The 139531-nt window shown below is 52.1% G+C and overlaps 4 protein-coding genes and 2 pseudogenes across 7 annotated transcripts in view; all 6 read right to left on the minus strand.

The window, feature by feature from the left end:
* Positions 1 to 17611: 17611 nt before the first annotated feature.
* LOC133627612 (olfactory receptor 14C36-like) lies at positions 17612 to 19940 on the minus strand (annotated as a pseudogene).
* Positions 19941 to 28749: 8809 nt separating this feature from the next.
* On the minus strand, positions 28750 to 29697 carry LOC104554133 (olfactory receptor 14J1). The gene has a single exon (XM_010197032.2). It carries the CDS (start codon positions 29683 to 29685, stop codon positions 28750 to 28752), a length of 936 nt encoding a protein of 311 aa, XP_010195334.2. The 5' UTR covers positions 29686 to 29697.
* Positions 29698 to 37231: 7534 nt separating this feature from the next.
* LOC133627602 (olfactory receptor 14J1-like) lies at positions 37232 to 38012 on the minus strand (annotated as a pseudogene).
* A 6450-nt stretch (positions 38013 to 44462) lies between these two features.
* On the minus strand, positions 44463 to 109053 carry CDON (cell adhesion associated, oncogene regulated). 3 transcript variants are annotated; one of them, XM_062013952.1, is made up of 19 exons: positions 108914 to 109053; positions 89117 to 89256; positions 85436 to 85708; positions 83754 to 83900; positions 83324 to 83467; positions 81720 to 82007; positions 78726 to 78995; positions 72236 to 72516; positions 69364 to 69538; positions 68365 to 68493; positions 66790 to 66996; positions 65180 to 65361; positions 63472 to 63577; positions 59438 to 59560; positions 57266 to 57493; positions 55772 to 56046; positions 53381 to 53460; positions 45866 to 46125; positions 44463 to 44947 (listed from the first exon to the last, which is right to left on the minus strand). In XM_062013952.1, the coding sequence occupies exons 2-19, from the start codon at positions 89193 to 89195 to the stop codon at positions 44781 to 44783; spliced, it is 3414 nt and encodes a 1137-aa protein (XP_061869936.1). In that variant the 5' UTR covers positions 89196 to 89256; positions 108914 to 109053; the 3' UTR covers positions 44463 to 44780. The 3 variants fall into 3 exon arrangements, with proteins under 3 accessions (XP_061869936.1, XP_061869937.1, XP_061869938.1); XM_062013953.1 differs by lacking the exons at positions 63472 to 63577; positions 65180 to 65361; XM_062013954.1 differs by lacking the exons at positions 85436 to 85708; positions 89117 to 89256; positions 108914 to 109053 and adding an exon at positions 84524 to 84592.
* Positions 109054 to 128461: 19408 nt separating this feature from the next.
* On the minus strand, positions 128462 to 136615 carry CHEK1 (checkpoint kinase 1). Its single transcript, XM_062014154.1, has 12 exons — positions 136551 to 136615; positions 135464 to 135687; positions 134574 to 134638; positions 134406 to 134475; positions 133481 to 133669; positions 131976 to 132080; positions 131809 to 131904; positions 131610 to 131718; positions 130488 to 130665; positions 129864 to 129995; positions 129670 to 129771; positions 128462 to 128643 (listed from the first exon to the last, which is right to left on the minus strand). The coding sequence occupies exons 2-12, from the start codon at positions 135627 to 135629 to the stop codon at positions 128548 to 128550; spliced, it is 1308 nt and encodes a 435-aa protein (XP_061870138.1). The 5' UTR covers positions 135630 to 135687; positions 136551 to 136615; the 3' UTR covers positions 128462 to 128547.
* A 796-nt stretch (positions 136616 to 137411) lies between these two features.
* The window catches only part of STT3A (STT3 oligosaccharyltransferase complex catalytic subunit A), a 12447-nt gene continuing 10327 nt past the window's right edge, over positions 137412 to 139531 (minus strand). For both annotated transcript variants that reach the window (XM_062013974.1, XM_062013973.1), the window contains exons 13-19: positions 139252 to 139407; positions 138954 to 139142; positions 138742 to 138858; positions 138566 to 138668; positions 137856 to 138044; positions 137633 to 137748; positions 137412 to 137538 (exon numbers count right to left, since the gene is read on the minus strand). In XM_062013974.1, coding sequence (XP_061869958.1) covers positions 137500 to 137538; positions 137633 to 137748; positions 137856 to 138044; positions 138566 to 138668; positions 138742 to 138858; positions 138954 to 139142; positions 139252 to 139407 — 909 coding nt within the window. In that variant the 3' untranslated portion in view covers positions 137412 to 137499. The remainder of the gene's footprint in view (positions 137539 to 137632; positions 137749 to 137855; positions 138045 to 138565; positions 138669 to 138741; positions 138859 to 138953; positions 139143 to 139251; positions 139408 to 139531) is intronic.

Below are 139531 nucleotides of genomic sequence, written 5' to 3' on the forward strand. Positions count from 1 at the left end.
CAGCACTTCCCTGTCCCTCTGCAGCTGGGGAGCCCACAACTGGACACAGGACTCCAGCTGAGGCCTCAGCAGCTGTGGCAGAGCAGAGCAAAGGGGAGCAGAAGCTCCCTGGCCCTGCTGCCCACACTCTGCTGGATGCCCCCAGGCTGCCGTTGGCTTCTTGCCCACGAGCCCACGTTGCTGCTCAGGGGCAGTTTCTTCTCAGCCAGCACTGCCAGGTCACCCTCTCCTGGAGCTGCTCTCCAGCAGGTCACCCCCAGCCTGTGCTGGCCCAGGGGGTTGTTCCTCCCCAGCTGCAGGACTCTGCCCTTGCCCTGGTTGAACCTCAGCAGCTCCCTCTGTGCCCAGCTCTCAGCCTGCCCAGCTCTCACTGCCTGGCAGCTCAGCCTCTGGGCAATCAGCCAGTGCTCCCAGTTTGGTGCCAGCAGGGAACTTGCTGAGGGTCCTTCTGTCCCCTCTTCCACATCACTGATTAATTGATTCAGACTGGCCCCAGAACCCACCCATGTGGAACCCCACTGGCCGCAGGTCTCCAACTTGAATCGGCTTTGCTGATCACCACTCTCTGGGCTCTGTCATTGAGAAGCAAGCCCCCAGCCTCAGGTATCCTCCTCCTATAGAGAGGTCCCAGGGTAGCCTGTCAGCCAGCAAAGTTCTCCCTTCCTAGCTCTTGTGATGTGGGAGCTATTACAGAAACACAGAATGGTAGGGGTTAAAAGGGACCTGTGGCATCATCACTTAAGTGGCCTAGAAATGAAAACTTATATTAAAACTCATATTAAAAACCAGCATTGTTCACCAAGTAAGGAAAGGTATAAAATGAAGAAGGCTCACAGGGTGGATACAGCTTCTGCTGCTACGTGAGGAATCCACAACACAGCAATTCCCTGGCAATACCACGGAGTGTGGAGCAGAGGGGAGGCTCTGTGGTCAGGCTCTGTGATGATACCTGGGAACCAGATGGTCCTCTAGAACTAATCAGCAGCACTTTTGGTCCCCTGAGCCAATGGTCTGTCAAATCTTGACAACATGTTGTCCTTAGTGTGAACTTTGCTCATTTTAATGTCATTTTAATACCAAAACACACCTCCATCCCAAAGGCCACCCGCCTCCAAGGTGCCACCACTCCTTGAGTCTGTGCCCTGAATTGTTTGTGAACTGTACAAAGGTGAGGCAAGAGAATTTTACACCAATCTAATAGAGGTATTTATGACTAAAGCTGCTCAAACTCCATCTTGAAGGTGAAAAAAGGAATAGAATGGTTAAAGAAAAGCGGGGTATTTGGGGGAAGACACCATCACGAACAAGTCAGGGAAGCTCCCTCCCAACCTGCCTCTGACCAGAGGATCAGCTGACGGACTGGGTCTCTCTTCCTCCCCTACTTGGGACGCCTTGGCTGAGACTTTAACTGAGTAATTACTCCCTAGCTTTCTATAGCCAGGCTTGTAACTTCTCACTCTGTATTATTTATAGATCTGTTTTTTGCAGGTGCTTTCTTTTGCAGACAGTCCCTGTCCCCGGCAATCCGTAAGACCCCGTGTATCTGCTGCATGAATCAAACTGCACTGGTTCAGTAGCCAGTCGTCACAGTTTCCCACTGAACGCAACCAGAGCCTGGAGTGTGGCTGTGCTGGTCCATGGGCACGACTGGACTGAAGCTGCAGACACCGCCAGTGAATCCAGAGCTGGGAGAGTTCACAGGAGGTGAATGCGCCTGGACTGGCCATGGCAAATTGGGCACCACTCAGAATTAAACCCAGCTGCACAGAACCTTCCAGCTGGGTGAGGAGAATTAGAACACAAGGGGGGTTATTTTCTGCCTAACCACTCTGTCCCCTTTTCATGTGACAGGGACCTCTCTAGATCATAAAGGCAACCCCCTGCTAAAGCACCCAACTAGATCACGTCACACAGGAACGTGTCCAGGAGACTCCTGAAAATCTCCAGAGCAGGAGCCTCCACACCCTCCCGGGGCAGCCTGTGCCAGGGCTCCCTCACCCTTCCTGCAAAGAAGCTTTTCCTCCACTGAAACTTCTTCTGTTCCAGCTTTTGTCCATGACCCCTGGTGCTATCACTGGGCACTACCGAAATACGTGCTGCCTCATCCCTGTGACATGCAACCGTCAAAGCCTTCAGCCAAAGCGCCAAGCTGCCGGGGTTAATCTTCTTCCCTACGGTGTGTCCCTCCCTCACGCAGCCCCAGCGGCAGGGACAGGGACCCCCAGCCCAGGGCTGCGTCACGGGCTCGTCTTTCTTGCAGGAGCCGCGGCGGCACAGCAGCGGTGCTGACGGCGGCCGGGAGGCTCAGGCCCGGCGGCAGCGGCGGATCAGAGCCGGGCGGGCTCGGCCACGGCGGCGGCCGCGCGTCCCGCGGCGGCGGCGGCTCCTCACGGGCCGCGAGCGCCTGGGCTGCCCGGCCCTGCGGGCTCTCTCGGCCCGGCCCTGCGGGCTCTCTCGGCTCGGCGTGGGCCCCGGGAGCGGCGGCTCCTGCTGCGGCTCCTGCTGCGGCTCCTGCTGCGCGCTCTGCGGCGCCGGGCCCGGGCCATGCTGCCGCTGCCCGAGCGTGCTGCTCAGCCGCTGCCCGCGCTGCCGGCTCCCTGCCCCCGCCCGCTTTTACAGGGCTGCTGCGGCCGGGCCCTTGGTGACGGCGGCACCTTCTCTGGCCCATCCACGCTCTCGGGCACCTTCTCTCAGCACTCACATCACCGGGGCTGAGAAGAAGAAGAAAAGACAGAAGAAGGAAGGAACAGGAAGAAGCCTCCTCTTCTGGCTTCTTGTTAAAAAGTGATGGTGGAGGTGTCTCATTGGCTGAGCCTCAGCAGTGGGTCTGGCTCAGAGTTGGGGAGAGTTGTGAGCAACTTGTTACAGGAGCCACCTTTACAGCCCCTTCCCCCTTACCAGAAAAGGCTGTCGTGGCAAACCATGACAAATGAGGACAGAGACTGGAGCGTGTGAATTTTAGAAGAGGGATCTGGAAGACATCTGTAACAGAAGAAAGAAGAAACAAAGATAAAATAAATGCAAAGACACATGAGGAAAGATGAAAAGAGAAGGAAAGAAGAAAAAAATAATTAAGGCAGAGAAGTTGTGAGAAGCGAAGTGAGAAAAAGGACAAAAGATGTGAGAAGTGATGAATGAAGAAAAATGTAAAGCAAAGAATGGGGTAGAAAAGAACATTAAGAGGGAAGAATAGGGAAGCAAAGAAAAAAAAGGAAAAGCATGGGGAAGCAAAGAGAAGCATGGGGAAGCAAATGGAAGCAAAGCAAAGCATGGGGAAGAACAGGGAAACAAAGAGAAGCAAAGGGAAGCAAAGGGAAGCATGGGGAAACAAAGGTAAGCAAAGTATGGGGAAATGAAGGTAAGCAAAATTTGGGGAAGCAAAGCAGGTGGATGAAAGAAAAAAAGTGGAAGGACAAAAAGAGAATTTGGAAGAGAAGCAAAGCAAAGCGAAGCAAAGCAAGGAAGAGCAAAGCAAAGAAGGAAAAGAAAAGGAAAGCAAAAGGAAAGGAAAGGAAAGGAAAGGAAAGGAAAGGAAAGGAAAGGAAAGGAAAGGAAAGGAAAGGAAAGGAAAGGAAAGGAAAGGAAAGGAAAGGAAAGGAAAGGAAAGGAAAGGAAAGGAAAGGAAAGGAAGGAAAGGAGAAAGGAGAAAGGAGAGAAAGGAGAAAAGAAATGGGAAGAAAACAATCCCCAGTGATGAAGGAAGTAAGGAAAACACCAAGTAGTAGTAAAGGGAATAAAACAGGCACAGAGAGAGCAATGAAAAATCAATGGGTGTTTGGGAACTGAGGAAAAAACGTGATGAAATGAGGACAGAGACTAAAATGGATGTGGAAAGAAAATAAGAGAAAGAACCAAGGAAAGGCAAGGGAAAAGGGAGACAAATACAGCACCACAAAGGCAGTGAGTGGATAAAAAGCAACAGGCAAAATTAAAAGCACTCAGGGCAATAAGGAAAAAGCTAAAATTGAGCATCAGGGAACTACAATGGACGTGCAGAATGAACATCTAAAATGCTTTTGCAGAGAGAGACGCGTCTGTAGATCCTGAGCCGACAGGGAAGAACCAGCTCCGTCTGCAGCACCAAATCCCGTGGAACCATTGGAATACAGACCCGAGGGAACGGCGCCGAGGGGCAGATTTGGGATCCCAAAGCTGAGGTGCCGGGGGCCACGGTCAGCGGCGGCCGTCGCACGGTGAGGGCAGGGCTCGCACTCCAGCAGCTCCAGGGGCTTTTCCAGCCGCGGCGACTCCGTGAAAGGGGCGCGATGAGAGCGCGGGGCGGGCGCCGGTCCCTGCTGCGCCGCGGCTGAGCTCGGGGGCCGCCCGCCCCTCGCAGCCGGCGCCAAGGGCTCCCGGAGAGAAGCGCCGAGGCTCAGGCAGCCGCCGCAGCTCCCCGGCGCTGCCTCTCCCTCCCGTGCGCTCCGTGCCGCAGCTTTGCCAACGGCGCCCGGCCCGAGCCCGGGGCACGGCCCGGCTCTGCCGCCGCTCCCCGCAGAGCCCCGCCGGCAAACGCCCGGGCGAGGAGCAGCCCCGGGCGGCCGCGGGGCCGGGGCTCGGGGGACGCTTTGTCACTCGGGGCTGCGGCCGCACACTCACCCAGCCCCCGCCTCTGCCGCCCGGCCCCGCTCCCCGCCTGCCCCGGGAAAGGGACACGAGCGGGGCAGAGACTGGCACCATCACACACGGACACCGACGAGCGGGTTACACGGAAACGCGAGGTTCGGGAAGCCCCCGTGATGACGGAAGGAAGGAAAACACTGGGAAGCAGGAAACGGAACCAAATGGGCTCAGAAGGCACAATGAAAAATCAAAGGGTGTCAGGGAGCTAGAGAGAAAAAGGGATGAAATGAGGACAGGAACCATGGGCACCGCAAGAATCGTTGTACTGGGAGCGGGGCCAGCACAAAGGACACAGGCACCGAGGGAAAATGAAACAGGATGAGTTTTATTGACATCTAAAGCACGAAGAGAACAAGCGAAATAACATCAGAAATTGAGCCAAGCAGCAGCATGAGGAAGGCAGAGCCCCTCACTTGAACTACACAGAGTTACCCATAGAAAATATATAGAAAATACATGAAGGAAAGTACATGAGCAATCGCCAGCCATCATTATTCACACCTGCTGTCCCTGCTGCCATCTGAGCGGCTCCTGATTCGCCATCCTCCCATGCACCCACACTCTGGAAATGCAGCTGTACTTTGGGTTTTCCCAGTTGCTCGTTACAAGAACTTTGATGTAAGGAAAAGCTCTGGGGAGCGGTGTGTTCTGTGAAGAGAGACAAGGAAATGCAGGTGTTCAGAGCAACAGTGCAACCCTGCCAACCCTGCTCCTGCTCAGGGACAGGCTCCGCAAAGCAGCTGGGCATGCTGTGCACGCTGGCCCTGCTGAGGCTGTGCCTCCTTGCCTTGACCATTTGCCTCTGCTGCTTGTTCTGTGCTGACAGAGAGGCCCAGGTGGGGCTGCAACACGTAGGGCGGCTGCTGGGCAGCCCCACCAACCTCCCGCTGTCCCCTGGGCTCGCCTTCCCCTGCAGCCTGAGGGCAGGGGAGAGAAGGGGCTGTGCTGGGAGGAGAGGACACTGTCCCACCTGCCACAGGCCACAGGCCAGAGCGCTGGTGCTGCCCGAGGGCTTTTGGCACCGGGCACCCCTCTTTCTGCAGGGCACAGAGGCCTTGCTCTGGTGCAGTGTCTGCGTGTGCAGCTGGCTCTGCTGAAGGCAGTGGCTGCAGCCAGAGATCTCTCAGAGCTTGTGCTCCTACCTGCCTGATCCTGCCCGTGTTCTCCTTTTGCTGCCACCACATGCTGCTCAGCTCTCACAACCCCACCAGGTCTCTCTCAAAGCAACCCAATGCCCAGGGAGACAGCATTCACACGCTTCCTGCTGTGGACTTGCAGGCAATCCCTTTTTGCTCCATGGCGTCTCTCCCACATGCACAGGCCATACCTTCAGAGGGAAGAGCTGAATGGACTCTTTTGCCACATCGTATGTGAGAGTCTCAAGCTGAGTTTCCTCTTTTCCATACACCTCCAGTCCCTCAGGGGCAAAGCACAAGGAGACCAGCTCAGATTCATGTCAACAAAGAGGGAACATACAGAATCACAGAATATTAAGGGTTGGAAGGGACCTGGAAAGCTCACCAAGTGCAACCCCCCTGCCAGAGCAGCAGCACCTAGAGCAGGGCACATAGGAACTTGTCCAGCTAGGTTGGAATGTCTCCAGAGAAGGAGCCTCCACAGCCCATCTGGGCAGCCCCTGCCAGTGCTCCCTCACCTCAACAGGGAACAAGTTTGTCCTTGTGTTTCTTTGGAATCTCTTCTTTTCCTGACAGACTTGTTGCTGCTGACATCAGCCACAGAGGCTGAGAAACACTGTCTGAGGCTGAGGCCGTGAGGTAGGTTGGCAAGGTCCCCACACTCTCATGGCCACCCTCCACACTGTTATAAATATAGTCGTGTTTTTGATTCAATCAAAAAATTTTATTAAAGTTAACAAATTAAAGCAAGCTGTAATTAGGCAAAACAGCGCTGGGTGACCAGGGGAAGCTCAGTTCCGCCAGCGGCACACACCCTCAACTTTTCGTATGTGCTTATATATGTTATCCACTCGTTCACGTGCTGGGACACTCTGACGAGTTGGCCCCTGGTTGGCTAGTCAACAGTGTCCTCGCACTGTCCACACGCATCTGCCAGCTCCAGGTTGGTGGAAGATGTTGCTGTGTGTCACTGGGCGTTCCTGTCTCTGAAGTTCTGTTATCTTGTTGCACCATCCGAGGGCTGGCTTGGTTGAGGCCCTGTTGCTTCATCCAGGCATTAGTTTAATTATTATTACAAGATTTTACAAAACATAGTCAAACTTGCACAAACACAGTTACTGCTTACAACAATATGCATAATATAATTAAATCCCACTCGATTTGTTCAACAATAACAATTTTGACCATTACTTATTACAATTCCCCGCTTTCCTTTTCACTCATTTATTTGTTGATCAAGTCGAGTTACTGCGTCTCGGACTAATAAAGTCCTTTCGGCTTCCTCATTAGTACCATGTTTCTGTAGCAGCATAAGGTGTACCTGCTCTACACGGCTTTTAACTAGTCCAATAAGTCGATTTAGGATACAGGGTCCAAAGGTTAGGGTAAGTAATAATATTATCAAAGGTCCAGCTATTGTGGATAGCAATGTAGTTAGCCACGGGGACTGAGTAAACCAAGACTCGTACCACCCTTTTGCAGCTTCTCTTTCCCTTTTTCTCTGTTCCAGCCTCTCCCTTAATTTTGCCATTGAGTCTCGGACTACCCCTGTGTGGTCTGCATAAAAACAACACTCTTCTTTCAAGGCTGCGCATAGTCCCCCTTGCTGTAAGAAAAGGAGATCCACCCCTCTCCTGTTTTGTAACACCACTTCAGATAATGAGGTTAGAGATCTCTCTAAGGCAGTTATGGAGTTTTCAATTCTCTCTAGGTCCTCATCTATCGCAGTCCTCAAGGAATTGAATCCTTGATTTTGTTGAACAAGTGAAGCTATCCCTGTTCCTGCTCCAACTGCCCCTAACCCTAACAACGTGGCTATGGTAATAGCCGTAATGGGTTCTCGCTTGGTACGATGGATCCCTGTATCCCAAATATCATACACCACATCTTCCGGATGATACAATATCTTTAGAATAACGGTAACTGACATGCAATACTCTTGGGAACTGTTAAACACCTTTAAAGACACACATGGAGTAAGTCCCGTCCTGGAACAAATCCATTTTGTTCCATTCGGGCGAATAATATATCCTGTGGTTTCATTAAGGCTCGGTATGATATTCCCACAAAGTGACCTCTTGGAATTTGGTACTTTACCTATACAAGTCCCTATCCCAGCTACATGTTGCATAGTTATCCCTCTCTTTTGCTTTTCCCAAGGACACTGAATAGGCGCAGACTCTTTGCTTACGGTATACAGACGATTATCCCCTATAGCTTCATAAAAGGGTGGATTAACGTTCTAACACAACCAACAACCAGTGGTTAGGTTGGGTTGAGTATAGTTTAGGGTTTGATAAGTAGCCTGTATAATTTCCCATAGAGGATTCAAAGATTTTGAGGCTTCAGTATTCAGAGATTGCAAGGCTTCAGTGACAGTTTCCTCTCTTACTATTATATTCTCCTTTTCTACTGTCTTTGTATCCTTACTCAGAGGGGGAGGGGATTTTACCACTGGATTGGGACCTATCGCTCGAGGGGTCAGTTTAATTTCTTCCTTCTTTATGATGAACATGCCTCCCCTATCATCACCCGGTTCATAATACCGCATTCCCCAGGTTTTTCCAACAAGCCACCCACTATGCTCAGGGTCTGTTACGTTAAGGAATATATATTCACAGTTGCTGTCCTTTTCTTGCTCGTTTTGCTTGCAAGCATGACGGTGGCACCGGCTCCTGATTCCCGTAGGGGGAGTACATCCTGCAGGTCCCCATCCAACCCTTAAAAACTTATCAGTATTTGCTGGAGGAATTGGCCAGTTTGAGGCAATTGTTTCACACCCCCAGTAAGCGCAATAATAGTGTCCTGGGGTATTACAGTACGAGGGCCCTGTGCTGGGGCACATATAAAACCCTATTTTGTTAAGACATGGCTTAATCTGAACTAATTGGCATAAGGCTGGAGTAAAAGAGGGTGACCCTGATGTGGTCTGTTGTTGTATTATCGTTTGGTCCTCCCATCGATAGAGAGTCCATTTAAAAGGTTGGTGGGAACTCCCCTGATTTATTGCTATTATTACCGGTAAGGTAAGGAGGATTAGGGAGAGCGACCCAGCCCTTGGTTGGCTGAAAATCAGCCAGTGGAGTTTCATTTTGTTGAGGGTTGTTCTGCTTAACGGAGCTGCTTTATTTTAGAAGTTTTCGGAGGCACTTGCCAATCCCCACAAGGATACCCCTCTGCCTTACCCTGGGCCTATTCTGTTGCTTCAGAATAGCCAGGTGAGTTATTTTCTTCGGCAGCAGTTGTAGTCTTCAGGGGACTGCCTCCTGAATTCTCTCCTTGTTCTGCCACAACCCACTTTCCAATACTCAGTTCAATAGGGCTATTTTCGAATACAAGGGTTTGGTCACTGTCCCAAATCCTCACAGGGTTTGGAACATTTCCTGTATCTTTTCTTACCAAAACACTTCTTACACTTCCTCTTGGTTACTTCCCAAATGTCTGGACTTACAGTCCAGACAGAGGGTACCTAAATAGTTTTACTACACTCCATATCCCTAAGTACAAGTTCTTCCTCTAATTGTGGAACCGTTTTGTACCGATCTCTTCTACAGTATTCGTACCTGGGATCCGTGCTACGTTCTCGTCCAGTGATTATTGATGGTATCTAAGGTTTCTTCCCAACACTCATTACACCATCATTCAACATAAGGAAACTTTTCCCACTGCTGTATCCCGCACCCGTTACACACGCAACATACCCACGGATTAGCCTAGTGTCCAGGGCTATGCGTCACGTGTCTGTTTCCTCTTGAAGGTCAGCTTCAACTCATCCCCAGTGACTTCCCAGTCTGTGTGCAGGACAGGACCCTTTACTCGACTAGCGCGTGTCCAACCTCTTTCTGCGGTGCGGACTGCGGTGTCTGTGGTGAGTAAAACAAGGAAAGGTCCCTCCCAGTGAGGGGTTAACGATGATTCCTTCCATGTCTTTATGAGTACTTGATCTCCTGGTTTAATACTATGTATTGCTATATCTAAAGGTGGTCTCTGAACCACCAGGCCTCGCTTTAACGGTTTTTGCCTCCTTTTCATGAGCTATATAAGGTGTTCTTGTAACATCTTTTCTTCCACTTTAGGATGTACTATTGGTTTCTCCAAATCATAGGGCACTCCGTATAACATTTCAAAGGAGGAAAGTCCTGTATCAGCCCTCGGTTGTGTCCTTACGTTCAAGAGTGCTAAGGGGAGACACTTCACCCAGCTCATTTTGGTCTCTATCATTAATTTGGCTAGGTGCTGTTTAATTTCCCCGTTCATCCTTTCAACTTTCCCTGAACTCTGGGGGTGCCAAGGAGTGTGATACTCCCATTTGGTTCCCAGAGCTTCTAACGTTTCTCTAATTATTTTGGAAGTAAAATGGGGCCCTCTGTCCGAATCGATAGCTGACATGACTCCATATCTAGGTATGATATGCTCTAATAATATTTTTACTACCGTCCTTGCAGTGGCCCGAGCTACTGGAAAGGCTTCAACAAAGTGAGTTAGGTGATCTACAAAAACTAGGAGATACTTATATCTGCCTACCTTCGGTAACTCCGTAAAGTCTACCTGAATCCTTTCGAATGGCTTCTTGGCTAGTTGCCTCCCCCCAGGGACTCTTTCCCTAAGGTGCTGTTTATTTCTCTTTTGACATGTTAAACATTCTCCAACAATTCTTTTCGCTAGATCATACACCCCCAGGGTCATATATTTATTAGCAAATTGGTCTACCAGAGCCTGCACCCCCCAGTGGGTTTGCCTATGAAATTCTCTCAAAACTCGCCAAGCTACTCCTTTTGGGAGCATTTCTCTCTCATCAGGTAACCACCACTTTCCTTCTCGTTCAACTACTCCCATTTGCTCCAATTTCCCTTTTTCCTGATTTGTGAATTTCATAGCATACTTAGTTTGTACAGGATCTTGTTCAATTGCTTTTATCACCAGTAACGCAGCTTTCTTAGCTTCCTTGTCTGCTAAATTGTTCCCTCTTATTCGTGTGGAGGTTCCCTTTCGATGGCCCTTTACATAAACTACCGCAATTTGTTTGGGCCCTCTTAATGCCTCAAAGTTTGCTTTATTAAGGTCTCATGTATTAGTCCTTTACCTTGAGAATTCATTAGGCCCCTCTCTTCCCAAATTTTTCCGAACGTGTGAACTACCCCAAATGCATATTTAGAATCCGTAAATATTGTTCCTCTCTTATCTTTTAACAACTGTAATGCCCTCAATACTGCGAACAGTTCGCAGGCTTGTGCCGACCAGCTTATGTTAAGGGGGCCCGATTCCTTAATTGTCCAACTGCTCCCGTCTATTATAGCGTATCCTGACTTCCTTTTCCCGTTCACCATCCGAGATGATCCATCCACGAACAATTTTTCTCCGCATAACAACTCCTCTTCCTCTAAATCCTCCCTTATCTTGGTTTGATATTCTATTACCCTGATACAATCATGGGAAGGAGATTCGCCCCGTTCCCCATACAAAAATTGGGCTGGATTTTGCAAATTAGTGGTTTCAAGCTCTAACTTGGGAGAGTGCAATAGGATCCCTTCATATTTCAGTAACCTGGCATCCGTAATCCATTTATCAGCTTTCTGCTGTAATACCCCTCGTATATTATGAGGGGTGTATACCTTTAATTCTCCTCCCATAGTTATTTTCACAGCTTCCTCGACTAAGAGGGCAGTAGCGACTATGGCCTGTAAACAAGTAGGTCAACCATGACTGACTGGATCTAATAACTTGGAATAATACCCCACGGGTTTCTTGTTACCTGCCCATTCCTGCGTTAGGACCCCGAAGGCCGTTCCACCCTCCGTGTTAACAAATAGATAGAAAGGCCTCCGGGTATCCACCAGACTCAATACTGGGGCATTTACTAAATCAGTTTTTAAATCCTCTAATTACTCGTCATCCTCTGTATTCGATTTAATCAGACCCTCCCCCACTAGCTTCTGATATAAGAACTTAACCTTGCTGCTGTAATTTTCAATCCACTGTCTACAGTAGCCAAAAAGACCTAAAAGTTGTCGCACTTGCCTTTTATTCTTGGGAGGCTGGAGGGACAAAATAGCGTTCACTCGCTCTGGATCTAGTCTCTTAGTCCCTTTACTCGGCCAGTGCCCCAGATATTTTACTTCTTCCTCGGTAAATTGCAGTTTAGATTTTGATACCTTTAAACCTTTTAGGCTCAAAAAATTTAATAACTTAATGCTGGTGCCTCGCACATTACCTTGTTTTTTTCCAGCTATTAATAGGTCATCTACATATTGTACCGAAACTACTCCAGGTTCCGGTTCAAAATCCTCCAGGACTTGTTCCAGAGCCTGTCCAAAGAGGGTTGGTGACTCGGTAAATCCCTGTGGAAGAACCGTCCATCTAAGTTGTTGTTTCCGATGGGTATCAGGGTTCTCCCACTCAAAAGCAAAACAGTCACGGCATCCTTCCCTCAAAGGACAGGCCCAGAAGGCATCCTTTAGGTCAATTACACGATACCAGGACAATTCTGGGGACAACTAGCTCATCAGATTGTAAGGGTTGGCCACTACTGGGAACCTAGTTACCCTTCTTTATTTACTTCACAGAGGTCTTGCACCGAACCATAGGACCCATCTGATTTCTTTACGGGCAATATGGGGGTATTATGGGGCGACATGCATGGTTCCAGCAGCCCCTGTTGTAATAAACGATCAATTACAGGTTGCAGCCCGTGTCTCCCATCCTGTGATATAGGGTATTGTTTAACACGTATCGGTACCTCCGGATTCGTTATTGTCACTGTAATCTGTGGGATATATAATTTTCCCCCTGACTCGGGAGTGTACCATACTTCAGGATTGATCTTAGCTTCATCTTCGGTTGTTAAAGCGTACAGTTTCACTTTCAATTCTTGATCTTTTACCTCCAAACTAATTCCTAATTCGACGATTAAATCCCTTCCTAATAAGTTATATTCGGCTTCAGGTACTCGTAAAAAGGACCCTACCCCTATCCTGGATGGGGATTCTATTTCTACTCCTTTAATTACGGGTACAAAAAAGGGTTCTCCTTTTGCTCCTATTACTTGTATTTTCTCCGAGGAGGGGGTGCATCCCCGGGGCACAGTTTGGACAGTAGATCTTTCTGCCCCCGAATCCACCAGGAATTCTATTTCCTGACACTGGGGACCTAACTTCAATTTTATCAAGGGCTCTGTTGTTTCAGAAGTCCCCAGCAGATAGAGCCCCTGACACCCCTACTCCGCGTGATACATCTTTTCATCCTGTATACGTTTCCTACAATTCCTACGCATATGTCCCTTCCTCTGGCAGTAAAAACGTTCTATTTCTCTCAAATCCTTCGGTCCGACTTGGCTTCCCTGAGATGGCCCGTTCCCACCCATGCGTGGTGGCCCTCCCTTCTGCCGAGCCGTCCTCTGTCCTTCTCGAACTGCCGCTACTAAAATTTTAGCTTGTCTCCTCTGGGTCTCTTCCTCTCTCCTCACATAAACCTTCTGCGTTTCCCTTAGCAACTCGTCCAACCCTTTCTCTTGCCAATCTTCCAACTTTTCTAACTTCTTTCTAATATCCGGCCATGACCTTGCCACAAATTGAGTTTTTAAAAGAGCTTGCCCGACCGGCGTCGTAGGGTCTATCCCAGAGTAAAGCTGCAAGCTCTTTCTTAATCTTTCTAACCATTCTGTGGGAGTCTCATCTTTCTTTTGTTGTTCATTAAAGGCTTTATTCATGTTCTGCCCTCGAGGAACCGATTCCTTAATCCCTTGTACGATTATAGTACGGAGATCTCCCATATGGCCCCTGTGTTCCGGGTTTTGATTATCCCAATTAGGGCACTGCTGGGGCCACTTAATGTCAGCACCCGGCCCCTGTTGGTGTTGTTGGTCCCAGACTCATCCCAGCCCTCCAAATCATCTCCCGCTCTTCTGTGGTAAATAGTATCCCTAAAATAGCTTGCAGTTTATCCCAGGTATATAGGTTAAGTCCTAGAAACTGGTCTGTCCTTTCCGAAACTCCTAAGGGATCCTCTAACAAACTCCCCATTTCCTTCTTAAACTCTCTTACATCCCCCGAGTTTAAAGGCACTGACACAAATCCCAACGCGGGTTGTGGGCCTCCCATCGCTATTTCTCTTAGTGGGTATAGCCCTGTTTTTGATGTCATTTGCTGTATAGCCCGACTCCTCGTGAGTCTTCGGGTCCCTCCAACTGTCCCCGAAGAATCGGGATCCTCCTCAGGGGCCGAAGGCACAGGGGGAGAGGGGGATCTTGGATTTTCTACCGGCAGGGATCATAGGGAGGGGGAGGGGGTGGAGGTTCCTCATGGACCCTCTTCTTACAGCCAGATTTATTTTCACCTAAGGCGAAAATCCCAGCACGAGTAGCAGAAGGTAGCCAACAACGCGCATACTCGCCCTCCTCAGGATTAGAGGGCTCCTTATCATTTACATAAAGGTTTAGAGCCTGACAAATCCAACTCTCATATGACCCAAAAATTGGCCAAAATAAATGATCTGATCTAATATGCTGGTTTCCCCAGACACATATGCAATAATAAACCATCTTCTCCCTACTTTTGTTTCTTGTGCAAGGCGCACCTTCCCAATTCTTGAGCATAAGGCCCAATGGGGAATCTCGGGGAATATCTGGTAACCTCTCCTTGGATCCCTTCCCCATGAGATCAGAAGGCTTGCTCTTCTTCTGTCCCATCTTCTGGAGTGCCTTCTTTCACACACACACGCACCCCTCGTTCGTGGCTCATGCCCTCGCGGGCAATGAGAACTGCACTACAAGGGAGTCCCGCCCTGCCTCACGGCAGGGTCCACGCTCGCTTCGCTTCCCCAAGGGGGGGCGTCTCGTTCAAGCACACTCCAGGAAACCCACCCCAACCGAACGGAATCGCTTTCTATACTTACCCTCCCTGGGATCTTCGTCTGGTTCTTCGTGCACAAAGTTTACGGGGTTCAATTCTTCGCCCAATTATCGAAATTTAGGGTTCGGAATTCAAGGGCCTCGAGGAGTCCCCAACTCACCCCGGGATCGTCAAAAAAAGACGAGGCGCGCCATCCCGATGTGCGAGGGTCCTCCGCCGAAGCTCGAGAATCCGAGTCACGGCACCAAATTGTTATCGAGGAATCAGCCTCTAAAGCTTTCTTAACCAAACAGAATTTTATTAAATCAATTGTAGCAAGCGATAAAAGGGCAAACAGCGCTGGGTGACCGGGGGAAGTCCAGCAGTTCCGCCAGGGCACCCCCGCGCAACTTTCCGTATGTCCTTATATATGTTATCCCCCCTTCATGGGCTGGGACACTTCGACGAATCGGCCCCTGGTTGGTCAGTCGACAGTGTCCACGCGTAGTCCTTGCTCATCTACCAGCTCCAGATTGGTGAAAAATGCTGCTGGGTGTTCCTGCCTTTGAAGTTTCACTATTTTGTTGCACCATCCCAGCGCTGACCAGGTGTTGGCTTAACCACTTAACTACTATTACAAGGTTCCACAGCACATAATAAAACTTACACAAACACAGTCATTGCTCACAACAATATGCATAATACAACTGAATCCCACTCGATTTGCTCAACAATAACAATTTTGACCATTACTTATTACACACCTGCTGTGCTAATTAATTAATGGGGTGTCATGGTTGTGCCCAGCCAGCAATGAAGCACCACGACAGTCTCTCGCTCCGTGCCCCCATTCACTCCCACCCTCGTTAGGATGGCAGAGGCCCCAGTGAAATGGGAGTAAAAAGATCACCAGGGTTGTTGTGGATGGAGACAAGAGCATCGAGAGCTCGCTGCCAGTGACGGTTCCAGGCAAAACAGACTCCAGTGCTCTGAGACAGGAAAGGAGGAAAGTTTATTCTACAAGAAACAGAACGGAACAAAAGCAAAAAGGGAGCAGGATGATGAGAAAATTACAAACAGCACTTTAAAATCTCCATCCTCCAGCCCTCCTTTCTTCCAGGCCCAGCTCGCTGCTCCCCAGATCTCTCCTTCCTCCCCCCTCAGCAGCTCAGGGGGACAGGGAATGGGGGATGTGCTCAGTCTCTCACAGATGGGCTCTGCCACTTCTCTCTGCTCAGATGAGGACGACTACTGGCATCCTTTCCCTGCTCCAACACGAGGTCCCTGCCCCAGGACACAGTCCTGAACCAACTTCTCTGGTGTGGGTTGTTCCCAGCAGCTGCAGCTTCTGCCCACACAAGGTCCCTCACACGGGACACAGTCCTTGGTGAATATCTCTGGCGTGGATTCTTCGCCATGGTTGCAGTTTCTGCAGATACAGGGTCCCTCTCTTGGGACACAGCCTGATCTGGCCATAGTTTGAAAGAAGAAAATCACTGCCCCTGGCTCGGGGTCTGCAGTGAAGTGGTTGGATCCCTCCCACGGGACAAGGCCTCCTCCGGCCATAGTCACTGTCCCTGGCTCAGGGCCTTTAATGAGGAGAATTGCTGCCCCTGGTCTGGGGTCAGCTGTAGCAACGTGAGTCTCTACCCCTGATACGGGCTCATTGTCAAAATGAGTCTCTGCCCCTGATAAGGGCTCATTGTCAAAATGAGTCTCTACCCCTGATACTGGCTCATTGTCAAAATGAGTCTCTACCACTGATGTGGGGTCTCTAAAGAAATGAAAACAAATCTCAGCTTCACCAGGTCTCTCCATAGAATGCAGGGGAGTCTCTGCTCCAGCACACCTCCTCCTCTCTTGCAACACTGACCTTGGAGTCTGCATGGCTGTTTCTCTCACTGTTCCTACTCCTTGCACCACCAGGAGCCAGAAGAAGATGGGACAGAAGAAGCAGGAAGAAGAAGGAGGAAGAAGATGGAGGAAGAAACTTCCTCTTCCAGTTTCTTGTTAAAAAGTGATGGTGGAGGCGTCTCATTGGCTCAGCCCCAGCAGTGGGTCTGGCTCAGAGCTGAGGAGAGTTGAGAGCAACTTCTTACAGGAGCCATCTTTACAGCCCCTTCCCCCTCACCAGAAAAAGCTGTCATGGCAAACCATGACATTGGGACAGACCTGCAAGTTCCCTCAGTGCAGCACCCACCCAGCTCTGAAACCCCTCCAGGGACGGTGACTCCAGCAGCTCCCTGGGCAGCCCCTTCCAAGGCCTGACAGCCCTGGCAGCACAGAAACTCCTCCTCACACACAGCCTGAGCCTCCCCTGGTGACACTTGAGGCTGTTTCCTCTTGTTCTGGAGAACAGACCAATCCTCCCCTCACTGCAGCTTCCCTTCAGGTAGTTGTAGAGAGTGAGAAGCTCTCCCCTGAGTCTTCTCTTCTCCAGGCTCAACAGCCCCAGATCCCTCAGCCCCTCCCTCACCTGAGACGTGCTCCAAATCCTTTCCTGGCTTGGTAGCTGCCGCTGGATCTTCTCCAGCACCTCCACGTCCTTCTTGTAGGGAGGGGCCCAACACTGGACACAGGATTCGAGGTGCAGCCTCACCAAAGCCGAGTCCAGGGGAACGATGACATGACCCTAAATGAAGTTTGTCACCTTGAGAACACGACATGAGTCCAGGCAAGCACTGGACTGGGGCTTCAGGGATGGTTCCTCACTCCTTCAGCAGCAGACTGACGTAGGCTTCTCCATGTCTTCTGCTCCCTTTGAGAGAATGGGGACTGAAAGGCACAGAGCTGCTTGTGGCCTCTGCATAGGCTGAGTAAGAGCCAGGCTGGCAGCAAAGCCTCTGCCTGCAGACCCTAAAGCTGTTCCCCACACACAGGGGATGAAGGTCCTTCCAGCTGCCACAATCCTTCACCATTTTCCCCCACTTTGCCCTCACCCCTTAGCTGACTTTTTCCCAAGGTCAGACCAAGCTGAACTGGCAGGAGGCACCTGCAGGGGTGTGTGCAATGCTGCTGGCCTGGATGTGGTCACAGGAAAGCCAAGGAGACAGAGTATTGCACTGAGATGCACAGATCTACCTCAGGAACGTGCACACCCGAAGGAGAGGAGCCGCACCCCAGCAGTTCCACAGAGGGAAGACACGGTGAGGAGGCTCCAGGAAAGAGCTCCCACTTCAGCTGGCAGTCTTGTATCCTGCTCACAACCAAAGATCAGCATTGTGACAGCTCCCAAAGACGGGACCACATGTCATTTCCTTAACAAAGGAAAAACACGCAAGGCAGCAATGTTTTCTCTGTTCTCTTCTGCACTAGGACCCAGTTTCTGCTCTGCCTTTTCCCAGGGAGCCAATTTAAAATCCTACATGCCTAAAGGGATGCTCAGTGCACAGCAGGTCTTTCCCAGGCCCTTCCCAGGCCCTTCATGCCTGTAGAAACAAGACCAAGAGGAATTTCCTTCTACCTCCAGGTCAGGAACTCCTGTGCCAGGATGCAGTGAGTGAGGGTGGCTGCTCCCTTGGGGATGGGGAGCAAGGAACCAAGGGGATGACACAGTGAGCAAGTGAGCAGAGCAGGGGCCTTGCCAGCCCAGGCCCCATCACCCAAAACTCGAGTGAGATGAGCAGAGCGGGCTGGGGAGAGCAGCACAGGTCAGGAAGGTTTCCAGATCACAGCCAGGTTTGTGAGGTTCTGGTAGGTCTAAGGGCTCACTGGGAAGCCAATATCCAAGTCAGAACCAGGCTGCTGAGCGTGAGCAGGGGCAGAGGCAGTCAGGTGACAGCCAGGCAGGTCTGGAGTGACAACACAGACCCAGGACAGAGCAAGGAAGTCAGTCTGTGGCTGAGTCCAGATGAACGGCTCTGGTTGGGTCAGTGCTACTGCACCATGTGTCAGGCAGAGACTGAAGGGCCAGGCTCATGCCCAAAGGAAGCCCCTGGGCCTGTGGGTAGAGGGAGTGGATGGAGGGGCCATATGAGGCTGGTCAGGGCTGTTAAAGCCTCTAAGCACTCACAAGCTCCTTGGAGCTATAGCGGGTCTTCAGGGAGGACAGACTGCCCAGGGAGAAGTCTGTGGGGTTGTGCAGATGTTATTCTGCCATCACCAGATTCCAGAAACTCCCAGTTCATGTCAAGAAAACTCTCATCTGCCATCAGCCCTCTCACATGCTCTAGAGCCCCACACAGGGTCATGGGAGACCATTCACCACCTGCACGGGTTCTGGTAGCCAACCAACACCACCTGAACTACCCTCAGTCCCTAACAGACCGCACAGGGACCTGATCCCCTAACACCAAGCCCATGGAGAAACAGGCAAAGCAATGAGCCTCTTCAGAGTCTGTTCCCTGCACGTGAGCTTGACAGCAACTTTGGAAGAAGCTCTAAGCCTCCAGCTGCTGTTAGGAGACTCCCTTTGATGACAGAAAAGCTCTTCTGAGCTCACTCCAGTAATAAAAATGCCCACTGCCTCTCCCCTGTGTGTGGTCACGGGTCTCAGAGCAGGACTGGGACCAAGCTGCAAGAGCAGCCAGGCCCTGAACAGAAGGGTTGAGAAGGTGGGTGTGGCGTCAGGAAGATGGAGGGGGGCTTCAGGTAGGCAAACATGGCAGTGACAATGAATATGGAGACCACAGCCAGGTGAAGGAGGCATGTGGAAAAGGCTTTGTGCCGTCCCTGCTCAGAGGGAATCCTCAGCACAGCCCTGAAGATCTGCACATAGGACACCACAGTGAACACAAAACAGCCTAAAATTGGTAAAGCACTAAAACCAATCAGCCTAACTTCCCTGGGTAGGTGTGTGAGCAGGACAGCTTGAGGATCTGGGGAACTTCACGGAAGAACTGTCCCACAGCATTGCCCTGGCACAGGGCAGGGAAAATGTATTGGCTGTGTGCAGGAGAGAACAGAGAAACCCAGAGCCCCAGGCAGCTGCTGCCATGTGCACACAGACTCTGCTGGCCAGGAGGGGCCCGTAGTGCAGGGGTTTGCAGATGGCAACGTAGCGGTCGTAGCACATGACTGTGAGGAGAAAATACCCTGCTGAGATCGAGAAGATGAAGAAAAAGAGCTGTACAGGACAACCCAAGTAGGAGATGACCCTGGTGTCCCAGAGGGAACTGGCCATGGCTTTGGGGACAATAGTGGAGATGGAGCCCAGGTCCATGAGGGAGAGGCTGAGGAGGAAGAAGTCCATGGGGGTGTGGAGGCGGTGGTCACAGGCTACAGCGTTGATGATGAGGCCGTTGGCCAGGACGGCAGCCAGGGAGATGCCCAGGAAGAGCCCAAAGTGCAGCAGCTGCAGCTCCCACCTGTCTGCGAAGGGCAGGAGCAGGAACTGGCTGATGGAGCTGCTGTTGGACATCTGCTGCCTCTGAGCACCAGACAGTGCTGATAAAGGAAAAGACAGTGATGTGTGGGATTAGTTCAGCAAAGCCCAAGCCCATTCTTGTATACTGTCCCACTGCAACAGGTGAATCATTTTTCCTTCTCATGCCTTCATTTAGGCCATTGACCTGAGCTTCATTCTGTACTGGCCAAGTGTTCCATGAGCAGCCAGGTCTGTGCCCATGGGATTTTGAGCAGCCATCCCTGCCCTGCTGCCAAGGGCATATGGGAAAGTGTCAGGGGGACGGGACTGATATTCACAACTTGTCACACTAAACCCCTCCCAACACAGAAGGGTTTGTCAGCATCTGCTCTCCCAGCTCAGAGGAAAGCTTGGACACTTCATTCCCATGGGCACAGCTGCATGGAGGAACCCCAGGACCAGTGTCTGACTCGGTGGCTGCAACTCCCATCCCCAGAGAGCCCCACAGCCAGAACAAGAGAATAATAACAGAATCAGAGTGGAGAATCAAGGCAAACCACAATGAGGATCTGGCTGAGAGAGGCAAGTAGAAGGAGTAATAGTGTGACCCTTACCCTGCTGTGCTAGCACCTCCCAGACACCAACATCTCAGGCAGCTGCTCTTAGTCCCTGTGCTCTGCAGAGGGAACAGAACCCGTGGCTGCAGAGCTGCAGCAGGGCTTTCCTGGAGCTCTGGCCAAAGAGGAGGTTGTTCATGCTTTGTCCCACACAGCCCTGAGAGCAGAGGCTTTGCTGGGTGGGAGAGGGGAATTTCTCAGAGGAAGGCTCTGCATTGAAGGGGGTGATACAGAGGTTTTTCTTTCTCCCTCCAACAACATACCTGGGATTAGTTTTTTCTCACGTCCCAGCTGCCTGGTGGGAGGTGTTTCCCTGCCCCTCAGAAGGGCGGCTCAGAAGAACCCGCATGGGTCCAGCACAGGTGATGCTGCTGCTGTCCATAGGCAGAGCAGAGGCTGAAGGCACTTTAGCAGGCTCTAAACAGACCTACTGGTCACTCCATGTTACAGATCAGGACTCTCAGTGACTTTTTCAAGCATGAGAGCTCCTTGTCCATTTCTGCCCCTAAATTTCCTATGCATAGGAAACTGAAAACACAGCCTCAGGATAGGTCATTCTCTTCACAGTAGTCCCTGCCTTCATGTTCCTCTGAAAAGTGCCCTCAGCAATGTCCCTGGGGGTGATCTGCAGCTGGGAGCAGCCCTGACCCACACAGCACCCTCTTAACAGCAAAAGGATCCTGCCCTGCCGGGAAATGCTTTTAACCCTTCTCCCACTACACTCCTCTCCTCTCTGTCCCTTTTGGGCTTTGTCCAGGAGTCCCTGGAGCTCCAACTTTACAACAGGATGAAGTCACCCCTGAGGTTCCCTCCCTCAGCTTCTTTCCAGCACCCACATTTCTCCCAAAGGAGACAGAGTTGGGTCCAAGACCAGGAGGGAAAAAAGGAGAAACTTTGTTTTGAGGTTCTCAGTTTATTCTTTTCCAGTTTCCTTCTCTCTCAGCATCAGAGCCACCTGCACAGGGCCTTGGCTCCCTGCAACCATGGCCTCCAGTTCCTTGCCCAAACGAGTCCCTGGAGAGGCTTTGTCAGTAACAGCCCTCAGTGGGACCCATTAATGCTTCATGGTACTTACGGTTTTGCTTCTGACATGGACTCCTTGAGCAATTTTTTCAAGACTCCTTCATCCTTGGAGGTTGGAGGACTCAGCCCCACGTACAACGTGGAGCTCGTTAGAGTAAGCCCTAATGAGCTCTTTTTCGTCCTTCAATTTTCTTCAAGTGTTCAAGGCTTGTGCAGGGAATTGGAGTCATTTCATTGTACAGTTAAGGAGGAAGATTTCCAAGTGAACTTCATAAAAACCATGAGATAATGCAAACATTTCACAATTGATATTGGTTCAGAGTGTCTCCTAAAAAGGCCTTGACAAGACTGAAAGTAGTCTCTTGAGGTGTGGCACTGTATGGACAGCCTTCCTCCTCACCTCCTTGCCCATTTCTGAGGCCACTGGGGATTTGCACCCTTTTCCCTCCACTGAAGACTGGAGGTGCAGGATACAGCTCCTGTGCACCAGCTCCCACCTCTCTGCCTTAGAGACCTATATATCAGAGATATAGATCATAAAAGTGTCTTCAGTGAAAGGGTTGCCAGGCACTGGCACAGGCTGCCCAGTGGTGGAGTCTCCCTCCCAGGAGATATTGCAATGATGTGTATATGTAGTTCTGAACAGTGCTGGATGTTGCAGTGCTGTAGGAAAGTTTGGACTCAACAGTCTTTTCTAGCCTAAACAATTCTGTGATGCTGTTAAATTGCCTCCTGATCATGACCTCCTTATGTCAGCTCCCTTGCTCATTGCTGGAGGTGGAGGGCAGCAGTCAGATGCTCAAACACAGATTCCTGGGGACATATCTGGTGTCAGAAGAGACCAAGATGCATGCTGGTAACTGCAGACTCTAATGCAGCCATTCCTAGTGACCAGTCAGGATTTTGGGCATGTTCTTCCAGGCTCATGGGACATTACTTTGGCCCACTGACATGCCAGAAGGTGCCCACGTGTAGCGCAGTTGAACCTGTGACTGTTCTCCATGGCCAGGGAAGCCTCTAGATGTGTTCAGCTGAGCAAATGGAGTCATGAGGCACAGGGAGAGTCACGTCTCTCAGTTCTCCATCAGTGTTCTCCTGCACCACTCAGGGTATGTCTACAAAGTCAGTGCCTTTGGGCCAGTGACAGAATCCCACCACCACTGTGAAACAAGGTCGGTTTCTTCTCTATCCAGTAGATACCTGGCAGGTCTTGAAGGCCAAGTACATCCCACTAGGGTCTCCACGTCTTCTTTCATGTACAGACTCTGCTGGTTCTTCACTGTTCAACCATCCCTTTGACGATACAGTCGTGGATCATGCCAGTGGTTTTCACAAGCCCCTGGCAGCCTCACGCAGAAGGAGCAGCAGAGGTGGGAGCTGGAAGCCCTGTGGGCTGAGCTGCAGCAAGAACTTCTCTGCAGCAAGAGCTGAGCTGTGACCTGGATGCTGAAACCCGGGAGCTGAAGGTGGCTTTGGTGAAGGAGCAGCAGCTCCTGTCCAAGTGGCTCCAACCTGAGTTGGAGCAGAGATGGATTCTGGAGCTGCAGCGGCTGCAGGAGCTGAACCATCAGCAGCAGGAGGCCGAGGCCCAGGGCTGCTGTGCTGGAAGGAGGCCGAGCTCCGAGAGACACAGGAGCTGCTGCGCCAGGAGCACACCAAGAACAGTCACCAGGCAAGGGACCTGCAGGGTCAACTGGCCAAGGAGAACATGAAGCCCAGCAGAGGCAGCAGGGAGGCCCAAAGCAAGCTCCAGGATCTCCTCAGCACGATGCCCTGGCAGAAGGAAGGTCACCAGTCCACCTGCATCCAACACCTCCAGAACCAGCTGCAGCTGGAGAGGAGACTCTTCCCCAAATACATCCTGCATGGCACCAAGGATGAGCTGCCTGTGTGCCCCAGCCTGGCCCAGCTCAAAGGCCTTCCCATGCACCAGGGCCATCAGGAGACACCCAGCTCCTGCTGTTCTGGCAGGAATGGGCCCCAGGGCCTGGCAGCACCACAGGAAAGGCCTCTGGAAAGCCACAGAACTAGATTATTTCTCTTGATGATTTTAGTGCAGTTTTCTCTCGATCATTTCAGAGAAAGCACTCAGGTTCCCCATGGCCACAGCAGGAAGCCAGATGTAAAGATGGTCAGGATAAGTTCAACTGCCTTGTCCCACCTCAATTAGTCTTTTGCAGGTGAAGAGCTGTTTCAGGTGCCCCTGAACAGCCAAGATCAGAACCTCAGCTTCACTGTGTGGACAGTGACCATAGCAGCTGAGGAGTGTCCTGGGAGTCATGATGGCTGCCCCATGAGCCAGTGGGCTTGTGTGTCAAAAGGACAATGGAGAGCAGGCAGATGAAATCTGCCAAGATGGAGTGAGGGGTGTAAAACACGAGCTGCAGGAGTCTTAAACACATCTGGTATGACTGAGAACACAACTTCAAACTGCCTCTTGAGATCTTCAGGCTGAACCTCAGGAAAAACAGAATGGACAAGGAGCATTGCTGTACTCACCACCTTTGGAGCCCTCCAGGTTTCAGGTTTTCCAAGTCAAAGCCAAGCTGGAATGTGGACTACAGTCACCAAGAGTCTCTTCCCAACCAGCCTTTCTAAGAGCCTGCTCCTTGCCACATGCTCTACAAGACAGGATGAAGCTGGAGGTAAGGGTCTCTACATCATAGGCTCATAGGACATTTCAGGGTAGAAGGGGGCTCAGGAGGTCTCAAGTCCAACACTCAGCTCCAAGCAGGCTCATCTCTGAGGTCAGACCACGTTGCTCAGTTACTGGTAGCAACTACAGAGAGAATTTATATCTGAGTTCACAAAAGGAAGAAGCAGTGGCAGAGACGTGCTGTACTGATTGTAACCACCGCAGTCGCCAGCCCCCTCTGCTTGTCTTGGGCTTGAGTGGGTGGAGAAGTTGAGAACAAAAGAGTAACCTGAGTCTGGAAAAAGTTGAAGGGAGGGAGAATGGTCACAAATCTTTTTGTCATCATTTCTCAAAATCCATTTTTGAAAACAAATTGGTAAAAAGTTCAGTTGGTCATCCTGATGTCAACAACTTTCTGCCCATGATTGACAAGTGATCTCCTTTTCTTTCTCTTCACCTGTGGTCCATGTAGAAATATGATTTAGCTAAGACTATAGAATATTGGTTAGCTTTGATCTTTAGGCCTTGTTGTGCTAGCATGGAAAAATGCTGAGGGCAGTGAAAAGCACAGTATGTAGAAGTACGTGCAAAAGAATAGGAACTTGGCGGAAAGACAGAAAACTTGTGGTTAGAGATAGGGACATGGTGCTTAGTAACAGACTGCTATGAGACTGCTAAGTAAACCTTGAAACTTATCTAATCTTGTGAAACAATAAGCCCTTTGGAAAAATCGTGTGCCTTTTTGTCAGCCTATTAGGAGCTTAGCTTTTGCAATATGTATGAGCTAATTAAGTGAATGGTTCAATCAGCATGTAACGCGTTGACTCCAAAAAGATATAAAAATGTTGCTTGTATTCAATAAAGCGGACACCTTGCTTGCATCAAGCTATGTCTCCGTCTCTTCTCACCCATGAGTATTTCTGGTTGTTTTTCTCCCTTGGACCCATTGATGATGAGCAGCTGGGTGTCTGGCTGGCTTTTGCTAACAGGTCACCCAGCACAGGAGCACATCAGGACCACTGTGTCCAGTCTGGGGCTTCCAGCACAAGAGAGAGCCTGAGAGATAGGAGCAAGTCCTGCAGAGGCCAGAAGGATGGTTGGGTCCTGGAGCACGTTATGGACAAGGAGAAGTGGAGAGAGATGGGTTTTAGAGACATGCCTCAGAATTCAAGACTGGAGCAAAGCCCCAGAGCAGCTGGTGGGATCCCAAGCAATGGGGATTTTCAGTATTGGTGGAGACAAGGCCACGAGCACCTGATGGAGCTGGAGGTGTCTGAGAAAGGGCTTGTTTGAGAGACCAGCTATGGCAAGAACTGTGGGACCTGGTGTATTAAAACAGTCAGCAGGAAACTACTTTCCTTTTTGTCATTAATGGCAGAGAAGTTGGCTTTCATTGAGCTCTCGAGAAGGATGGAGGAGACCATGCAGCAAAGGTCCCCCCTCAGGGCTGGGGTGTACAGCCAGAGATGGAAATGGCCGGTGTCTGGGGCTGGTCTGGGACAATTTTCCTGGGGCAGCTTCCCCAGGGTGTCCAGGGAATATGGCACAGACCAGGCCCTTCTCTCCTGCATCTTTGGGGCCAAGCTGTCTGCCCCTTGAGCCCTGGCTCTGAGCCATGAACATTCTGGCTGCTCTTCTTGGCGCTGTCCAGCTCAGGGTGCTGAGAGCTTTGGGCACTCGCCCCAAAGCGCCTCTGAAGGGCACAGCAGCTCCCAGAGGGCAGAGAAGGAGGTCAGCTTCCCCATCAACCCTAGGGCTGGTAATGGAGCATGAGGAAACAGAGACTAGTCCATCTCAGGTTCTCCTGTGTTCATATTGCAGATGATCCTCAATTCTGACAGTAATTCCTCCCTTTTCTGCTGCCACCAGTCACACTACCCAGGACAGATCGATAGTCCTGGGCCTCCTCAGGCAGCTCCCACATCTCTCCAGTCATCCTCCTCTCTACCTATTGCTCCCCACTTACTCTAGTAGCACTGCAGAGTTCTTGTTTGGAGATATCTCCATGTAGCACTTTCCTTCTGGGAGACATCACTTTTGAGAGCGTTTCACCTCTGAGTCTTCACTCCCAGCCCAGGGCACACAGTGAGTCTCCATCCTCTCCTGGCCCCTCCAAGTCCATTCACAGAGACATCTGTCTATGCCATCAGTCTGGGCATACGTGAAGCAGCCAGTCCCTGAGGAGCCAATGGGGAGCCCCTGCAACATCTCCATGGCCATTAGACACCAAGAAGAGAGTCTCTAAAACCAGAACATTTGGTGCAATTGAGCCCAAAGGTACCGTGAGCTTATCCCCAAACACAGGGAGAACACACAAGGAGAAAGGACCCTGTATAACAGCAATTCCATAGACATTTGTTGGAAGGAACTGTGAAGGAAGAGCCCAGTCTTGGGGCACGGCACCTGACACATCTGCTTTTATCGAGGAGTTGCTATTGGACAGGTCACATCTGACAAAGTGCTGTGGTGGGGTCAAACACAACCAGATAAAACTCAAGAGAAGCAGTATGAGCCCAGGGAAAATAGGTGAAAGTATGATTTTCAGAAGAGAATAAAACAGACTCGTGGCCTCAGATAAATGCTGAGAACAGGGTTCAGTGCTGAGGCCTGTTCTCTTTACTGTCTTTATCAATGGTGTAGATGCGGGGACCGAGAGCAACCCCAGTCAGTTTGCTGATGACACCAAGCTGTATAGCACCATACATCTGCTTGAGGACAGGAAAGCTGTCCAGAGGGCTCCAGCCAGGCTGGAGCCATGGGTCAAGGCCAGGTGAATGAGATTTAACAAGGCCAAGGGTCAGGTCTTGAACTTGGGTCACACCAGCCCCAGGCATCGCTCGAGGCTTCGGGATGTGTGTCTGGAAAGCTGACCAGCAGAAAAGGCCCTGAGGGTGTTAATTGACAGCATCTGAACATGAGCCAGCAGCAAGTCCGGGTGGCCAAGAAGGCCAGTGGCATCCTGGCTTGGATCAGCACTGGTATGTGTCGTGGTTGTGCCCAGCCAGCAATGAAGCACCACGACAGTCTCTCGCTCCCTGCCCCCATTCACTCCCACCCTCGTTAGGATGGCAGAGGCCCCAGTGAAATGGGAGTAAAAAGATCACCAGGATTGTTGTGGATGGAGACAAGGGCAGGGAGAGCTCGCTGCCAGTGACGGTTCCAGGCAAAACAGACTCCAGTGCTCTGAGACAGGAAAGGAGGAAAGTTTATTCTACAAGAAACAGAACGGAACAAAAGCAAAAAGGGAGCAGGATGATGAGAAAATGACAACCAGCAGTTTAAGATCTCCCTCCCCCAGCCCTCCTTCATTCCTGGGCCCAGCTCGCTGCTCCCCAGATCTCTCCCTCCTCCCCCCTCAGCAGCTCAGGGGGACAGGGAATGGGGGATGTGCTCAGTCTCTCACAGATGGGCTCTGCCGCTTCTGTCTGCTCAGAGGAGGATGACTCCTGGCATCCTTCCCCTGCTTCGATACAGGGTCTCTCCCCTGGGACACAGTCCTGAACGAACTGCTCTGCTGTGGGTTGTTCCCAGCAGCTGCGGCTTCTGCCCATACAGGGGCCCTCACACAGGACACGGCCTCATCTGGCCATAGTCACTGCCTCTGGTGCGGGGTCTTTAGTGAACTGAGCCACTGCCCCTGATGCAGGGTCTTTAGCAAATTGCAAACAGATCTCAGCTTCACCAGCCCTCTCTGCAGGATGCACGGGAGTCTCTGCTACAGCACATCTCTCTTCCCTCACTGGTCTTGGAGTCTGCATGCTTGTTTCTCTCACTGTTCCTACTCCTTCTCCTACAGCAGTTGGAGAAGAAGGGACAGAAGAAGGAAGAAACAAGTAGAAGGAAGAAGAAGCCTCCTCTTCTGGCTTCGTCTTAAAAAGTGATTCTGGAGGGATCTCATTGGCTCAGCCCCAGCAGTGGGTCTGGCTCAGAGCTGGGGACAGTTTCAAGCAACTTGTTACAGCCATCTTCACAGCCCCTTCCTCCTTACCAGAAAAGGCTGTCATGGCAAACCATGACAGTGTGTCAGCAGGCCCAGGGCAGGGATTGTCCCCTCTGCTGGGCCCTGGGGAGGCTGCAGCTCCAGGGCTGTGTTCAGTGTTGGACCTCTCACTCACTGCCACAGGGACACTGAGGGGCTGCAGTGTTTCCGTAGATGACCATGAGAGCTGGGGAAGGGATTGGAGCACAAGTCTGACGTGGAGTGGCTGAGGGAACAGAGGTTATTTGGCCTAAAGAAGAGGAGACTGACAGGAGGCAGGATTATTCTCTGCAAATACGTGAAAGGGTGCTGTAGTGAGGTGGGCATAGAGCTCTCCATTAATACATTATAGACAAGAGGAAATGGACTCAAGTTGCACCAGGAGAGGCTTAGGCTGAAGATGAGGAAGAACTTTTTACCTGAGAGGGTTGTCAGGCCCTGTCCCAGGCTGTCCAAGGAGCTGGGCGAGTGCCCATCTGCGGAGATATTGCAAAGCCATAGATCTGAGGTGCTGAGGGCCATGAGTTAGTGATGGGCTTGGAAGGATGAGGGGAGAGCTTGGACTTCATGATCTGATAGGTATTTTCCAACCATAATGATTCTATGGTTCTATTCATGGTGAAACAGGATCTTCTGCAGCACTTTCCCAAGGGCATCCTTGATCTCCTGGTTCCTCAGGCTGTAGATGAGGGGATTCACTGCTGGAGGCACCACTGAATACAGAACTGCAACCACCAGATCCAGGGATGGGGAGGAGATGGAGGGGGGCTTCAAATGGGAAAATATGTCAGTGCTGAGAAACAGGGAGACCACAGCCAAGTGAGGAAGGCACGTGGAAAAGGCTTTGTGCCGTCCCTGCTCAGAGGGAATCCTCAGCACAGCCCTGAAGATCTGCACGTAGGACACCACAATGAACACAAAACAGCCAAAAGCTAAAGAAGCACTAACTGCCAGAAGTCCAACTTCCCTGAGGTAGGTGTGTGAGCAGGACAGCTTGATGATCTGTGGGATTTCACAGAAGAACTGTCCCACAGCATTGCCCTTGCACAGGGGCAATGAAAATGTATTGGCTGTGTGCAGCAAAGCATTGAGAAACCCAGAGCCCCAGGCAGCTGCTGCCATGTGCACACAGACTCTGCTGGCCAGGAGGGGCCCGTAGTGCAGGGGTTTGCAGATGGCAACGTAGCGGTCGTAGCACATGACGGTGAGGAGAAAATACTCTGCTGAGATCAAGAAGATGAAGAAAAAGAGCTGTACAGCACAACCCAAGTAGGAGATGACCCTGGTGTCCCAGAGAGAATTGGCCATGGCTTTGGGGACAATAGTGGAGATGGAGCCCAGGTCCATGAGGGAGAGGTTAAGGAGGAAGAAGTACATGGGAGTGTGCAGGCGGTGGTCACAGGCTACAGCGCTGATGATGAGGCCGTTGGCCAGGAGGGCAGCCAGGGAGATGCCCAGGAAGAGCCCAAAGTGCAGCAGCTGCAGCTCCCGCCTGTCTGCGAAGGGCAGGAGCAGGAACTGGCTGATGGAGCTGCTGTTGGACATCTGCTGCCTCTGAGCACCAGACAGTGCTGATAAAGGAAAAGACAGTGACAAGTGTTGGAAGGATTTTTTCACCAAAACCTAAGCCCATTCTTGTATACTGTCCCACTGCAACAGGTGAATCATTTTTTCCTTTGGCAGAAACCTTCATTAGGTCACTGACCTGAGCTCCATTTTCTGTGCTGGCAGAATGTGCCATGAGCAGCCAGGTCTGTGCCCGTGGGCTTTTGAGCAGCCATCCCTGCCCTGCTGCCAAGGGCATATGGGAAAGTGTCAGGGGGACGGGGCTGATATTCACAACTTGTCACACTAAACCCCTCCCAACACAGAAGGGTTTGTCAGCATCTGCTCTCCCAGCTCAGAGGAAAGCTTGGACACTTCATTCCCATGGGCACAGCTGCATGGAGGAACCCCAGGACCAGTGTCTGACTCGGTGGCTGCAACTCCCATCCCCAGAGAGCCCCACAGCCAGAAGAGAAGAATTAACACCAGCGGAGCACAGACAACAGCAGATTGAACTTTCCAAATTTTCCATCTCACCACAGTTCTGGATTAGTTTCTTCTCACTCCCTGATCATCTCTCTGCTGCCTGGAGCTGTTCTTCTGGAGAGGTGTCTCCCTGCCCCTTGTTATTCCCTGCCAGCACTCCCAGAGCCCATCCCCAGCTCTGTGCACTCACCTGGGCCCTACAATAACCTGCTTGTTGTCAGGGCACTGCCTGGGCACACACTCCTGTGTGCAGTGCAAAGGGCAGCACAGGTTATGCTGCTGCTGTCCGTGGGCAGAGCAGAGGCTGAAGGCTCTTTAGAAGGTTTGTAGCAGACATAACAATCACTTCATGTAAAACCTCAAGAGTCTCAGTGACTTATTCAAGCAAGAGAGATACTTTTCCATTTGTTCCTTGAAAATTTTCAAGACTAAGAAAAGGAAAACACAGACTCAGGAAAGCTCCTTCTCTTTCCAGTCATCTTCACCTTCCCCTTGAAAAATGCTCTCAGAAATTTCCTGGGTTATCTGCAGCTGGGAGGAGCCTCGACCCACACATCTCCTTCTTGAGAGCAAAAGGGCTCACTCCTACTAGAAGATGCTTTAAATCTCTTTTTCTCTTCCCTCCCTTCCTCTTGGTCCCCTCTGGGCTCCCTCCACGTGTCCCTGGGGCTCCATGTTTGAAACAGGCTGAAGTCATCTCTGATGTTCCCTCCCTCTGAGACTTTGTCAGTAACAGCCCTCAGTGGGACCCATTAATGCTACTTGCAGTTTTGCTCCTGACTTGGACTTCTCGAACAATTTCCTTCAGACTTTGTCTTCATCTGATGTTCAAGGACTCATCCCAACATACACCATGGGGCTCATAAAGTACAGAAAGCACTATTAACATACTTCTCCTTTCATTTTCTTCCATTGTTCAAGACTTCTGCAGGTATTTGGAGTCACTTCATTGTGTAGTTAAGGTGGAACCTTTCCACCTACACTTAATAACAATGGGCATTTCTTTTTATGTTAAATCCATTTATGTTGATCCATTTCATTTCAGAGAAGAGCTGACAGGAGCGTTCTCCAATTGATATTGGTCAATTGGTCAAGGACGTCTGGGCTACTGCCACCCGATGTCTGTCATTGCATGGACAGTCATCCTCCTCACATCCTTCCTCAATTCTGAGGCAAGGCGTAGACAAGAAAATCAAATTCGATCCTGTGGGCATTGTCAGGCAGAAAAAGAATCCTTGCACATATTACTGGATGCTGTCCTGCAGTGAAGGAAGCCAGAATTAAGACACAACAACCTGTGTAAAATCTTGCCGGGGGAAGCCAAAAAGAACTGGTTGGTATTTAGAGAATAAAGGACAAACATAAGGAACTATTTAAACCTGACTTAATGTCCATAAAGGAACAATTGGCACTCGTGGTTGATCTGATACTACGCTACGAGAGTAGATCAACATCAGTTGCAGACACGGCGGGACAGCAAGTGAGAAAACACCAACCACTGAAATATCAAACCCCAGCGCTGACAAATGGCAGTGACATGGAATTTGTAGGCTTCCCTCTGGGTGCAAGAGACTGATGGCACAAAGGAAACTTGGAGCTGAGAGCTGAACTAGGACTCTTGGGTTCCTGATGCGAGAAAGTTGCTCATTGCCTGGACAACAGAGCACTGTTGAACTCGGACGTCGTACATCTGGTTTTAAGGCAAGGGTGGGCTATAGTGAGATCCTAATGGAACTGTTGTTTTCTGGTGATGGCTGAACTGTGACAGAATGTCAGACTGTGTTAAAGAGCATTCCTGGAGCACCACAGTGACATCAGGAATCGACAGACAATTGCCTTCAAATCAACTGCCCAAGGTTATTCTCGAGGAATTTCACAGCAATGCTGACTAAGGTCTGTGCCATTGGTCCACAACAAAGGCCATTCATAAGGTCAGAGAGCTGTGTGGAAAAGCTGTAACTTCTCTTAATTTGCTCCACCAAGTTCCTGCTCCAGCCCTGGCAAAGGTTCAGGAACTGTCACATCAACGTGAGCTCCACATCGAGTGTTCCTCCTCCAGCTCAAGCACCTACACTTGCACAGTGGACATCAGAACCCTTTCACTGGTGAGGCCTCCAGCCACTTCAGAGGCAGCTCTACAAGTCAGGTTCCTCCTCCTGGTCTGGCAATTGCTCAGGCCTCTGTGACACCCTAATGAGCTGTGAGGAACTCGTGGAGACAGTGGATGCCTCAATCATTGTGCTGACACACGGCTGCTGTGCTGTTGCTGTGAATAGGTACAAAGTTAAAGTGGGTAAAATAACACCAATGGGGAAAGGCTGCATTGTGCATGAACACCAGCGCTGCACTTCAGGTGTTTACTGTGTAGAGAGACCACCTGAGCCCCTCCCTGATCAAGTGCAGGGTTGCTGCTGAAAGACTCCCCCTGTCCCTGCCCCATATGTAAAACACACTCACCCACTCTCACCTGTTATAGAGGAATCAGCCTCTAAAGCTTTCTTAACCAAACAGAATTTTATTAAATCAATTGTAGCAAGCGATAAAAGGGCAAACAGCGCTGAGTGACCGGGGGAAGTCCAACAGTTCCGCCACGGCACCCCCGCGCAACTTTCCGTATGTCCTTATATATGTTATCCCCCCTTCATGGGCTGGGACACTTCGACGAATCGGCCCCTGGTTGGTCAGTCGACAGTGTCCACGCGTAGTCCTTGCTCATCTACCAGCTCCAGATTGGTGAAAAATGTTGCTGGGTGTTCCTGCCTTTGAAGTTTCGCTATTTTGTTGCACCTTCCGAGCGCTGACCAGGTGTTGGCTTAACCACTTAACTACTATTACAAGGTTCCACAACACATAATAAGACTTACACAAACACAGTCATTGCTCACAACAATATGCATAATACAACTGAATCCCACTCGATTTGTTCAACAATAACAATTTTGACCATTACCTATTACACACCTGTTGTGCTAATTAATTAATGGGGTGTCATGGTTGTGCCCAGCCAGCAATGAAGCACCACGACAGTCTCTCGCTCCGTGCCCCCATTCACTCCCACCCTCGTTAGGATGGCAGAGGCCCCAGTGAAATGGGAGTAAAAAGATCACCAGGGTTGTTGTGGATGGAGACAAGGGCAGGGAGAGCTCGCTGCCAGTGACGGTTCCAGGCAAAACAGACTCCAGTGCTCTGAGACAGGAAAGGAGGAAAGTTTATTCTACAAGAAACAGAATGGAATAAAAGCAAAAAGGGAGCAGGATGATGAGAAAATTACAAACAGCACTTTAAAATCTCCATCCTCCAGCCCTCCTTTCTTCCAGGCCCAGCTCGCTGCTCCCCATATCTCTACCTCCTCCCCCACCAACGGCTCAGGGGGACAGGGAATGGGGCATGTGCTCAGTCTCTCACAGATGGGCTCTGCCACTTCTGTCTGCTCAGAGGAGGACGACTCCTGGCATCCTTCCCCTGCTCCAACACGAGGTCCCTGCCCCAGGACACCGTCCTGAACCAACTTCTCTGGTGTGGGTTGTTCCCAGCAGCTGCAGCTTCTGCCCACACAGGGTCCCTCACACGGGACACAGTCCTTGGTGAATATCTCTGGCGTGGATTCTTCGCCATGGTTGCAGTTTCTGCAGATACAGGGTCCCTCTCTTGGGACACAGCCTGATCTGGCCATAGTTTGAAAGAAGAAAATCACTGCCCCTGGCTCGGGGTCTGCAGTGAAGTGGTTGGATCCCTCCCACGGGACACGGCCTCCTCCGGCCATAGTCACTGTCCCTGGCTCAGGGCCTTTAATGAGGAGAATCGCTGCCCCTGGTCCGGGGTCAGCTGTAGCAACGTGAGTCTCTACCCCTGATACGGGCTCATTGTCAAAATGAGTCTCTACCACTGATGTGGGGTCTCTAAAGAAATGAAAACAAATCTCAGCTTCACCAGGTCTCTCCATAGAATGCAGGGGAGTCTCTGCTCCAGCACACCTCCTCCTCTCTTGCAACACTGACCTTGGAGTCTGCATGGCTGTTTCTCTCACTGTTCCTACTCCTTGCACCACCAGCAGCCAGAAGAAGATGGGACAGAAGAAGCAGGAAGAAGAAGGAGGAAGAAGATGGAGGAAGAAACTTCCTCTTCCAGTTTCTTGTTAAAAAGTGATGGTGGAGGCGTCTCATTGGCTCAGCCCCAGCAGTGGGTCTGGCTCAGAGCTGGGGAGAGTTGAGAGCAACTTCTTACAGGAGCCATCTTTACAGCCCCTTCCCCCTCACCAGAAAAGGCTGTCATGGCAAACCATGACACTGGGACAGACCTGCAAGTTCCCTCAGTGCAGCACCCACCCGGCTCTGAAACCCCTCCAGGGACGGTGACTCCAGCAGCTCCCTGGGCAGCCCCTTCCAAGGCCTGACAGCCCTGGCAGCACAGAAACTCCTCCTCACATCCAGCCTGAGCCTCCCCTGGTGACACTTGAGGCTGTTTCCTCTTGTTCTGGAGAACAGACCAATCCTCCCCTCACTGCAGCTTCCCTTCAGGTAGTTGTAGAGAGTGAGAAGCTCTCCCCTGAGCCTTCTCTTCTCCAGGCTCAACAGCCCCAGATCCCTCAGCCCCTCCCTCACCTGAGACGTGCTCCAAATCCTTTCCTGCCTTGGTAGCTGCCGCTGGATCTTCTCCAGCACCTCCACGTCCTTCTTGTAGGGAGGGGCCCAACACTGGACACAGGATTCGAGGTGCAGCCTCACCAAAGCCGAGTCCAGGGGAACGATGACATGACCCTAAATGAAGTTTGTCACCTTGAGAACACGACATGAGTCCAGGCAAGCACTGGACTGGGGCTTCAGGGATGGTTCCTCACTCCTTCAGCAGCAGACTGACATAGGCTTCTCCATGTCTTCTGCTCCCTTTGAGAGCCTGGGGGCTGAAAGGCACAGAGCTGCTTGTGGCCTCTGCATAGGCTGAGTAAGAGCCAGGCTGGCATCAAAGCCTCTGCCTGCAGACCTTAAAGCTGTTCCCCACACACAGGGGATGAAGGTCCTTCCAGCTGCCACAATCCTTCACCATTTTCCCCCACTTTGCCCTCACCCCTTAGCTGACTTTTTCCCAAGGTCAGACCAAGCTGAACTGGCAGGAGGCACCTGCAGGGGTGTGTGCAATGCTGCTGGCCTGGATGTGGTCACAGGAAAGCCAAGGAGACAGAGTATTGCACTGAGATGCACAGATCTACCTCAGGAACGTGCACACCCGAAGGAGAGGAGCCGCACCCCAGCAGTTCCACAGAGGGAAGACACGGTGAGGAGGCTCCAGGAAAGAGCTCCCACTTCAGCTGGCAGTCTTGTATCCTGCTCACAACCAAAGATCAGCATTGTGACAGCTCCCAAAGACGGGACCACATGTCATTTCCTTAACAAAGGAAAAACACGCAAGGCAGCAATGTTTTCTCTGTTCTCTTCTGCACTAGGACCCAGTTTCTGCTCTGCCTTTTCCCAGGGAGCCAATTTAAAATCCTACATGCCTAAAGGGATGCTCAGTGCACAGCAGGTCTTTCCCAGGCCCTTCCCAGGCCCTTCATGCCTGTAGAAACAAGACCAAGAGGAATTTCCTTCTACCTCCAGGTCAGGAACTCCTGTGCCAGGATGCAGTGAGTGAGGGTGGCTGCTCCCTTGGGGATGGGGAGCAAGGAACCAAGGGGATGACACAGTGAGCAAGTGAGCAGAGCAGGGGCCTTGCCAGCCCAGGCCCCATCACCCAAAACTCGAGTGAGATGAGCAGAGCGGGCTGGGGAGAGCAGCACAGGTCAGGAAGGTTTCCAGATCACAGCCAGGTTTGTGAGGTTCTGGTAGGTCTAAGGGCTCACTGGGAAGCCAATATCCAAGTCAGAACCAGGCTGCTGAGCGTGAGCAGGGGCAGAGGCAGTCAGGTGACAGCCAGGCAGGTCTGGAGTGACAACACAGACCCAGGACAGAGCAAGGAAGTCAGTCTGTGGCTGAGTCCAGATGAACGGCTCTGGTTGGGTCAGTGCTACTGCACCATGTGTCAGGCAGAGACTGAAGGGCCAGGCTCATGCCCAAAGGAAGCCCCTGGGCCTGTGGGTAGAGGGAGTGGATGGAGGGGCCATATGAGGCTGGTCAGGGCTGTTAAAGCCTCTAAGCACTCACAAGCCCCTTGGAGCTATAGCGGGTCTTCAGGGAGGACAGACTGCCCAGGGAGAAGTCTGTGGGGTTGTGCAGATGTTATTCTGCCATCACCAGATTCCAGAAACTCCCAGTTCATGTCAAGAAAACTCTCATCTGCCATCAGCCCTCTCACATGCTCTAGAGCCCCACACAGGGTCATGGGAGACCATTCACCACCTGCATGGGTTCTGGTAGCCAACCAACACCACCTGAACTACCCTCAGTCCCTAACAGACCGCACAGGGACCTGATCCCCTAACACCAAGCCCATGGAGAAACAGGCAAAGCAATGAGCCTCTTCAGAGTCTGTTCCCTGCACGTGAGCTTGACAGCAACTTTGGAAGAAGCTCTAAGCCTCCAGCTGCTGTTAGGAGACTCCCTTTGATGACAGAAAAGCTCTTCTGAGCTCACTCCAGTAATAAAAATGCCCACTGCCTCTCCCCTGTGTGTGGTCACGGGTCTTAGAGCAGGGCTGGGACCAAGCTGCAAGAGCAGCCAGGCCCTGAACAGAAGGGTTGAGAAGGTGGGTGTGGCGTCAGGAACAAGAGATTTAGAGTAAGTGCCAGTGTTCCCTGTCTGTGCCTCCGTGCTGGGACTCTTTTCCCCTCCACCTCTGCACACAGGTGCTGTCCCTGCAGTTCCAGAGAAGGTCTGAGGAAGGATTTTGGACAAATAAGGCAAATGGAGGGTGATTTACTTGAATGCACAGAAGTGGCTGCTGGCTGTCTCTGGGTCACACAAGATCCTGACATAGAAATGACATTTATTTGTGGAAAACATTATTGCAAGTGATAAAAGTGAAAATATATCAAAGAAAAAAAAGGACAAATGGCAGGAAACAGCCTGAGTCTAAGAGCAGCTACATTAGCAAACCACAGCAGTGATTTGCAGAGGAGGTACACAGTTTATTTCCTCGAACGAAAAGTCGTTTTGTTCATCAGGGAATCCATAAGTTCCTGGTTCCTCAGGCTGTAGATGAGGGGGTTTGCTGTTGAAGGCACAACCCAGTACAGAACTGCCATCACCAGATCCATGGATGGGGAGGAGATGGAGGGGGGCTTCAGGTAGGCAAACATGGCAGTGACAATGAATATGGAGACCACAGCCAGGTGAAGGAGGCATGTGGAAAAGGCTTTGTGCCGTCCCTGCTCAGAGGGAATCCTCAGCACAGCCCTGAAGATCTGCACATAGGACACCACAATGAACACAAAACAGCCTAAAATTGGTAAAGCACTAAAACCAATCAGCCCAACTTCCCTGGGTAGGTGTGTGAGCAGGACAGCTTGAGGATCTGGGGAACTTCACGGAAGAACTGTCCCACAGCATTGCCCTGGCACAGGGCAGGGAAAATGTATTGGCTGTGTGCAGGAGAGAACAGAGAAACCCAGAGCCCCAGGCAGCTGCTGCCATGTGCACACAGACTCTGCTGGCCAGGAGGGGCCCGTAGTGCAGGGGTTTGCAGATGGCAACGTAGCGGTCGTAGCACATGACGGTGAGGAGAAAATACCCTGCTGAGATCAAGAAGATGAAGAAAAAGAGCTGTACAGCACAACCCAAGTAGGAGATGACCCTGGTGTCCCAGAGGGAATTGGCCATGGCTTTGGGGACAGTGGGGGAGATGGAGCCCAGGTCCATGAGGGAGAGGCTGAGGAGGAAGAAGTACATGGGGGTGTGGAGGGGGTGGTCACAGGCACTGGGCACCAGATGCTGGTCCTGCAGAGGGACCCCGGCTCTCTGCTTTTCTCCATCAGAACCAGCCCAGAGCTGCCCCTGCAAGTTCCTGAAGCGGGAGAGGTGGGGCAAGGGCTGCAGCATCCCTGGCCTCGGGTCCCCCAGCCCCTGTGCTCTCCCCGAGCAGCTTTTGGGCTCTCCCCGAGCAGCCTTTGGGCTCTCACTGAGCAGCCTTTGCTGTGCAGGGCCCCATGCTCTGCTGGCCCAGAGCTGGGCAGGGACAGAGCAAACAGCAGCTTTGGCTCTGAGAGACACCCATGGGTAATCCTGACACCCCAACCCTCCCCCCAGCACCCCAACCCTCACAGCAGCATCCCAATCCTCAAGACACTGCCAGGGGGAAGAGCTCTGGGGTTTATACGCTGGATGTGGACAATAAAGCCCCAGGTACTGCTGTGCATGCAGATAGGAGAGAGCACAGGAGGGACTTGGAGGAGGGTCTGGAGGCTCCTCAGGAGGTTTCCAAACCCACCTGGACACGTTGTTGTGTGACCTGATCTAGGTGGGAGCTGCTTCTGCAGGGGGTTGGGCTGGATGAGCTCTAAAGGTCCCTTCCACCCCCTCCCATTTCCTGATTCTCTGATTCTACTGTGCTGTGGGAGGCAAGTTTTCTCCCTCAAAAGTGGCTTCAGTGGCTTCTTCCTGCCTCCACCCCTTGCCCAGTCTCACACTTTTGGAGAGAGCTGAGCTCTTCTTTCCATCCTTTTGGAATAACCTCATTGTGTGCCTGGCCAGTCCCATCTCAGCAGGGCCCTGGGCTTCGAGTGGAGGCTGTGTGACAGCTCCCTTCTCCCCTCCCCAGCCCCACAGCCGCTGCTGGGCTCCCACCTGCGAGCTGGCCCTGCAGATGGGGCATGTCCTGGAGACCATCAGGGGCGGTCACGCAGCACGGAGGGGGGAGGGTCCTCTCAAACAGCCCCCACACAAGGTGCTGGAGCAGCAGAAACGCGTCAGGTGCCGTTTTCCTCTCTGGCAGCCGGGAGGGGCAGCGCTGGGGAGCGGATCCTCACCGGGACCCCGGGGCTGGCGCTGGGCTGGTGTTTCAGACAGACAGGGAGAGGTGGGAAGAAGATCAGCAGCTTCATGGATGAAGCCGTGACTGATACACGAGAGGAAGAGCTCACGCTGAGGAATGTCGGGCAGTACTTCACCTGCAGGAGCAGAGAGGAGAAGTACAGAGCCCTCTGCAACTTCTAGGGCAGCATCACCATCTTCTGCCAGGCAGAGGCTGGGTGAGAACAGGAACGCTTTGTTTTGTGGCCAGGACACAGTGGGGGGCTTCGCCCAAAGCCCTCAGAATGGAGCAGCAGCCTTTGAAAGCATCTCCCCATCCACCTCTGCCTGGCTGCTGTAGTCCCCAGGGCACAGCAAACACGCTGCAACTGTCCCAACAGAAGCAGAGGAACGAGCCGGGCTGGGAGAGCGACCCGCGCGGCACGGGGCGAGCGGCGCCCTTGGGAGGAAGGGGGTTGCCTTCAGCGTGATGCAAAGCCAGGACGTGGAGCTCGTGGGGGTGACCGAGGAGCATTTTCTGTATCTGAGAGGTGGGTTTTGGCCTCTCCTCTGGCTCATTTCCACCCCAAATGGACCTTTGTGTGCCGCTCGCCTCCCCGTGGCTCGTCCCACCCGGCTCAAGCGCAGCCCTCAGCCCCTTGTCCTCCCGGGGTGGGTTTTTTCCTCTCAGCAGCCATATTTTGAAAGAGAAATGGCCTCAAGATTTTCCTTCAGGCCCTTTATCTGCCTTTACCCTGTCCTGGCGCAGATGCTCTCCCCAGCCAACGCCAAAAGACAAAAGGATGGCGGCTCTTTCCCAACTACCAGCCTCTGGGGTGAGAGGATCACCACGGGACTCACACACCCCCTGCTGGCTCCTCAGAGCCCAGGGCCTCTTTCCCTGTGATTTTTAAGGAAAAGTTTATGGAAACCTTTTGTTTTCCCCTGGTCATGGGCTGAAAATGGCTTGGGCCACCTCTCGCTTTCCTTGGTGGCCTCACCTTGGCCATTGCATGTCCTCCAGGTGGAAGCCACGGACTGGAGATGTGATGGGGAGGAGGCTTCTGGAGGCTGGGTTGGGATTTCACTGTGGTTGTGCCAAATCCTGACAAATTGAGGTTTCTTGGGTTGGTTTTTCTTCCTTCCTCCAGAGACCAAGATCCAGCAGCTGGTACCCAGACAACACACAGGAGCTTGAGCAGCTCAGAAACTGAGTGAGGAGTTTCTGAGTTCCACCTTTGGGTTGGAAACAGAGGGAAAAGCTGCCGGGGTTGAGGGGGAGGAGGGGGAGGAAGAAAATCGCCCACTTTTCTTCTCATTCCCTAAAGCTGTTGGCTTTTGTTGTGACCTTTTAGAGCCTGAGGGTTGTATCTTCACAGCTGGGGTTTGAGGAACCCCCTCAAGGGGCTTCGCTGCGGGCTGACGTGCCTCCGAAATGGGTCTGGGGTGCTCAGAGCTGTCTCAGAATAGGTTGATGCTGGTAACTGCCCCTCTCCCCCCCAAAAACATCAGCAGCTCGTGTCCAGACAGCAAAGGCCTGGGAAAGTTTCATAAAATGTAAAGAGAGTTCTAAAAACCAAGCATCTGCGTGTCAGCAGGTGGCAGCAGCTGGCTGCCCTCCCCACTCCGTACTGAAGGGAACTGCTGGGAACTCGGGCTGGAAAAGCCTTTGGATTTCCATGAGTGGTGGCTCTGGTGGCCCATCTCCCTGTCACCCCTCCCTACTGCTTCTCCCATTGCTTTCCCAGCCCAGCAGAAATGGGGGGCTGCAGCCACCCCCTCCCCCATCCCATGGCCTGTTTTTAAGTGATTTGGGGTGTTTCAAACCCAAAACTCGCTTTGCCAGGCTCCTGCACTCTCCCCCACTTCAAATCTTTAATGGGAGATGAAACACCAACTCGCTGCACCTCGGCTGTTCCCCAGGCTGGGGGTGAAGCCTCCCCATGCCCACTGGCCACTGGTCAAGGTGGAAGGTCCCACCAGTCAACACAGAGGCCCACTGGCCAGTGTAGCAGCCTACCAGTCAGCAAAGCACCCTGCTGGCCAGTCGTGCCCCACGAGCCAACACAGCACCCCACTAGCCAAAACAGCACCTCACTAGCCAACACAGCACCTCACTAGCCAACACAGCACCCCACTAGCCAAAACAGCACCTCACTAGTCAACACAGCACCCTCCTACCCAAAACAGCACCTCACTAGCCAACACAGCACCTCACTAGTCAACACAGCACCCCACTAGCCAAAACAGCACCCCACTAGCCAAAACAGTACCTCACTAGCCAACACAGCACCTCACTAGTCAACACAGCACCCCACTAGCCAAAACAGCACCTCACTAGCCAACACAGCACCCCACTAGCCAAAACAGCATCCCTCTAGCCAAAACAGCACCTCACTAGCCAACACAGCACCCCACTAGCCAAAATAGCACCCCACTAGCCAACATAGCACCTCTCAGCCAAACAGCACCCCACTAGCCAACACAGTGCCCCTCTAGCCAAAACAGCACCTCACTAGTCAACACAGCACCCTCCTACCCAAAACAGCACCTCACTAGCCAACACAGCACCTCACTAGTCAACACAGCACCCCACTAGCCAAAACAGCACCCCACTAGCCAAAACAGTACCTCACTAGCCAACACAGCACCTCACTAGTCAACACAGCACCCCACTAGCCAAAACAGCACCTCACTAGCCAACACAGCACCCCACTAGCCAAAACAGCATCCCTCTAGCCAAAACAGCACCTCACTAGCCAACACAGCACCCCACTAGCCAAAATAGCACCCCACTAGCCAACATAGCACCTCTCAGCCAAACAGCACCCCACTAGCCAACACAGTGCCCCTCTAGCCAAAACAGCACCTCACTAGCCAAAACAGCACCCCACTAGCCAACACAGCACCCCACTAGCCAAAACAGCACCTCACTAGTCAACACAGCACCCCCCTAGCCAAAACAGCACCTCACTAGTCAACACAGCACCCCTCTAGCCAAAACAGCACCTCACTAGTCAACACAGCACCCCTCTAGCCAAAACAGCACCTCACTAGCCAACACAGCACCCCACTAGCCAACACAGCACCTCACTAGCCAAAACAGCACCCCTCTAGCCAAAAAAGCACCTCACTAGCCAACACAGCACCCCACTAGCCAACACAGCACCTCACTAGCCAAAACAGCACCCCTCTAGCCAAAAAAGCACCTCACTAGCCAACACAGCACCCCACTAGCCAACACAGCACCTCACTAGCCAAAACAGCACCCCTCTAGCCAAAAAAGCACCCCACTAGCCAAAACAGCACCCCACTAGCCAACACAGCACCCCTCTAGCCAAAACAGCACCTCAGTAGCCAAAAAAGCACCCCACTAACTCATAACTGGGCTCGTTAGCCTGTACATGGTGGCTCCAGCCAGCCCCTGTGCCAGAACACTTCCTCACTAGCCATCCTGCTAGCCACTACAGCACCTCAGTACCCAACTGGTCAGGGCTAGAAAGATGATCCCTGAGTGTGACAGGGGATCCTCATTTCCAGGCCAAGCTGCAGCCTGTTGTGAACAGCAACACGTGATGGTTTTCACTCAGGTGGGTACAAGGCCGGGGGGAGGCCAAGGGAAGGGGCAAGTGGCCCCTGGCTCTCCTTTGCCCTCATTGTGTGGTGAGTGCCCATTTTGCTCTTCTGTTTGGTGAGCAGCGTGTTGGGAAGCCATGAGCCATGAGAGTCCCTGCGGAACGCGGCAGCTCCGGCTTGGCACAACAAGCAACCCTAAAGGGAAAAGGCCAACAAGTGAAGATCTGTATTAATAACACAGCAAATGGGGTGGTTTGTGGTTTAGAGCCACGGCAACAGTCAGGCCAGCCCACAGGGAGCAGCTCTGCACAGACCCCGGCTGTGCCAGCGCCGGCAGCGCCGCTGCCCCCTGCACATGGACACAACACTCAAATGCTCAGTGCAGAGGTGGCTGGGAACTGGGATTAAACACCTCAGGTCTGGGCTTTAGCATAGAGCTGTAGAATCACAGAATGGTGGGAGTTGGAAGGGAGCTTTAGAGCTCATCCAGCCCAAGCCCCTGCTAAAGCAGATCCCACCTAGATCAGGTCACACAGGAACGTGTCCAGGTGGGTTTGGAAACCTCCTGAGAAGGAGCCTCCACACCCTCCCTGGGCAGCCTGGGCCAGGGCTCCCTCACCTCAGCACCAAAGGAGCTTCTCCTTGTGTTTAAATTGAATTCTTTCTGTTCCAGTTTCATCCCATCACCCCTTGTCCTATCACTAGATACCATAAAAGTGCTGCCTCAAGCTCCTGACACCCACCAGTGAGATATTTGTAGCTATTACTGAGCTCCCCCCTCAGTCTCCTCCAGACTGACCAGCCCCAGGTCCCACAGCCTTTCCTCACAAGGAAGATGCTCCAGTGCCCTGAGCATCTTGGCAGCCCTGCACTGGCCTCTCTGCAGCACTTCCCTGTCCCTCTGCAGCTGGGGAGCCCACAACTGGCCACAGGACTCCAGCTGAGGCCTCAGCAGCTGTGGCAGAGCAGAGCAAAGGGGAGCAGAAGCTCCCTGGCCCTGCTGCCCACACTCTGCTGGATGCCCCCAGGCTGCCGTTGGCTTCTTGCCCACGAGCCCACGTTGCTGCTCAGGGGCAGTTTCTTCTCAGCCAGCACTGCCAGGTCCCTCTCCTGGAGCTGCTCTCCAGCAGGTCACCCCCAGCCTGTGCTGGCCCAGGGGGTTGTTCCTCCCCAGCTGCAGGACTCTGCCCTTGCCCTGGTTGAACCTCAGCAGCTTCTTCTGTGCCCAACTCTCAGCCTGCCCAGCTCTCACTGCCTGGCAGCTCAGCCTCTGGGGAATCCTCCCTTTATATGCTCTTGCTTATTTGGGGGGGGGGTGGGGGGGATGTTGCTTTACAAGCACCAGTTTGCTTTATTTACTCTGATTAAATGTGGAAAGGCAAAAAAAAAAAAAAAACCCAAACCCCAAACAAAGAACAAACCCAAAGCCACCCAAGCCCTGCAGCCAAGGTTGCAACACCTCCATCAGCCCCTTTCCAGGGGTGCAGGGAGGCTGGGCTTGCTGGGAGGCGGGTTCACGCCACGCAGCTCCAGCCAGGAGTGTTCCCTGAAGCTGAGCTGGAGTTTTGTCCAGCTTCAAGCAGGGAGGTGACAGAGGATGGGAGCTTTTTATTCCCACGTGTGCAAACATCAAACACTCGAAGACACAAAGGGCAGCTCTGCTTCTGCAGACGTGCTGGGGTTCATTTTCCTCATCCATGTGTGTATTTACCCACGCCAGGGGAACGGCAGGACGGGGAGTGCTGTCGGATACGAGGGAGTCACACGCCACCAAACCCCAAACCCCTAAAACCCTTCTCATGCTGGTGCTGCCCCATGGAAAACCACACTCTGTGCTTCCCAGCGTTGTTCTTTATATTATTACAACTCTTCCTTTCTTTTATACACGTAACCAAGGCTGCTTTGGCGGTGCAGGGGAGGGGCGGGAGGGAGCGGGGAAGAAACAATGAAAAACCAACCAAAAAGAAGGGCATTTCAAGGCATAAATAATATAAAAAGGCAATCATTTTGAAAAACAAGATACATTCATATGACACTACTACAAAAAAATAAATAGTGACTCTCTCTGTTATAATTAACATCCCTCCATCACTCCCTGTCAGCGACTCCGCTGCGCAGTCCCTGGCGTCAAGTGGGGACACAACGGTCACTTCCTCAGGTTTCCTGCAGATGGAGCTGCCGAAGGTCCCCGGAACCGTTGAAGGTGACTGAGGGTGAGCTCCAGCTGGGTTTTTCCTTACAGTCCTTGGAAACAGGCTGCAGCAGGAGGGGGCTCCAGCTCAAAAGGCAGTTGGGTGTTTCGGAGTGCACGCAGTTGTCACCTGCAAAGCAACAGCAGAGGGGGGTTGGTTGGGTTGGGGAGTTCAGTTTTTATCTTCTCTGGAGAGAGGCCAGCACAGGGCTCCCAAAATGCTGAGGGGACTGGAGCATCTTTCTTATAAGGAAAGGCTGCAGGACCTGGGGCTGTTTAGTCTGCAGAAGGCTGAGGGGAGATCTCATCTACACTGACCAGTCCTTAAAGAGTGGATGTCAGTAGGATGGGGTGACATCTTTTTCTGTTGTCTCCTGTGCCAGGACAAGGGCTGATGGGCACAAGCTGGAACACAAAAGTTCCACATAAATATTAAGGAGAAGCTCCTTTGGTGCTGAGGTGAGGGAGCCCTGGCCCAGGCTGCCCAGGGAGGGTGTGGAGGCTCCTTCTCAGGAGGTTCCCAACCCTACCTGGACACGTTCCTGCTGTAGCAGAGGCTTGGGCTGGATGAGCTCTAAAGCTCCCTTCCAACGCCAACCACTCTGTGATGACTGTGGTAAAATGATGGGGGCTGGAAGGGCCCTGCAGAGCTACTCCAGCCCCAGCCCCTGCTACAGCAGGTTCCCCTGGCTCAGGTCACACAGGAACGTGTCCAGGTGGGGTTAGAAACCTCCTGAGAAGGAGCCTCCACACCCTCCCTGGGCAGCCTGGGCCAGGGCTCCCTCACCTCAGCACCAAAGGACTTGCTCCTTGGGTTTAAGTGGAACTTTTTGTGTTCCAGCTTCATCTCATCACCCCTTGTCCTGTCCCTGGAGACAACAGAAGAAAGCGTGGCCCCAAAATTCTACGGTTCGATGGCAGGCAGAACTCTTCATTGCTCTCCAAACAGCCAGATCTTTTTGTGGGCTTAATTACTCGCTTCTCCCCAACTAATCAAGCTCCCTACAGAATATTCCCAGCTTCACTCCCTCCCTCTCCAGTGCCTTACCATCCGTGCAGTCCCCAGAGAGCCGGTCCATGCTGTTCCCACAGCAGGGATGCTGGCTGGAGGGCTGCTCTGCTTTCTCCTTCCCATCCTCCTCCTCCAGCCTGGCGCTGCACTCCGGGACGGTGGAGGCCAAGCACATGGTCACCATCACGTGGTGATTCAAAGGTTTCATTTCCAAACCATCCTGCTGGTAAGGTGCTACGACGGGCACGACGGGGAGCGCGGCGCTGCCGAAAGTGCCGTTGGTTTTGGTGAAACACCTGCAGGCAGGACACAGACCCACGTGGGGTTACTCAGGGCTGCTCCTTCCCACCACTTACCTCCAGAAACTGGAATTTTTAGGTACTTTGCCACCTGTCATTCGCTGTAACAACCATCAGAGAGGTCAAGAAATTAGGTTTAAAAATCTTTGTGCATCAATCCTGACATGAAGGAAAGGACTGAGGGGTTTTTTTTTCCCCCAACAGGCAGAATCACAGAATCTCAAGGGTTGGGAGGGACCTGCAGAGCTGATCCAGTGCAGCCCCCTGCCAGAGCAGCACCACCTAGAGCAGGGCACACAGGGACTCATCCAGCTGGGTTGGAATGTCTCCAGAGAAGGAGCCTCCACAGCCCATCTGGGCAGCCCCTGCCAGGGCTCCCTCACCTCAACAGGGAACAAGTTTCCCCTTGTGTTGCTTTGGAACCTCTTCTGTTGCAGCTTGTTGCCCCTTGTCCTGTCATTGGCCATCCCTGAGCACAGCCTGGCTGCAGCCTCCTCACACCCACCCTTGATGCATTTGGAACATGACTGAGCTCAGCCCTCAGGCTCCTCTTCTCCAAGCTGCAGAGCCCCAGCTCCCTCAGCCTTTCAGCACAAGGCAGATGCTCCACTCCAGCATCTCTGTGTCCCTGTGCTGAACTCTCTCCAGCAGCTCCCTGTCCTTCTGGAACTGAGGGCCCAGAACTGGACACATCATCCCAGCTGTGGGCTCAGCAGGGCAGCGCAGAGGGGGAGCAGAACCTCTCTGACCTACTGCCCACAGCCCTTCCAACCCAGCCCAGGCTGCCATTGGCTTCTTGCCCACAAGGGCCCATTGCTGGCTCATCTCATCCTGCTGCCCACAGCACTCCCAGCTCCCTTTCCCCTACCCTGCTCTCTGACAGTTCAAAGCACGTGCTTGGTTATTTCCCCTGTCCCTTATGACCCAATCTGCCTTGCAAGTCCGTTTCTCCATCAAGACAGCCCCATGAACTAATGTTTTCAGTGCCAAGAAAGAGAGTTCAGGTCTGAAAGCCGAACAGAAAGCTGAAATACCTTGGAAAACTAATACTGAGAGTTTTCAGAGTGAATGTCAAATAGGAAAGTATGTGTAACATTATCACTCTGAGCCACCTCTCCTTGGCATAACTCAGGCTGTGGCCCTGCCATGCATGTGTAAGGCTGTGGAACTGAAGGTCAGCTGCCAATCACTTGTCACAGCTGAGCTGTTTAACCTTTCAGCACAAAGGAGCTGGCCTTTCAGACACACATCCCAGTGCAGGGAGCAGGGAAATGCCTGCAGTGTTCAGAGCCCCCTGAACTGCGTGGCCTCAGCCAACGTTTACAGAAGCAACTCCTCTGTAAGAAAGCCCCACCCTCACCAAGAAAAACCCCCAAACCCACAAAAATCACACTTGAGCGTGGTTTTATACAAAACCAGAGTTACCACAGAAGGGAAAGGTTTGCCTGGACAGCTGCCATCAACTTTGGGAAACCACTCCCCCAAAACACTCCTCATTCTGCAGACGACAGAAGGATGGAGAGCACTCAAACCCACAGCCAGTGATCCTCCCAAGTGCTCCCACAAGGGCTCCACAGCTTCAGCAGCGTTTCTAAGCTATAAAATGCTCAGAGTTGTATCTGTATGACTTTTCCTGCTGAATTCCAATACTCCCATCATCCCTCCCCGGGAGAAGCTTGCTGCATCTTGCTCTAGGCAGCAGGTTACTGCTGGGCTGCTCTCCCAGCACTGGCATTTTGCAATGTAAAAATCCATTCCTAGGCTCTGGCTGTTTGGGTGCTGTGATTTCTCTGGTAACATGGCTCTTTCCAGGTGTTTCTGGCCCAAAGCTGAGCAGAGCCGATGGGTGCATTGCTGAAAAGAGAAGGGAAGATGGACTGGTCGTCAGTGACAGTATCAGCCATCAGAGCCCGCTTGGAGAGCAGCTGAACCCTCAGCACCAAAGTCCTAAAATCAGACAGACTTCAAACTGAGAGGCATGGAGCTTTGCACTGCTGCCCAACTGCCCAGCAGCGCTTTTCTTGCACTAAAAGGAGGCCACAGTGGGACACCGTCGCTCTCCAGGGACTTCACACTTCACACTTCCCCCTGAAAACTGGGATCAGGCCTTGCCAGAACCCAAAGAGCAACAAAACATCCATGAACAAGGCAAATAAACTTTCTAGAGGAGGAACTGGAGCAGGTTTCCCCTCTGGCAGATGTTTCACTCACAAAGGCTGAAGCACAGGGCCAGGGGGATCCCTCCAGCAGCTGGGATCTCACCCCAGGGGGGGCTGTTGCCCTCCCAAACGCCGTGAGCTTCGTTTTCAACCTTCCCTCTCCTATTTTGTCCTTCACTGCCTCCAAAAAATCATTATTACAAGTACCAAAATACCACAGAAGCCACTGAAAGATCCACATGAAACACATCTGGCCTTCACACAAATCCACTTATGAGTTTGCATTCCTTCCCGCGGAGCTTTCGCCGCGCTCGTCGGTGGCTCGAAGGGAGCGGGGGGCAGGGAGATCATCTCAGAGGAACCCACCTCAAGTGTTGCTGTCTGCACATTCATGGGGGCTTCTTTCTCAAGGCACAGAGGTCACATGGGGGTCTTTGTGTTACTGCACAGACCTGAATGATGTTTCAAGGCAGCAGTTGAGCTTTTTCAGCTTAAATAACCACATTTTGATGGAAAGTGGCCATTGGGACCTCCAGAGAGTGCAGGAAGAAAAAAACATCTTCTGTTGGTGCTGAACTCCTACCAAACTGTAAGAGCCCCCAGCAGCATAGCTTAGATTTTAAAAGCTGGTAAAGCAGAGCTGATATCCCTTTGATTAAAACACACATTTCTGAGCAGAACCTTCGCCATCACGGCTTCCCTGGCCCTGAGCAGCAACGTGGGCTCGTGGGCGAGAAGCCAACGGCAGCCTGGGGGCATCCAGCAGAGTGTGGACAGCAGGGCCAGGGAGCTTCTGCTCCCCTTTGCTCTGCTCTGCCACAGCTGCTGAGGCCTCAGCTGGAGTCCTGTGGCCAGTTGTGGGCTCCCCAGCTGCAGAGGGACAGGGAAGTGCTGCAGAGAGGCCAGTGCAGGGCTGCCAAGATGCTCAGGGCACTGGAGCATCTTCCTTGTGAGGAAAGGCTGCGGGACCTGGGGCTGGTCAGGCTGGAGGAGACTGAGGGGGGAGCTCAGCAATAGTTACAAATATCTCACTGGTGGGTGTCAGGAGCTTGGGGCAGCACTTTCTTCTGTTGTCTCCAGTGACAGGACAAGGGGTGATGGGATGAAGCTGGAACACAAAAAGCTCCATTGAAACATAAGGAGAAGCTGTTTGAGTGTTTCAGTGAGAGAGCCCTGGCTCAGGCTGCCCAGGGAGGGTGTGGAGGCTCCTTCTCAGGAGGTTTCCAAACCCACTTGGACACATTCCTGTGCCCCCTGAGCCAGGGGAACCTGCTTTAGCAGGGAGTTGAGCTGGATCAGCTCTGGAGGCCCTTCCAACCCCCATCACTTGGCATCCTGTGATTTAGTACCCCAAGTACTGCAAACAGGCAGCTCCCTCTGCAACACAGAGGAAGGTTTGGGTGGAAACACCTCGAGCTGGGTGACTGTCTGCAGCGTTTTGGCTGCATGTGGCCTTACTCATGCCTTCCACCTTGGCATTGCTGATGCCTAAACTTGCTTCTTCCCACCCAGCCCCTGGAGCTGCTGCTGACTTTTGTGGGGGTTGAATTTAGCGGGGGTTTGGTTCCGTGACCACATGTAAATGAATCCTAAAGGCTTCATGTATTGAATTAGCTGCCTTCCCCGGCTGCTTTGTTATTACAGTGCTGAAATCCCTCACTCTTCTGTTTAAATTAGCACTTTCTGCTCTCATAACTGCTCGTGGAGGCTTGCCAGAGCCAGGAGTTGCTGAAATGTGGATACCCACTTAGCCATTGCAGGCATAGATGAGTGTGGTTTGTGCTTGTTACCTTAGGGCTGAGAACTGAGATGGAGTGGGTTTTTTTCTCCTCTGGTGCTTTTGCTTTCTAGATACGTGATGATTGCAGAGCAATTTGCATCTTTGCAGATCTCTCTTCTGTACAGATCATAGAATCACAGAAGGGTGGGGGTTGGAAGGCACATTTAGAGATCATCAATTCAACCCCCCTGCTCAAGCAGCTCCCACCTAGATCAGGTCACACAGGAACGTGTCCAGGTGGGTTTGGAAACCTCCTGAGAAGGAGCCTCCACACCCTCCCTGGGCAGCCTGGGCCAGGGCTCCCTCACTGAAACACTCAAACAGCTTCTCCTTATGTTTCAATGGAGCTTTTTGTGTTCCAGCTTCATCCCATCACCCCTTGTCCTGTCACTGGAGACAACAGAAGAAAGTGCTGCCCCAAGCTCCTGACACCCACCAGTGAGAGATTTGTAACCATTACTGAGCTCCCCCCTCAGTCTCCTCCAGACTGACCAGCCCCAGGTCCCGCAGCCTTTCCTCACAAGGAAGATGCTCCAGTGCCCTGAGCATCTTGGCAGCCCTGCACTGGCCTCTCTGCAGCACTTCCCTGTCCCTCTGCAGCTGGGGAGCCCACAACTGGCCACAGGACTCCAGCTGAGGCCTCAGCAGCTGTGGCAGAGCAGAGCAAAGGGGAGCAGAAGCTCCCTGGCCCTGCTGCCCACACTCTGCTGGATGCCCCCAGGCTGCCGCTGGCTTCTTGCCCACGAGCCCACGTTGCTGCTCAGGGGCAGTTTCTTCTCAGCCAGCACTGCCAGGTCCCTCTCCTGGAGCTGCTCTCCAGCAGGTCACCCCCAGCCTGTGCTGGCCCAGGGGGTTGTTCCTCCCCAGCTGCAGGACTCTGCCCTTGCCCTGGTTGAACCTCAGCAGCTCCCTCTGTGCCCAGCTCTCAGCCTCTTGGGAATCAGCCAGTGCTCCCAGTTTGGTGTCAAATATATAATTAATAGCTAAGTACTTTGAGGGTGAGACAAGGCAGGGTCCTCTTTGCACAAACAGGAGGCCAGATGGAAGGGACAGTCCTTACAAGGCTGAACAAAGCCAGGCAGAAGATTCCAATCTCAATCTCCCACTTCCCCCTTGACTGCACAAACCCACTAGGCCTTTCTCCTCCTCCCCCTTACCCTGGCCTTACACCCAGAAACTTGGCCCCTGGTGTAATCCTCAGGCACGTTTCTGCTCCTCTCCTTTCCCCTCTCCCATGTCTTCCAGCACGAGGGAAGGAACGGAGCGGTCCTGGCCCTGCAGCTCTCCCGCCAAACAGAGGTTAATGGTCCCCCTCTGGGGTAAGGCAGCTGTAAAGGACAACTTGTTTCTCTATCAAGGAGTCAAATATAGAACAGGGATGTGAAAATCCAAAGTTCAGTCCCTGCTGATGACCCATCTGGGAGGAACAGTGCATTTGCAGAGGACTGGACCCACTCTCCCTGCTTTGTTCAGGAAAGATAAAAGGGCAATTCCAAGTTCCAGTACACTTACAAACGGAAAGCAAGCTCCCAGTGGCAGCACATCCCATGCAGCACGCCCCAAGTCACAGCCACTCATACACATCTTGAGTGCTGTCACACAGCCTGCCTCCCAAACAGACAACTGCCTTTGTAAGTAGACAGCAGCTCACCTTCCCTAGCCGTGTCACCAGCTGGAGGCTGCTGCGGAGCGTGCTCAGCTCAGCTCTGCCTGCCAGCAGCAGCCCGGCCCCATCGCACCACCACGATGGAGGAAGGCACAGCTTAAAGCCTGTGGCAAGCTCTGCTTGAAAAAATCACAGAATCAGAGAATGGTGAGGGATGGAAGGGACCTTTAGAGCTCATCCAGTCCAACCCCCTGATCAAGCAGCTCCCATCTAGAGCAGGGGGCACACAGGAACGTGTCCATGGGGGTTGGAAACCTCCTGAGAAGGAGCCTCCACACCCTCCCTGGGCAGCCTGGGCCAGGGCTCCCTCACCTCAGCACCAAAGGACTTGCTCCTTGTGTTTAAATGGAACCTTTTGTGTTCCAGTTTCATCCCATCACCCCTTGTCCTGTTGCTAGATGCCATAAAAGTGCTGCCCCAAGCTCCTGACACTCACCAGTGAGATATTTGTAACTATTACTGAGCTCCCCTCTCAGCCTCCTCCAGCCTGACCAGCCCCAGGTCCCGCAGCCTTTCCTCACAAGGAAGATGCTCCAGTGCCCTGAGCATCTTGGCAGCCCTGCACTGGCCTCTCTGCAGCACTTCCCTGTCCCTCTGCAGCTGGGGAGCCCACAACTGGACACAGGACTCCAGCTGAGGCCTCAGCAGCTGTGGCAGAGCAGAGCAAAGGGGAGCAGAAGCTCCCTGGCCCTGCTGCCCACACTCTGCTGGATGCCCCCAGGCTGCCGTTGGCTTCTCGCCCACGAGCCCACGTTGCTGCTCAGGGGCAGTTTCTTCTCAGCCAGCACTGCCAGGTCCCTCTCCTGGAGCTGCTGCATGAGAGCCATGAAAATAAAGTGCCCTTGTTTTCTGCCTTCAGCAACAGCCCAGCTTTAGCTCAGCTCCTCCAGATGCACACCTAATGCCAGCCGACAGCTTTAATAAGACAGAAAATTCAATGTATGGCTGTAAAATGTCACAGTTTACCAGTCCAGCACGTCTGACTCAGCCCTAATTTTAACCATTAAACGAGCCAGAGTCAGAGCCAGGAAGGGTTGCCTTTAAGACTTTCAGAAGTGAAAAAACCTACTAGGATTGCACACTCCCAGCTCCAACACAGGGGACAGTTTTTTCCCTTATTCTGTGCAATAATCCTTTATCTCAGGCAAAAAAAAAGTGTCTCTCCCACACTGGCAATGCCTGGCCCAACTGCTCCTGGAGAGCCTCACACCCATGCTTCAGGATGAACCAGTACTGTGGAAGCAGAGCTGAAGCTCGACTTTGTTGGTGTCCTCAGGAGAATGGCAGGAAATGGAAAATACGGGAGAACCAATTAAATCCAGTCTGACAAACCCCATCTGGAATGATTTTGTTATCTCTGAACTGAAGAAAGACACAGGAAATAAGGAGGTTTCTTTATAAAAACTCATAAAACTCCAGTGTCCAACCTGCCTGGAGAGCACCAGAGGACTGGGGGGGGGTGGGTAAAATTGAACCCTGGGGGTCTAACAACCCGTTTTCCTCTGTCCCACAGACAAGTGCCAACTGCTCCCTGAGCCCCCCGCTGCCCTCAGGATGCTGTTTGCTTGCCCAGCCTGGGCAGGAGCACAGGAGTCAGGGGCTTGTGTTCACAAAGGTCCTGCCCCAGCCCCCGGGGTTTCGCATCACCTGTTGTTGTTGCGGCAGTTTCGGCAGCTGATGCACTCGGAGGGGTCGGCCTGTGGCACTGCTGTGTACATCCCAGCGCCCTGCAAGCAGCACCAAACACAAACCAATCACCATTGACACGTACAAGAGACAGTTCAGAGCAACCCTTGCACTTCATTCCCCAGCTCTAATCACCTTCTCGGTCTCCAGAGCGGCTGCCTGGTGCCACGGCAACGCTGAGCTATTACAGGAGGTCAAGCTGAGGAGGGGAGGGGGGTTTGCCAGTTGTGTGTGTCAGGGAAAAGTAAATAACTGCAGCTTAGGCAAGTATGTGGTCATTTCCCTGGTCTGTTTGCAGCTTAGTACACTCAGGTTTAATTTAATAAGCACACTGTAAATATGCTGCTTTTCAGCGCCGAGGGCAGGCAGGAAAGTGAATCGGCCCCTCAGCAAACTTGTGCCCGTTTGGGGAGGCAGGGTGTGAAATCTGCAGGGCTGATGTCACAGCACAAAACCCATCCCACTTTCCTGCAATTACTCTGATTAGATCAGTTGCTTTTCTGCAACACTATTTTCACAGATGGGGTAATTCCTCAGCCAGCAATGACTCCGGGCAAGAGGGATTTTGTGTTGTTGGTTTTGGCTGAAAGGGCCTTTACAAGCAAGTAAAAATGCCCAGATTAACACATACCTCATTGTTAAAAGCCTGGGTGGACACTGATGGCACTGCAAGCCCTACCCCCCCTGCAGTGGCAGGAGGGGAGGCTGGTTTGGGGGAAGCTCACCTCGAGTGGTAGTTGATATTTCTGCTCCTAACAACCCCTATTCCTGCAAAAAACGGGGCTTGGGCTCCCGGGCCTCACCCATCAGTGCCATGGGGAGCACTGAGGAAACACCTAATTAGTTTTGATTGCCATCCTGGCCAGTTTTGCTCTTCCTCATTTAGCCCAACCAATGAAACAATAAAGAGAGCCCTAAGGAGGATGAGAACACCGTGTTCCTCTGCTCTGCCTCACACGCACGGCCAGGCCTGGCCCTTCGTTGTGGGAAGAGATTGGGCGACTCAAACGTTCTGAAACATGGAGGAAGAGGAAGAAAAACTCAACCCAGTCAACTCTTGGCCATCAGGCAGCAGCATGGAGGAGCTCCAAGCACCGAGACCTGTCTTACCACCCGTATTTCCCTCTTTCCCACCCAAAACATAAAAACAGGAGGGTTCAAACATCAATGCAAGCCCCCAAGCTTCCTCACATCACTAAGACATCTTCCTTTCCTGAGGGCTTGCACAGTTGGAGGATTTGTCCACTACCAGGAGGCTGGACAGGTCTGAAAACAACATGTTTGGGCCTCAGTCACTCTTGAAAGCAACCAAAAAGGGACATTTCTTGCTACTCGAGTGGACCAAAGACAGCATCAAGTGAAGAAGAACCAACTGGCCTGGCCTGGAAGCAGGAGTTATCTGCAGTAGCAACTACTGTGCAAGTGCTAATGTGTTGTTGTTCAATAAAATGAAAGTGCTTGTGTTCAATTACTAACACAAACAATAGCCCCTTTTGTTGTTTTCCCCTTTCCCTTTCCCCCTCCACAAACAGCACTGCTGTTATTCAGCCTTTTTGAACTTTTTCCTTTCAGTTTTCCTGGGCAGTGTTCACAGTTTTGAGTAAGTTTAAGCAAGTCTTGAATGCAAGCCATCTGTTTCCATAGACAATAATGAAATCATTCTTCTCCCTTGGAAACAGGACACATTTCAGCAACTCACATCTTTCTCTTTCTCCACACTGTACAAAAGCTTAAGATGAGTTTTTGGTTTTATTTTACATTTCAAACCCTGCCTCCCCCCCCCCCCCAAAAAAAAAAATGAGCCTATCTCATAAACAGGAGACTGAAGGGCAAAAAATCCCTCAATCCCAAACAAGACAGAGTCATTCCATAGCTGTACTTAGAGATGTATGAGGCATTTTTATTTAATGGAACCTTCTGCTCCGTTCGTGCTTGGCCGTAATTAACAGCATTGCTCAGAGTTACAGATCTGAAACAGGTGGAGGGGTGATCCATAAAGCTGCAGAATAAGCAGCTATAATTAAATCTATTTAACTTGGAGATTGAGAAATACCATATGTACCAGTAAAGTAACTCAGCCCAGTCCTGAAGCATTCCCAGAGCTTACATGCTGTTAGGAAGAGGGCAGGAGCAGATTTCCCAGAGTAAGTGGAATTCTTGCTGTCATCTGATATTCTCAACTGAAAACCATGATGTTTGTATCAGAAATGTCAGCCCAGTTGCTTCCTCTGGGATAAGGAATTTAGTGGAACTGGCTGCTGTCAATGGATGAGTATTTTCCCCCTCTCAAATTAAGCCTCTGAGTCAACCCCAGAGGCTGAGCCCCCCCCTCCACCCGGCGTCGGAGCTTACGTTCACGAGGCGGTGGGGATGCTCGTAGTCCATGTGTGTCCTGGACAGGGAGCTGGTGTGCCCTGGGTACAACCCAGCTCCTCCGTTCATCATCCCATTAACTCCATTCCCCACTTGGTGATGGGCATGAGGACAGCCGTTGCCGAGGCCGCCGTTGCTGCCGAAGCCGCTGTGGATGCTGCTGGTGACTCGGCTCGTGCCAGGTAACGTCGTGTACTCCAGCATTTGCCCGTTGATATCCGCCCCTTGGTAGAGATAACCAGGAGGGTCATACTCTGCAAAAGACAGGGTTACCAAAAGGGTCCTTATTGTCATGTGAGAAGTGCAACCAGAGTCCCTAAAAACAACTTGTATCTTCCCACAGCTTTTGTAAGCGAACTCTGCTGTTTCAGGGCATTCAAACGCAGAAATGGAAACCACTGCCAGGAGAACAGGGACGTTGCACTGAAAGGGCCCAGTTGACATCAGTTGCTACAGAGAGACTCCTACAACCAGGCCATTTGTACCATCACCTCTGCTATCTGCTACAAAGCACAGAAAAGCTCTCCTGGCCGCAGCTGAGGAGGCTCTCACATCCTGCAAGAAGTTTTGCTTCTTTTCCCTTTGTTGGAGAGTAAAGATGTTTAAAAATAACCCCAGGCTGAGGAAAAAGCAAGATTTCTGTGTGCACAGAAAGAGATTGTGCTGGGCAGAAGCTGTTGGTGGTACCAGAGCACCTCACAAAGGGTGCTTAAAACCCCTAGCTCAAGGGTCCTACTTGCAAACTGGCAAGTTTTCCTTCTTAACACCTCTCTAAAACACTTGGACTCCATTTTACTGTGAAGGGACTGCAAGGTAACAAAGTATTTATCCTCTGAGTGCTGCAAGCTCTTTTGCTTTCTGGATATATACAAGAGAGGGAGAGATCTGGGGTTTAAAGACTCCACGTTCTAACAAGTGCTTCTGATTACACACAAGTTCTGCTGCTGCAATCAGTGGGCACTTAGGCAGGTGCTTAAAGTTAAAAACAAGCTGAAGAAGTTTAGCCAGGAGTTTCCCCATACTGTTCTCTGGGTGAAACTGCAGCCCAGCTGTGCAGCAACACGGTGAGCACCACGGTAAAGAAATGGAGACGCTGGGCAACGGGGACAAGCTGCAACAGAAGAGATTTCACAGAAACACAAGGCAGAATTTCTTCCCTGTTGAGGTGAGGGAGCAGTGGCAGGGGCTGCCCAGATGGGCTGTGGAGGCTCCTTCTCTGGAGACATTCCAACCCAGCTGGATGAGTCCCTGTGTGCCCTGCTCTAGGTGCTGCTGCCTTGGCAGGGGGCTGCACTGGATGAGCTTTGCAGGTCCCTCTCAACCCTTACCATTCTGTGTAAGGCCAAGTCTCTAAATAAATGCCAGTTGGCTTTGAACAGGAACCTGCTTCCCATTCACAAAACACACTGTGAATGGTTACTGATTTTACTCTGATAATATTTTCATTGCGAGAGGAAACCCAAAGTAACTCACTGTGCGCGGCGTTCTGCTGGCGGTTCTTCCACAGGCACATGGCGATGAAAACGATGAGGATGAGGACCATGACACCCAGGACACAGCCCACAATCAGGTAGAGCATGTCCCCACTCCGGACAGGGCCGCTGGAGGGGCTCCCCACACCCCCTGCCACCCGGTCGGGGGCACTGGGGGGGGTACTCAGGTCTCTCACCGGATATTCGGACGCTCCCGGCGTGCGCTTCACTGCGTGAGGAGAGAGAAGTTCCAGGTACATCCATCTCAGTGAGGCTTTTCATCACAAAATCAAAACAGTTACTGCTGAGTGAGGATCCTGATGTCAGTATTAAAACCTATGAGGAGGAGGCCAGCTGTGATTGGGTAATAACTATTTGCCTCGGGGGAAATGGTGATTATCCAGCTCGCTGACCCTCTCATTGAGGTCACTCCTTTGAGCAACTCAGACACACGGGGCTAGAACTGCACTCGCTCCCAACCTGAAAGGGCACAAAAATCTTTCCACTCCCGAGGTCAGGAACAAACCACAATGTGCATTTCTGTCACCTAACAGCTGCCAGATGACCCACTCAGACCTGACGTGAACGCTGCTAAACCCGCCTGCAGAAGTCACCAAGAACTGAACAGAGAGACTGGAAAACAAGATGCTAGTTTAACCCAGGCATTCGATTCACGTTAGTGTTCAGCACAGCACAGCTGAGATTCAGGTTATTTGACACTAAAAACCTAGAAGAGGTGCCCTGGCTTGGGAGAGGAGCGGGTCAGAGAGACACGTGGAGATACATGAGAGAAGGTGGAACACCCCTGGAGGAGACACATTTTAAAGGCAAGATCCGGTACCAAATGACAGATTACATCTTGCCAGTTTTAAGAGGAGAGAAGAAAGTTCCTCCTTGCAAGAGGAAGATCAACCACACGTGTAGCCTGAAGCCCTGCAGCTCCCAACCCTTCTTTCAAAAGGTTTCTCTATTAACTCCACTAAACCTTGATGCTTCCGCTCCTACAGGGCTTGTTTCTTTCCCCCCTTCCCCTCAAAACCATTTTTTCATAGCCTTGCATTTGAAGTTGACTGTCTGCATTTTCCCCTTAACAGCTTTACTTGGGTTTAGAGATTAAAGGAGACAAGAATTCGTTGTGAAATGGATGTGACTGCTGTATCTGACACTTCCCTAGAACAGCACAAGCCCTGTGCCAGAGGCACGCGGGATTAGCGACGGAGGCAGCCAACATCACCATCAACTGCCGTGCTCTGCACTTACACAACGTGTCACGGAGCCCCAGAGACATAAAACAGACATACAAATCAACTCTGTCATCTTCAAGAGCAGGGTTGTCTCCTAAGGAGAGGCTATCAGCACGACAGAAGGGAAAAAAAAGAGGATGCAGGCAGACTATCACTCAGGGCAGGCAGATCTGCAGAGCTTTGCTCACAGCAAACGCCTGGGACTGCAATGGATCAGTTTCCACATGTTCAAAACAATCCCAGCTCAGGAAGACAAAACAATCCTCCAAAAACATTCCAGAAAAGGATGGTCTTTAGCGCAGCTGACTTGTTTTGCACTGCAAAAAAAAAAAACCCTCAACCTCTCACTGACTTAAACGGGGCAGCTGCCTCGTGCATGGAAGGGCCACCTCGCCCTCTGCTCTGCCCTCCTGAGACCAAATCTGGAGTATTGTGTCTAGTTCTGGCCCCTCAGTTCAAGGACAGGGAGCTGCTGGAGAGAGCTCAGTGCAAGGCCATAGAGATCAGGGAGTGGAGCATCTGCCTTGTGATGGAAGGCTGAGGGAGCTGGGGCTCTGCAGCTTGGAGAAGAGGAGCCTGAGGGCTGAGCTCAGTCATGTTCCAAATGCATCAAGGGTGGGTGTGAGGAGGCTGGAGCCAGGCTGTGCTCAGGGATGGCCAAGGACAGGACAAGGGGCAACAAGCTGGAACAGAAGAGGTTCCAAAGCAACACAAGGGGAAACTTGTTCCCTGCTGAGGTGAGGGAGCGCTGGCAGGGGCTGCCCAGATGGGCTGTGGAGGCTCCTTCTCCGGAGACATCCCAACCCAGCTGGATGAGTCCCTGTGTGCCCTGCTCTAGGTGGTGCTGCTCTGGCAGGGGGCTGCACTGGATGAGCTCTGCAGGTCCCTCCCAACCCTTAAGATGCTGTGACCCTGTGGTCCCAGCTCACCTTTGGTCTCGCAGATCATCACGTTGCTGTACTCGCTCTCACCACCCTCGTTGTAACACTGCATTTTAATGTCGTAAGATGTCTCAGGCTGCAGGTGATTTATCAAGTGCCATTGCTTCGTCCCTGCAGAGGGGGGAAGAAAAAGAGAAATCAGCTGCTCTTCCTCTCCTAGGGTTGAGACAGAATGAGGTAACTCTGTGTTAGGTGCAGGGGGTACTGCAGCTTCTCCTGGAAGCACAAAATCGTTATTAATGGTTTCAGGGCTTCTCTGAAATGGTTGAGACTTGCATCATTTTGACAGAGAGATTCACAGACAAAGCTGTTGATTGATTACCCCAGAACCAGTACCGTTGGGCAAAGACCTTTCATTGAAATGCTGGGGGTTTGGCATTTTTAGTTGAGCACCATTTGAATGCACCAGTGGTTCTGTGCCAAAGGGATGGGTTTGGGACGAGTTGTGCTCACTCCTGACAACTCGCAGGGCGAATAAGGAGGAAAAAACGGCGCAGAAAACACATCAAACACAGGACAAGGGAGGAAAAAAAGACTCGGGGCTGTGCTGAGGTTCTTTCTCTTCCAGCCTGCAGTCCCTGGGGACACCAGGTCCTGCCTGGAGCTGCCCCATTTTTCACAGGGAGGCTCCAAAGCGCAAAGAATCGCGCGTGTGTCTGATGGAAGGCAGCAGGAGCCGGCGCGGAGGCCGTGCCGGGCGCTGCAGAGACACGGCCCCAGCCCCAGCCAAGCAGCCTTCCCAAACGGGACGCTTTTGTCATCTCTGGCTCCAGGCCAGCTTTTCATTTAGACACCCTCCTGAAGCACTGAGCACTTGGATATAAATCACTCCCAGTTTTCACTTTCACGGGCTTTTGGGACAAATTTTAATAAACAGTGACTCCCTTTTTCTGGGGGGTGGGGGGAAGGAGTTTAATTAACTGTTTGAGTGCTCTTAATCCCTCTTGGAAAATACCACCTTGAACTGTTTCCACTGTTTCTAAGAAACTGTCATACCACCTACTGATTTAGCATTAATAAAAACAATACAGCCTGCTGGGTTGGTTGGGGGGCTGTCACCATGACTCCCCTCAAAACCTTTCCAGGACCTGAGCCCAGGTGCTGATATCCCAGCACCACCCCCCCCATAAAAAAAAAGGACAGGGGGTACCCAGGAGGATCCTCTCCTCAGTCAGGGTGGGGGCGGTTTAGGAGGGGACAGATCACACCCAGCCCCACGCCAGGCATCTTAAGTGAGGGCAGCCAAGCCCTGGCTGAAGCTGCAACAGAGCTTTCCCTAAATTGCAGAGCTTTCCCAAGATCCACACTCGGTTTTCCCGGTGCCCCCACCCCCAAGCATTCCTTTTGGTAATTACTGCACCGGGTTTTAGGTTTCCGCTTCAAACCCCTCAGTGGAACTGGAATCAGAGCAGGGCAGGCACTTCAAACTGTCCTCTCCGTGCACCATTAGCAAGGGAAAACATTCAACAACTGACATCAGACTGCATTTACATTTCAAATTCAATCTCCAGAATTCAATTCTCCTCCAAGCAGAGAAATCCAGACCATCAGTGCAGGACAGGGCTGGTCTTGCTTTGCCTAAAGCTGCTGACAGGTACCCAGGAGCCACCCGAGTCAGGCTTTAGGCTTGGGCTTTTGGGGTTGGTTTTTTTCTTTAAATAAAATCTGATTTTGCCTGTAGCAGCATTTTTAAGGGGGGGGGGGGGGAAGGAGAGTTTTGAATGTCTCAAGAGACAAGACTTAACAGGATCCAGTGAGGAAAGCCTACGGCAAGCACTTAGCTAATACAGGCATCACAACACTTTTTCCACAGCTCATGCAGTCATTTCAAGATAAAATTCCCTGTCAAAAAACAGACAGATTAATTCAAAGGTACTAGAGGGGGGGGGGGGGGGGGAAGTGAAGAACAAGTGATTTATAGCAAGAATACCTTAAGTCACATGTTTCTCCACATATTTCACATCGAACGCTTCCTATCACGGTGTAACTGAAAAGAGTTTGGGGTTCTTTTTCCCTTTCCCCTGAAAAGCTGGTTTAGGACAGCACAGTAAAGAAACGTTTTCAGTTTAAATATTTCCACCAAAGGAGTTTCTGTTCCAAGGCTTTGGCAGAGCAGAGCAGCTGCTAATGGTTTCAGACTGCCACAAAGAGTTCAATACACACACACACAGAGACACACGTGTGTGTGCTTTGGGGAGGGGGGAAACTCAGAAAGAAGCTAATTTCACAGCAGAGTGGAGCCCACTTAAGCAACTAACTGCTTAGTGTATAAGTTTTATAAACACACAAGCCCTGTGTAAAATACATTTACAGATGGAAGGTGCAGGCTGCACAAGCTTCTTGAAAGGAAGCCTCTGAGGCGAAGCTCTGGAGCTTTAAACAGCTTTCTAGTGTGCAAAAGCTTCTGTCACGCATCAAAGTAGCACGAGGGGTATTGTCCAGCAAGGGAGAAGTTTTCAAAAGAAAGGCCCATTCCTCTTGTAACTAAAATAAATGAGGGGAAAAAACACTAATGCCCGTCATCGAGTCCGAGTGAGATCACTGAGTTCCCTCAGCCCAAGCAATAAGGACATGAAGTAAAATGTTTTTTAAAGGGTTTTCCACTTCTGGACTAATATAGACATTATCTAATAACTTCTTCCAGGAAAATGATGATCTAATATGCACAGGGGGGGTGGGGGAAAAGAAGAAATAACCTGACTAAAAGGCAAAACGTAGCACAAACTCACTTGGGTTTGCTGTGGACTGCAGCACTTGCGGCTCAGAGTGATTTCCTTACTGCAGGGTAAGCAATTAAGGGCAACTACACACGAGGTAATACCTTGATTACAAAATGCATGCTGGGGTAAATCATTCCAAAAGGCAGGCAGTTATCAGTACCATCTGTAACCTGCCATCTACCCCGGGTCAAATCTCATTTACACCACTTCACTTTATGCTAAATCAGCCTCAATAGACCCACGCTAAGGATTTCCAGCAGTCTAATGAGACAAACTGAAAGCCAGGCCTCAGCTCCCAAGTGTCCACGTACAACAGGTTTCAGAAGGCAGAAACAAGCTCATGTGCAGGTAGAACCTGAGGTAGTGAGACGGCTACTTCTGTGAAATCACAGAATCACAGCACGGGAGGGGTTGGAAGGGACCTTTAGAGCTCATCCAGTCCAACCCCCTGATCAAGTAGCTCCCACCTAGATCAGGGGGCACAGGAACGTGTCCAGGTGGATTGGAAACCTCCAAGGAAGGAGCCTCCACACCCTCCCTGGGCAGCCTGGGCCAGGGCTCCCTCACTGAAACACTGAAAGGAGTTTAAATGGAACTTTTTGTGTTCCATCTTATGTCCATCATCCCTTGTCCTGTTGCTGGAGACAATAGAAAAAAGTGCTGCCCAAACCTCCCGACACCCACCAGTGAGATATTTGTAACTACTACTGAGCTCCCCCCTCAGTCTCCTCCAGCCTGACCAGCCCCAGGTCCCGCAGCCTTTCCTCACAAGGAAGATGCTCCAGTGCCCTGAGCATCTTGGCAGCCCTGCACTGGCCTCTCTGCAGCACTTCCCTGTCCCTCTGCAGCTGGGGAGCCCACAACTGGCCACAGGACTCCAGCTGAGGCCTCAGCAGCTGTGGCAGAGCAGAGCAAAGGGGAGCAGAAGCTCCCTGGCCCTGCTGCCCACACTCTGCTGGATGCCCCCAGGCTGCCGTTGGCTTCTTGCCCACGAGCCCACGTTGCTGCTCAGGGGCAGTTTCTTCTCAGCCAGCACTGCCAGGTCCCTCTCCTGGAGCTGCTCTCCAGCAGGTCACCCCCAGCCTGTGCTGGCCCAGGGGGTTGTTCCTCCCCAGCTGCAGGACTCTGCCCTTGCTCTGGTTGAACCTCAGCAGCTTCCTCTGTGCCCAACTCTCAGAGTATTGTGAAGGCTCAGTTTGGGAAAAGCAGTTCAGGTTTCACATAAACACAGCCAAGGTGGCTACAGAACGTTCCTCCCCACCAAGCAGCGTCACACAGCGTGTGCCTACTGCAGCCCTGTACCTTCCACGATATCCCTCTTGTAGTCGCTGTCGTTGTCGCTGTCCGTGGGCCGATAGTAGATGTAAAATCCTTGGATGGGTGTGTTGTTGTTGCTTGATGTGATATACTAGGAGAGAATTTGAGAAGGGGAGAAAAGCTTGTTGAGAAGAAACATTCTGGTTGACTCCTGCCGAGTTGTCTTATGCCCTTCAAACATGGACTCAGTGATCTCAGAGGTCTCTTCCAGCTGAAACGATTCTGTGATTCTATGGCAGGTTGCACAAGGACAAGAGACGGAGCTGGGGCTGACACTTTGCTCCCACACCACTTCCCCAACCATCAGTTGGGGTTTGACCAGGAACAGCCTGAAAATGTGCAGGATTAAGGGCAATGGAAAAGTGAAGAAGGATTCTGCTTCAGAAAGAGTTAAGGTCAGACTCAGAATCAGCCCAGGAATATTTTACTTGAAGCTATGCAGCCTCCTGAGGAACTTGAGGTTATTTTAAGTTTATTATCCTTAACATCTCTCCAGGCTGAGCTGACAGAGCAAACTAACACTGGGAAACCAACACGTTAAACCCTCCAAAGTACACCAGGGGGTTACATTTCAAAACAAGAGCAAAGAATTTCTGTGGGTTTCAATAAGGACTTTAAAGTACTTGTTTACAAAAGACGAGGTAACGGGAAAGGAAAAGGTCTCTCCAACGTGAAGCCTCTCCTGGATGCAAGGGAAGAAGGCAAATCCTAAATGCTTCCAGCCACCACAGCCTGGATTGACAAAAGCAGCGGGAGCTGCAGGAAACAAAGGCAACTCGCTTGCAACTCATGGCAGAACAGGGGTTTGGACAGAGTTAAGCCCGCTGGTGCCTCTCCATAGGTCTGTGCCAAAGCAGGTGGACTAAGGCCGCTGCAGCCTTTCACTGGAGCTGCCACAGTTGGGCTCACATCTGGTGTAACCCGAGGAGGGGGTGTGTGGCATCCCCAGGGAGCTGGGAGGGGAGAGTGGGCTGGAGGGAGGCTGGGAGACAGCAAAAGGGAACAAACTACTCACAGGATTGTCTCGAAGGGGGAAAAAGAGCTTGGAGAGGAAGAGCAAAAGCCTAGAGAACCATCTGGCCCATTAAGTTGCTCAATTTGGGCCATACAGACACAAAATATCTTTGTCCTCTTATAGAATCGTCATGGTTGTAAAAACCCTTGAAGCTGCTGCAGTGCCAGCCCTGCCCTCACCCTGCCCAGCCCAGCACTGACCCACGGCCTCAGCACCTCAGCCCCACGGCTTTGGGATCCCTCCAGGGCTGGGCACTCCCCCAGCTCCCTGGGCAGCCTGGCACAGGGCTGACACCCCTCTCAGGGAAACAGTTCTGCCTCAGCTCCAGCCTCAACCTCCCCTGGGGAAACTTGAGCCCATCTCCTCTGGTCCTGTCGCTCATTACTGGGGAGTAGAGACCGACCCCCAGCTCATTCCAGCCTCCTGTCAGGGAGATGCAGAGAGTGCTCATGTCTCCTCTAAGCCTTCTCTTCTCCAAGTTAATCACCCCAAGGTCCCTCAGCCACTCCTCATTAGACCTTTTCTCCAGGCTGTTCTCTTCTGTTCATCTCTGAGGCTTGGGGGCAGGGGCGGATCCACCACTCACCGCTCTACAAACAACTCTTACTCCTTGACTGCCAGGAACCAGAGGAACCCAACGCTGCAAGGGTGAGTAGCACAGGAGCCAAGTGCACCTACCGTCCACTTCAACATGATCTGCGTGTCGCTGACGGCCTCGGTGTAGGCGATGTGGGGCCCGGCGATGGGGCGGCTGGAGAAGCGGCCGCTGAAGCCGGCCACCTCGTAGGGCCGCGACGCCGCGCTGCGGGGACTCTCCCCACAGCTGTTCACGGCCATCACCCGGAACCTGTACGTCTGGCCTTGGCAGGAAAAGCCAAAAGAGAGATGGGGGTTGTAGGAACAGGAGGATTCAAGCACAACAACTAAACACATTAGGAAACGCCTTTTGCGTAACATCCAATTAGGAGGGGGAAAACCCCACATGTAGGACTGGGTTAGGACACTGAAGGTAATTCACTCCCAAAGCTGTTCCATGCAGAGATGGAAATGCCTCCAGCTGCAAACACGTGGGGCACCCAGGAGATGGTGGGAAAGGTACCTGCCACCATCCCATCCCCCTGCTCTCGCCCTCAGATCCTGGGGGAAACCAGAGACCAGACGAGACGCACCTTTCTCTTTTTGCACTGAGTGCTTACTAGCAGGACAATTAAGTTAAAATAAGCAATAACACACAACCTTATGGACAAAGTACTACATTCTGATAGGCCTTCTTTTTCTTTCTTCCCACTTGGAAAGCCTGAAATTGACTTGAATTTGTGTAAAGAGCATCTGTTCCACACAAAATACCCACCCAAAACCACCCAAAAAACCCCCCAGCAGCAGGACAGTCCGAGCAGAACTTAAAATGAAACAAACAACAAGTTGATACCAAGATGCTGAGGGGACTGGAGCATCTGAGAAGACTGAGGGGGGAGCTCATTAATAGTTACAAATATCTCACTGGTGGGTGTCAGGAGGTTGGGACAGCACGTGTTTCTGTTGTACGTAGCAACAGGACAAGGAGTGATGGGATGAAGCTGGAACACAGTTTCATTGAAACGTAAGGAGAAGCTGTTTGAGTGTTTCAGTGAAGGAGCCCTGGCCCAGGCTGCCCAGGGAGGGTGTGGAGGCTCCTTCTCAGGAGGTTTCCAAACCCACCTGCACACGTTCCTGAGTGACCTGATGTAGGTGGGAGCTGCTTCTGCAGGGGGGTTGGACTGGATGAGCTCTAAAGGTCCCTTCCAACCCCCACCATTCTCTGATTCTATTCTGTGATCTTCCTTGTGAGGAAAGGCTGCGGGACCTGGGGCTGTTCAGTCTGGAGAAGACTGAGGGGGGAGCTCAGTAATAGTTACAAATATCTCACTGGTGGGTGTCAGGAGGTTGGGGCAGCACTTTTTTTCTGTTGTCTCCAGTGACAGGACAAGGGGTGACAGGATGAAGCTGGAACACAACAGTTCCATTTAAACACAAGGAGAAAGTCCTTTGGTGCTGAGGTGAGGGAGCCCTGGCCCAGGCTGCCCAGGGAGGGTGTGGAGGCTCCTTCCTTGGACATGTTCCTGTGTGACCTGATCTAGGTGTGAGCTGTTTCTGCAGGGGGGTTGGACTGGATGAGCTCTAAAGGTCCCTTCCAACCCCTCCCCTTCTGTGACTGTGAGTTGCAGTTACTCTCTCAGCAGGAGTGCAGTCACCTAAGCAAAAGACAACAGCAACCGCAGCGGAGGCGAAGGGAAGATGGTTTTTAATACCTGGCTCCAAGTTACGCACTTCCACGGACAGTTTGGAAGGAGAAATGTTGTCGGCTGCAACGAGCCAGTCGCTGTTTCGAGCCAGGCGTTTGTACTCCACTTTGAAGGCCGTGATGGGGGAGCCACCGTTTGCTCGCGGGATCCAGGTGACGTAGGCGGACGACTCGGACGCCGCGGAGATCGTCGGTCGGTCGGGAGCTTCTGGAACTGAAGGGTGAAATGCAGGGACAAGGGGATCGGGGTCAGCTGCAACTTCGTTTTCTGGAGCAACCCGTTTTAACAGGTTGCTGCTGATTAAATTAGACTTCATGGATTAACAAGGAGAAGCTTAAAGCCTCTTGTAATAACTCCTCCCCTCCTCCTTCCAGAAAAGATGATGAAGAGCAGAAAACAGAGGAATCAATTACTTTATCAATACCATCAGATACGGTGTTGCACTACCCCAGTCTACATGGAAACAGAAACACATATGAAGTGAACAGGAAAAGTCTGATAAGCTCTTTATAACATCCCCCCCTTCCAAATTGCCCCATCTCCAACGAGACATTGAGCCACTCACACTAACAGGAGCTGTACTACTGGTAACAGAGAGCAATCAAAGCATGCCAGGAATGATATACTTACTGCACTCACTGAAAGGTACAGACAGCAGTGGGACAGAGAGAACAGAAAGAGTTAGTAAACCTGGTGATAACCACTCTGACAAGCCATAAGGCTTCACTAAACTAGCTTGTATTTATCAACACGGAGCTGGGTGAGAGCAGGAACTGAGCAAGGAACAGCAAAACCTCTACACTCTTTTGGCTTGACCCAAACTTTAGGTTTCACCTTTGAGGTTTCACCCTCTGTGTAAATTTGCCCAAACTCGGTCCAGAAGTTCAAAGGCTGTTGTGATGAGATAAAAAGGACTGTAAAAATGCAGCTTTCACTGGAACCCAGGCCAATAAATCCCAGCTACTGGGAAGTGGTTGGATCTTCTCACCATCACAATGCTTATCCCCAGGACACCACAGGAAAACATTCAAAACAAGCCACTCTGAGAATTCAGGACTCCAACACTAGCATCTCCCACCTGCCTACTTCCTCTGGATTTTTCATGGGGGAAGAGAAAACCAGAGCAGTTAACAAAAAAGGTGGGTTACAGATGGAAGGCTTGTAATCTGAGAGCCACACACGCAGCTAACAGCATCCTCAGAAACGTCCCGTGCTCAGGGCGGGCATTTGCTACACTCATGGCTTCAAACAGCCACTGCAGGTTCCAAAGTCTCTAAGAAACAGCACTGACTCTACATTGGTGTGGAAACCTGAGGTATCAAGGCAGGCACTTAAAATGCTGACTGGAATGGAATGAGATTATCTTTCAGTTCACCCCAAAAGCAACTTTCCCCTCTGGAAACATAGAGAAGAAATCCTCCAAGAGAGGAAAAACACCTGTATCACAGAAGCTGAGCAAGTAAATAGGAAACACAAGAGGTAACAGAGGCATTGAGAGCAGTGGTAAGCACAAGGTGACTTTGGTGCATGTGTCTGCAACGCAGCTTTCAGCACACATCACAAAGCCTCTGTAACACCAACCTCCGCTGTGCCGAGACGGGTCTGGAAGGACGACACCAAAACTGTTCGTCCCTTCGTGGATGACAGGATGCTTTGGAATGCCCACTGGTGGAGAAGGAGCCTGGGTGTTTTTTGAAGCTGATGTTCTCTCTAAGAAAGATTTCACAGACAGTGTGTCAGCTCAGGGATGGGATAACTGAACGCCGTTTGTTGCCTCACACACACGCTCAGTGCACAGGACTCGCTACAGCACAGGGGACCGAGGCCTTGACTCTGAATCACAGGCCAGCCAGGAAAGCATTCACAGAATCACTGTGGCTCAAAAAGATCTTTAAGATAATTGAATTCAAGCCCTCCCCACTCACCCTGCCCAGTCCAGCACTAACCCCTGGCCCTCAGCCCCACGGCTTTGGGATCCCTCCAGGGCTGGGCACTGCCCCAGCTCCCTGGGCAGCCTGGCACAGGGCTGACACCCCTCTCAGGGAAACAGTTCTGCCTCAGCTCCAGCCTCAACCTCCCCTGGGGCAACTTGAGATTGTTTCTTCTTGTCCTGTCATTCATTACTTAGAAGAGACTGATCTCACCTCACTGCAGCCTCCTGTCAAGGAGTGTCAGAGAGTGCTGCTGGTTGCCCTCAGCCTCCTCTTCTCCAGGCTCAACACCCCCATTCCCTCAGCCCCTCCCCAGCACCCTTGTGCTCCAGCCCCTTCCCCAGCTCTGTGCCCGGCTCTGGCCACGCTGCAGCCCCTCAGTGTCCCTGTGGCAGTGAGTGAGGGGCCCAGCACTGACACAGCCCTGGAGCTGCAGCCTCCCCAGGGCCCAGCACAGGGGACAATCCCTGCCCTGCTCCTGCTGCCACCCCACTGCTTATCCCAGCCAGGATGCCCTTGGCCTTCTTGCCACCCTGGGCACGCTGCTGGCTCCTGCTCAGCCGCTGTCAATTAACAACCCCAGGGCCTTTTCCAGCAGCCAGCTCTGCAGCCACGCAGCAGCACTCAGGGAGCACAGAGCTGCACCCACCTTTGCTGGTGCGGAAGGTCAGCATGGCAGGCTGCCCTTCGCCTGCAGTGCTCCTCGCCACCATCAGAACTTCGTACAGGCTGGAAGGCTCCAGCTCAGTGAGTCGCAGCTCGTTCTCGCTGCCAGGGACACGCACTGTGTGCCAGCTTCCCACTGCACCAGCGCTGTCATCCAGCTGCACGGGGCAAGGAGAGAAAGCTCAGTGTCACTGAACTGCTTAGAAGGCAACGTAGTACTCAGCACTTTCACAGCTGAGCATCCACGGGGCCTGTGGCACTTGCTAAAACTCCGTATCTATGGTTCATCTCCAAGCGCTCCCGGCACAATCAGCACTTTGGAAGTTACCTTCATGGTGCTCCTCCAATAAACTCCCCTTATCTTCCCCTCTCTGTACACACATGTGCACTTATCTTGGCGAAAACAACCCAAAGAACCAGGGCATTTTCATTCACAGTCAAAACCAGCAAGAAAGCAAATGATTCCAAATGCTTCAGTCAGCCTCCATCTGGCAGCGTGTGTGACGTTAAAGGGCTGCACCCAACACCCTAATGAGAAAGACATTCCTGTACTTCAGCATTACTGTCTAAAACGGGCAAGAGAAAGCATGCCTTAGTTATTTCCTGAGGTTGGAGAAGAAGTTAGCAGGGAGACCGAAAATTTGGGGTTCATCAGAGCCACGCTCCCTTATTTTGTGTCTGTTTTTTCCAAAAGGGACCCACTGCTTAACTGAACAGTGAAGTCTCCAGCTCCATTTGAGAAAGGAACGAGATCCAAGAGAGGCTCTTAAGGCTTGACCCTTGCAGGAAAACATTATCCCAAATCCCAAAGGAAAAGACAAAGATTGTACCAAAAATAAACTGCTAAACAGTATAAGGCTTTAATAAAACACGTGAAGCAGAGCTAAAGGCTGCGGGTCACGGCCACGGTGATGCCGGAGGTTCTGCTCAAGTGTTTTCTTCTGAAGCGACCACTCAGAGGTTAAAGGAAGCTTTAAAGAGGGGAAATCAATAAAATGACTTGACACAAAGAGAACACCAAACCTAGAACAAAAAAGCCATGGTGAACTCCCTACTGAGAAATGCACCTGACATGGCTAAGGATTGTTTGGAGTGAAGGGTGAGCATCACAGAGGGCAAAGAAGTATTGAAAGCTTTCAGTGCTGACGTGAAACAGCCGCCTTTGGATGAGCAGTTGTAACAAGAGGCCTTGGCACCAGGTTTTCAGGAACTGACAGGTCAAAAAAAATACACATCTCAGCATTGCCTCCAGGCAAAGACAAGATCAGGATGTAGAGGATTAAAAAGCTTGTGAGAAAACAAACCAAACAGCTTTGCCGTGGAGAAGACTGGTTCTGCATGGAGGAACGGGCACAGGCATTGCATGGTTGTCATTTGAATCAGAACAGAACACTGTTGACATGCCAGGTTTAAGGACAAGGCAGGTATCAGCTCAGGAAATGTTAGTTTAGCTTCATATGTGGGTTCACCTTTGTATAGGGGCCAGTTTTATTCAACTTCTTAATCGATCACCTGGGTGAGGGGACAGAGGGACCCTCAGCAAGTTCCCTGCTGGCACCAAACTGGGAGCACTGGCTGATTCCCCAGAGGCTGAGCTGCCAGGCAGTGAGAGCTGGGCAGGCTGAGAGCTGGGCACAGAGGGAGCTGCTGAGGTTCAACCAGGGCAAGGGTAGAGTCCTGCAGCTGGGGAGGAACAACCCCCTGGGCCAGCACAGGCTGGGGGGGACCTGCTGCAGAGCAGCTCCAGGAGAGGGACCTGGCAGTGCTGGCTGAGAAGAAACTGCCCCTGAGCAGCAACGTGGGCTCGTGGGCGAGAAGCCAACGGCAGCCTGGGGGCATCCAGCAGAGTGTGGGCAGCAGGGCCAGGGAGCTTCTGCTCCCCTTTGCTCTGCTCTGCCACAGCTGCTGAGGCCCCAGCTGGAGTCCTGTGGCCAGTTGTGGGCTCCCCAGCTGCAGAGGGACAGGGAAGTGCTGCAGAGAGGCCAGTGCAGGGCTGCCAAGATGCTCAGGGCACTGGAGCATCTTCCTTGTGAGGAAAGGCTGCGGGACCTGGGGTTGGTCAGGCTGGAGGAGACTGAGGGGGGAGCTCAGTAACAGTTACAAGTACTTAAAGAGTGGGTGTCAGGAGGAGGAGGTGACACTTTTGTCTGTTGTATGCAGTGACAGGACAAGGGGTGATGGGAAGAAGATGGAACACAAAGAGATCCATTTAAAACATAAGGAGAAGCTGTTTGAGTGTTTCAGTGAGGGAGCCCTGGCTCAGGCTGCCCAGGGAGGGTGTGGAGGCTCCTTCTCAGGAGGTTTCCAAACCCCCCTGGACACATTCCTGTGCCCCCTGAGCCAGGGGAACCTGCTTTAGTTGAGCTGGATGAGCTCTGGAGGTCCCTTCCAACCCCCACCATTCTGTGGTGTGTATTTGCTAACTTCAGTCTAACAGCACGTCTTTGGGACAGAGTAGCAAAAGCTGCCATATTAGGCTAACACTCTGCTTATTTTCTGATCTCAAGTGTACCCAGATCGAAGTTCATGCCCATGGCTGCATTTTTAACATCACTGAAGTTGGGTACAACATGTCCCAGAGCCACATTCCCCAGAAACCACCAATATACCATAAAGGAACTAAAAACCTGAGCTCTGCTGAATAAGTCTCACGACAAACCAGACAGAGCAGTGTGCTTGTGACCAACTCCAGCCACTCCTAAAAAGTAGCTGCCTGCATGGTCAAGGCAATGTTTGGCTTCAACTAGACTCTACATTCTCTCTGGCCTGACACCACGGTCTCGTTAACACCAGCATGGCAATAATCAGAAGCCTAAAGCAACGAAATCCATCTGCTTCAAAGGCCAGGGAGTTACCTTGCGGTACTTGACAAAATAGGCGTTGATGGGCGAGCCCCCGTCGCGGCCTGGGCGCCACAGCAGGTTGTACATGTCAGGTTTGAGGGTCTGTGGGGGGCTGAGGATGATGGGGGCTTCGGGGGCAGCGGGAGAGGTTCTGTCGGTGGCGGCCGCATCCGAAGGCGGGTCTGTCGGAGGAGAGCTTGCAAACGACGGCTCTGCACCGAAGTCCCCGTCGCTTTCCTGGCTCTGGGCAATCTCCAGGGGAGCTGCTGCTTCCAGGGCAGTTTCTGAAGGCACTGTAAAGGGAGGAGCCTGGTTACATCTTCAGCATGATGTGCACTCACCCAGTGCAGAGGGGACTAAATCACTTCAGAGAGTCATTTCCAAACAAGCCCCGCTTCAAAAAGCCAGTTCAAGAGCTGCCTTGCACAGACCTGAGCCTCATGCAGAGCTACACCAGCTATTTTTTCAGGACAGAACAGCTTGTTTGTTTGTTTGTTTTGGTTTGTGGAGTTCTTTCACTGTAGCAAAGAGAGAAAACCTGAAAGGCAACGTCTGCAAGCATGGTCTGATGGGGATCTCTGATCAAATGGATCATTAAGGGTGAGGGAGCCTGGCCCAGGCTGCCCAGGGAGGGTGTGGAGGCTCTTTCCAAACCCAGCTGGACACGTTCCTGTGTGACTTGATCTAGGTGGGAGCTTCTTTAGCAAGGGGTTTGGACTGGATGAGCACTAGAGGTCCCTTCTATCCCTTCCCATTCTGCGACTCTGAGATTAAGCAGTGGCAAAGCACGTTAAAAGAAAGCCAAAGCCCCCACCCAAACCGTAGCTAACACTTGTGACACAAGCAGAGTAATTTTAAATGAAGTTCAGTCATACAAGGAACTTTTCATGGCCTGAACTGGTGTGTGCACAAGAGGACATTCTCCCACTACAGCTTCTGAGGCTTTAGCTGTAATTTCGATCAGCTTTGGGAGTTGACTGCTTCATTTGAAGCTTTATGTCAAGTACAAAACTGAGTTTACGGGAGATTTAACATGCAATTTAATCCCAACACCTTTCTAGCAATCCTGCTCTAGCCTCTTTCATCCTATTTACTCTGCCTGGTCTGAAAGAAACACCCACATGTAATTACATATAATATCAGGAGTTCGAAAGAGGCCACGAGACAAAAGCAGCAGCACTGTTTGGCTGACACAGGGCTCAGCAGCATTCCAAGGCAGGAAAGGGGTGGCAGGTTGGACATCTGAGCTTATCCAGGACATGTAAACGTCAGTGCTCAAAGCAAAAAGGTTTGGGAAGGAGGGCTCCTCGAGGTTGCAGCCAGATGTCCTTATCCCTGCCCGTCCTTTCAGATTTGTGTAGGTTTATGTTATGTGCCAGGGTCTGGAAGGGGAAGGGAATGAAGGGAACTTGGTTTACAAAACAAACAAATTCCTTGGTAATGTAAAGCCTAGGCAGTGTTAGCCTGGCTGACTCGGATTCCTCCAAACCTCCATTAAAATACCAGCAGCAAGTGTGGCTGCTATTTTTGGCCACTTTCTAAAAAGATGGGAAGAGAAGGAAAGTCCTCTTTTTATTCCCCCTCGACTGAAGACACGCTCTCAGCAGCATTCCTTGTTTGTTTCTGCCTATTTATTTAGCAATACCACAAAAATGGGGAGACTGGAGAAGGGAACAAGGCAGGGAGGATGTCCTCAAAGCCACATGGGGTTTGCTTAAAATGTCACATGCCCCCAAGCAAAAAAGCAGCTACAACTGTGAGTGAAGCAGCAGGAAGAGCGACGAGCCGCCGCGTGTGAAGATTGGAAACAAATGCCCGACCCTCTGGGGAAGGCAGAAGGCCCAGAGCATCGTGGTGGACCCGGAGGATTTGTGGGTGGGCACGGCCCAGGGGGGAAAAATGGACTCTTGGGCAGGGGAGAAGTAGCTGTGGTTGAGGCTGGTGACAGGAGACCCGCAGCCATGGCTGTGTTTATTGCTGGGAGAGGGGAGGCGTCCACAACCCGCCAAGAGTTTGTGTTCTGGCTTGGGAAAACAAGCCCCAGGGAACAATTTCCATTCAGCGCCTCAGAGCTGGGCTCTTTTTGCTAAGTTTGTGGCATAATTGCTACCCATCTGAGCCAATCCACCAGCTCTCACTGCTGGGTCATTATGCAACAGCTTCAGCTGCTCCTCGCAGTGCCATCGCTTTCCCCTTAGCTGCTGGAGATCACTCTTCCTTGGATAACCCAGCTCCTCAGCACTGAGTTGGGTCAGACCGATCTTGTTCAACATCTTCATCATTGATCTGGGTGAGGGCACAGAGGGACCCTCAGCAAGTTCCCTGCTGCCACCAAACTGGGAGCACTGGCTTATTCCCCAGAGGCTGAGCTGTCAGTCAGTGAGAGCTGGGCAGGCTGAGAGCTGGGCATAGAGGGAGCTGCTGAGGTTCAACCAGGGCAAGGGCAGAGTCCTGCAGCTGGGGAGGAACAACCCCCTGGGCCAGCACAGGCTGGGGGTGACCTGCTGGAGAGCAGCTCCAGGAGAGGGACCTGGCAGTGCTGGCTGAGAAGAAACTGCCCCTGAGCAGCAACGTGGGCTCGTGGGCAAGAAGCCAACGGCAGCCTGGGGGCATCCAGCAGAGTGTGGGCAGCAGGGCCAGGGAGCTTCTGCTCCCCTTTGCTCTGCTCTGCCACAGCTGCTGAGGCCTCAGCTGGAGTCCTGTGGCCAGTTGTGGGCTCCCCAGCTGCAGAGGGACAGGGAAGTGCTGCAGAGAGGCCAGTGCAGGGCTGCCAAGATGCTCAGGGCACTGGAGCATCTTCCTTGTGAGGAAAGGCTGCGGGACCTGGGGCTGGTCAGTCTGGAGGAGACTGAGGGGGGAGCTCAGTAATAGTTACAAATATCTCACTGGTGGGTGTCAGGAGGTTGGGGCAGCACTTTTTTTCTGTTGTCTCCAGTGACAGGACAAGGGGTGATGGGCACAAGCTGGAACACAAAGAGTTCCATTGAGACATAAGGAGAAGCTGTTTGAGTGTTTCAGTGAGGGAGCCCTGGCCCAGGCTGCCCAGGGAGGGTGTGGAGGCTCCTTCCTTGGAGCTCTTCAAGCCCCACCTGGACACGTTCCTGTGTGACCTGATCTAGGTGGGACCTGCTTTGGTCCCTTTTTTTTTGCAGGTCCCTTCCAACCTCTACCATTCTATGATACTCTGATCAAAGGCCATAGGCCCCCCAAATCTGACAGCAAGCAGAGAAGGACCAAATGTCTCAGATTTGGGCATTAAAGGAATATATTCATAACTTTTACTCATATTTTCCACAATATCCAGTATTTTACAGTTGGATGTCAAGTCTCCCCTATGGCTGTCTCAGTTTGAAGGCAAAGAGCCCTCACCTTTTCAGCTTCTCCTCCTGCAGACACTATTCCCCACCCCTCTGAACCCACCTGCTGTAGTTCACAGTGCCTTTCCTTGTTCTACACCCTCTCTGAAACAGGGGTGCAAACATACAAGCAGCTCCTAAGCCTGGGCCTGCATGGCAACAGAGCAAACAGATCACATTCCCAGGCCTCGCTTCCCTGCTGCTGAAACCACCAGAGGATCCTCCCTCCTTATGAGCTCTCCGAGTGCCACAACAGAGGCTGGGAAATCACTCTGCAAACTTGAGCTCCGCATCTCAGCCAAGTCACCTGTGCCTGGCAAGTCTTTGAGGTCACCCTAACACTCTTCAGAGGTGCTGGGCATCTCTGTGAGACGGCTTCAGCCAACTCTCTGCTATGTCATCCCCCCATCTGCAGCAATATTGTGTCAGGTTCTGGGCCCCTCAGTCCCAGAAGGACAGGGAGCTGCTGAGAGAGTTCAGCACAGGGACACAGAGATGCTGGAGTGGAGCATCTGCCTTGTGCTGAAAGGCTGAGGGAGCTGGGGCTCTGCAGCTTGGAGAAGAGGAGCCTGAGGGCTGAGCTCAGTCATGTTACAAATGCATCAAGGGTGGGTGTGAGGAGGCTGGAGCCAGGCTGTGCTCAGGGATGGCCAATGACAGGACAAGGGGCAACAAGCTGCAACAGAAGAGGTTCCAAAGCAACACAAGGGGAAACTTGTTCCCAGTTGAGGTGAGGGAGCAGTGGCAGGGGCTGCCCAGATGGGCTGTGGAGGCTCCTTCTCTGGAGACATTCCAACCCAGCTGGATGAGTCCCTGTGTGCCCTGCTCTAGGTGCTGCTGCTCTGGCAGGGGGCTGCACTGGATGAGCTTTCCTCTCTCTCTTGTCTTTTACACTCACCTGCCTGCTACTCAGACCTCCTGGGACATATTTTTTGCTCCTTCATTTCCATTAGATTAAAGTTCTTTTGGAGAATTAACCCCATGTTTAGTAGTTCTAGGAAGCTATTGCCATGCATGCAAAAACAGCACAACTGTCTAAAAAAGACTTCAAAGCAGCACTGTGGCTACAGGATCCTCAGGCTATCATCTTACATTTTGGTGGTTTCTCACTATGATGGCAGCTTGAGTTGCCCTGCCCACTTTTAAACCCATGCAATGAATCACACTGTGGAACAGATCCAGCAGAAAGGGGAGGGGGAAAAAAAAAAGAGTAAAGATATATTTCTCAGCCAAATGAGCTCCTCAATGTGTGCTTACAGAAGGCAAATTAGGGCAACAAGCTCCTGAGGCTGAGAGTTGGTTAGATGGATCCTACTACTAAAGAAATGCGCTGGAATCATGGCTTAAGTCATTCAGGTGTATGGAAGTGCTACCTGACAGCAATTCTTGGTTAAAAAAATGTTTGAACATGGCTTTTGGCACGGTGGGAAACTGTTTCAAAACCTTAACAGCTCCCAGGAACTACGTAAGGACTTTGATATCAAAACCAAATGCCTCAAACACCCTTTGCAGCATCAGCAGCAGCTGCTACAACATACACCAACAAAAGTTCATAAACAGGACGTTAAAAACAAACTTACTGCCATGAAATTCTGAGGCAAAGCAGTGGGGGGATTCTATTTGAGAAGAGACTGAACTCTGGGATGACAGTTAGTTTTGTGTTTCCACTTAGCAAGGTCCAACAAGAACTTACTTACAAAGCCACGCAATGGAATTGCCTTCTTGAGGTTTCTTCTCTTGTTACTCCTCTAAGTGAAGCTCTAAGCAGAGATCCAAGTTATATACATGAGTTTTCAAGGTGGTGACAAAGGACTTGATATACAGGCCCACTTATTAAATTCCACTGACCTTAAGTCTCACTGACATCCAGCTAAATTTACTGCACTGAGAAACCCCACATCACTAAACCTCTGCATCTTAGTGCTTGTGAAGGGAACTTGAGGGAGCTTGAACCCATTCTTATCACAATGGGAAGGAAGGAAGGAAATACCTCTTTCCCATCTTGCTTTTGGGATAGGAATTGTCTTTCCTAGTAGCAAGGTCAAGAAACACACACAAAAAAAAAGCTACCCACAAAGGTTTTATCACACATAAGAATGCTGAGTCCACATGACACACACAGCCCTTCCTCCCCTGCCTAAGGTGGAACAGAGGAACTGGTCCACAAGGCCAGCTCAGCTTCATTTCCCTGGGACAACTACACTATGTTCCTGGTGTTAATTTCTTATCTGGAGACACTTCTCACTTACAACAGGGAGCCAGCTGTGTAATTTTGTATTTCACACTTTTCCCCACCATCCATCAGAGCGATGCTCGCAGGTGGAGAGATGACAGCTGGCCTAGAACCTTTGCCTAGGGGGAAAAAGCCTACAAAGGATGAGTATGGTTAAGGAATAGGACACTTGATGCTAAAATGAGTCCATACAACTAAAACAAAACTCATGCACACTTGTTTTCAAACATTTTCTAGGTGATCCAGCATTAGCAGAGGTGTTGGATTAGATCATCTCCAGAGGTCCCTTCCAAACACTACCATTCTGTGATTTGAACAGTTATTTCTTCTCCAGGCAGCCTCTCCAGATTTCCTCTCCAGACTGAAGAGACCAGCTGAGACATGTGCTTAGAAAAAGGTGATAGAGAACTACACTCAAACCATACTTCACATCTTCCAAATAATAAAGACAAGGGAGGCAGTGCAGGCAGGACTGGCTTGGCCCAGGTCACAAAATATCAGCTCCACCAGCCTCTGGCTACCTCATGCTCATCTTCATTGGTACAGAGAGATCAAAAGCTTCATGTTTTAAAGTAGAAGATAAGGAAGATGTGTAACTCCTCGTAGGTCAATAGTGCTGAGACACAGTTCACAGAATCTCAAGGGTTGGGAGGGAGCTGCAAAGCTCATCCAGTGCAGCCCCCTGCCAGAGCAGCACCACCTAGAGCAGGGCACACAGGGACTCATCCAGCTGGGTTGGAATATCTCCAGAGAAGGAGCCTCCACAGCCCATCTGGGCAGCCCCTGCCAGGGAAGAAGTTCATCCTTGTGTTGCTTTGGAACCTCTCTGTTCCAGCTTGTGCCCACTGGGGGAAGGGAACAAAAGCCAGAACAAAGTACAAAGGTTTCAAGTGAGTTCTCGAGGGGCTCGTACCTGGCTGGACACGGAGCCTGCCGGTGGACTGCACGAAGCCGAGCCCGTTGGTGGCCACGCACTGGTACAGGCCCGAGTCCTGCTGGCTGAGGCCGTGGATGTGCAGGCGGTTTCCCGCCGGGACGTGCCGCGCCGAGGGCCGCAGGGGAGCGGCGTTGTGCAGCCAGGCCAGGCTGGGAGCGGGGCTGCCGCGCGCCTCGCACCACAGATGCGCCGTCGCTCCGGAGGCCACGCGTTGGTCTTGCAGCCCCTTGGTGATGGAGGCGGGTTCTAGAGAGGGGAATAACTTGATGTGAGCCAGAGGGTGTGGATTGTTGCCTAAGTCCCCGTTTTTCAAACAATACCTCACAGAATCTCAAGGGCTGGGAGGGACCTGCAGAGCTCATCCAGTGCAGCCCCCTGCCAGAGCAGCACCACCTAGAGCAGGGCACACAGGGACTCATCCAGCTGGGTTGGGATGTCTCCAGAGAAGGAGCCTCCACAGCCCATCTGGGCAGCCCCTGCCACTGCTCCCTCACCTCAACAGGGAACAAATTCTTCCTTGTGTTGCTTTGGAACCTCTTCTGTTCCAGCTTGTTGCCCCTTGTCCTGTCCTTGGCCATCCCTGAGCACAGCCTGGCTCCAGCCTCCTCACACCCACCCTTGATGCATTTGGAACATGACTGAGCTCAGCCCTCAGGCTCCTCTTCTCCAAGCTGCAGAGCCCCAGCTCCCTCAGCCTTTCAGCACAAGGCAGATGCTCCACTCCCTTCAGCATCTCTGTGTCCCTGTGCTGAACTCTCTCAGCAGCTCCCTGTCCTTCTGGGACTGAGGGGCCAGAACTGGACACAACATCCCAGCTGTGGGCTCAGCAGGGCAGAGCAGAGGGGGAGCAGAACCTCTCTGACCTACTGCCCACAGTCCTTCTAACCCAGCCCAGGCTGCCATTGGCTTCTTGCCCACGAGGGCCCATTGCTGGCTCCTGCTCATTCTGCTGCCCACAGCACCCCCAGCTCCCTTTCCCCTACCCTGCTCTCTGACAGTTCACCCCCCAGCCTGTGCTGGTACATGGGGTTGTTCTTTCCCAGATGCCAGACTCTACACTTGTCTTTGTTGGATATCATTAGATGTCTCTCTGCCCAACCCTCCAGCCTGTCCAGCTCTCGGTGGATGGCAGCACAGTCTCTGGGGTGTCAGCCACTGCCCCCAGTTTAGTGTCATCAGCAAACTTGCTGACAGTGCCTCTGTTCCCTCATTTCCTCTTCTGTTCCAGCTTGCTCCTGTCGCCCCTTGTCCTATCACTGGGCATCAGTGAGCACAGCCTGGCTCTTTACATATTGATAAACATTAAGGATTTGAATGTTTTCAGGATGTACATACTCATGCTTCATTGACAGCTCCTGTCACTGACCATGTTCAACTTCTACACATCATAGAAGCTAAAACGATTTCTCCTGCCCACACACAGCCTGTCACCACTTGGCAATTCAGAGCACTAGTCCTATTTTTCGGTTTTCAAGACAAAACAAGTTTGGGAAAATTTGTTTAAGCTTAATGCAATTTGCAATCTAAGTCAGCACCAACAGTGCCACAACTTTGTTTTGCAGTACTGGTGGATACTGAATAATGCAGCTTCAGTTCTTGATGGTCTAATTGTTTCAGGATCTGCGCAGCCCGGGACAATTGATGTTATTGAAATCAGGCTGTGAAAGTCATGCAAAATGTGATACAGGCTTATCAGCTCTAAAGCTGTTTTTCCCCCAGCCTTGCTTATTTTAACGGCCTCTCCCTCTTATTCCAAGGAGTCAAGTGTTTGCATGAATACTGCAATTAAAACACCCGTGTCTCCACAATAACTGGCCAGCAATATCCGTGACAAAAGGGTTTGTTTATCTGAGTTACCCTAATGCATATGGCTCAAAACCCAAACACCAAACACAGAGACAAAAACCTGACAGGAAAATCTGTCACAAAGGAAAAGGGAGATTAGGAATGACTTGCATCCACACAAGAGAGATCAAATGTATTTCTTTTGCTTTTGTTTTCATCCTCATCCAAACGTGTCACCTCTCCTCGCCAGCTTTCTGGGTTATATGCAACCTCAAAAGAGAAACATCTGATCTCTGGCACTTTATTGTCACTGTCTCCCATCTACACTTGGCACTCTGCAGAAAAATAAACACAGCAGTTCTTCCCTTGGAGTCTGTTATCCTTTACTGACTGATTAATTCAGACTGTGAAGGACTTGCAGAGATAAATAATTATGGGTTTTAATTTGGGAGAGATGCAGAGATCCAGTCATCATGAACATATCGATGTTCTTTACTTGAATATGCTCTAGGATGAGAGAGAATCCCAGCATGGAGGGGTTGGAAGGGATCTTTAGAGTTCATCCAGTCCAACCTCCCTGCAGAAGCAGCTCCCATCTAGATGGGGTCACACAGGAACGTGTCCAGGTGGGTTTGGAAACCTCCCAAGAAGGATCCTCCATACCCTCCCTGGGCAGCCTGGGCCAAGGCTCCCTCACTGAAACACTGAAAGAGTTTTTCCTTATGTTTCCATGGAACTATTTGTGTACCAGTTTGTGTCCATCACCCCTTGTCCTGTCACTGGAGACAACAGAAAAAAAGTGCTGCCCAAACCTCCTGACACCCACCAGTGAGATATTTGTAGCTATTAATGAGCTTCCCCCTCAGTCTAGTCCAGACTCCCCCCTCTTCTCCAGACTGAACAGCCCCAGGTCCCACAGCCTTTCCTCACAAGGAAGATGCTCCAGTGCCCTGAGCATCTTGGCAGCCCTGCACTGGCCTCTCTGCAGCACTTCCCTGCCCCTCTGTAGCTGGGGAGCCCACAACTGGACACAGGACTCCAGCTGAGGCCTCAGCAGCTGTGGCAGAGCAGAGAAAAGGGGAGCAGAAGCTCCCTGGCCCTGCTGCCCACACTCTGCTGGATGCCCAAACCAGCAAGTATACAAAGAAAACATTTCTTGTCTGCACGTGCCAGTTCCTTCCTTACCAAGTACAGTAAGTGAATAGTTCACGTATTTCACCACTCCAAACTCATTTCCCACCACGCAGGAGTAATTTCCCGAGTCGGACATCTCCAGCCTGTCTGTCACCAGGTGGGAGTGCAGCTGCTTCCACCTGCCTCTCCTCAGCACGTCCCGGCCGTCCCTGAGCCAGCGGATGGAGGCTGGAGGTGACCCTCCCACCACACATTCCAGCGTCAGAGCGCTGTGCCGGGGCACTGCCAGGCTCTGGGCTACCAGTGGGTGAAGGATGTGGAATTCACCTGAAGAAGAGCCTGGAAGGAAGGAGATGAGGCTTAGCAATAAGTGTTTTAAACCACGCTCTCCCTTCCCATCCTCCCGTCTCGAGGTTTGCCATGTGTGATGGGTTTCTGAGGAGCTGTTTTCTGCTTGGTACCAGGGGCAGGGGGCTGCAGTGGACGCCTGGTAAAGAGTTCTCAGACTTTCCCCTACTTCTGAGGTTTGGGCCCACCTCCATCCCACCTAGGCCCATCTGGTGTCTCTGCCATCATATCTAAGGACAGGAATTTGAAGTGTGTGGGAGAAGGCAGAAGGGAAGGGCAAGAATGAGGTGATCATGGGGACCCCACAGTCAGGAAAGGACAGAAGGAGAGATGCCAGACCAGAGACATCCCTGCAGCCCAAAGGGAGGAGCAGAGATCCCGTGACAGAGGGGCTGAGAGCTGGAGACTCTGGGTCAGAGGGAGTGAGCACTTTGGACCTCAACCCAGAGCATCGTAAGCGGTGCTGGGGGCAGGGAATGGGGGATACAGTCAGTCCTTTCCTGATGTCTCTTGCTGCTTCTCTCACTCCTGAGAAGAAGTGCTCCTCGTCAGTCCTCCCCTGCTCCAGCTTGGGGTCTCCTCCACACCAGGCAGTGCCCCATCAGAGCAGCCCATGCAGGGCTGCCTGGTGTGGAAAAGACAGTAAGAGACATCTGGAAAGGACTGACTGTATCCCCCATTCCCTGCCCCCAGCACCGCTTATGAGGAGAGGAGGTAATGACATTGGGCTCAGGGCTCTGAGCTGGGGAAGAGAGGAGGGGCGGAGGAAAAGGGGAAGTGCTGGTTGCACTTCCATCATTCACCCTACTTTATATGGTTTTCCTTTGGATATTTCAGTTGAAACTGCATTAAATTAAGTTTTCCTTTTCTTCCCCAAGCTGAGTAGCCTGGTCTGTTTTGTCCCAGACCATAGTGGCAACTAAACCCTCCATGTCCTCCAGGAGCCCCAGGGTCTGTGGTACTTAAGCCTGATAGTGGTCTTTTGTCCTTGGATGGGCCTAAACCATGACACTAAGTCATTTATGTTAGTGACTAAGCACAATTCTGGAATGCTTTCTTGCTCTGAAGTCAGTTTGGTGACTGGAGTGTTGGCCCATGGAAACGGGCCACTGCCAACACTGTGCTCCTCCACAGGAAAGGAAAATGAGAGTTGAACAAAGAGCAAAGACCGATAACGCAGGGTAGATTTCATACAGCGTGGTATTTGAGATCAGAGGGTATTTAGGCTGATTATATCCCTGCTAAAAACTGAAGGATGTCTTTGGTTTGAGATGTCTTAATCCTGGAAAGCTGAACTGAACACTCACGTGTGACCACAAGCTTCCGTCCGGTGAGTTCCACCCTGAGCTCGTGGGTGACTGGGTTGTAGGCTGCACATTTATAGGATCCTCTGTCTTCTAAAGATACATTCACAATCTGCAGGTTTCCAGATGGAAGAATCAGGTAATTGTCTAAACAAGTGGGAAAGGGGAAAAGAAAAGTGGGATTTTAACTTAAGATTCCAAAAAAGAAAGGCTTCCTTTTTCATTTCTCTTTAAGTGACTTGTCAGATCCATCAGTGCAGGATCACAACGAAACTGCACTGCCATGCAAAGGATGTGCACTGACAAAGGCAGGCTCAGCTGAAGTGATTTGCCCAGGAACTTCTGCAAGCTGCTGAAAGCTTGGTGGGTTTTATTTCCAAATAAGCTTCTGTTGGATATTTACATTGCTGAGCAGTGGCATCAAACATCTCACCTGTTGATTGTTCCAGCCATTTGCCCCGCACTTGAAAGCGAACCTGTGCTTTAGGGTTACTTTCTGGCACTTTGCATCCAATGAAAGCTGAACCACCTTCCTCTGCTGCAATTGCAGGTTGCACAGATGTGTCAAAATGAGCCAAATCTGCAAGAGAACCAGCACAAGGTTAAAAGCAGTCATGGCCTACGAAAGGGGATGGGCAATAACACTTATGGTTAAAATGTGGCTGGTTATCTTCTTTGGTGCAGCCTTTGGGCATTTGTATCGATAGGCATGGTGTACTCTGCAGCCTCTAACAGCATAAACCCTCTGCACTGCCTTTACTACAGAAAGAGCTGGCTTCTACATGGGAAAAGTAAGGGGTAATAGTGCCTCTATTCCCTCAACTGCTCCAGGAACAGCAAGTAGAGATAGTGGAGAGACTGCAGTGAGACAAAGGCACTAGAGAAGAGAATTTGCACTAACAGCAGGAAGCCTATCCACGAGGAACAGAAATTGTCTTTCTGTGGTTCTAGTTAACACTACACTGAGTACAGCTCCTGCTCATTGACAGCAGCTATGAGGCACACAGGAAGCCTCCACGGCCAACAGCACCTTTTCATTTGCTGCTAAGGATCTTAAAAGGAGGAGAAATGTGTGAAAGCTGCTCCTCTGCTCCCTCCACTTTCAAAGCATCTTCCAGGTTGTGAAGTTTTTCTATGTTAGCCACCCTTACAGCTCTCCTGAGAGGGTCTTGCTATGGGTCAGTACTTTACCAAAACACTCACTTCTCTCACTTGTAAGAAATTTTCCTCCCAGGGGAGTTTTGGACATGCTCCATAGATGAGGTACCCTTACAGAGAAATCACTCAAATGCTGCTTGACAAAGGCCTGATTCAGGCAGCCCCACGATCCCAGGCGGACAATTCACACGCGCAGAGAAACGCTGTGTTCCCCCTTCTCAGCACCACGTCGTTCCTCTCCATGTGCAAAACATTGCCCTTCCCTCTTCTAAAGTAAGAGCAAATAATTTACAGAGTTAGCACCAAGGCAAAGACTGCTTGGAAGGGCCAGTGCCACTGAGGGGAAGGAAGTTGTGCCCTCAAAGGACAGAAGGCTGTCCACACCTGACAAGCACCTAGCTGTTTTGACCAAGCGAAACGCTCCAAGTAAAAAGGAAAACTTGCAGCTCCCAGTTGTTTGTCCTTTGTCTCTCCTCAGCTCTCAAGCATGCTTTCATCTTTCAAGACCTTTTCTTTCAAGAGGTTTTGGGAACCTTGTATTTGCCAGTGAGTGCACTGAAATGAGTGTTACTTCAGTGAATAGTATGTATATTTGCCAGAAAGGGTGCTTGAGGACCTTCAGCTCAAAATGAGGCTGATCACCAACACTAAAGAGATCAGGTGTGGTTTTTGATCGGGAGGTTTTAAAAGCCTGCAAGGATGGGGATCCAAAAGCTCTCTGAGGAATCTGTTCCAGGGCTGCATCCCTGTGTCTCAGACACAGGAAAAGATAATCAATTAGTGTAAAATTGATTATACATTTTTCACCAGGTACTGGCTGAGGAGGTGAAAAAAACCCCAAAAGAACTACCAAGCCCCTTGAAACTAGGTCTTTCCTAAAGCCCAAGAAACTACAACCATACAAACCAGCTGAAGCCTATATAACTTGCAAGGAGAGAGGAATATACAGAAACTTACTGCCCATGGATACCATTGCAGGCCTGCTCACAACAGCACCCACACTGCTGTTAGCAACACACTGATAGTGACCAGAGGTAGACAGGCTGAGGGAGACGATTCTCAAAGATCCAGACTGGATTTCCACTTCTCCTGCCTTACTGTCCAGAGGCTCCCCGTTGAAGAGCCAAGAAAGGTGAGCTGTGGAGGGCTCAGCAGAGCAGCGGAGTTGCACGGGCCCACCAGACTTCTGAACAGTGGACGAGGGCTCAGCAACAAAGTGGGGAGTGAGATCTGAAAGAGAGAACAAAGACACTCAGTTAGTGAATTTTTTCTGAACACAAGTGAGGAAGTTAATGATGTGAAAGGCTGACCATGAGCTATGTTATTTTGTCTCCATTGTGCCGGGCCCTGGGGAGGCTGCAGCTCCAGGGCTGTGTCAGTGCTGGGCCCCTCACTCACTGCCACAGGGACACTGAGGGGCTGCAGCGTGGCCAGAGCCGGGCACTGAGCTGGGGAAGGGGCTGGAGCACAAGGGGCTGGGGAGGGGCTGAGGGAATGGGGGTGTTGAGCCTGGAGAAGAGGAGGCTGAGGGCAGCCAGCAGCACTCTCTGCAGCTCCCTGACAGGAGGCTGCAGTGAGCTGGGGGTTGGGCTCTGCTCCCGAGTGATGAATAACAGGACAAGAGGAGATGGGCTTAAGTTGCCTCAGGGCAGGTTGAGGTTGGAGCTGAGGCAGAACTGTTTCCCTGAGAGGGGTGTCAGCCCTGTGCCAGGCTGCCCAGGGAGCTGGGGCAGTGCCCAGCCCTGGAGGGATCCCAAAGCCGTGGGGCTGAGGTGCTGAGGGCTGTGGGGTGGTGCTGGGCTGGGCAGGGTGAGGGCAGGGCTGGGACTGCAGCAGCTTCAAGCACTGCCCTCTTCCCAAGGCTCCTGCCCCTGGTCACAGACCTAGCAAACTTCTTTCATCAGAATGTTAAACACAGCTAAAAGACTATTCAGATCACACATGGACAAATAGAGGAGCTCTAAACTGTGACACTCAAGGAGGCAAGAGAACTCTGCAAGAGAACTCCAAGGAGTCTGCCACTCTCTAAAACTTCCAGATCCAAACCCCACAAAAAGGGTGAGACAGATCCCCAAGGGGGTACAAGGCAAAGGCACCCTGCCAGCAAAAACTGCAATCCCATTGGATTTATTCAGAGAGAGAAAGCAGCAGCCATCACCTGAAGAAGAGGAGTTTGGGAACAGGCAGCTGCAGCTGATCTGTCCCAGATGAAGCAGTCCCAGACGTGACTTGTAAAATGCTAGCAATGGTAGCAGGCTGCCAGGTACGTTTGCAGCCCCGTCTCCCAGTCTGCAGAACTAATTAAAACTAGCAGGAGAAGAAGAGGGAAGGGAGGAAAAAAGAGAAAAAGCTGGATGAACAGCAAACATTGTTCTTAATTCCAAATCCATGGTCTTCATCAGGACAAGGATGATGGATTGGACATCCATTATCTTTGCTGAGCAAAGCTGAAGAGAAACAGGAAAAAGCTGCTAATAAATAAAAGGTTCAGCTCCACAAAACTTGGTCCTGAGAATCCATTTATTTGCCAGAAGAAAATTCCTGCTTGTTGGAGGAAAATGTTTTTGCTCTGCTGGCCAATGAAATGCTGGGAATGATTCCCATTAGTTTGCTGCGGAATTCTCCACTGAAGACTCTGCCTGAAGGGACCAAGCAAAGGGCAACTAACACTGATAACTCTTCTTTGGTTGGAAATAGGGGAGAGAATAGTATTTTACAACGGACACATTGGCAGGGAGAAATAATTCCTAGCTTGCAGATGAGCTAAGGGATCCCAGATAACGTGGGTCAAGTCCATATTAAACAACACCCAAAGAACAGACGGTTCGCTCGTAGGTGGGGCCCTCAGCTTATGCTTCTCAAGTCAGTCCATCCAAGTTCCACTTATGAGTTTCAGATGAGAAACTGCACATTTTTAACAGAACCATAAACTATCTGCACAAACTCAAAATAAACCTGGGAACTGGAGCATGGCTTCACTTCACAAAGAGAGATGAAATCCATAAAAATGGCATCCAAGCGTTTCACTGGACTCCAGATGCCCGCCCTCAGCTTCACATCACAAAGCCATTTCTCCCCTTCAGCCAAGTTTGGGTTTCCAGAAATAAGAGCAGAGCAGTGACCTTTTCAGTTTGCTAGCCACCAACTGCACCATCCCTCTGCTCTTTGCCCTGCTCTGAGTGTGACACTACTGCCGAGCGCTCGACTGGTAGCAGTGACCCTGCAGATGGAATTTATCTCCCACGACTGCTGGAAAAATAAAACTTATCCCATTTGCTTATAACCATTGGCTATGAAGTGCTAAAAGTAGTAAAAGCTTCTTTTTTTGTGTGGTTACGTTAAGACAAGCTGACTACACAGAGCAGATGTGGCAATTAAAACCATCCCTCTCCTTTGTTAAGCAGCCAGAGCCATTCCAACTCCAGCCACGCATCAGCGTTCACGTTTCAAAGCTCCTCTTCCCCTTTCCCCCTGCAAATTTCAAGCCCTTCCCAATCCCATGGGAACACAAGATGCTCTGCACACAGCAAAAAAATCAGAGGTCCCAGAGAACAAACCTCTGTAATGAAGAGTCCTCCCACGTTCAAGTTGTTTTGAGACAAGTCTTCAAAAGCCAAGTTATCTGTTCATTGTAAGATTGTGCTGGAGCGCTCCATGATGAAGTGCTCCATGCTCCCAAGCTCCCCAGCTGCAGAGGGACAGGGAACTACTGGAGAGAGGCTAGTGCAGGGCTGCCAAGATGCTCAGGGCACTGGAGCATCTTCCTTGTGAGGAAAGGCTGCGGGACCTGGGGCTGTTCAGCTTGGAGAAGAGGAGACTGAGGTGGGAGCTAAGTAATAGCTACAAATATCTCACTGGTGGGTGTCAGGAGGTTGGGACAGCACTTTTTTTTCCTGTTGTCTCCAGTGACAGGACAAGGAGTGATGGGATGAATCTGGAACACAAAGAGTTCCATTGAAACATAAGGAGAAGCCATTTAATGTTGAGGTGAGGGAGCCCTGGCCCAGGCTGCCCAGGGAGGGTGTGGAGGCTCCTTCCTTGGAGCTCTTCAAGCTGGACATGTTCCTGTGTGACCTGATCTAGGTGGGAGCTGCTTTGGCAGGGGGTTGGGCTGGATGAGCTCTAAAGGTCTCTTCCAGCCCCCACCATGCTGGGATTCTGTGATTAAAAAAAAAAAAGTAACTTGGTTGGAAGAGTAAAACTTGCTGCCTCACCAGCCCTTTGGGAAGCAGTGGGGAGGGGGGTGTTTGCAGGAGGATCCTTCAAGACATGGTTGAAGCTGAGCAGAGCTGTCGTGGGTGATTGTAAGGTAGTGCAACAGAACTGGTTCAGGTGTTGAGCTCGATATGGGGCAGGAAGTGGAGAATAAGAGGGAAAGCAGTGCCTAGCCAGGAGAGGAGGAGAGGGGCAAGGTCTTGGGAAGCCTGGAAGAGCAAATGGTGAGACTTTTGAGGAGGGTGTGGAGGCTCCTTCTCTGCAGGTCTTCAAAAATCCAGCTGGACACGTTCCTGCATGACCTGATCTAGGTGGATATGCTTTGGCAGGGGGTTGGGCAGGATGATCTCTACAAGTCCCTTACAATCCCAACCATTCCACGATTCTATGTCTCACCAGAAAGCTCTGGTGAGAAGGCCTTACCTGAGCCCCTGGCGGCAGAGAGGAGAGCGGAGGCAGTGACGAAGAGCAGTGCCTGTAAGCGGCCGGGATCTGGATGCATAGCGCCTGATTACAGGAGTTGAAAGCACCGAGCTCCAGACTAAGATGAGGCACTGAAACAGCTACAAAACAAACAGACAGATGTCTAAGCTCTGACTTTCAGGATTTAGTCTTTTAACTCTCCTACAACAAAGTATTTGGGGAGGGGGTTAAAACAACCAAAGCACGCCACACCACCACGCAAGAGCCAATGTTCTTTGCAATACAGAAATCATCTGTACGAACGAGTTACCAGTTGAACTTCACCACATTTCCAAGCACAATTCTTAAATATAAGAGTTTCTTCCTTTTTTTTTTTACCCCACAGCTGGAGCATGAGGCACCCACGCTGCCGTGACAAATGAGGCTACTTTCCATGCAGAGGAACTGAAGTCCAAAGTAAACAGCTTATCTATTGGAGATAATATTGTTTGCCAACAATAATCATTTGACCATCTATCACAAGGCCACGCTTGTTTTACAAGTTTTTATGAACCTGCGGTGATGCGGCTACCGCTCATCACAGCTCCAAACCTGCTTATGGGGAGATGACATCTGCTTGCTCCTCCTCGCACTCTTCACAGTCAAACAATGCCAAATGTCTACCAAAAACAAACATCCCCAAAACCACAAATATTAACCTCATTCTCATGTCTGTTTGCAAACCCACACTGCTTTCTCATCTCTGCTTCTGGAGAATCCATGAGGTGGGCTTTTATCTACATGGCTGCTTCTACATGAGGACAGTCCTTTCCTTTCTGATGAAAGGCTGAGGGAGCTGGGGCTCTGCAGCTTGGAGAAGAGGAGCCTGAGGGCTGAGCTCAGTCATGTTCCAAATGCATCAAGGGCGGGTGTGAGGAGGCTGGAGCCAGGCTGTGCTCAGGGATGGCCAATGATAGGACAAGGGGCAATGGGCACAAGCTGCAACAGAAGAGGTTCCAAAGCAATACAAGGGGAAACTTGTTCCCTGTTGAGGTGAGGGAGCCCTGGCAGGGGCTGCCCAGATGGGCTGTGGAGGCTCCTTCTCTGGGGACATTCCAACCCAGCTGGATGAGTCCCTGTGTGCCCTGCTCTAGGTGCTGCTGCTCTGGCAGGGGGCTGCACTGGATGAGCTTTGCAGGTCCCTCTCAGCCCTTAACATTCTATGATATCACACCTCACTCTTTGGTTAGGCAAGATCTCACTTTTACCACCACAAAAACGTAACCTAAATCATGAAAGCACCAAAATACAAACTAAATCGTGAAACCAGCATCCTAGCTTGCAGGAGGTGAGTCTCCAAAACAGTGTTTCTGACTCTCACAATCTCCATCAACTGCCCTCTCTTCCAAAGAGAAAGAAAAACCCCTCATCTGCTGCTGTCGTTCACTTCAACTTTCTGTGTAATGCGTAATGTTATGATGAATGAGATCTGAGTTCATTTAGCACGGTTACTTCATTTATCAGCCTGCCCATACAATTTTACTGCTGATAACACTCAACATCTCTTTTAAACATCTCATACATCAGATATGTGTTTATATACATGTCTAACACACAGACAATAACTAGAGGTTTTACTGCCAGCACCCAGAAACAAGTGCAACAGCACACATGCTTGGGAAAACTAAGTCCTGATTAGCGAGTGCTCACAGAGCCGTTTGCTGTTGCTCTCTGGATCCAGCTCCTTGGAAAGCAGTGACTCACAGAATCCCAGCATGGTGGGGGTTGGAAGGGAGCTTTACAGCTCATCCACTCCAATCCCCCTGTCAAAGCAGCTCCCACCTAGATCAGGTCACACAGGAACGTGTCCAGGTGGGTTTGGAAACCTCCCGAGAAGGAGCCTCCACACCCTCCTGGGCAGCCTGGGCCAGGGCTCCCTCAGCTCACACTTCTCCTTATGTTTCAATGGAACTGTTTGTGTTGCAGTTTAATCCCATCACCCCTTGTCCTGTCACTGGAGACAACAGAAAAAAGTGCTGTCCCAAGCTCCTGACACCCACCAGTGAGATATTTGTCAATCAGCTCCCCCCTCAGTCTCCTCTTCTCCAGACTGTGCTAAAACAACAGTATTTTATCACCAGAACATCTCTGTAAAATCTGTATGCAAAACAGAAAAAAAAAGACTCCAACAGTAAGAAAACAATCCCTACAGGCTTATGGAGTTGTTTGCTTACTGCTGCGTCTCCCTGCACACTGCACTCTGGGCTTGGAATAACGGCTTGAGAGAAATGCAGGCAAGTCCTGCTCCTGTTTCTGTTCTGGGCAGTTTTATCTGTTCTGCCCAATTTCTTCAGCTGGTGGGAAGACCCGGGAATCCTGCAGCCCGAGGCAGTGCCCCAGGGCTGTTATGGTAAGAGGCAGATGGCAGGAGAGAGGGTGGGTTTATTTGACTTCTCGCTCGGTTCAAGGGCAGGAGAGCCGCTCCGCCAGCCAGCACAGAGGACAGAGTAAACACCCCGAGAACTTGTTAACATCAAACACTCTGCTGAAGAGGGGTGGGGGGCAATGTTGCTTTTTGCCAGATCTTCCCTCCACTATTTATTTATGAAAAGCAATGAAACGTATATTCGAGGTCAACTTTAACCCCAGCACATGGAGCTACTGGGTTATTTTGCAGCTGTCTTTTTAAACAAGGCCAGCTCATTATCGTTAACTAAACTTTATCTTTGGAGATCTACTTTATCCAGTCTCTGATTTCCCTCTGTTTATCTTTCTCTTTACATGTTCCTCGCTGCCAGTGTCAACAGCTACTCCTCTTTTGACCTATCAAGTCGGCTTTTCGTAGGCTTGCGGAGCAGGAAGATGAACTGTAAAGCGCTGAGTACACAAAGCAAGCCACAAAGACCAAAGTTCTTTGACTGGAGGGTAAAACAAAAACCCCGACAACCCAGACAAAAATATTGGCTTTAATTGGAGCAGCATTGTTCAGCAGCATCTGAACAACATTTCCCTTTCAGAGGGAAACCTCTTATTCGCTGGAATACGGGGGGTGGGGATGAGATCCCATGTGCAACACACCACTCAAGTATTTGATTCTTCCCACTTCTTCTGTTTATGGAGTTACCACAGGAGCCCTTTGCCAGGTACTGAGAAAAGGGCAAGTCTACAGCTCAGTTTTGGGGTCTTTAGAAAGCCAGGGGAGAAACTTAAGGGTGAGGGAGCCCTGGCCCAGGCTGCCCAGGGAGAGTGTGGAGGCTCCTTGGGAGGTTTCCAAGCCCGCCTGGACACGTTCCTGTGTGACCCCCATCTAGATGGGAGCTGCTTTGGCAGGGGGGTTGGACTGGATGAGCTTTAAAGGTCCCTTCCAAGCCCTACTATTCTATAATTCTACGAACTTCACCTATTTAATGTTCTATTAATACATATCCAAACCTTAAAATGCCTTAGGGATGGAAAAAAGCCAGGATTCTTCCCCTCTGCCATCGTTTCACTAACCCCGAGCTCCCATTTGGAAGGGAAGTACCAGTTCTGAAGGACACAGGTCATGGGGGACCTCCTGGGGATGGAAAGAGGAGTGCTTTGGTTAGATGTATGGCTCCATTTCAGAGTCTCCAATGCCAAGCTGAGCTCAGCCAGGAACAGCTCTGCCCACTGTTCCTCACTGGAGAGGATGAATCTGCATCACTGGTGGCTCCAACAGTCACTGTTATTTTGACAGGAGGTGGCACTGAGTGCAGAGGCTATTCCCAAGCATTTTAAATTAAAACAGGTGGAACAGAGATGGACATGATCTGGACATTCTCACCAGGGAAGGCTCAGGCTGGGTGTGAGGAGGAGGAGTGCTGACAGGGTTGTCAGGCATTGGAAGGGGCTGCCCAGGGAGCTGCTGGAGTCACCGTCCCTGGAGGGGTTTCAGAGCCGGGTGGGTGCTGCACTGAGGGCAATGGGCTGGTGGGTGATGGGGCTGGGACAGAGGCTGCACTCCATGGGCTGAAAGGGCTTCCAGCTGAAACATTTTCATTTGAAATTAACTTCCAACTGATTTCATCCAGCACTTGACCTCCTTTGTCAGTTCTAACGTAACTAGTTGCTCACAGGCCAAAGGAAACGACGAAGGTAACGGACTTGTCAGGAGGAGGCATCATCCCAACAGTTCCAGTGGGAACTGGAGCCCGAGACCCCTTCCCAAAGCTTGTCACTGTTTCTCCAGAAACCACTGGTCTTAAAGCTCCATGTGCCTGGTCCACAACTTAACCTGTCACCTCCAAATTAACTTGCCCCCCCAAAAAAGGTTTTACACTCTAAAAGATGACACCATGCTATCTGCCACAGTGCCCAGCCCCAAAGGATCTTGTCTCCCTCAAAATACATCTGAGAACCCGTCCTGCTGTTTTCCTGGACCATGAACTTACCTCCACCCTTGCAGCAGAGGATAGAGCTGCTACTAAGAAAAGCATCATCTCATACTCACTTTTTTCTCCTTGCCTGATACTTTGTGCTCCCTCTGGTTTCGCTCCCTGAATCCGCTCCCTGCCATCACAGGGCAGCTGGCAGGCCAACACTAGGACATTCCTTCCTAATTGCCACTAGAGCTTTATGGTCAACACCCCACCTCAATCTAACCAATACCCCACTCTCGCTCCATCAGTTCCTTCCAAAACTCATCTGACCTTCGGCAAACTGACCCAGCTTGCTGAAGCTCTAAGAGGAAAGGGTTTCTTTGCTAGCCAAATGCCCTGGGTCCTATAAACGCTGGGGGAAGGGGGAGGAAGGAAACAGCACTTTGGGGGAACAGAGGGAGTCATTCAGGTTGCCCACTCTACCCCCAGGAGCTGGCAGCCTTCTCTAAGAAGCCCAAGGAAAAAGTGACAGAGAGCACCATCCACCAGCTGCAGCTGTGACAACAGAGTCCACTTGGGAGTAAAACAGACTGGGACACCAAAGAGCTCCTATTTTTCCTCAACAGCAGCAACTCAAAATCAATTAATCCAATCCCACTCGATAATACTATTAGATCTAACACCTAAAGCACAGCAAGTTGGGGTTTTTCCCCTTGGGCATTCCTTAGAGAACGACAAAGAAAAATTGCTCCCCGAGATTGCCTCCATCAGTACAATCACCAAAAAACCCCCACAATGCAGACTTTCAGACTTTAGAGCAAGAAACTCCCAGAATTAACCGCAACACTGTGTCTTTGGTGTGACTAAGCTGAGTTAGATCATTAAATCTCACACCAAGACACCTTAAAGAAAAAAAAAAGGTATTGAAGTCTGTGGCATTCCAAGAGAAAGCAATCAGACATTCCTGCAGCTCGGCTCCTCAGTGATCTCCAAAGCCTTTGATCACCGACTGTCTTCATGCTGTCCTCCTGGGGTCTGCCAAAATGAGCGGAGCAGCTGGCACAGATACTTCATTCTCCCTGGTGCTGGGGAGGAGCGGGGCAGCAGCGACCGGCAGCCTGCCTGGCGGCCTTACTCACCCCCTCTGCTCACCACCGAGCTTTGGGCTTGCGTTTCTGGGGGAGCTGGGCTTGGGGGTGGGGGGGGTTAGGAAGCTTTGAGTTGTCCCAAGCAACTGACACGGGTGTGTTGGCCCACACACGGCATCACTCGCGTGTACAAGGGTGTGGAGGAAGGGTTTGTAACACAAACACAGGAGCCCGAGACAGCCCAAAGGCAACCGAGCCTGCCGAAGCCTTGTTTTTATGAATGCTTAATGACCACTCAATCATTAACATCAACCTTTAAAAAGCAAATGCAGCACCTACAGTGTTCATTACCCTCCCCCTCCCCCCTTTTCAGGGTCTCAATCGAGTCAGTCAAGCGTGCAAACTGATCCTGTCGCCAGCAAAAGCATTTCCTTTCACCGTGGTCAGCCCAAAGCAGGGGAAGAAAATGGAAGTGACTTGGAGTTATGGCACCGAAAAGGCCAGACAAGCAAGGAAATAATCAACTCCACATGAGCCACTTCTAGCCCCTCACAATGAAAAGGGCCTACGCCTAACCCCAGGAAAGGTCAGCGGGACCGCGGGGGTCAGAAGCTGAAAAAGGCAATAGCGAGCAGCTGCCAGCTGCAATAAGAATCAATGTGCTCCTAATTACGCGCCCAAGAGAGGGCTGGGGCGCCGAGAAAAGGCCTGCTGGAGCCCCAGCTTGTGTACAGAACAAAATCATCATTCCAGGGCTCCCGTTTGACTCTCCTTCCCCACCTCCAGCACTGAAACTGCAGTTTGTGCCTTAGTAAATCACAGGAAGCCCAGCAAAGGAGATAAGGAGCCAGGCATTTACATCGGGTGGGGGGGAGGTGGGTCTTTAAATTCCCTATTTAGGCAGGTTCAGGCTGGGTGTGAGGAGGAGTTTCTGTGCTGCCAGGGCTGTCAGGCATTGGAAGGGGCTGCCCAGGGAGCTGCTGGAGTCACCATCCCTGGAGGGGTTTCAGAGCCGGGTGGGTGCTGCACTGAGGGCAATGGGCTGGTGGGTGATGGGGCTGCAACAGAGGCTGCACCCCATGGGCTGAAAGGGCTCCTCCAGCCAAAACGATTCTAGAACTGCATGAGCTGAAGTACATCATTTTATAACTTGCATGACATTTTGGGGCTGCTTTTAGAAAACAAACCAAACCCTGCCTGGCAGTCCTGCATGCCTGGGATTTTCTCTGGCCTAAAAAGAAATCTGAAAGGGAAATCCCTCCCCAAAAAACCCCACCAGAAACCCCACCCCAGTTTGCTGACAGACCCTATAAAACCAAGCGTGAAAGATATCAACAGGTCTAAACGCCACGAAAGCTACTCAAAGCCATCTACAGAAACAAACCCAATGGAAAGGCATTTTAAAGAAGACAAGAAAAAGCATTCTTTGGTGTCCTGTCCATGTTTATTTCCTACCTTTTAAACAAATGGAAGTGTGCTCTCTAGATCCTTACCCTTAACAGCTTAAAGGGGAGGAATCACAGTTGCGCAACCTTCGCTTTCATTAACTCCCCCAAATTTTCTGGCATCCAAATCCATCACTGCTGAGCCAAACCCACCCAAGCCTTCCCTATAAATATTCCTACTTCATGATTCAAATGGTATTTTTACCCCTGTTTTTTAGGCAATGTGCATTTTTGAGCAGCCTTGCCTGGAGCTTCACGCTCACTCGGTGATTTCAATCCCTACTGCGGGTCAGTGACAAATCTTGAGAGCAATTTGGAAGAGGGGGGAAGGGTTAAAGTATCTCCAAATCCCTTATCATTTGCACAGAGGTTTGTAACGACACATTGCTTTTGTCAAAACATAGAGTGAATGTTTGCTCAGGGGGGGAAGACATCAGGAAAAGCAAAGAGCACGGAGCAAACAAGACGGAGTTCCCACACCGGGGACCTTAAATCCTGCACAATAAAGGCAGATGTGTCGTTTTCCAAAGCTACAAAACACCCTAAAAAACCATCAGTTAAATTCCATTACAGGTTAGGTTCCATAACCACAAAGGTGACGAGATGATGTTAAGCAACTGTGGGGAGGGAAAGCAAAACAAGAGAGAAGTATTAGCCTAAAAACATGACTGAATCCTTGGCCTGCCTCGAAGATGGAGAAGCAGATGATTTTTCTATTTTGCTTTCAGGCCTGGAAAGTCTCATGGTTGGTATCAGCTGTTGGACTGGGATCAAAGTTTAGCTTTCCATTAATCCTTTGAGTTATATGTGAGGCTGATAGAGAAGGGTTGGGGTTTGTTTTTCCCCTCTTTAAGAAGACAGTTAAGATTACTCAGGCCCTTAATTTGCACTCCAATATTTCAAAAACACCTTGACTTTTAAAACCCCGGGTCCTGGCGTACATATGGTCTTGATAGAAGAACGCATGCTTTGGCATTGACTGAAGAAATGAATCTGTGAGCAGAGGGAAGGAAAGTTTAACAGTTTGTGTACTGTGCCTCTGAAAACACTCCCCAGTCGCTACCCCGCTGTGGACACACACTCAGCCAGGGGAGATGCGGCATCTCCATCTTGCTGGATCAGCGTCAGTCAGACCAGGCAACGAAAAAAGCCCATCACAGAAGCCACACTTTCTTCCCCACAATCAGGCATAACAATTAGGGTAACTTTATTATTAATGGCAGAGGGGGAAAGGAAAAAAAGCTGCCACAGTCCTCCTGCTGCCACACTAATGAGGTGGGTATGGTTTCTGACTCTTCTAGCCTCAGGGGAAGTGAAAGAACAGAGCATCAGCCTAATACATAGTTCTGCTGGGCTGCAATTATGCTTAAATAGCTAAATGAGGGCTTTTAGACCCCTAAGGGATCTAAAGGTATCATTAGCCCAACAGTTCTGTCAGAGTTAACTGCAGACTAAATGCATGCAAAAGACTCAGCCTTTGCTCTTCCAGGCTTCCCAAGACCTTGCCCCTCTCCTCCTCTCCTGGCTAGGCACTGCTTTCCCTTATTCCCCACTTCCTGCCCCATATCGAGCTCAACATCTGAACCAGTTCTGTTGCACCACCTTACAATCACCCACGACAGCTCTGCTCAGCTTCAACCGTGTCTTGAAGGATCCTCCTGCAAACATCCCCCTCCCCACTGCTTCCCAAAGGGCTGGTGAGGCAGCAAGTTTTACTCTTCCAACCAAGTTACTTTTTCTTTTTAATCACAGAATCCCAGCATGGTGGGGGCTGGAAGAGACCTTTAGAGCTCATCCAGCCCAACCCCCTGCCAAAGCAGCTCCCACCTAGATCAGGTCACACAGGAACATGTCCAGGTGGGTCTTGAGGACCTCCTGAGGCCTCCACACTCTCCCTGGGCAGCCTGGGCCAGGGCTCCCTCACCTCAACAGGGAAATAGTTTACTCTTATGTTTCAATGGAACTCTTTGTGTTCCAGATTCATCCCATCACTCCTTGTCCTGGCAGGGGATAGAGCAAACGAAAAAGTGCTGCCCCAACCTCCTGACATCCACCTTTTGGGTATCTGTACATATTCATGAGATCTCCCCCCAGTCTCCTCTTATCCAGACTAAACAGCCCCAGTTGAACCAGTTTAAGCCAATTTAAAGCCAGGCTGCAACTGAGAAGGACAGTAACACTTTCCTTCAGGACCTGGCATTCTGCTATCTGCACCAACAATCGTGTGGCCAGCGAGTGAGTCAGATCCGCTGGCAGATCCAGCTGCCACCTCAGGCAGAGGAAAACGAGGTTTGGTTTTCACCTGGATGAGGGAGAAGTTTCAGCTCAACGTCACAGTCTTTGGAGCACTGGCCCAAAGCAGGAGCTAGGAAGGGACATCCACACAGGGGAACTTTGCACGAGCCTCAGATCAACTCGCAAAGCACCACCCTGGCACCTTTAATAAACTCTGAACTGCAAAAGTTAAGAAATACGCAGAACCCAGCTCCAAGTGTCACTTGCCTGATTCTCAAAGCGAGCAGGGGGACTCACCAGCCTGCTGATCTGAGACACACACCCATCTGCCTCAGCAAGCTGCAGGGCTGCCTCAGGCTGTGGCTTTCACCCTCCAAAAAGTCTCCGTTTCGCACAGCAAGGACAATCAGCCGTATTTACAATCTCTCTCCAGTCCCTACGACCGGAATCGAGCTCGATCTGCCTAGAACCACAGGCTTGCTCTGGTCATCAGACAAACCTGTCAGACTCTCAGACAAAGGAGCTTGTGTCCATGCACGCTGCCTAAAGGTCGGCTTCCCGCAGCGCCTGCATGCCTGGCAGGCTTTGACGTGAGAGAAGGTTCATGAAAAGAAGAGCAACTGTGGCTGAGCTCTGTTAGAGGACAGCGAGCTCATTCCCGAGGCGACCCCAGGTGAACACCAACACCATGTCCATCGGTAGCCTCCAGCAAGCAACAGCTCCAAAAGACACAGGCAAAAGGGTTCGTTTCGCTGTCTTACCCTGAGTCCAACTCGGTCTGTTGTAACTTGCAGGGATCCATGCTATCCACGATCCCTCAAAGGGAAGCACAGCTATTAAATCCACACCTGCAGCCAGAATTTATAGCAACCCCATCTACTGCTGTCTTACATCATCAGCAATTAGGAGCCTGTGAACTCATGGCTGCAGGATATGGGAGGTGCTCTGGAACTGGAGAGCTAAGCCTGTGTGTTACAGTGTGGTTGTTAACCACCCTTCAGCATTCAGCGTGCCTGTGGACTGCTGGAATAACTCACCAAATGGAGCAACTGATCCATTTGGACTCAGTTTCCTCAACACAAGTGCTGTCCTCCACTTGAAATTGCTGCTTCCCCTCCTTTGACACACACAATGCCAACACACACTGCCACAGAACCCAGTCTCCAGTGTAGACAGGCAGGAGAACAACGCTCACTCAAAAGCAACGTGGCTAACAGCTGAGGGACAGAGCAGGAAAGAGCCCATCCTTTCTTCCCTCGATTAAAACAAGCCTTCAAACAAATACATCCTCCAGTGCTACAGCAAGCTCAGGGGGTAATTTGGTTTTACTGCTCCCCTCCCTTCCCCCATGCTCCACAGAACAAACTTGGTTTCAAAACTGAGTCCAGACTCTTAGGCGAAAACCCACCTCTGCGCTTCTTAACCTAGACAGAAGGAACCCTGACACAACTGGAGGTATTCCTCCAGCAAAACAATCCTACTAGCCTCAGGCCCAGGTAAAAGCTGTCTCAATGCAACAACTAGGCAGAAAAAAAGATGAGGAAGTCATGTTGGTCAGGACAGGTTGGCTATAACAAACTGACTTGGCTCTCGGGAGCTTTAGGTTGGATTTGCTCTGTGGTGTTGCGCAACCAAGCACCGGCCACAGCTTCCCACCTCCTTCCACGTGCCAGCGAGGCCCAAGGAGAGCATCCATCCAGGGGAAGGAGGCAGCGACCATCACAGAACTGCAGCCCGAGCACTCGGCTCCTCCAGCTCTGCTGCTTCGCCGGCCACAGCCCAGATCAGAGTTGACACCAAGCTGTCAGCTGACCCCTGCTCGAGGCAAGGACCCCAGCCCGGAGCAGCAACATCAGAGAGTGGCAGTTCATGAGTCAGAGCCCTCAGCCTCCTCCTGCAGACCAGGGCAAGGGCAGCTGTTACCAGCAGAACCAGTTCAAACACAAGCGACTGATAGGAAACAGTTCAGTTTCATCACGGGTACCGGGGTTCACCCGGCTGCGCCCCGTTTTCCACTCGCACAGACACATCCCGCTTGGCTGAACAGCACTGCAGATTCCACGAGACACTTTCCCAAAGGCAGGGGGCCACGGCCACCGTGGCTTCACGGCACGAGAAGGTTCGAGACCCTTCGGAGCACATCAGCTCCCCGGGGAGACTTGGATGCCGAGCTCAGCAACACACACAGGCGCTGCAAAGATAAGCGAGATCGACTCCATCCCGCCTGAGCATCCATCACACAGCAAGGAAAACAAGCTTAAGCAGCGCCACGGCATTAGTCTTCGTTTCAACTTGGCAAAGAAAGCAAATGTTTCTCTTTTTGTTGGCTTCTCTTTCGTGTGTTTTCTTTAAAGCGCTCTCGGGCTCAGCCAGAGAAAGGTGCCTGGACTTTTTAATATCGAGGGATTAGAATGGACAACACTCAGACGCTTGCCAGAGCTCAGATAAGTAGCGAAGGCTTCGCTGGAGCAGGCTAGCATCTGCCTCCTGCAATATACACTGCCAGAGTGAAAATAAACAGCTTCACACCTTTGGCCCAGAGAAGGACTTGAGCTTCTTCTACATCCTCAACCTGCAGCCTCGCTGCTCGAGGAAGGGAGGTTGGAAGGGGGAGGGTTACTGGTTGGTTCCTTTAGTCCAGCTTACGAGAGCAAAGCTGGAAATGGTCAATCTCCTGTTGTGCCAGCTAGGCAGATGAGGGGCTTTGCTACTGGTGTTGCTTCCTTGGTTTTTTTGTTGTAACCAGTTAAGGATTGTTCCAAACTTTGAGCCTACATGCTTCCTATCTGTGTTGGTTACACACGAGCAACAGCAAATCCAATCTTAACTCTCAGCTCAAAAGCCCCTCAGTCTAGAAAACCACACCTCATATCAATGCTGCCACCCGACTCACTTGAGATCTGTTCCCATGAAGGCTCAGAGCTGAAGAGACTCAAGCCACACAAGTGCAAGACCCACCGCCTGACATCTGGTCCGAGGCTCCTCTCTGGTCGATCCCGGCTCGCACAGAGATTTGAAAGGGTGATCTGCACCCAAAACATGCCTCTATCTGAAGAGCTGCGTTTAAAACAGTGTCATTAAGCTTGACATTTCAACATACTCCCGGAGTTTTGATAACAACATTTTTGATGACATCCGTTGCCAGCTTCCTTCTACACCCTGACAAAGACTTAAAATATACATTCCTACTTCATTCCACAACAAAGATTAGTGGCAGGAACAGAAAACATCTTCTGTTCCAAAAAGCCCTCAGGGTTTTCCTCCTTCACTTCACGTTTTATTAGAGGAGACTCAAACCTCCATCAAGCTGCGATACGCTGTCACTGCAAAGGATTTAGGCAACGAGTATCCGAGCACAACAACGCACCTTCTGAAAGGGGGAAAGAAACAAAGAGCTTTCCTGAAGCTATTGGGAACATGAAACAGCTCCTCAGAAGAAACAGCCCTCAGCAAGCTGCATGAAAATGCGAGCCTACACTTGGGTGTCCGTTTGGGATCTGTTGTGAGCTCTTTTTGTGGGGAAGGAGGGGGGGGAAACAAAGGAAAACCACACGCTATTGTTTAGTTTGACTCCACAATACATTTAATCTACATGGAGTTGGAACATTACACGGCAAACCTTTGCAGCTACCAGAAATTACATCAAGCCAGCCTCAGCAGAACCCTTTCCCCTGGTGTAAAGCTCTTCTCATTGCTCCGCACCACACAGAATGCAGGTGAAAGCTGTCACTAGCACCGCCGATCCCACGCCTGACGGGGAAATCAGATCAATGCGAGACACCAGCTCTCATGAAACAAGCAAAGCCGAAGCCGTGGAGCTTTGACAACTTGACCTTGAGCTATCAGGGCTTTTCCCAGGAACGCTGCAACAGACTTGAGGGTCTTGAGAAGAGAGAAGACCCTCGCAGACACCTACAACCATTGCATCTTGGCAGCCTCTTTGAGCTCATCAGCAGTGTCACCTATCCTGTATGTGTTCGAAGACGTTAAAGTGACCAGACACAGCTTATGAGCTGCCAAAGAAATATTCCAGGACATTCACAGGCATGATAATGAATTTAGCTATGTGAATTCCATTGCCAAAGTTGCACAACTCCCTTTCCCAGCCTTGAATCCTCCTGGCTGGGAGATAACAAGGACTGCCCACGTGTCAGCGGGAGACGGGCTTCAGTGTACAGCTCCAGAGAGACTCTGAGCACGTCAAGAAGTGCAGAGCTGCAGATGAGGAGTCAGCCAGGTGGGCCACCAGACCCACTCTGGCACAACTGAGAAAAAACATCTTCTAAACATCATATTGCTACTTCTAAAGCCACCAGTTGCCAACTCTTTGTCCTCAACAAGTTCATTCCCCCATCCTCAACTTCCAAGTCCCTCTAACTTTTTTGCCCCCCCCCCAAAAGCACAGCACACTGCCTTGTGTTGAGGCACTGAGAGATCCAAGCAGGCTGAGCTCAACCTCCCTGGCAGGTGCCAGCACTGCTAGCCAGGGTAATGAGTACGTGCAGACGGGTGATGTCATGGCCAGAGCAGACGGGTGATGTCACTGCCCTCTCTCCAACCTGAGCCTCCCTCCCCAGCTCAGCGGAGCCATGGCTTATCTTCCCTTCCAGCCACGACAAGAGACCTTTGGTGCAGCCCCATCCTCATCTTTCCTTTGGTACAAGGAAGGGGCTGGCATCTGCAACAGGTTGTGGGGAGATTTCAGCAGGCAGGTTGAATGAAATGGTGAAGAAAGAAGCTTTTCAGAGGGGGAGGTGGGGAGGACAGACACACACATCTTAAATCATCTGTTCGGAGCGCTGGCTCCTACTTGTTCTCAGTTATATTATTCACTCAAGAGTGGATTAATTCATCACTGCAAAGGAATCTCCTGATCTCAGAGATAAAGGCAACAAGTCAGGCACTGACTGTCTGTGGATCCTCCTGGAAATTGCCAGCTTTTCTCACAGCCTTATTTGGGAGGATATGTTATCTCTTCACCAACAAGCAGCAAAAACAGATATAAAATGAAAGGAAAGGAAATTAAAGCTCCTCCAAAGAAATATACCACCTGATTACAGGAACTTTACACAGGAAGACCTAGCTGGGATCAGTGTGAAGGCAGAGAGGGGATTTCAATGCAGAAGAATCACCTTCAGTTTGTCTCACTGTCCTCTTTCCTCCCTGCAGTTCCCCAGACGGGACTGTCCTTACGAGAGGCACGATCACTCAGAGGTTACCTCCTGAACTGGCAGGTAAACAAATAAACCAAACAAACTCCACCTTATTTCTTTTAAGATTCTTTAGAATGAGGCCTTTTAACCAGAAAAAAAATGGTTTGGTGAGGAGCAGGAGCAAGAGCATCTGCAGATAGAGCAGGCTGCCACTGGGACACAAGATGTCTGCACACAATATGACAGTGCTCTCTGGGAGGAAGGAGATCTCCAGCATCCCTTTGTCCTTCTGTGCTTCAGCAGATGATGTAGAGCAATTTTAGAGGCATTCAGGAACTCTCTTGTCCTCATCTGAGATGAAGAGCAGGCAGAGATGATCCCTGCAGCTCCCCTCTAACCAGCGCTGGCAGCTCACAATGCAGGGGTCTCACCAGCACGATACACAACCCACAGCCCTCTTTGCCCAGACAACACACCACCAAAACACCCCAAAAACTGCTGGTGTCTGGCCTCTATGCCTTTCTTCTTTTTCAGCAGGAGAGCTTCTCATGGCACAAACATTATTTTCCCCCCCTTGTCTACCCCTCTTCGGTGTTTTCCAGGAAAAACCGAGGTCTGGGAGGCACGCACAGCCTTTGTGCAACTGCAAGGTAGGAAGTATTAAACTTGTCTTTGAATTAAGCAAATAAAGCTCAACCCCTCAGCTCATTATCAGATACAATGGTTGAAGTCTGCAGGGGGGAAACAAAAAAACCAACCCCTACACCAGCAAAACCCAAGGCATAAATCAAAGGCACAATCAGACAGACAGGTGAGGCCGAGGGTGCGGTTTCACCTTACGGCTAAGCCAAAAGCTGGCCACTGCCAAGACACATGGTCTCTCTCCCTGGAACACTCAGCTTTCCTTTGCCCCTGCTCCTTCACTCCCTTCCTGCTGCTTTTGGGGCTGCCCCCATCTGCCAAGCTGGAAGAAAACATTCCAATCGTGCTGGTTTATCTCGCTCTGGATTTCAGGGGATTATTGTTCCCCCCCCCCCCACCCCAGCCCTGTCATTTTAGTGAGCTGAATCAGTTTAATCAGGCATTTCTAGCAAAAAGCAGGGGGTAGCAGATGGAGGGGATGGGGGGAGGAGGGGGGGCGGCAAGATCCTCCTCCCCAAGGCAAAGTGGCTCTTGGCTCAGCTGCAGCGCGGTTTTATGAGACAGCTAAGCCAATTTAAAAGCTAGCTGCTGCCAAAAAGGGCTGTTCCCCCCACACACACCCCCCAGAGGCCTCCCCAGTCATCAGGGTGGAAGATTTAGCGACTCTGTTAACTGCGGGGCAAGATCCAGTGGAAAGTTTGGGGACAGGTTGCCTTGGTTTTGGGGTTTGGTTGGGTTTTTGTTTTGAAGGGTTAGCTGGAGTCACTCCCCTGCAGCTGCTGCGCTGCTGGATTCCCGCAGCGAGGAAGAGGCAGGAACATACCTGCCACCTCCTGTAGCAGCCAGTCCTCTGACAGAGCTGAAACGTGAAACTGCGCCCAAGGAGCCAGAAAAAAGGGGAAAGAAAGAGAGGGGGGAAAAAAAAGATAGAGTCTCACCTGGCTAGAAGAGCTCTGAGACATCTCCTAAGTATGGGAAATGGGAAAACAACCCACCTTGCGTGATTATTTTCCCTCCTGTTGAAAGACAGGAGGTATTTCTTGCATAGGAAGAGCAAGCAGGGGCTTAATGGAAAAGGCAGGTGGTTTGGATGCACAAGTCTCAGTCCCCAGTAGGGCTGAGCAGTTTACCCTAAAGTGATAACTGTCACTGGAGAGTTGTCTGCAGTAGAGAAGTGAGCTGGGGAAATGAAGTGTAAAACGACGTCAGGCTCAGCCATAGAAGTTGTCCCGAGACATCTGCCATGGGAATTACTGAAGAAAACTCAATTAAAAGAGAAAAAATTAATATCTATACAGACACATACACATAGAGAGGAAACTAGTCTGGAGACCTCTCACTAGCTAAAGTAATTCAGCAAAGAAGGGCTTTAATCTGAATTTGCCAAGAACAAACACTAGCAAAGGAGGTAAGTCTGAGAGAGGAGAGCTGGCACCAGCTCACCTGCTAAGAAACTAGACCAAAACAGCAAAAAACAACCACCCCACAAAGCTTATGGAGAACACAGTTTGGCCTGGGGGCACCAGCTTTAAGCATCAGCATTGCGAGACGAGCTGAAAACTCTCATTTAAAGAGGAAATTTTACCAATTCCCATTAAAAATAAGTTCCATGAAGGGGCCTTTTCCATGAGCCTCACCCTAGATGCAGATAGGCATCAGCTCAGAAGTTCCCCAGCTCACTGAAACGTTGAGGAAAACCGGAAAACTAAGAGAAAGCAAAGCCACTGCAGGCAGTAGGAAGAGCAGCGTGACTCAACTGAAGGGAGCCGCTCGTCAACGGGCCATCAGCAAAGCAGCAGACGGGGAAAAAAACCACCCAACCCCTGACTCTACATATAAAGGTCAAGTTTACAGTATCAATTAATTCATACAAATTAGATGTTGCCTAACAAAAGGCATGCAGCTGCGTGCAGCAAGGTGATGAAAGCAATTCCATCCCAAACCTTATCTGAAATACCAGATCTTGGTGCGTTTGTGGGCGAGGGCTCAGCCTGGCTCAGGGCTTCTGGTGGTAACACATCACCCAGGCACTGAGGGTAGTCACAGGACCAAACCAAAATGTGCTTTCGGGTCATTTTGTGTGAGCCACTGCTCATTTCAGTGGCCTTGCTACAAGGGCTTCATTAGGCAGAGCAGGTCTGCGTGGGGATCGGTTGAGGAGGATTTATGAGATGAGGAAGGACGATTCGGCTGCTGTGCTTTGCTGTTTCCACATCTGCAGAAGCAGTTTCTAAACGAGTCAGTGTATTTTTTTTAAGCTCTGACAGTTAAAATCCTCAAGTGACATCACCTGAAGCTGGAGCACAGCTGCCTTATTCCTCTGGCACGCCAGCGAGCCAAAGTAAGCACCGGCCTCAGTTTACAGGCTTCCAACGCACCTTGAGATAATGAGAGAGAGGTGGTGGGATTTGTAGCAGCCAGGCCTCTCTTTTCATTTACTCCTCGATTTTGGGGTATGAAACACCAAGTTTAGTACCAGCACAACCCAGCCAGGCTGGCCAGCAGGTCAGCAGAGGGAGCAGGCAGGAGTCCTAGGCCCAAACACCCGCTGCCAGTAAAGAATACCAGGTAGACCTGGCCTCCCACCACAACTCCACTGCTCACAACAGGATGAAAAAATAACCCAAATAACAAAAACACCCCACACACTCTGAGCTGCTATCTGTGGTGGACTGGAGCTTGCCAGGGTGGGAGCAGCCCACCAGCCTGCCTGCACTTCACCTTGCCCACACAGGCATGGCTGTTTACAAGTGCTCATGGCAGCTCTAGGGTGTAAATCACATTAATCCAGGTGACAAAGCTCCTCATCCTTGGGTGAATTCCTAATCCCTCACCTCTAGAGATGTCCCCAGCTTTCTTTCTACCCTTAGAGAAGGAAAAGAAAATAAATAAATCACCTTTTAACACGAAGTTGCCTCATAAAGCAGAGATCCCATCTTGTTATTGCTACCTGCTTTAAGTAACCAAATAGTTGCGAGCAAGACTGATGGATTTTAGGGCTGCTTCGCCAGCCTGTGGATTATACAGAGACAGTTGGAGCCTTCCCTCTTGTTTTAAAGGAGGGATGACAGGAAAAAAAAAGCCATTTATTTCTTTTACTAGCAGAGCAGTGCTCCATCATCAAGCCCTCCCTGCAAGACAGGCTCCTTTCAGAAACAAAGGGTTTGATTTCAACACCTTCAGACCACTCGAGTGGCACTTGCCACCGATTTTAGCAACAGGAGCACGCTTGTGGTTGTCATTAGGGCACATAACCTCAAGTTTAACAGCAAAGCATTAAGAAATCACGCTGGGAGACAGTTCCCTGCTACTCCAGCCGAGGAGTGGGCCGTTGCCCTGGGAAACAACGACGACAAAAGCACTTTCTCCCCTTAAAGGAGTTACAGGCAGGCAGTACATCCCATAAATCGCAACTGTCAAAACACCAGAGTCCAGAGAGAGGAGCAGAAAAAGCAACCCGGCCCCACGCCACTCAGCTTGCAGGGCTACCTGCCTCATTCAAAGGAAACACCAGTCCACAAAGGACAAAACCTCAGAGAACCAAAGTTTACATCGCTCCCAGCCACCGCAGCGGCTGCAGAGTGACAAGCCTGGTGTTTGGGCTCCTAAATTGTCTTTTTTGGGGCATGTGTGAAAGAGACAGTTCCCTGAGTAAACACCCCTTCAGAGCTGACAGTTTTACAGCCACGGGCTCGGCTACTCTTTCTCAGGAACCTCCTAGCACGTAAGAAGCAGCAAATCACTTGGGGAAAGCAGTAAAAAAAGAGCAACGTAAAGCCATCACATTTACCCATTCACCAACCCTTTAAAAAACAAAGTTACGAGGCAGGGGCAAAATAAACATCTGCCCAACAGTTGAAAACTGTGTGTCACGTCTGAGAAACACTTCTCTACTGCTTTAAAAACACCAATGCTGAAGACATGCAATAGTCGACTGGAAAGTTCTTTCATTAAAAGTCAGTGACTGTATAATTATTACACTTGGTGGTGGTTTTCTTCTCCCCCCCTTTCCTTTTCTGGCAAAGGGACAGACAAAGCAAGCAAAGGTAATTTCAAATTCAACAGCTTGAAGGACGGAGGCACCTTAATGCAAAAGAATAAATCAAGAGTTAAGATGTCACGATGCTTTATGGCTGGAGTCCTCGGGCATTGCACCCCACCACTCGCTTTAGGGGCTGACTTTCACCCGCTCTAATCACTGAGAAAGTGACCTTACGGATTAAAAGCAAGCATCGAGATTATCAGTTTTAAGACGGTTAAAGAGGCCAGGCGTGACCCCAAGCCCATCGCCTTCCGAGAGAACAGCATTTTAATGACAAATACAGCAGCGTCACAGCGACTTTCGCTGGGCAATAAGACTGTAAATCAATACCAGAGCAGGGAAATCGTGCCCTGAGGAATGTGGAGGGGGAGAGGTGGGGGGGTTTCTCCCCAAACTCACCAAAGCTCCCTCTAAACAGGCTCAGGTTTAGTCTTTTCTCCCCCCTCACTCTCACAGGAGACACACACCAAAAAGAAAAATAGGAAAGGAAAAAACAAACAAAATAAAATGAAGTCAGATGGTTTGAATAAACCCTGCGCCTGAGCCTCGGCTTCAAACGCGGCACGATAAACCCCTTCGGCCCTGCCTCGGCTTCGGCAGGGCAGAGAAGGCAGAGGGTTGGGGAGGGGGACAGGCTCCCCTCCCAGCGCCGGGCTGAGACCCCTCAGGTGCCGGCCGCGGGCTCAGCCGCCTCAGCCGCCAGCGCCCTCGGCAGCCGGCTCCGGGGGAAGGGGCTGTCAGGAGGCTCCCGCCGAGCCACGGCCACCTGCGGCCATGTCCCTCCCGTCTCCCCGCCCCGCAGCCCCTCAGCGATCCCGCCCGCGCCGCGCGCCCCCTCACAACGGCGCCTCGGCGGGAAACCGGCGCGTTTACCTCTCGTCGGCGGCGGCCGCCGAGCCCCCCTCCCCGGTCCCGGTCTCGGTCCCGGTCGGCGGCGGCTCCCCAGGACATTCCAAGCTGGGGCGGAAGACCCGGCGGACGGGAACCTCCATCCAACGCCGCCCGGTCGCGCCGCTTATCTTCTGCCACCCTCCCCCCCTCCCACCCCCCAGCAGCACCTCCCCGCTCCCACCGGCGCCCCGTGTCGGAGGAGGCGGCGGCAGCGGCGGCGCCTCCGCCTCTGCCTCTGCCCTCGCCGCCCCGCCCCCGCGGAGCGTACCAAGGCCCGCCGGAGGGGAGCAAGGGCCGGCCGCGGGCCGCTCACCGCGCCGGGATGGCGCACGCAGCCGCGCAAAGGTCGCGCAGGGGTTCCCGGCTTTCTCGCCGCTCGGTAGGGGAGCTGGAGGCGGCGAGCGGAGCTGCGGCTGTGCTGCAGCCGCTTGTGGAGTCATAGGGTCACTACGGTTGGAAAAGCCCTTGAAGCTGCTGCAGTCCCAGCCCTGCCCTCACCCTGCCCAGCCCAGCACTGCCCCACGGCCTCAGCACCTCAGCTCCACGGCTTTGGGATCCCTCCAGGGCTGGGCACTGCCCCAGCTCCCTGGGCAGCCTGGCACAGGGCTGACACCCCTCTCAGGGAAACAGTTCTGCCTCAGCTCCAGCCTCAACCTCCCCTGGGGCAGCTTGAGGTCAATTCCCCTTGTCCTGTCATTCATTACTGGGGAGCTGAGCCTGACCCCCAGCTCCCCTCAGCCTCCTGTCAGGGAGCTGCAGAGAGTGCTGCTGGCTGCCCTCAGCCTCCTCTTCTCCAGGCTCAACACCCCCATTCCCTCAGCCCCTCCCCAGCCCCTTGTGCTCCAGCCCCTTCCCCAGCTCAGTGCCCGGCTCTGGCCACGCTGCAGCCCCTCAGTGTCCCTGTGGCAGTGAGTGAGGGGCCCAGCACTGACACAGCCCTGGAGCTGCAGCCTCCCCAGGGCCCAGCACAGGGGACAATCCCTGCCCTGCTCCTGCTGCCACCCCACTGCTGATCCCAGCCAGGATGCCCTTGGCCTTCTTGCCCCCCTGGGCACGCTGCTGGCTCCTGTTCAGCCGCTGGCACCAGCGCCCCCAGGCCCTTTCCCTGCAGCAGTTTCCAGCCCCTCTGCCCCAGCCTGTGGCTGTGCCTGGGCTTGGGGAGGCCCAAGGGCAGGACCCAGCCCTGGGCCTTGTCCAACCTCATCCCATTGCCCTCAGCTCATGGCTCCAGCCTGCCCAGGGCCCTCTGCAGCCCCTTCCTGCCCTCACACAGATCTCTGCACCGGCCCAGCCTGGTGCCATCACCAAACTGACTGAGGGTGCCCTCGCAGTGTCACAGAAGAGCAGCTCTGGCCTTTTTCAGAAGGCTCGTGCACAAACAATCCATCTGTGAGCACTGACACGACTGAGAAACCTTGTCATGAGGCCTGAAAAATACAGAAAAAAAAAAGAATGAGGTTATCCCACTTGTATGGCATCCAGCTGCAAACAGGTGACGTCAAGCATCGAGGGAGGCTCCCCTCACTTGCAGCGTTTTATCACCAAAATTTCATATTGGCAGCTTGAGAAATGGCCCAGCTTTAGACCTCATCTGTGGAGATCAAAGCAGCACCTTACAGCTGCACCCAGCACCAAGCTCTTGGCCCTATAAAGAAGGCCTCAAATATGCCCAAAATGTCTCGGTTTTGGGGTCGGGAGTTTGAAAGTGATAAAATTTTGGCCATATGGTGACCTTGAAAGGGATTTATCCGGAGGAAGGGTTTATGTGGAAAGGCTTCAGCAGCACGTGAGTTTAAAAATAAGAGAAATAGGCTTTTTGTTTTTAAAGAAGAAAAATAAAACCTCAAAACTTGGAACAAAGTTTCTTGGTTTTCAGACAAACCTGCGAGACCAACAGGCCACGCTACCCTGTGTTTACCAGCCCTAATTTTATCCCTTGGGAGGTTTCCTGTAAGACGTCATTATTTCCACAAGTGTAAAGGGGGGGCTGGGAAGAACACGAAGGCAAGAAAAATCCTCAGTGGATGAAAAAAAATCCCATAATCCAAAGAAAACGCCTCAATCCAAAGCAGAGGCAGCAGGTTAAACCCCTTAATTTGGGGCAGCCGCTGGAAAAGGTGAGGACTTGAAGATCGCTCATGGTGCAGAAAGGAGATGGTCAAGGCTGGTTTTGGGGGTTAAAATAATCAAGATGATAACAACGGGGCTTTGCAGAGTGGGGATGCTGCCAAAGCTGCCAAAAACATGTTTCCTCCCTATATCATTTTATGGCCTTTTTTTATCCCCCCTCCACCACCCCCCAAATCCCCTCCTCGGGTTCTATTTGCATGAGAAAACCCTCTCTGGGAGGGGAATTGCAGCTTAATTAGAGAACAGCAGTTCACTTTAATTAGCATGTCTCCATGCTCCCTGCTATTTTGCATAGATTCAAATGAGATGCTCATTAAGGAGCAGGCGCCTGGACAAGCTGCAGCTCTTCAGCTGCACACTAACCCCATTAACCTCGACCGAGCAGAACCACGACGGTGTTTTGGCCGACACTGGAGCTTGGTGCCTGAGCCAAGGGGTACAGAACTGCTCCCTTGGACCTGCTCTCTTCAGCCACCTCCTGGGTTTCACTGAACCGTGCTATCATTGGGGGTTGGAAGGGGCTTTCCAGAGCTCATCCAGCCCAATCCCCCCTCTACAGCAGGTTCCCCTCACTCAGGGGGCACAGGAACGTGTCCAGGTGGGGTTGGAAACCCCCTGAGAAGGAGCCTCCACACCCTCCCTGGGCAGCCTGGGGCTCGTTTCAGCTTGGTGATGGTGGGTTTCCTCCTCACAAGGCCTTTCCCCCTTTGGGAGGTTTTCCTTCTTCATGAGGTTTTTCTCCTTTGAGGATTTTCCTCCTCCTGACAAAGTTTCCATCCTCGCAACGTTTTCTCTCCTCATTCACCCACTGGTGGGATTTGGGAGCAGAAACGGGGAGGGGACAACCCCAAAAAGCCACCCTTGGGGACCCTCAAACCCTCCCCGTGCCCCTTCCCCAAACACAGTGGGGCCAGCACATCCGCAGAGATGGAACGTGCAGCGACCGAGGCCGTCACTCACGGGGCAGGAGCAGGGGGATTCTGGCATCTCCTTTGTTCCTCTGTGGTCACACCGAGGGTGAATTCTCTATTTATTTATTTATTTAGCCCTCTCTCCTGCCCCCATAATCCCATCGTCTTGTCACGGTTCTGCAGGAAAGCGGGGCTGCCCCGAACAAAGCCCCCGGCGCATCCCGGGCTCGCGGAGGGGGTTTTGCAGCTGCGTCTCGGAGCGTGACCGATCGGGAATGAACCTTCGCAGCGCGTCTAATGCCGTTTGGACAGGGAGCCTTTCATCCCCTCGTGGGAGCGAGGCCCCGGCCTTGAGCTGACAGCTCCCCACACTCTGGCCCTCAGCACTCCCCACTCCGGCGGGGACCCTCCGGCACCGCCGCAGCACCTTTTGGGGTGAGTGAAGGGGGAACTCTGGCCCTCTCTGCTCCCACTGTGGGTTTGGAGAGGGCCAAGGCTGTGGGTACGTTGTTCAGGTTTGGGGTGAAGTGGCTGAGGATGGGAGGTGCAGGCTATTCCTCCTGGTCCCCACTGCTCTGTCCCCAGAAGGTTCCTCATCATGGTCCCTGTCGCCTCGCTATACAATGCTGGGGGTTGGAAGGGACATTTAGAGCTCATCCAGTGCAACCCCCCTGCCAAAGCAGGTCCCACCTAGGATCAGGTCACACAGGAACGTGTCCAGGTGGGTTTTGAAAACCTCCAGAGGAGATTCCACACCCTCCCTTGGAAGTTCATCCCCAGAAGGTTCCTCATCATGGTCCCTATCGTGTCATTCCCAGAAGGTTCCTCGTCATGGTTCCATCACCTCATCATAGAGTGGTAGGGATGGAAGAGACCTTTAGAGATCATCCAGCCCAACCCCCTGCCACAGCAGGTCCCACAGATCAGGTCACACAGGAACATGTCCAGGTGGGTTTTTAAAACCTCCAGAGAAGAAGCCTCCACATCCTTCCTGGGAAGTTCATCCCCAGAAGGTTCCTCACCATGGTCCCCATCTCCTTATCTCCAGAAAGGTTCCTCACCATGGTCCCCATCATCTCATCCCCAGAAGGTTCCTCACCATGGTCCCTATCACGTCATTCCCAGAACGTTCCTCTTCGTGATCCCCATCTCCTCGTTATTGAATGGTGGGAGTTGGAAGGAACCTTTACAGATCATCCAGCCCAACCCCCTGCCACAGCAGGTCCCACCCAGATCAGGTCACAGGACAGGAATGTGTCCAGGTGGGTTTTTAAAACCTCCAGAGAAGAAGCCTCCACATCCTCCCTGGGAAGTTCATCCCCAGAAGGTTCCTCGCCATGGTCCCAATCATCTCATCCCCAGAAGATTCCTTGTCATGGTCCTCATCTCATCTCATCTCATCCCCAGAAGATTCCTTGTCATGGTCCCCATCTCATCTCCAGAAGGTTCCTTGTCATGGTCCCCATTTCCCCATCTCCAGAAGATTCCTCATCATGGTCCCCATCTCCCCATGCCCAACAGACACAGGTGGGGAGGTGGTGGCAAGACATGCGGGCACAAAGGCTGCACACATGGGCATACACACATCACCTGGGAAGAGATGAAGAGATGAAGAGGCAGGGTAAGAAGATGATGATGAGACGAGAAGAGCCAAGGCAACAAGGGAGGAAAAAAGGATGAGGTCAAGGACAAGGAGAGGAAGAGAAGAAGCAGGACAAGGAGAAGGAGATGAACAAAGACAAGGAGGAGAGGGAGGAGAAGGGGAGAAATGGGAGAGGAAGAGAGGAGAGGATGCATCTCCCCGTGAGCTTTGCCAACCCATCACTTCAGAGCTTGGACAGGGCTGATTCTTTTTTGCATGATTTATTTTCCCTCCACCAAAAAGTGGCTTTTTGACCCAAACACACGTTTTCACAGTGATTTATTTTGGCTGAGAGCCTCTTCTTCCTTGGATTTTTTCTCTCCTGGCAGGAGTCCCTCCTCTAAAACTCCATTTTTTTTTCTTTAAAAAGAAACGAAATACCCATTTTGTCTCTTTTTCTCTTCCCCCCCTGCTCAGAAACACCTCTGCAGCAGGCTTTGGGAGTGAATCACTCCCCACATCCCATCTCACACGGTGCCTGGTCCTGCCTGGCTTCACCATCCCTCCCTGCAGCAAACACCCAGCAACTGCAATTATTGGAAAATGCTCCTTTTTCCCCTTTAATCTCTATTTTTTGCAGTAAGCTACAGAATGAGGGTTTTGCCCCGTTTTCCTTTCTCTTGGTTATTTAATCCCTTGTGAAGCCACATCCAAAAGTTGCCCCATCTTTAGGAAGGAGCAAATGATGGCCTCGTGCATGATGCTGGGGTTCCACAGGGTGCTTGGGATCACCTCCAAAGGGAGCCTGGAGCTGCTGGAGGTGGGACAGACCTCACTGCACCCCAGGGGTAGGTGCTGAGGGTGATAAGAGGACTTTATGGTCTCCAGGACCTCCCCAACAGCCTTCTGCCCCAGCCTAGAGCTAGGCTGAGCCTCACCATGTCTTCAAGGGTAGACCTCAGGATGATGTTGCAGGTAGTTTGTCCTCCACCTTATCTCCTGGGTGAACCTCAGGCCAAGTGGTAGAGAGCTTCTCCCTGGTCATGTCTCCAACCCCATTGTCTGGATGAACCTCAGACTGATGCTGCAGCTACCTTCTCTCCATTCCTACCTCCATGAAGGACCACAGACCACTGCTGCAGGTACCTTCTCTCCACCTTTATCCTCTTGAAGAACCTCACACTGATGCTGCAGGTACCTTCTCTCCATCCCTATCTCCATGAAGGTCCTCAGACCACTGCTGCAGCCCATCACCACCCCTTCAAACCTCCCCAACTCCCCCCTACCTTGCCCAGCGCCCATCCCCAGGCCTGGCCAGCCCCAGCCCATGGTGGACACCCCGGAGGAGCTCAGACCATGGTGGAGGGAGAAGCAGCAGCAGGCAGAGGGGCTGGAGCTCCTTCCAAATTGACACCAGATGGGGCTGCACCATGTCCCTGGGCCCAGGGAAGGGCCCTTCCCCGCTGGGCCGGTTGCCATGGGAGCAGCAGCGCAGGAAATATCCCAGATAACTCCAAGAGCAGCCCAAAAACATGTGTTTTGGATAAAAGTCGCCCCCTTTAACCCTTGAACAGGCGCGGGGTGGGGAAACTGAGGCACGACGGCTGCCGTGGCAGTGGGGAAAGATGATGGGTTCGGTGCAGGGAGGCAGGAGGGCTGCAGGGGCCTCCTCCTCCTCCTCCTCCCCAGAGCCCCTTATCAGGAGCCAGCGCCTCGCTTCCATTTGCCAGGAATTTGCTTGGCTTTCACTTTTTCTGTCGGTTCTTCCCTCATTTTCTCTCCCTTCCAGCCTCGGCCAAAAATGTGCCTTAACCGCGCCCCGCTGGGGCCAACCGATGGGCAAAGGGGAAACTGAGGCACGGAGCTGCTGGCCGGGGCCAGAGCCGGGGCAGCCCCCGGGGCGCCGGAGCCGCTCCCCCGCCGGGAGCGATCGGCACCGGCCCGGCGCTGCTCCGGATCGCTGCTCCGCGATCGCTTCCCGGCGGGGGCGCCGCGGCCCCGGGAGCGTTTCCCCGCTGACGGGACAGTGACGGCGCAGGGCGCGAGGCGGGGTTCGGTGAGACGGGGTTCAGTGAGATTGGGGGGTCAGTAAGATTGGGGTTCAGTGAGACGGGGTTCAGTGAGACTGGGTGTGATTGGGGGGTTCAGTGAGACTGGGGTTCAGTGCGTTCGAGGGGTTCAGTGCGTTCGAGGGGTTCAGTGCGATTGGGGGGTCAGTAAGATTGGGGTTCAGTGAGATTGGGGGTTCAGTGAGATTGGGGGGTCAGTGAGTTTGGGGTTCAGTGAGACTGGGGGGTTCAGTGAGACTGGGGTTCAGTGCGATTGGAGGGTTCAGTGAGATTGGGGGTTCAGTGAGATTGGGGGGTTCAGTGCATTCGGGGGGTTCAATGAGATTGGGGGGTCAGTAAGATTGGGGTTCAGTGAGATTGGGGGTTCAGTGTGATTAGGGTTCAGTGAGATTGGGGGTTCAGTGAGAATGGGGGTTCAGTGAGATTGGGGGGTTCAGTGAGACTGGGGGGTTCAGTGCGATTGGGGTTCAGTGAGATTAGGGGTTCAGTGCATTCGGGGGTTCAGTGAGATTGGGGGGTTCAGTGAGATTGGGGTTCAGTGAGATTGGGGGTTCAGTGCATTCGGGGGGTTCAGTGAGATTGGGGGGGTTCAGTGAGATTGGGGGTCAGTAAGATTGGGGTTCAGTGAGATTGGGGGTTCAGTGAGACTGGGGGTTCAGTGAGACTGGGGGGTTCAGTGTGATTGGGGTTCAGTGAGATTGGGGTTCAGTGCATTCGGGGGGTTCAGTGTGATGGGGGTTCAGTGCGTTTTGGGGTTTTTTTTGGTGTTTTTTGGGGGGGAGTTAGGACGTTTTAGTGGGTTTTTTTGTGTTTTGTGGTATTTTTTAGTCTGTTTTAGGGCTTTTTAGTGCGTTTTGGTGTTTTTTTAGTGTGTTTTAGGTTTTTTGCGTGTTTTAGGGGTTTTTCCCCGTGTATTTTAGAGCATTTTGGTGCGCCTTAGGGTTTTTTCCCGTGTGTTTTGGGGTTTTTTCAGTGTGTTTTGGGTTTTTATTAGTCTGCTTTAGGGGTTGTTTTTTTCAGTGCATTTTGGAATTTTTTAGCGTTTTTTAGCGTGTTTTGGGGTATTTTCAGAGTGATTTGTGGTTATTTAGTGTGTGTTTTTTCAGTGTGTTTTGGGGCTTTTTAGTGTGTTTGTGGCTTTTTTCAGTGCGTTTTGGGGTATTTTCAGTGTGTTTGGGGTTTTTTTTTAGTCAGTTTTAGGGACTTTTTAGTGCGTTTTGGTGGTTTTTTGCGTGTTTTAGTTTTTTAGTGGGGTTTTTTTGGCATTTTCAGAGCGTTTTGGGTTTTTTTAGTGTGCTTGTGGTTTTTTTCAGTGTGTTTGGTGTATTTTCAGTGTGTTTTGGGGGTTTTTTAGTCTGTTTTAGGTTTTTTTTCAGTGCGTTTTGGTGGTTTTTTGGCGTTTTTTTTCGTATTTCCAGAGCGTTTTGGGTTTTTTTAGTGTGTTTGTGGCTTTTTTCAGTGCGTTTTGGGATATTTTCAGTGTGTTTGGGGGGTTTTTTAGTCAGTTTTAGGGAATTTTTAGTGCATTTTGGTGGTTTTTTGCGTGTTTTAGTTTCTTAGTGGGTTTTTTTAGTATTTTCAGAGCGTTTTGGGGTTTTTTAGTGTGTTTGTGGCTTTTTTCAGTGTGTTTTGGGGTATTTTCAGTGTGTTTGGGGTTTTTTTTAGTCCGTTTTAGGGACTTTTTAGTGCGTTTTGGTGTTTTTTTGCGTGTTTTAGTTTTTTAGATTTTTTTTTAGTATTTTCAGAGCGTTTTGGGTTTTTTTAGTGTGCTTGTGGTTTTTTCAGTGTGTTTGGTGTATTTTCAGTGTGTTTTGGGGGTTTTTTAGTCTGTTTTAGGGGTTTTTCAGTGCGTTTTGGTTGGTTTTTTTGGCGTTTTTTTCGTATTTTCAGAGCGTTTTGGGGCTTTTTAGTGTGTTTGTGGCTTTTTTCAGTGCGTTTTGGGGTATTTTCAGTGTGTTTGGGGTTTTTTTTAGTCAGTTTTAGGGACTTTTTAGTGCGTTTTGGTGGTTTTTTGCGTGTTTTAGTTTCTTAGTGGTTTTTTTTAGTATTTTCAGAGTGTTTTGGCGTTTTTTAGTGGGTTTGTGGCTTTTTTCAGTGTGTTTTGGGGCATTTTCAGTGTGTTTGGGGTATTTTCAGTGTGTTTTGGTTATTTTGTCGTTTGTGTTGAGATTTTTTAGTCTATTTTAGGTTTTTAGTGCGTTTTGAGGGGTTTTTTAGTGTTTTATGTTTTTTGGAAAGGTTTTAGTGCATTTTGGTGGGGATTTTTAGTGTGTTTTGGATTTTTTGCGTGTTTTAGGGTTTTTACTGTGTGTTTTAGAGGTGTTTTAGTGCGTTTTGGACTTTTTAGTGTGTTGGGGTTTTTTTAGTCTGTTTTAGGGTTTTTTCAGTGCATTTTGGTGTTTTTTGCATGTTTTAGTTCTTTAGCATGTTGTTTTAGTATTTTAAGTGTGTTTGGGGGTTTTTTAGTGTGTTTTGGGGTCTTTTGTTAGTTGGGAGGTTTATTTAGCATGATTCTAGGCGATTTTTAGGGCACCTTTGGGGTTTTTGTTAGGATGTTTAATGGTTTTTTTTAGGTGCTTGAATTTGTGTATTTTAGGGTTTTTGTGTGTTTGGGGGGTTTTAGTGCGTTTTAGAGGGGTTTTTTTGGTCTGTATTGGTGGGGTTTTAGTGTGTTTTGGGGTATTTTCAGTGTGTTTTGGTGCTTTCTAGTGTGTTTGAGGTTTTTTCTAAGTTTCAGGGCTTATTTATTATGATTTTATGCGGTTTTTAGGGCACCTTTGGTGTTTTTGTTAGGATGTTTGATGCATTTCTTTAGGGCACTTGAGTTTTTCTTAGTGTGTTCTAGGTTTTTTTGTGTTTCAGGTTGTTTTTTAGTCCGTTTTAGGGGGTTTTTTTAGAGTGTTTTGGGACTTTTTGGTGTGTTTTAGGTTTTTTTGTGTGTTTTGGGATATTTTCAGTGAGTTTTGGGGTTTTTTTATTGTGTTGGGGGTTTTTTTAGTGTGTTTTGGGATTTTTGTTGTGAGGTTTATTTAGCAGGATTTTAGGCAGTTTTTAGGGCATCTTTGGGTTTTTGTTAGGATGTTTACTGGGTTTTTTTAAGGTGCTTCAGTGTTTTGTTAGTGTGTTTTAGGGTTTTTGTCTGTTTGGGGTTTTTTAGTCTTGTTTAGGGCACTTTTTTAGTGCACTTTGGTTTTTTTAAGTCTGATTTCATTTTTTAGCTTGTTTTGGGGGTTTTTAGTCTCTTTGAAGGGAGTTTTTTAGTGTGTTTTGGGTATTTTGAATGTGTTTTATGTTTGTTTTAAGTTATTTTAGTGTTTTAGATTTTTTTTACTGTGTTTTAGGTTTTCTGTATGTGTTTGGGGTTTTTTAGGGGATTATTTTGTGTTTTAGGGTTCTTTAGTGCCTTGGGGTTTTCTTAGTGTGTTTTGAGTGGGGTGTGTTTTAGGGATTTTTAGTGTGTTTTAGGGGTTTTGTGAGTTTTGGGTGGGTTTTTTTACTCTGTTCTGGGGATTTTCCAGTGTGTTTTGGGTTTAGTGCGGTTTCATAGAATGGTGGGGTTGGAAGGGACCTCCAGAGCTCATCCAGTGCAACCCCACCTGTAGAAACAGCTCCCACCTAGATCAGGTCACACAGGAACGTGTCCAGGTGGGTCTTGAAGAGCTCCAAGGAAGGAGCCTCCACACCCTCCCTGGGCAGCCTGTTCCGCTGCTCCGTCACCTCAACATTAAACAGCTTCTCCTTATGTTTCAATGGAACTGTTTGTGTTCCAGCTTCATCCCATCCCCCCTTGTCCTGTCTCTGGAAACAACAGAAAAAAAGTGCTGCCCCAAGCTCCTGACACCCACCAGTGAGAGATTTGTAACTATTGCTGAGCTCCCCCCTCAGTCTCCTCCAGCCTGACCAGCCCCAGGTCCCGCAGCCTTTCCTCACAAGGAAGATGCTCCAGTGCCCTGAGCATCTTGGCAGCCCTGCACTGGCCTCTCTGCAGCACTTCCCTGTCCCTCTGCAGCTGGGGAGCCCACAACTGGCCACAGGACTCCAGCTGAGGCCTCAGCAGCTGTGGCAGAGCAGAGCAAAGGGGAGCAGAAGCTCCCTGGCCCTGCTGCCCACACTCTGCTGGATGCCCCCAGGCTGCTGTTGGCTTCTTGCCCACGAGCCCACGTTGCTGCTCAGGGGCAGTTTCTTCTCAGCCAGCACTGCCAGGTCCCTCTCCTGGAGCTGCTCTCCAGCAGCTCACCCCCAGCCTGTGCTGGCCCAGGGGGTTGTTCCTCCCCAGCTGCAGGACTCTGCCCTTGCCCTGGTTGAACCTCAGCAGCTCCCTCTGTGCCCAGCTCTCAGCCTGCCCAGCTCTCACTGCCTGGCAGCTCAGCCTCTGGGCAATCAGCCAGTGCTCCCAGTTTGGTGCCAGCAGGGAACTTGCTGAGGGTCCCTCTGTGCCCTCACCCAGGTGGTTGATGAAGATGTTGAACCAGACTGGCCCCAGAACCCATCCCTGTGCAACTCCACTGGCCACAGGCCTCCAACTCGACTCTGTGCCATTGATCCCCACCCTCTGGGCTCTGTCATTCAGCAGCTCTCCATCCACCTCACTGTCCACTCATCCCAGCCACACTGCCTGAGCTTTCTGATGAGGATGTTGTGGCAGACAGTGTCCAAAGGCTTGCTGAAGCCAAGGCAGATGGTATCTGCTGCTCTCCCCTCACCCAGCCAGCCGGTTCTGCACTCACAGAAGGCATCAGGCTGGTCAGTCAGGGTTTCCCCTTGGTGATTCCATGCTGACTCCCCTGACAACCACCTTTCCCTTCATATGTTTCGTGACACCACTCAGGATGAGTTGTGGTTTTTTATTGTGTTTGGGGTTTTTTGGTGTCTTTTGGGTTGTTTTTTAGTTTGCAGGTTTATTTAGCATAACTTCAGGCATTTTTAGGGCCTGTTTTATGTCTGTTTTAGGGTGCTTGGAGCTCTGTGTGTGTTTTGGGCTTCTTTAAGTACGTTTTAGGTTTTCTTTTCTTAGGGCCCTTGGATTATTTTGTCTGTGTTTTGGTTCTTTTTAGTGTTTTGTGAGTTTTTATGGTTTGAGGTTGTTTTTTAGGCTGCTGGGGATGTTTTCAGGGCATCTTGGAGGGGTCTTTTTGAGGATTTGGGGGATGTTTTGGTGATTTTTTTTAGTGTTTTGAGGTTTTTATGCTTTGAGGGGTTTTAGGATGCTTGGGTTTGGTTTTTTAGGGCATCAGAGGGGTGGTTTTGAGGTCTTTTAAGATGTTTTGGGGTTTTTTTTAGGGTGCTTGGGGGTTCCTTAGGGCATCTTGAAGGCTGTTTTGAGGATGCTTTGGTTATTTTAGGGTGCCTGGATTTTCTTTGGGCATCTTGGGGATGTTTTTGAGGGACTTTGAGGATATTTTGGAGCTTTTTTAGGTGCTCAGGTTCCCTTTTAGTGTGTGTTGGGAGGTTAATTCTATTTATGTTTTGGGGATTTTAGGGTGCTTGGATGTTTTCAGGGCATCTTTTTTGAGCATTTTGGGACTATTTTGGTGTTTTTTTAGTGTTTTGGACTTTTTATGCTTTGAGGGGTTTTAGGGTGCTTGGGTTTGTTTTTTTAGGGCATCAGAGGGGTGGTTTTGAGGCCTTTTGAAGATGTTTTGGGGCTTTTTAGGGTCCTTGGATTTGTGTGTGTGTGTTTTGAGGTTTTGCAGTGTTTTGGGGTTTTATATTTTAAGGGGTTATTTAGGGTGCTTGGACTTGGTTTCTTGGAGCATCCTGGAGCTTTTGGGGATGTTTTGGGGCTATTTTAGGGTGCTTGGGGCTTCTTTAGGGCATCTTGAAGGTTGTTTTGAGGATGCTTTGGGTTTTTTAGGCTGCCTGGATTTTTTTAGGGCATCTTGGGGATGTTTCTGAGGTACCTGGAGGATACTTTGTGGGATATTTTAGGTGCTCAGGTTTCTCAGGTGTGTGTTGAGGGGTTAGTTTATATTTATAAGATGTTTTGAAGCTTTTAGGGTGCTTGGATTTGGTTTTTTAGGGCATCTGAGGGGTGGTTTTGAGGTACTTTGAGGGTATTTGGGTTTTTTTTAGGGTGTTTGGATTTTTTTGTGTGTTTTGGGGTTTTGTATTTTGAGGGTTATTTGGGGTGCTTGGATTTGGTTTCTTGGAGCATCTTGGAGCTTTTGGGGATGTTTTGGGGTTTTTAGGGCACTTGGGGTTATTTTAGGGCATCTTGAAGGTCGTTTTGAGGATGCTTTGGGTTATTTTAGGGTACCTGGATTTTCTTAGGGCACCTTGGGGATGTTTCTGAGGTACTTTGAGGATGTTTTGGGTATTTTTAGGGTGCTCAGGTTTCTTTTTAGTGTGTTTTGAGGGAGTTGTTTTTATTTAGATGATACTTTGGGGGTTTTTTTAGGGTGCCTGGATTTATTTTTTAGGGCATCTTCAGGGTTCTTTTAGGGCAGCTCAGGGAGGTTTTTCCCAGGACTTCTCAGGAGTGTTTTTAAGGCATTTTAGGGGGTGGGGTTTGGTTCTTTTGGGTCCCCTCTCACCAGCACACCAGTGGCTCTTTCTCCCCACCCTGGCCAAGAATGTTTCTGCTGATATTAAACCCGACCCAGAGGCATTTCCAAGGAGTCAACTTCCTCGCCAAAAAAATGACCTCAGCCTCCCTGCTCTGCAGCCTTTTTTCCCTCTTTGTTACCTTTTTAAAGCATTTTTTTTCTCCTTCTGCTGCCTGCCAGGCGAGAGGCACCGCTGGGGCCTCGTCCCTGCCGGGCTGCTGCCAATCCTCCGGGGTTTTGGGGGAGTTTGGGCAGGTTTCAACCTGTAAATTCCAATTATAACCTGCAAATTCCACCTTTCCCCCTTTCCCTGATGTCGACAGGAGCATCCAAAGAGACAAATCTGCTGCAAAACTCACCCTGGGCACTATCTGACCTGCAAAACTCACATCCCCCAGGAAATAAGAGGGGACATAGATCCCAAACATGAAGCCAATGCTGCCTGGGATGTTTTCTGGGAGGTTTGATTTTTCGGAGTCTCCTCATGGACCCCTCTGCCTTTTTGCTTTTGTTAACATGGCTGCTGGGATGGTTTTGCAACAGCTAAGGCAGCTCCTGAATTAAAATTCCAACCCCTCCAGCAGCTCCACAGCAAGAAACATAGAGGAGGAAGGAGGGAGATGCCCCTTTAGGAGGGGAAATGCTGGACTGGGGTGTTTTGGGATGAAATCAACTCCAGCTGTAGAGGCTTTGTTTTAATATTTGTTGATGGGGCTGACTGGGGAAGTGAGGAAAAAATAGCAAAGCTTCTGCAAGAAGCAAACCTGTTGCATTTGGTCCCCAAAATTCCAGGTTTGGCTCTAAAATAAGAGGTGGGAAAAGGTTTGTGCCCTTTTTTTCCTCATCTGGAAGTGGCACCATCCTGGAGCCACATCCTGCATCCCACAGCTGCATCCTGTAGCCCCACATCCCTGAGCCCTGGAGATGCATCGTGGCTGCTGCTCACCCCCAGCACCACCAGCCTGAGCCTCAGGGACAGAAGTTTAATTGCAACTAAAATCATTTGCCAGGTGGGATGGTCCCGTCCCATCCTTCCTTCCAGCTCCTTCCCCAGCCCATCTGAGTGTTTGCTCTGGAGCAGGTGGGATAGAGGAGAGTGGGGAGGTTTCCCCATCGCTGGGGGCTCCATTCCCCTCCCCAAATCCCCACCCCAGCACATCTGGCAGGCAGATGTGGCCACGTAGCCGGGCTCTGCCTCCCAGATGGAGGACGAGCGGCAAAATCCCGTCTGGGATGGGAAAGCTCCAGGTTTTCCTGCATTTGCCACCTTGTGGCATTTCCTGGGGGTGAATCATCCTGCACCTCCATCCCCTGCCTTGCACCCTAAATCTTGCTTCTGCATCCCATCTCCTGCACCTGCATCCCCAATCCCCTTCTTCAACCCATGCCCTGCCTCACCTCCATCTGAAATCCTGTTTCCCACTTTGCCTGTCCTGTCCCCATCCTCAACTCTGCTTCTATATCCTAAGATAACAGAATCAGAGAATGGTGGGGTTGGGAGGGACCTTTAGAGCTCATCCAGTCCAACCCCACCCGTAGAAGCAGGGTCACCTAGATCAGGTCACACAGGAACGTGTCCAGGCGAGTCTTGAAGACCTCCAAGGAAGGAGCCTCCACAACTCCCCTGGGCAGCCTGTTCCACTGCTCCCGCTGTCACCCTCACAGTGACATCGTTGTTTCTTATGTTTAAGTGGAACTTTTTGTGTTCCAGCTTCATCCCATCACCCCTTGTCCTGTCACTGCATACAACAGAAGAAAAGTGCTGCCCCAAGCTCCTGACACCCACCAGTGAGATATTTGTAACTATTGCTGAGCTCCCCCCTCAGTCTCCTCCAGCCTGACCAGCCCCAGGTCCCGCAGCCTTTCCTCACAAGGAAGATGCTCCAGTGCCCTGAGCATCTTGGCAGCCCTGCACTGGCCTCTCTGCAGCACTTCCCTGTCCCTCTGCAGCTGGGGAGCCCACAACTGGCCACAGGACTCCAGCTGAGGCCTCAGCAGCTGTGGCAGAGCAGAGCAAAGGGGAGCAGAAGCTCCCTGGCCCTGCTGCCCACACTCTGCTGGATGCCCCCAGGCTGCCGTTGGCTTCTTGCCCACGAGCCCACGTTGCTGCTCAGGGGCAGTTTCTTCTCAGCCAGCACTGCCAGGTCCCTCTCCTGGAGCTGCTCTCCAGCAGGTCACCCCCAGCCTGTGCTGGCCCAGGGGGTTGTTCCTCCCCAGCTGCAGGACTCTGCCCTTGCCCTGGTTGAACCTCAGCAGCTCCCTCTGTGCCCAGCTCTCAGCCTGCCCAGCTCTCACTGCCTGGCAGCTCAGCCTCTGGGGAATCAGCCAGTGCTCCCAGTTTGGTGCCAGCAGGGAACTTGCTGAGGGTCCCTCTGTGCCCTCATCCAGGTCGATGATGAAGATGTTGAACCAGAGTGGCCCCAGAACCCATCCCTGTGCAACTCCACTGGCCACAGGCCTCCAACTCGACTCTGTGCCATTGATCCCCACCCTCTGGGCTCTGACATTCAGCCAGCTCTCCATCCACCTCACTGTCCACTCATCCCAGCCACACTGCCTGAGCTTGCTGATGGGGATGTTGTGGCAGACAGTGTCCAAAGCCTTGCTGAAGTCAAGGTAGATGACATCCGCCGCTCTCCCCTCATCCAGCCAGCCGGTTCTGCACTCATAGAAGGATATCAGGTTAGTCAAACAGGATTTCCCCTTGGTGAAGCCACGTGGACACCCCCTGATAACAATCTTATCCTTCATATATTCAGTGATAACATTCAGGATGAGTTGTTCCATCACTTTTCCAGGGATGGAGGTGAGGCTGACCGGCCTGGAGTTTCCTGGGTCGTTCTTCTTGCCCTTTTTGAAGACTGGCGTGACATTGGCCTTTCTCCAGCCCTCAGGCACTTCACCTGTCCTCCACGATTGTTCAAACATTACAGAGAGAGGCTTAGCAGTCACATCAGCAGCTCTCTCAGCACTCTAGGATGCATCCCATCAGGACCCACTGACTTACGAGCCTTAAGCTTGGCCAACAAGTCTTTAACCTCTTCCACCCAGGGCAAGTCCTCTGCTGTCCTGGCCATCCTGTTATCCTTGCCGGACTGGGTTTCCCCAGGGTCAGCCTTGGCCGTAGAGACTGAAGCAAAGGCGGCATTCAGTACTTCGGCCTCCTCTGCATCCTCACACACCAGGGCACCCTCAGTGTTTAGCAGCGGGCCCACATTCCCCCTCACCATCCTTCTGCTGCCGATGTACTTGAAAAATGCCTCATTGCTGTCCTTACCATCCCTGGCTACATTTAATTCTAGAAGGGCTCTGGCCTTCCCAGTTGCACCCCTGCCTGCCCTGGCAATGTTCCTGTACTCTTCCCAAGAAGCCAGCCCCTGTTTCCACCTCTCATAGACGGCTGCTTTCTGCCTGAGTTGTCCCAGCAGATCCTTGCTCATCCATGGAGGCCTCCTGCCTCCTTTTCCTCCTTTCTTGTGCATTGGGACACACTGATCCTGGGCTTGGAGGAAGTGCTGCTTGAAGACTGACCAGCTCTCATGGGCACTTCTGTCTTCTAGAATCACATCCCATGAGATCCGTCCAAGGAGATCTTTGAAGAGGCCAAACTGGGCTGGGCTGAAATCCAGGGTCATGGTCCTGCTCTGTGTTCTGCCCCTTCCACACAGGATCCTGAACTCTACCATCTCATTCATGCTCACTGCAGCCGAGGTTGCCTCCAGCCTTCACATCCCCAACCAGACCCTGTCTATCCGTCAGCCCCAGGCCCAGCACCACACCCCTCCTCGTTGGTTCCTCGATCACCTGCGACAGGAATTTGTCGCCAACCATCTGCAGGAACCTCCTGGACTGCGTGTGCTTGGCTGTGTGGGGTTCCCAGCAAATATCAGGGTGGTTGGAGTCCCCCATGAGGACCAGGGACTGTGATGGTGAGGCAGCTCCCAGCTGTTTGTAGAAAGCCTCATCCACATCCTCCTCCTCAGGTGGCCTGTAGCAAACTCCTACAACAACATCACCTGCCTGGCCCTGGCCATTAATCTTTAGCCATAAGCACTCTCCTCTCTCCTCATCCCCACCCAGGCACAGCTCAGTGCACATTAATTGCTCCCTCACACAGAGAGCCTTGTCAGTCTGTCTCTCCTGAGCCATCCCCAGCCCTCCCTGGCCGTGCTGCAGCCATGGCAGCTGTGCCACCACGTCTCTGTGACCGCAGGGAGGTCATAGCCCCGCATCTGCACCCACAGCTGCAGCTCCTGCTGCTCCTTCCCCAGGCTGCTGTGTTGCTGCAGAGGCAGAGCAGGGGCTGACTCACACACACAGCCTTCCATATCTCAGCCCAGTGTGCAGATGAAGGGCACTTCTCACTGCATTCCCAGTCCTGCCCTGTTTCCCAGCTAGAGGGGACAGCTTGTTGTTTTGCTTCCCCACCCCCAAGTCCCTTAGTTTAAAGATCTCTTTATTAAATTTGCTCTTCTACCCCGAAATAACCCAGTGCCTTTATGGGAGAGATGAATCCCATCCTATCCTATCAAGCTGTAGTCCCCAAGGAAGGATCCATTGTCAAAGTAGCCAAAGCCTTAGATCCTGCTTCTGCAGCCCCTTGCCCGTCTCCTGCATGGGCCCTGTGCCTGGAAATCTCCAGCCCTCGTCCCCAGTCGTCCATCCCTCATCCCAGATCCTTCACTTCCCATCTGAGACCCCAACCTTGAATCCCAGATCCCATGTTCTGCAGCCCATGGCCTGTGTATCCTCCATCTCAGCCTGAAATCTCTCTCCCACATCCTGGGCTTGTGGCTGCATCCCAGACCCTGGAGCTGCTTCCTAAATCCTCTCTTTTGCCTAAATCTTCTGTCTGCACCCAAAACCCAGGAGGACCAAACGGTGCTGATGGTGGTGGTGGAGGTTTTGTCCTGCCTCCACACACTCCCCTTTAAAAGAAACCTTATTATCTCCTTAAAAACTCCCCCTAAAACCCCAGAAGCAGAAAATAACCCCCCCCCCCAGAGCAAAGAACCCCCAAACTAGTCCTAAAAAAGAAGAAAAATGAGGGTTGAAAGACATTCCCATGGGATAATTGAGCCCCTTGATGTGTGAGACCAGGGCAGAAGCATCCCCAGGGCAGGGAGGGGGAGCAACATGCCCTGTGACACCCCCCTCACCCCCTAAAACCAACTTTTTTATACCAGTTCGTGAGCAACAAGTGATTTTTCTCCCCTAAGGCAGCCTGCACAGGGCAGCCCCACTCATGCAACGAGTTGTGTCCAGCCTCCCACCCCTCCAAAGCAAACCCCCTTCACTCCCAGACCTTGCATGTTTCCTTCTGGGTTTTTTTTTAACCTCCCCCTCATTAGAAATACAAATTCCTGGGGGGGAATGAACCAGAAAGCCCCAGATTCAGCCTAATTATCCCCCCCAGGCCCCAAGCTCTGATCTCCAGGACAATTAAAAACCACTTAATCCCTGCTCAAAAGCAAACAAGGTCGGAGGCGGCTTCTTCCTGCTCCCCCTCAACTCCCCCCCACCTCCCCCCACCCCCCCCAGGGGTCTTGCCATGGAAAGATGCAATTAAAAAATGGCTGTTAATTGCTTGGCCAAAGGCAGGAGGGATTCCCATGGAGGGGGGTGGAGAGGGGGGACAAAACCAAGCCAGGGAGAGTGAAAAAGCTACCAAAAAAAACCCCCCAAAAAGAAGTAAAAAGAACATTTTCCATCCAAGTAATTGAAGCTTAAAGCAGCTTGAGGGAGAATCCAGGAGATGGCTCAGGGTTTGCACCCTGGGGTGGGGTTTTGGGAAAGGAGAGAGGTTTTATTTTGAGGGGGGGAAGGGGAATGGGTTAATCCCCAGCTCTCCTCTCTCGCTCCAGCACTAACAACCCCTGGCAGCTCCGGGCTCGTTAGCCCTGCCGGAAAAGCAATTAGAGAGGTTGGAAAATAAGGGCAGCCAGCCCTGAGACAGGGTGGGAAGGGGAGCAGGGTCCCTAAATTTTGCAGGGGGGGAGGGGATTAAGAGATTGAAGGGCTGTGAGAGATTGGAGGGGTGTAAGGGATTGGAGGGGTGTAAGGCTCAGCAGAGACCCCAGAGCAGGACGCAGGCTGAGGGTCAGTAGGTTTCAGAGTGAACGAGCTCCACGTTCATCCAGCTCCCTCCCAAAATAAAATGCTGTGTGTTGTACCCAAAACACAAACCCCTCCCCCACCACCTCCCAAAATCCGGGCTCTGCAGGATGGGACCCGTCACAACCATCCCCAGTGGGGTTTTATTAGCGAACCTTTAAAATCCAAAGCGCGTGCACAGTCATGTCCAGGGCGTTGGGGGATGCTGCAGGAGGAGGAGGAGGAGGTGGGGGGAGAGGAAGGAGGCAGGGAGGGTGCAGGGGGTTCAGGTGGCAGGCAGCCAGACCTTCTGGGTGCTGACGATGTCGCTGAGCTTGCCCTTGATTTTCAGGAAATGCCTCTTGAACTCCAGCCCGTCGCCCTGTGCAGGGAAACACGGAGTCGGTGTGGTTGGGAAAGCCCTGCAAGCTCCTGGAGCACAACCCCTCCCAGAACCTCACGGCTTGGAAGGGACCTGCAAAGCTCCTCCAGTGCAGCCCCCTGCCAGAGCAGCACCACCTAGAGCAGGGCACACAGGGACTCATCCAGCTGGGTTGGGATGTCTCCAGAGAAGGAGCCTCCACAGCCCATCTGGGCAGCCCCTGCCAGTGCTCCCTCACCTCAGCAGGGAACAAGTTTCCCCTTGTGTCTCTTTGGAACCTCTTCTGTTGCAGCTTGTTGCCCCTTGTCCTGTCCTTGGCCATCCCTGAGCACAGCCTGGCTCCAGCCTCCTCACACCCACCCTTGATGCATTTGGAACATGACTGAGCTCAGCCCTCAGGCTCCTCTTCTCCAAGCTGCAGAGCCCCAGCTCCCTCAGCCTTTCAGCACAAGGCAGATGCTCCACTCCAGCATCTCTGTGTCCCTGTGCTGAACTCTCTCCAGCAGCTCCCTGTCCTTCTGGAGCTGAGGGGCCAGAACTGGACACAACATCCCAGCTGTGGGCTCAGCAGGGCAGAGCAGAGGGGGAGCAGAACCTCTCTGACCTACTGCCCACAGCCCTTCCAACCCAGCCCAGGCTGCCATTGGCTTCTTGCCCACGAGGGCCCGTTGCTGGCTCATCTCATCCTGCTGCCCACAGCACCCCCAGCTCCCTTTCCCCTACCCTGCTCTCTGACAGTTCATCCCCAGCCTGTGCTGGTCCATGGGGTTGTTCTTTCCCAGATGCAACACTGCACTCGCCCTGGTTGAACTTCATTAGTTTTCTCCCCACTAAGGGAGATGCTCCACTACCTCCATCACCCTTATGTCCCACTGCTGAACTCTCTCCAGCAGCTCCCTGTCCTTGAGCTGAGGGGCCCAGAACCAGACTCCCCTCACTCTGCCAACTCACCAACGTCCCTCAGGGGAGGCACCAGCTCCCACCCACCCCTGCACCCACCCCTGCACCCACCCCCCCCTTCCTCACCTTGGAGAGGCGGAAATCCACCAAGATCTTGTTCTCCATCTCCACCAGGTTCACCTTGAAGATGAGCTTGTTGTTCCTCCTGTCCGTGGTCGAGATGGTGACCTGCAACACAGCGGCGAGGGGGTGACCCCCCAAGTCATCTGCAACGGGACAGGGTCCCACCCTCCCCTGGTTTTGCAGCCCAATCCCCTCACCTGGTTCGTGCAGCTTTTCTTCCAGCCGTAGCCCATCTTCTCACAAACCTCTCTCAGGGTGCGGTAAGAGCCGTCGGCGTCCAGTTTGGTGAAGAAACGCGTCATCCGCTTCACCAGCCGCTGCCACGGGCTCTGCCGGGACCAACCCCCCAAAACCAGTGAGAGCCCCGGGCTGAGTGCCACCGGCCAGGGCGCAGCAGGGGACAAAGCCTGCAGAGCTGCACCCCCTGATGGAAACGCCGGCACCTGCAGCTGCCGGCTGGCAACGCCGCGTCGGGACACCCCCGGGTTCAAAGAACAGCAACGCTGCCGAATCCCCCCGCTGATGTCAGCCAGGCACAAACCCGCGCCCCCAAACTACACCCCGACCCAAACACCCTGCCAGCAGCGCCCCAGGCACAAAGCCGCACCCCGAGGGTGAAATAAACCCTGCCACGGGGCGTCCCAAATCCTGCCGGGGGGTAAATACCGCAGAGCTGCATCCCCACGGCTGCAAAGCTGCAGCACAAACCCTGCGAGCTCACATCCCGAGACAAGAGCCTGGCAGAGGCACGGCCCTGCTGCCACAACCTTGCCCCTGGTCCCGTCCCCCCGCGGGCAGAGCGCGCCCGGCCGCAGCCGTACCTGGGAGGAGCCGGGGGTGCCGAGGAGCTGGCTGTTAACCAGCATGTGCTCGGGGCAGGCGGGCTGCGAGAAGCTGATGCCCTGCACCAGTTTGTCGATGCTGCTCGTCCCGCAGTCCCAGAGCGTCCCGCCCGTGCCAGGCTCTGGCTGGGAGGTGGAGTAACCGGCCCGCTCCTCGCTGCACCCGCAAACGGAGGGGAGAGGAGGTGAGCAACGGGGAGACGGGCAACGGGGAGCTGAGCAAAGGGGAGATGGGCAACGGGGAGCTGAGCAAAGGGGAGCTGACAACGGGGAGATGGGCAACGGGGAGCTGAGCAAAGGGGAGATGGGCAACGGGGAGCTGAGCAAAGGGGAGCTGACAACGGGGAGCTGAGCAAAGGGGAGCTGAGCAAAGCAAAGGGGAGATGAGCAAAGGGGAGCTGACAACGGGGTGATACAGCCGTGCTTGGGGAGTTTGTGGGGTTGGGTATGATCTTGTGTGACCCCACACGTGGGGTAAAGGCAGCATTGGGTGACCTTATTCATGTTTGCAAATGCATCAAGGGTGGGTGTGAGGAGGCTGGAGCCAGGCTGTGCTCAGGGATGGCCAAGGACAGGACAAGGGGCAACAAGCTGGAACAGAAGAGGTTCCAAAGCAACACAAGGGGAAACTTGTTCCCTGCTGAGGTGAGGGAGCACTGGCAGGGGCTGCCCAGATGGGCTGTGGAGGCTCCTTCTCTGGAGACATTCCAGCCCAGCTGGATGAGTCCCTGTGTGCCCTGCTCTAGGTGGTGCTGCTCTGCCAGGGGGCTGCACTGGATGAGCTCTGCAGCTCCCTCCCAACCCTTGAGATTCTGTGAGGGGGGCAGGAGGGATGCAGCGAGGACCCTGCAGTGTATGAAGGACACATTCCTGTGCCTCCTGATCAAGGAGAAGCTGCTTTAGCAGGGAGTTGGGCAGGATGGTTGTAGAAGCCCCTTCTAACCGCCCCCCACTCTGGGACTCCATGAGTTGCAGCGTGTGAAGCCCACGGGACAGCTCCTGCAGGAAACCCAGCGGCACCAGCGGCCCGGCCGGCGGCACTCGGGGGGCAGCAGGCACGGGAGGGGACACAGAGAGAGGCAGAGGCTGCCCCTGACTGACCCCAGCGTGCCCTTCAGCGGGGAGAAGTCCATGTCGGAGCGGATGTGCTTGGAGAAGCCGCCGGGGGAGTCGGTGCCGCCGCCCGAGGAGACGCGCGGACGCTTGGTGCCTGCAGAGGGACGAGGCACCCAGTGAACCCCCTGGGTCTGATGGGGGGAGGGGGTGGGGGGCAAATGCCTTCCCCCTGCCAGCCCCTTACCCTTCTTGAGGGGTTTGCTGTACCACCTGTCCTTCTTGATGTCGGGGATGGTGATCCTGGCCGTGGGGCTCTCCGTCAGGATCTTGTGCAGCAGAGCTGAGGGGGACAGAGAGGGAAGTGGCGGCCGCGGGCACGGCCCCGGGGGCCGCCGGCCACTGGCTGCTTACCTAAGGGTGCCGAATCGATCTTCTTCCAGGGGGGCAGGTAGGTTTTCCTCTCCTTCCAGTCACTGTACTCCTGGCAGCTATCGCTGGGCTGGTCCCAGGGTAGCTCTGGGAGAGGGAAAACCTGCTGCGTTACTGCGCTGCGCTGAGGAAGAGCAAAATGCAGCCGAGGACACGGCACTGAGAGAGGTTTTAATTGCGAGGGGGGGGATAAAGATGGGCCCCACGTGGTTTTAAAAAGGGGGAAACGTGCAGAGGTCTGTGGCACATGCACACTCCCCCTGCAGCTCACACACACCCCCCTGAAGCTCACACACAACCCCACAGCAGCTCACAGCAGCTCACACACAGCCCCTGCTGCAGCTTGCACACAGCCTGTGCTGCAGCAGCTCACACACAGCACCATTGCAGCTCACACCCAGCCCCTGCTGGAGCTCACAACAGGTCACACACAACCCCTGCTGCAGCTCACACAAAACCCCACAGCAGCTCACACACAGCCCCTGCTGGAGCTCACAGCAGCTCACGCAGCCCCTGCTGCAGCTCGCACACAGCCCCTGCTGCAGCTCACACAAAACCCCACAGCAGCTCACACACAGCCCCTGCTGGAGCTCACAGCAGCTCACGCAGCCCCTGCTGCAGCTCGCACACAGCCCCTGCTGCAGCTCACACAGCCCCACAGCAGCTCACACACAGCCCCTGCTGCAGCTCACACACAGCCCCTGCTGCAGCTCACACAGCCCCACAGCAGCTCACACAGTGGTATGCACTGTGACACTGCAGCAATTCTATGCTGGGCATCTCTGCTGCATCTCAATGACACTCCCAATGTTACACACATGCCCTGTGCATATCACACATCCCCTTAGACAGCTCAGCCTCTCCTTAGGTATTTCATGCACTTCTGGTATTCATGTCCTATGTCCCCCTACATCTCCCTCACTCATCTCACACAGCCCATATACACCTTGTGCAATCCCTTCCCCTACACATCCCCCTTCTGCCTCTTGTACACACACCTTATGTGTCCCCCTGCACACCTCAGATGGGCCCTTCCCCACTGCATACATCCCTCCTAGCGCTCCATGAGCCTCCTCCTGTGCATCCCACACACAGCCCCTGCTTCCCAGGAGGTGAGAACACAAAACGTTCTACTGGAACACAAGGAGAAGCTCCTTTGGTGCTGAGGTGAGGGAGCCCTGGCCCAGGCTGCCCAGGGAGGGTGTGGAGGCTCCTTCTCAGGAGGTTTCCAACCCCACCTGGACACATTCCTGTGCCCCCTGAGCCAGGGGAACCTGCTGTAGCAGGGGGTTGTGCTGGGTGAGCTCTGCAGGGCCCTTCCCACCCCCACCATTCTATTCATCCCATACATACACCCTATGGATTCCACATACAGCCCTTGGCATCCCCTGCCCCTCAAAACACTCTTCCCACACCCCCTCTCATGCATGTCCAGTCTATCCCTGCAGCATCTCATCCCTCTCCCACGGGCAGGGCAGGCAGCCCACCTCCAGCCAGCATTGCTGTCAGCACCACGCCGCAAGCCCAGACGTCGACGGGCTCAGCCCTGAACTCGGGGCGCCGCAGCAGCTCGGGGGCCACGTAGGGCAGGGTGCCGCACATCTTGTTGAGCAGCCGCTCGCGCCCGTTGTGCCTGAAGACAGTGGCCAAGCCAAAATCTGAGATTTTCAGGTTATCTGGAGGCAAAAGAATAGCTTGATTAAAAATACTAATGAACTGGGAGGTGCCATTCAGAGAGACCTTATTGTTTGCTGCTGCCAGGCAGTGAGAGCTGGGCAGGCTGAGAGCTGGGCACAGAGGGAGCTGCTGAGGTTCAACCAGGGCAAGGGCAGAGTCCTGCAGCTGGGGAGGAACAACCCCCTGGGCCAGCACAGGCTGGGGGTGACCTGCTGGAGAGCAGCTCCAGGAGAGGGACCTGGCAGTGCTGGCTGAGAAGAAACTGCCCCTGAGCAGCAACGTGGGCTCGTGGGCAAGAAGCCAACGGCAGCCTGGGGGCATCCAGCAGAGTGTGGGCAGCAGGGCCAGGGAGCTTCTGCTCCCCTTTGCTCTGCTCTGCCACAGCTGCTGAGGCCTCAGCTGGAGTCCTGTGGCCAGTTGTGGGCTCCCCAGCTGCAGAGGGACAGGGAAGTGCTGCAGAGAGGCCAGTGCAGGGCTGCCAAGATGCTCAGGGCACTGGAGCATCTTCCTTGTGAGGAAAGGCTGCGGGACCTGGGGCTGGTCAGTCTGGAGAAGAGGAGACTGAGGGGGGAGCTCAGTAACACTTGTAAGTATTTAAAAGGTGACTGTCAGAAGGATGGGGGACACTTTTTCCTTTTCTCTCCAGCAACAGGACAAGGGGTGATGGGATGAAGCTGGAACACAAAGAGTTCCACTGGAACACAAGGCTGGGGAGGGTGCATCACGACCCCTCACCTCGCTCATCCAGCAGCAGATTCTCCGGCTTAAGGTCACGGTGGGTGATGCCCATACTGTGCAGATAGACCTGGGGAGGGACAGAAGTGTCAGCATCACACACAGCAGTGTCAGTGTCACAGCATCACCGCCACCAGCCATCACCGCTGTCACTGTCACCGCACTCACCACACCGGCGATCAGCTGCTGGAAGAAACGCTGCGCCTCTGGCTCCGGCATCCCCACATCTGGCTCTGTGTGAGGGGAACAAGGAGGAAAGGCAATTTAGGGATTCATGTGTTTTTATTCGGTCATTTTTCATAGAATCACAGAATCATTTGGGTTGGAAAAGCCCTTGAAGCTGCTGCAGTCCCAGCCCTGCCCTCACCCTGCCCAGCCCAGCACCGACCCACGGCCTCAGCACCTCAGCCCCACGGCTTTGGGATCCCTCCAGGGCTGGGCACTGCCCCAGCTCCCTGGGCAGCCTGGCACAGGGCTGACACCCCTCTCAGAGAAACAGTTCTGCCTCAGCTCCAGCCTCAACCTCCCCTGGGGCAACTTGAGGCAGTTTCCTCATGTCCTGTTGCTTGGGGGCACAGACAGATCCCCAGACACAGCCTCCTGTCAGGGAGCTGCAGAGAGTGCTGCTGGCTGCCCTCAGCCTCCTCTTCTCCAGGCTCAACACCCCCATTCCCTCAGCCCCTCCCCAGCCCCTTGTGCTCCAGCCCCTTCCCCAGCTCAGTGCCCGGCTCTGGCCACGCTGCAGCCCCTCAGTGTCCCTGTGGCAGTGAGTGAGGGGCCCAGCACTGACACAGCCCTGGAGCTGCAGCCTCCCCAGGGCCCAGCACAGGGGACAATCCCTGCCCTCTGCTCCTGCTGCCACCCCACCGCTGATCCCAGCCAGGGTGCCCTTGGCCTTCTTGCCCCCCTGGGCACGCTGCTGGCTCCTGTTCAGCTGCTGGCACCACCCCCCCAGGCCCTTTCCCTCCAGCAGTTTCCAGCCCCTCTGCCCCAGCCTGTGGCTGTGCCTGGGCTCAGGGTGAGCCGGGTACAAGGTGTTTGTCAGCAGGAGCACGTACCGATGCGGTCGAAGAGCTCCCCACCGCTGCAGTACTCCAGGAACAGATACTGTGTGGCACCTTCCCGACGGTGGCCATAAAATTTGACAACGTTTTCGTGGCTCAGCATCTTGTTGATGCAAATCTCCTTCTTGATGTTCTCTGGGCAGTCAGCCGCACGCTTCATGTCGACGATTTTTACAGCCACGGCTTCCTCGGTGCGGCGGTTGACGGCCAACTGTACCCTGGGGCCAGCGGGGCATCAGCGGGGTGGCCCAGCGGGCACAGAGCCAGGGTGCAATGGCCATGCACTGGGCAAGTTGCGGCCACACACAGGGCATCCAGTTGCCAAGCAGTTGGCAAACAGTGAGGCACACAAAGGGTGTGCAATGGGCAAGCAGTGGGCAAACAGTAGCCACATAAAGGACATGCAGTGGCTTAACAGTGGGCATGCAACCACCAAGCAGTGCCCACATAAAGGGTGTGCAATGGTCAAGCAGAGGATGAGCAGCAGGTAAGAAGTGGACATGGCAGGGGTAGATAACAGTCAAGCAGTGGGCACACAAGGGGCAAGCAACAGGCAAGTGGTGGGCAAGCACCAGGCACATAAGGGGCACGTGACTGCCAAGCAGTGAGCAAGCAGCAAGCAAGCAGTGGGCACACATGGGGCATGCAACAGGCAAGCAGTGAGTGAACAACAGGCAAGCAGTAGCCACATAGTGGGCAGATAACAGGCAAGCAGTGGGCACATGAGGGGCATGTAACAGGCAAACAGTGGCCACATGAGGGGCATGCAACAGGCAAGCAGTAGGCAAGCAACAGGCAAGCAGTGGCCACAAAGTGGGCAGATAACAGACAAGCACACAAAGGGCATGCAACAGGCAAGCAGTGCGTACAGAAGTGTGCAACAAGCGAGCAGGAGGCAAGCAGTAGCCACATAAGGCCAAGCAGTGAGCAAGCAGCGGGCGCACAAGCAGCATCCAAGAGGCACACAGCGAGTAAGCAGCGCGCAACCTACAGCCACCCGAGCGGCAAGCGGGTGCGCAAGAGGCGCGTCCCGGTCGGTCGCAACCCTGTTTCCCTCCCCATCGCTCCCCCGGGCACTCACTCCCCGTAGGCGCCTTCCCCCAAGGTCTGCACCAGGTCCCAGTCCTCCACGAACGGTACGGCCGTTCCCGCCGCCATTCCCCGTCCCGCTCCCGCCAACGCGCCCCGTTCCCGCCAGCGCCGCGCGCTCCGCCCCGCCCTGCGCGCGCACAGCCCGGGGCCACGCCCCCTACACTCCCATTGGTGGAACTCGGTGTCGAGGCCACGCCCCTTGTCGACCTAGTGTTGGGCTACTCCGTCCCTGAGGCCACGCCCTCTCTCCTCCCATTGGTGGAAGGAATAGGCCGAGGCCACGCCCCTTTTAACCTCCCATTGATGAACGCATCGTGCCGAGGCCACGCCCCCTCGCCATCTCATTGGTGGAAAGCAAAGCCACGAGGCCACACCCCCGTTACCAGCCCATTGATTAAAAGTACCTCCTCTGGACCACGCCCCCTCATCTCATTGGTGGAACGCAGTGCCACGAGGCCACACCCCCTCATCTCATTGGTGGAACGCAGGGGCACGAGCCCACGCCTCTTTCCCCCTCCCATTGATGAAACGCACCCAAACACCCGCCCCGCTCCACAGCCACAGCCTGAGGAAGGGGAGAGGCCGTTCCCCTCCACCCCCGCTCCCAAACCGGCTCTTCGTTGGGGGTGTTTAATTGGTATCATCAGCGATTCCCCGTTAATCAGCTCCCGGCCCCCGCCCGGTTCCAGCTGTGATGGGGGCGGTGGATGAAGCCCCTCCCCCGCGGGCAGGGGGCGGCCCCGGTGCTGCCTGCGCTTACAAACAGTAGAAAAACCGAACGAACCCACCGATTAGAAACGAAACGACTCCCCCTCCTCCTCCCTCCAAAAAACAAAACCAAAGCCCCCCACAACCGTGTCCCCCCGCCGCAAAAATCCCCCAGACTCTTCCTCTGCTCCACAGGCCAAGGCTGGGTCAGCGCACGGGCGGCGGCTGCTCTACGTTCTCGACAAGCCGCGGTTGTCCAAATCCTTCACCTGAGGACAAATGCAATGGGTTGGGGGTTTTTTCTCTTTACCTCCCTTCCCCACCAAACCTGGAGGTGTGCTGGGGCTCAGTTTGGGGTCATACCTTGTATATCCTGACCAGCCAGTGCTCTGTGGTGTACGCCTCCTCCAGCACGTCCAGCTCAAAGTCCTTGTTGCCGATTTCGGCGTTTCTCACCCGGTCGTAGCCCGGCGGTCGCTCTACAGGGGGCAAAGTCTGGGCAGAGCTGCCACGTGGCACCCCAGAGATGGTGGGGTACCTCAAAAGCAGCATCACCCCCTAGAAAGGGCTGGGTTTGGAGACTTACTGGCCTCGGTGTAGACCTGGCCAAAGCGGTAGTAGCACATCTTGTACATGAGGCAGTTGAGGAGCACCGGGGAGCCCTCGCGGTCCACCCGAAACTCCCCTGTGGGGGTGTAGTAGTCGTGCTCCTTGATGTGCCGGCCCGTGTCCGTGCTGCCCCCGATCCGCACCATCCACAGGAACTTGTTGATATCTGAAAGGAAGAGGGCAGGGAGTTGGGGGCCAGAGTGAGGAGTGGAGTTGGGTTTGGGGCAAAGAGAGTCCAGCTGAGCTTGGGACAAAGAGAGGGGGGGTTCAGGTGAGTTGGGGGTCAAAGAGAGGGTTCAGTTGAGTTTGGGACAAAGAGGGAGTCCAGTTGAGTGGGGAAAAAGAGCAAGTTGAACTGGGGACAAGGAGCGAGGAGCTGTGTTGTGCTGGGACAGAAGAGCATTGAGCAGAGTGAAGTTTGGGGTGGGGAGGAGTTGAGTCAAGTTTGGAGCCGAGAACTTGAGACAAGTTTAGGGCTGAGAACAAGAGTTTGAGCTGTGCTAAGGAGGCAAGAACAAGGGACTGAGTTGGAGAGAGCAAGAAAGGTACATGCAGCTTCCAGTGAGGAGCATTTTGGGATCTTCTGCTTTGCAGCCTCCACTGAAGGTTGGACTTTGCTCCTCCAAGAGCTGTTTTGGGGCAGCCCACCCCACCAGCACCTTGTGGATGGGTCTGATAAGATCTTACCATCAGATGAATACCCGGTGAGGCCTCCAAAGATGACCAGCACGTAGCTGACGTCCAACTCCCTCATGATCTCATAGGCCTTCTCCTCCGTGGATGCCATGGCCTGGAGCAGAGGTGGCATCAGTCACACCTTCAGGAAAGGGGGAGCACAGGAGGAGGGCAAGGGGAGGCCCTACCTGCCCGACACGGGAGATGTGGGTGTTGTTCCAGGTGTTGTTGTCCACCAGGATGGTTCTGTTGGCCATGGCAGTGATCTGGTACCCGTAATCCCACCAGGACATCACCTTTGCATCCTGCACCCGAACACCAGACGTGGCATTTGGCACCTCAGTGGACAAAGCTCTGTGTGTGTGTGTCCTTCCCCACCCCAACCCCTCTCACCACTCACCTCTGGCGTGTTGTGGCGCAGCCAATAATAAGCCTCTCTGAAGTCATCAAAGATGATCCTGCTGCCATCCCCACCACGGGCAGACAGCACGATGGAGGGGGAGGAGTAGGCCTCGCTGGTCACCCAGGTGGAATGGAAGGTGTAGGTGATCAGGAAGAAAGCCATGACCAGGATCATGCCACTGGCAACCTGAGGGAACAGATTTGGGGAGGTGGGAGCAAGGTTGGAGGCCATCAGCCTCCCACTCTGCTCACCCACCAAGGTTTTGGCCCCTCTCCTGAGCCAGCCCAACACTCACTTCGTTTTTGATGGGGTAGGTGGAGTCTTGTTGCTTTTTGCTCTTCTTATCCGGCCGGCTGATGTCCAGGTTCTTCATATAGGTGGACAACACCTGAGACACCCCAATGCCAGACAGGATGCACATCACAGGGGCCAGCACCAGCATGAGACGCACCTGCAGGCAAGAGCAGAAGAGTCAGGGCCTGTGGGAGAAGAGACCTGGGCAGAAATCCACAAGTGGGCAATTCAGTGTCATCCTGAATCCAGCAGAAACATCAGCCTCAGGATAAACCTCCAGC

The sequence above is a fragment of the Colius striatus genome, chromosome 23 (assembly GCF_028858725.1).
Source record: "Colius striatus isolate bColStr4 chromosome 23, bColStr4.1.hap1, whole genome shotgun sequence".
Classification (NCBI taxonomy): domain Eukaryota; kingdom Metazoa; phylum Chordata; class Aves; order Coliiformes; family Coliidae; genus Colius; species Colius striatus.

Excerpts from the sequence above, each read along its gene's own strand:
- CHEK1 (XM_062014154.1), bottom strand. The coding sequence starts at position 135,629 with ATGAAGCGTGCGGCTGACTGCCCAGAGAACATCAAGAAGGAGATTTGC. Across the intron at positions 132,081-133,480 it reads GACAGCAATGCTGGCTGGAG|AGCTACCCTGGGACCAGCCC; the intron begins GTGGGCTGCCTG and ends TCCCTCTCCCAG. Across the intron at positions 129,772-129,863 it reads AGAAAAGCTGCACGAACCAG|GTCACCATCTCGACCACGGA; the intron begins GTGAGGGGATTG and ends GCTGTGTTGCAG.
- CDON (XM_062013952.1), bottom strand. The coding sequence starts at position 89,195 with ATGCATCCAGATCCCGGCCGCTTACAGGCACTGCTCTTCGTCACTGCC. Across the intron at positions 83,468-83,753 it reads ATGGCTGGAACAATCAACAG|ACAATTACCTGATTCTTCCA; the intron begins GTGAGATGTTTG and ends CCACTTGTTTAG. Across the intron at positions 66,997-68,364 it reads CCCGTCTCGGCACAGCGGAG|TTCCAGAAGCTCCCGACCGA; the intron begins GTTGGTGTTACA and ends TTCACCCTTCAG.
- LOC104554133 (XM_010197032.2), bottom strand. The coding sequence starts at position 29,685 with ATGTCCAACAGCAGCTCCATCAGCCAGTTCCTGCTCCTGCCCTTCGCA.